Here is a 144,179-nt window from a genome sequence, read left to right on the forward strand (position 1 = left end):
AATTTATTTCTTACAGCTCTGGAGGCTGGAAGTCCAAGATCAAGGTGCCAGTAGATTTGGTGTCTGGTGAGGGCCTGTTTTACACAGATAATGCCTTCTATGTGTCCTCACATTGTGGAAGGGCAAAAAGGGACAAACAAGCTCCCTGAAGCTCTTTTATAAGGGCACTGTGTTAGGCTGTTCTTGTACTGCTATAAAGAAGTATGTGAGGCTGGGTAATTTATAAAGAAAAGAGGTTTAATTGGCTCATGATGCTGCAGGCTGTACAGGAAGCTAGGCACCAGCATCTGCTTCTGGTTCTCAGGAAACTTACAATCTGCTTCCTGCTTCTCAGAAAACTTAAAATCATGGTGGAAGGAAAAGCGGATTCAGCGTATCACATGGGGAGAGCAGGAGAAAGCGGGGGTGGGAGAGCAGGGGAGGTGCCACACAGTTTTAAACAACCAGACCTCATGTGAACTCACTCATCACCAAGAAGATGGCACTAAGCCATTCATGAAGGATCTGCCCCTGTGACCCAAACACTTCTGGCCAGGCCCCACCTCCAACACTGAGGATTACATTTCAGCATGAGATTTGGAGGGGACAAATATTCAAACCATATCATGCACTAATCCCATTCATGAGAGAAGAGCCCTCCAGACCTAATCACTTCCTAAAGGCCTACCTTTTACTACCATTGCATTGGGGATTATGTTTCCACACAGGAATTTTAGGGATGTACACATTCAGGCCACAGCACCAATAAAACGGCCCAAGCCCAGGCACCTTCCACAGTGTCTACACTGTGCAGGGGAAACTCATGTATCCTTGCCATGATGGGTCATGGGAGTGCTGCCATTCATCTTCTGGCCTTTTCATTTTCTACCCCAGCAGCTTAGAGTGTTCTGCAGCCCCACAGGTTTCAGGTGAAGATGAACAGTCCTAATGTAGAGCAGGTCAAGCCCAGGCTCCCAGATGGTCTGAGTAATTTTCTTTCTGTTTTTCTTCTTGCCTTGGCTTTGAGGAGGGGCATCACCCACTTCTTGCCCTTCCCCGCCAGGGGATGACTCCAGGCAATCACTAACCAAGACCGACTAAAGATTGGGGAAGTATTATCCACTAGGTCGCTTTCCACTTATTTCCTGTCTTCCTTCTGTCCACCCTGAGTTCCTTAATATACTCAAGCAGAATTCTAAAATGTGAGAGCTGGATTCACGTACAGACAGTTTAGTTTGGTGGTTTCCAACTTTCCTTGCAGACCATGAGAAACTGTATTGCCCTCCTACCCCAGTGTAGGGAATCATGCTGGCCAGAACTCTGCATGGTTGCATGAAGGAATGTGAAGATGAGTTTGGGGTGTGATAACCTCGAGAGGCACATGTGAGGTCAAGCAGAGGGTAACAAAACCACCTTCTGGGAGGATGGAACCAGGAAACTGTACAATCTTGATATGATCACTAGAGTATGTGCATTTTTCTCCTACCTTTTCCCATACCTAGTGCTCAGTCTTTTGGACAATAATTTAAAGGGTCTAGGTTTGAAGGGGTGTCACCTTTTTTCACCTGTCCACAGCACTTACATGAATCTGTCTCACTTGGTACCCTTTGGAACTTGGCCAGCCAGTGGCCAAGCCAGAGTGAGGGGTCAAGTCTCTAGACTCCTATTACTGAATCCTTTTCTCACTAAGAAATGCCTTCTCCTTTGTAAAGAAACCAGCAAGATGATGCTTATTCAAAGGACATACACCAGGAACTTGTCTTCACACTGTCTCATTTTCTTTATTCAAATAAATCAAGAATATAGTTTCTCTTTCTTCCAGCCATTATGAGACTTGCTGATCTAGTGTGTATGACCCTTTGGATAAAGGCATAATGTAAAAGAAAATTGTATTAATAAGATATTGCTAATATTAATCAATATGAAATGCAATAGTGTGCCAGGGTGAGAAAGTCAGGAAAGAACACTGTAAACTCCTCTGGGATCTGCAAGACCAGACACTTCCCAATGCCTCTTACTAAATACTCAGCCTAGAAACGGTCCCCCAAAGTGCAGTAAAACATGCAACTCTAATGTTTGTGTTAGGTTGAAATTATGGCTTGGAAAATTCTAGCACCCTCTTCAATCATGAAAACATTGAGAGATGTTAAATTTCATGTAATTATACAGTCAGAATATAAGCTATATTGCATTCTGTGCTCTATGTGTAGCTGCTTAAAAGGGTCAGAGTTCTTATACTCCTAGTGTATAGACCATATTTTAATTGAACTTCCTAATGTGTCTGACAGATGGGAAATAGCTCACTCTGACCCTGAATATCCAGTCTTTGGCTCACATAACCTAATAACATGGGATTATTACTTTTGTATTTTATACAGATCTGTAGTAAGGATTCCAGATAGCAATCATAAAACTTTGTTGTTATGTTTTTTCCATTTGGCTACAAGGAACTCATATTTGTGGACATTCTCTCATTAAACCAAGAGAACATAGTTCTATTATTTTCATTTTGCAAAGTGAGGCACTGAGTTACACAAAAGTTGAGCAACTCTTCCGAGTTCACATTAAGCCATGGATAAAACTGGGAATCAAGCCAATCCTGCTGATTTGTTGGCCTTTCCAATCTTTCAAAAAGTATAAAACCCTTTCAAAGTTTAATTCTGCCCCTACAGAGCCCCAGAGCCACATACCTTCTCTAAGTGTCATTTTTCTTGTCTGTTAGTGGGTATTCATCAGAAACAGCCAGCACCAACTTGTGCCATGGGGATAAAATTTATTTTCTGGGTTGGGGTGAGGGGAACCGATAAACTAACTGAACTGAAATAAAAACTGAGACCCAAAGCAAAGCCAAACAAAGCTAAACAAACCACCACATCGTCATTGAGCCATATGTCAACACTAGGTTTAAAAATATAGCTCTGAAGACCTAAAGCACAGCCTCATGAGAATATCCAGTCCCATACACCATAACCACTTACTGTAAGAAGACACATCATATCCCATCCCGAAAACTTGTTAAAAATCTCAAGAAAAGGAGATGTAACCATGCTCTTTGCTACTCTGCCTACTCTTTGATTTCTACTCCTTTTTCTCCTCCTGTGATCACTCCCCCCTGTCTCCTTCATGTTCATTTTTTCTCCACCAATCCTTTATATTCTGCTAGTCCGCAGGGTTATGTCCTGGTTGTGTCGGGGTTATGTCCTCTTCTCATTTCCAGTGACGCTGTCTCCCTGGGTGACTTTATCCATTCCTCTGCTTTAGTTACCTTAAAAGTGTCGACAATACCAAAATGTCAGTATCACCAGCCCAAGCCTCTTACCTTCACATCTCCATATGGCTGTACCTTTGGTCCCTCAAATTTGACATGTCTCAAACTGAACACATCATTTTCTTCTTCCTCACCTGCTCTGCCCACCCTCCACTCCCACTCTAGACTTCTATTACCTATCAAAGTAAAAGGCATCACCACCCACTTGGCCCAATACTGGGGCCAGCCTTTACCCTTTCCTGTCCATCACTTGTCACATTGCAAAGTCCTGCCAATTTTATCTCCTACATCTCTCTCACATCTGTGTGCCTTGATTCATCTCCACTGAAACCACCCTAGTCTAAGCTACTGGTTTTGCACTTTGCCTGCTTCAGCTGTCCTTATAACCGTATGTACATCCACTGCCTGTCACCTAAGGGTGCCAAACCACCAGATAGAAGAGAGTGAACATCCAGGAGATGAGTTCTGGTCTTGGCTCTGCCACTTACTGGCCATGAGCTTAGACAGGGCACACGACCTCCCACAGATTCACTTGCCTCCCTTGTTGCTATAGGAATAAATAACAATTTGCCTTCTAGAAGTTGGGTGCTCAGACAGCTGGAAGGTCTTCCCAGTTTTAAGATCTGTGATTCTGTGTGAGACCTCAAATATACTGACACAATGAAATAACAACTAGCCACACTTTGATCAAATCCAAACAGTATACAAAACCGGGGATGGTAGCATTTTGAGATTAACATTTTTCATGCATTTGGGACACTAAGCACCTTTCAACATTCTGTGTTTTGGAATTTCCCAACTTATGATTTCTATAATTCAAAACAGATGGAGGACAAACTCAATTTCTTGGCCTCCAGTGAAACTAGGGCACACTCACGGTTAAGTCAAATCTGACAAGAAAAGCACCTTGTCTGGCATTTACATTTGCAAGAAGATAACGTGAAGAAAAAAAAGGCCATTCTGGCCAGGGGGGCATCATCTTTTAGAAGCAGCATTGGCAACAGCCTAGCTTGAGCAGTGCCACAGCCCTGCTCAGTGTTCATGCAGAGAGCCTGGGCCGGCAGCAGCCACTGCAGCAGAAGGTCCTTACTGGAGTGGTCTGATGGTTTAATTTGGGCATTATTTATGGCTCCATAGCCTTCAGCCTGGTTCTCTGACCTTCCTGCATATTGTGTAGGCTACTTAATATTCTTTAATAAATTATATCTTTGTTTAAACGAACTGTGGTGGCTGTTGTTTGCAGCCACGAATGATGTGCAGTTCCTCATCCCTCGAGTCTCAGTAGGAACAGCATTTTCTTTGAGTAGTCTTCTTTGACCTAGAGATGACGTTACATCTCATTGCTGTATGCTCTTAGGATAGACAGTACTTCTCCTCTTCTAGCATGTGTCACATGTGTTTAAGTGTTTTAGATGACTTGATTACCTCCCTTGCTGCACTGTAAGTTCTCTGAGTGCCGGGGTGTCTGTCTCTGTCTTGTTCTTTCCTTTCCCTCTTGCATCTGGCATATTGTATAGCACATGGTCATCACTCAATAAATGTTGCCTTGAATCAAATTGTTGACAACTAAATGGCTCATTCCATAGAAAACACCAGTTTTCTTCTTAATTTGTTTCTCATTAGGGACAAGAAATAGCTATAGTTTTCAATTTTTTGCTTAAGAATAAGATTAAAAGCTAATCTGGACCAATGTGGACATTATTAGAATTTTTGTTAGGCCTGATTCTATTATTAAGACTTCTTGGGTTCTTAAAGTTGCTTGATTTCTTTGAAATGCCCACTTTTAAAGACAGAGATAGGGCTTTTGGTTAAAGATGATAGATTAGCTACATGTACTCCACTTGCCCTTCTCAAGGCAATAAAAAGTATATAAACCCACAAGGGCAAAGAAAAAGGGAGCATGAGCCCCCAGCACACAGAGGAGGCGGGCAAATATGGTAGGGCAAGGGAAGTCAGAGCCTGAAGTGTGTTTTGGATCACAAGGGAGTCATAGGCCAGAGATACTCATTCTCCCTCCTGACAGTGTGGTCATATTAGGCACAGTAGAGAGGGGAATGTGAGGTGTAGGCAGTGGTGTGCTGGTAAATATTTAATTTTTTTTTTGAGACAAAGTCTTGCTCTGTCACCCAGGCTGGAGTGCAATGGCGAGATCTTGGCTCACTGCAACCTTCGCCTCCCGGGTTCAAGTGATTATCCTGCCTCAGCCTGGCTAATTTTTGTATTTTTAGTAGAGATGGGGTTTCACCATGTTGGCCAGGCTGGTCTCGAACTCCTGACCTCAGGTGAGTCGCCTTCCTTGGCCTCTCAAAGTGTGCTGGGATTACAGGTGTGAGCCACTGTGCCTAGCGACTGGTAAATGTTTTATAACCAGCTCAGAGGAGGGAAGGAAGGAAGGAAGGAAAGACGGAAGGAAGGAAGGAAGGAAAGACGAAAGGAAGGAAGGAAAGACGGAAGGAAGGAAGGAAGGAAAGACGAAAGGAAGGAAGGAAAGACGGAAGGAAGGAAAGACGGAAGGAAGGAAGGAAGGAAAGGAGGGAGGGAGGGAGGCTTTATGTATGGTATTTACTGATTTCCGTGGTGGAAGCACAACCACCATGTCCTGTTTTGAGCTACCAACATGTTATCACTGAATGAGGGACTGGGAAGAAATGTGCAGGATTGGTTCACATGGGCTGGCAAGCACTGGCTTCAGCACATCATCAGGTATAGGGCCAAAAATAGGGAGACAGGTTCAAATTTAGTCAGTCCTCACAATCTCTTCCCCAGTTCATGCAAAGAATACCACAGTGAGGTGTTTATCATCAATCCCTACCGCACACATACAAGACTGGGAAAATATAGTGGTCACAGAGATGGAATCCCAAACCTCTAGGAATGAATGAAGATCACTGAAAGGAACTATTTAGGATATTCATAAAGGCTTTTTTTTTTTTTTTTAAAAAAAAAGAACTTTGTGTGTGTGTGTTTGCATAAAATTGTAAATTGCTTTAAAAGACTTTTGATTGCTTAAAGCAAAAATAAATAATATGCTTTGTGGAGGGCCATACTGTTGTTAAGTTCTACACTGTTCACGAAGCAGGACAATACTGTTTGAAGGTAGAGTTTGATGACTTAACGATACACATTGTAATTTCTGCATCATCCGCTAAAAAATAAAAATAGGAAAAGCTCTATAGAAGAAGTCAATAGAAAAAATGTAATGGATACTAAAACATAATCAATTCACCTAGAAGAAGCCAGCAAAGAAAAAAATAGAGAAGCAAAGAACAAATGGGATAAATAGAAAAGAAATACCAAGAGGAAATACTTTAACTCAACCATGTAAAAAATTAAATCAAATGTAAATGAATTAAATGTTCCAATTAAAGTTTAAAAAAACGAAAAATCCAATGGCTTCTTGTAGTTGTTACATTTCAAGTGCTTGATAGCTACACATGGTTAGTGGCTATCACACCAGACAGTACAGATACAGAAATTTCCATCATCTCAGAAAATTCGACTGGAAAGCACCCGTCTAAAGAGCAACTAACTCAAAATAAACAGGGAGGATGGAGCACTCCAGGATTAGAATTCCATAACAAGAATGTAAATGCCAGGTAGTGCAGTGAACAAATAGGGCAATTAGAATTTTCAGGAAGAACAAAAAGATGATCAGGAAAGTAAATACGGTCATAGCATGCTTGACTCTGTAGTGAAAAATATATACATGGGCAAAATTCCGTCAACACTGATGCTTGATTTATTCTAAATTGGTAAATAATTATTTTGGGAAAATGGGAGAGAGGCAAGGTGGTGACCTGAGAGAGAGCGTGTACGCTAAACCTCCTCTACTGTAACAGGAGATGAAAAAATAACAACTAACCTTTATAAAAGTGGTAAATATACATTTTGGAAATGTGGAAGTGCCTGGCACAGGAAGATATTGAAGGAGTTTTCTCTGGGGGATGGATGGAAAGTAAGATAGGGTAGGGCAGAGGACTGCTGTTTTTCATAAACCTTTTGGAGGTATTTGATTTTTAAAAACACACACACACACACACACATATATATATATATATATATATATATATATATATATATATATATATCAGCTGGGTAAAAGAAAATAATTGTACAAAGAATCCAGACAGAAGCCAATTGTTATCTGTTCCTTTAATATTTGGTCATGACATTCAAGTAACTAATGGGACCATTGATAATTTGTGGAGCTTCTGTGTTATAATGAAATCTGTTTAATGTACTACAAAACATTATAAATAAATATAGCAAAAATATAAATATATAAAATATATTGTAAAGAATGAAGAGACACCTTCTGAAGGTACAAGGAAGGATTTACCTGTAGACAATGCACACAGAGTTTTATGTGTATTGGGAGAAAAGAAAGCAGAAAAACATAGTATGTGGCCCAGGAACCTAAGGCAGGAAACTGAGCAAATGGCAGAACACATGTTTTGTTCAGATTTCACATCTTCCTACCATACCATGGCTAGATCCTAAAGGTACAGTCCAGAAAAAAACAGATTTGCCCTCTAGAGAGAATGAACCAAGAGTCCAGGGGATCTCAACTCCAGGCACTGTGCAGCAGGAGAAACGATCTATCCCTTTTTACATGTGGGATTGCTGAGAAAAACAAACACACAAACAAAAACAATAACTCTGGTTAAGAGTCAGACAGACATAGCTGGAATGGCATTTCTGCTACTTAAGGGCTGTGTAACTGGGGGCAAGTACTTCCTACAGTGATGCCCCATCTCTTTGTTGAAGGTACACTTACAAATATTGGAATGTGGGGCAATGAACTGAAGAGATGAAAGACTCAAAATGAAATGGAAAAAGTTGGTAATATTTAAAATGCAGTAGTTGCTAATGTATAACAGTATTTCCCAAAGTCTGTAAGATATCCAGAGGTGTTTCTTTTTTTTGGCACCCAGAATTTTGTGGCCTTAATTTGAAAGTTTTCTCCTGAGCAGAATGTTACTCTTTGAGTAGAAGCACCCTGATGATTATATATACCTCTCCATTCACAGATCCATGCTTTTACATCTTCCAGGACATCATCTTCCTTTTTGGAACTGACTTGCCTTCCCTCATATCTAGTCTAATGTGCAGCAAAATTGTTCCCAGTTCTACATCTTGCATCACAACCCACTCAGCAAAATGCCCCATCAGGCAGTTAACTGCCTGAATGTCTGCTTGGATAGTGAGTTGCAGCAAAAGGCAATTTTGTACCCGGATTAAGAGTTGGCAGAGCACCAGGGAAGATTTAAAGCTTACAGATATGACACAGCACACTGGTTGGAAACCACTGGCTTACCCTCTCTGGCAAATGTCATCCCTGACCCTGGAACAGAGCACATACCGAATGGTTCTCCACTGTGCTATTCTCTCTCACAACTCCCTGTGGGGAAAGGATTAAGATCCCTGTTTTACTGAAGAGGAAACTCCTGTTTAGAAAGGTTAAGCCAATTGTTCCAGTTGATGGGAGCAGGACAAAGAAGATTATTTCCATTCCCACATCCCTGCTTCCGCCTGCTTCCCTGTGTATACTCCTGTTATCCACCTCCATTGGTCATCTAGAAATGTCGGAGGCAGTCTGGCTTCATAGGAGGGAGGGAGAGTTTCTCTAGAAATTATCTGCATAAGGTGAGTAAACCTTGTCTTTAGGATGTTAATGCTTAATCATATTAGCATGAATATGAATTATTATTGTTTTAAAATAACACTGAAAATGACCAAAAGGCAGGTACTTACAAAGGAAAGTAGAAACATGTTTTAGCTGGCTTCATTCCTCCTGTCTTTTTTATTCCATTCAGATCCTGTTATTTCCCAGAGAGTGCCACAGTCTGTGCAATGTTTCTTTTACATTTCCTTAATTGTTAGCAGTAGAATAAAACTGATACTTCATTATTATTATCACTCAAAATATATCCCCTACTATATGAAAGCACTGTGCATCTACTTTTATGTTGGTGGGGAAGGGAAATTTCTTGGGACTTTATAATATTTTAAAATTACATTAGAAAATCATTAAGGAATATATTTTGGTTTATTGTGAAATTGTTTTTTTAACCATTTGTAGTCTCTCCCATCTGTTTTAAATGTAAAGTTACAAAAGTTGCACTCCCTTCCCTTTTCAAGCCCATTTCTTTAGGGTAAATAAAAATTAGAGTAAATTGAACATCAGCCACCTGGAAATACTCCTGATTCTTAGCTCTGACTTTCCTCCTGTTGCTTATCAGTTGCTTGTCAGGATGGAAGATCTTTGCTCTTCAAATGTGGGTCCGTGTATTTCACTTGATATCCTGTCTGTCCTCTTAGGTTAAAGCTAATCTGCATCACTTTCCATTTTCATCCACCAACTATATCTGTAGCTGCAGTGACATTTTTACACAAGGAAAGATGTATGCTGCCCATCTGTCATGTAAGGACATAATGTAGCTAAGCCATCTACCCTGTCTCTTACTACACGGTGAGTGACGAGAACACAAAGCACTGGGTTCAGTTTCTCCTTGGAGAATGAGTAGTAAGAGATACTAATTTGTATGTTATGCTGCCAAGAAAATGAACATCAGGTGAGCCATGATCAATGGATTGCAGAAGCACTTCTGCAAGGGGATGTGGTTCTGGGCTTTTGCAATGCCTTTAGCCTCTTTTTTGAAAGTCTAAGCACGCAAATGTGTCATTGTTTTATGCCTGGCTCAGTGGATCAAGAGACTTTCCTAGGACACTGGGCAGCGTGGTGGATGTGCAGCCAGGAGGTCTGGACAAGGACACTAGTCAGGACAGCCTAGGAACTAAAGGCAAATCTCTTCATTTTATCAACCTTGGTTTAATCATCTCCAAAAAGACAGAACTGGGATTAATCACCATTTCTAACATTCTATTGCTACTATTGTTTACTTAGGCTTCCTGAACACCAAAATGACAGAGACCATTCACAGAAGGATGTAGGCATGACTGTGCTAGGCACGGGGAAGGAAGACTGTCAGGATGTGTTAATGGGGAGGGAGTGGGTTGGGAAGAGGAGCCTTTAGACGCCAGAGGCAAGACTGAACAACTTCCTAGCTTGGTCCAAGGCTCCTTTGGGCCCAAGAGGCTGTGAGCGAGGACTGAGCGTCCTTCCAATGTGGACACTTTTCAGAGTTGTGCCCTGACCCTCTTCTTTTCTCACGCTGCAACCACCCTCCCTGGGCTGTTTCATCCATTGGTGTGATCTTGGCTCACTGCAACCTCCGCCTCCCAGGTTCAAGCGATTCTTCTGCCTCAGCCTCCCGAGTAGCTGGGATTACAGGCGCCCACCACCACCTCTGGCTATTTTTTTTTTTTTTTTTGTATTTTTAGTAGAGATGGGTTTCACCATGTTGGCCAGGCTAGTCTTGAACTTCTGACCCCAAATGATCCACCTGCCTCAGTCTCCCAAAATGCTGGGATTACAGGTGTATGCCACTGCGCCCCACCCACATGCTTTTTATATGCTGTGTCTACAGGCATACTTTGCTCTGAAGCAACAACCTCTGTATCTGGGGATCTCCAATTGGATGGCCTGAGTCCCTCTCGTGAGCTTAACTTCGTCTCCTCTGCCCATCCCCTGCTGTTGCTCCTTCTCCTACAGTCATCATCTCAACAGATAACCCCTTGTCCACGGTATTACTCAAGTAAAAACTAAGGTGTCCTACTTGACTTCTCCCTCTCTCACCCCCGACAACCAATCAAACCCTCCTTAATCCTCTTCACTTACAACTCTTCATTGGTGCCCACTGCTGTCAAGGTAAAGTCAAACTCCATAGCAGGACAGGGCTCCCCAACCCTTCCAGCTCCATTTTTGCTTCTCTTCCCTGGCAAGTGTCTTCCAGTTCTATAGTCTCACCATGTCATCTTTGCTTCTGGGTTTTGTGTCTGTTTGACTCTTGTCTCTGTTTGACATGCCTCCCTAACCATCCTCTCCATAACCTAATTTTCATAGATAACTCTAGTTTCCTCTTTTCCTCTTTAGTCTTGGTCTAGATCAGTGTTTCTCAACTGGAGCTGATATCATCCCTCAGAGGACATTTGGCCGTGTCCGGAGACATTTTGGGTGGTCACAACTGAGTAGGGGTGGGGGTTGCTACTGGCATCTAGTCGGTAGAGGCCAGGGATGTTGCTAAACATCTTATAATGCCCCTCACATCAAAGACTCCTACAACAAAGAATTATCTTTCCCCGAGTAGCAATGGGGTTGAGATTGAGAAACCCTGGTCTAGATTTCACTTTCTCTGGAAAACCTTTCCTGGCTTTCCCATGCCCCTCCTCCATGGTCTCATGTCCCTCTTCTTAGACTTTTCATCACTCTTCTCCTGTTGCACTATTTTCTGTTCACTTGTCTGTCTCCTCTTCTAGAACGTGGGCTTCTGGAAGTCAGGCACTGTTTCTTGTTTCCCTTTTAATTCCAGTTCCCAGCATAGTTCCTGGTAATAGTGGGCATGCAATACCTATTTGTAAATGAGTAAAAAAATGAATACACAAAAGTCACTCTATAAGAGTGTCTCCCATACCACATTTTTTTCCCCTAGAAAGCATATCATTTGCAATAATACCCCACTCTAATCTCTGTCCCTGCAGCACCGCTAGGGTAAGCATTCTTTTGGAGTTCTCTTGCATATGTGGGCCATAGCAAACTGCCAGCCTGCCTGGGGAAATAAACATTTGAATACTTATTTTGTTTTCTAGTGGATTCTCTTGCCAGTGATACTCCAGTCATGGAAATATCCTTACCCACAATGTGATGTGTGCTGTGGGATTGGATTATTATTATTATTTATATTTCCATGACCTGATTTTTTTACATTAAATAATAGTTGAAACAGTTTGTGTCTTGACTTTCTTTTATAGTTGAAATGCCACAGAATGCAAGTTAAGGCCATGTGAGCCAATATATTTCATTGCCCAGCACCATAATCTATTAAGCCTGAGATATTTTCAGGGAATTGCCTTAAATCCTTTGGTGGTTTAAAGTAGCTTCAGAGGGATTAGTGGCTTAGAGGTAATTGTTATTGCTAATATTTTATTTGAAATATCCTGTTCAGCAAAGGTAATGTGACATTTTGCTCACTGGAAATGCTGTCTTTCTAGGAAAAGGGATGAGCCCAAAGGTCAGTGCCCAGGAGAGGGAGGGGAGGGAGTATGTGAGACAAAGGACAAGATCCTGAGCTGAGGTGACCAGCACAAGTTACCTGAGACAGAGCTGACTGTTGTGTGGACTTCAGGGATATGGAGTTTTAATTTTATGTGAATTGTGAGATTAATCTAGACAGTTAATCAGCTCTAAAGAGAAACTATGTTTTACTTGTAAAAAGAAAAACAAGGAGGATAAAACCCAGTGAATACTTCTTCGCAGGGGCATCCTCGTTTACTGAGCCAGTAAATGTTGGAGCTCCTCAGGGTCCATTTCCGTTCCTGGCCAGTGGATCTTAAATATAGAGTATTCGAGAAATCACTTTGGGGCACTTGTTAAAAAATAAAGATTTCTTGGGCTCTACTTCCACCAACAACAATTCCGTAATTCTGAGATATTCTCCGAAATCTGCATTTAAAGCAGAGAGCACCAGGAGATTCTGATGCAGGTATTTCTTATGCCTGGAGAAACACTGAATTAACCAATCTCTTCCTTGCCCATGATGGCATGTTTCTCAGATTTCTATTTATGTCCCAAATGTATCTGAGTTCTGGATTCATTTATCAAAACGACAATCAAAACCAAAGAATGTCTTAAAGATACTTCACACTCAGCCCATCCAAAAGCAAATATCGTCTTTTTGTGTTTCCTACCTCAGGAATGGGAATGGCATCCATTTGGTTCTCCAACACAATAACACAGATGCCACCTCCCTTTCGCCCTCTTCACTGGCTCTATCCTTGCCATCGGGCTGCCCCCAGCTCCTATCATCACTTAGCATTTTTGTTTGGAGTACAGCAGTAGCTCACTAACCAACCTCTGCATTCACCCTTCAATCTTGTCTCAACAAGCCAGAGGAATCTCTGCAAAATGTATGCTTTAATGTTGCACCACTACCTGCAAAAACTCTTCAATGGCTTCCTGTTGCCTTTAGGATAGGACCCAAATCCTTTCTTTGACTCAGAAAGTCCTGCTTGGTGACCACCTGACCACCAGTAGATTCCTGTCTCATAGGACTTTCTTTCTGATTCTGTGTTATAGCTACACTGTTCTTTCTTTGGTTCTTTGAAACTGCCAAGCTTGCCTCCAGCACAGTATGATATTTGGCTCTGAAATAGTTTTTCCTTCAGTCCCCTCCCCTTCCCTTAGCCTAGTGAACACCTATATCTCCTTAGATGACATCCCCAATTCTGCCTTTATGATCTTCTCCTAACCTAAGTCAGGTTTCTTTACGATACACCCTTGATCACCTACATACCTTTTGTAATGATATGTTTTGTTTTGTGAGTGTTTGACTAAAGCTTGTCTTTCCCTAGACTGGATAGCTCATACAGACAGCAATTTTGGTTCTTCCTTTTTTGCTCACGGTTGGAGCTATAGTGTCTGTCACAGTGCTTGGCCTGTGGAGGCACTCAATAAGTGTTTGTTGAATGTATGTTTATTGGATGACAATGTACATTGTGTGAAACATACTGTCGAAAGAACAATTTCGTTTGAACTTCTTTGAACAAAGAAATCAGAGTAGGTTTAACAGAGACAGACACTGGGGATGTCAGGCAAAGTAAATTGGGTTGTAAGGTCACTAGCTAGATATTTAAGGCTGGTAGAACAGCATAATTATAACTTTTCAGCACAACTATTAAGTGTACACAAACTTTGTACCCAGGTATATAATTTCAAGCTTGAGTTGACTTCTCAGACAGGTGAATGGGAGACTTAAGAAAGAATGATAATCTTGATTAAGAAATATTTAGATTTCACTCAGGATTAGAATATTCAGGATAATGATGCCCTTTGATTTATAGAGTCTGATGTTGAATTTCATTTTGTTGGGCCATTTCTCTCAAAATAATATCAATCCAGTTTATTATAAAGGCTTTACAGGGCTTGCTGGATTCCCCAATAATCCTTTTTTTTCTTTTTCTTTTTTTAGACAGAGTCTCACTCTGTCGCCAAGGCTGTAGTGCAGTGGCATGATCTTGGCTCACTGCAACCTCTGCCTCCCAGGTTCAAGCAATTCTTCGGCATCAGCCTCCCGAGTAGCTGGGACTACAGGCACATGCCACACCACTCCTGGCTAATTTTTGTATTTTTAGTAGAGACAGGGTTTCACCATATTGGCCAGGCTGGTCTCGAACTCCTGACCTCATGATCTGCCCACCTCAGCCTCTCAAAATGCTGGGATTACAGGTGTGAGCCACCGCACCCAGCCCCCAGATAATCCTTTACTCCAACTTTCACACTTGCTCTGAAAAGTAAGATTAGCCCCAGAAACCTTGACACTGTTGAAATCTTCTGGATGTATAATAGCTGAATGCATCTGTTAAATGGATTGACACTTTAGATCAGACAGACATTGTCTGTGGGACCTATCATTTACTACTTACAACTCTATATTTATGGTGTTCTCCCCAAAGAAGGCTAGAGAGTTTTTCAAATGGAAATCACAAACTCAAGAGATGGAAGAAGAAGGCAAATACCAAAAGACCATCACAGTAAAGGCCAAAAGGGGAAGAGGTTGTTAAAAAATAGTATGTGGAGAGGATGGTATAAGATATGGATCATGTTTGTAAAATAAAAAACACATATGATGCTATTCTAGCATAGAGTATGCTCAAAACCTGGAATCCCTTTGAATCCCTATTTCTGATATTACAGAATTCAACTCAAAAGGGGAGAATAATTCCTTCAACATTCCTGCTCCATAGAGAAGAAATCTCACTCTGCAAGGGTCTGGAAGAGTCCCTGTTTCTGGTTGTTGCCTCTGTACCTGGTGGAACTGTCCCATCTTCAAAACAGTGGTAAGGTAGTGAAGGAAAAGACTGGTCTAACATGTTTGGTTGTGTGTTTGCTTTGTGCCTGACACTGTGCTACAGACTTTTATACAGACTGGAGATTGCAAACTGGCAACAGTGAGTTTATATGCTGGAACATTGTTCTCTGGGAAATCCAGCCAGTCCAGGAAAAACAGACTGACATGAGGGCTCACCAAAAAATGCAGAGCCAGAACAGCCTACACATAAGAAGGCCTACCACCGACAGTCGCGCTTGCATGTGCTGTGCCTTTAAATCGCTCTTTTGTGCTCAACCCTTAAATGTAAGGACACACAAGGAGCATAAGAAGGACTGTCCGTAATGTGAATGACAGAGGCCAAAAACCACTAGAGAAAAGAACTTGTAGGATAGAGACCATGCATAGTTTTGGAAACCTGAAACAATATCTAATCTCTTCAGAAAGTTAAAAGAAGATATTGTATCTATGAAACTAGAATAACATGGTAAAAAATGAAAAAGAACAAAAATGAATTCTTAAAAATAAAAAATATGACAGTAGGAATAAAAACTCAATAGAAGGGTAAGAGATAAAATTAGGTCTCCTAGAAAGTTTTCAAAAATAGAAAAAAGATTGAAGAGAAATTATAAGATAACCAGAATATTATTTCAGGATGTCCAAATCCCAATAACAGGAATTCTAGAAAGAAAGAAATAAAATAAAAGGAAGTTTTTTTAAATTTTAGAATATTTCCAAGAATTGAGGACATAATTTTCCAAATCAAAAGAATACATCTAGTGCCCAACACGAGACTCGTAGTAAAGCATGTTTTTGTAAAATTTCAGAACACTGAGGATAAAAACAGATAAAAACTTTCAGGAAAGGAAAATAATTTATTTACAAAAGATTAAGAATTAGATTGGCTTCAGAATTCTCAATAGTCACACTGGAAACTAGAAGAAAATGGAGAAATACCTTTACAATTCAGAGGGGAAAGAATTCCAGATAGAAAATTACATATCCAGACAAACCATTGATCAAGGATGAAGGTAGGATAAAGATATTTTTGGATGTGCAAGTCCTCGATTTTCCTCACATGCATCAATTTTCTAAGAGGGTACTAGAGAAGGGAGCAAGTTGAGATAGAAGAGATAGGATCCAAGAAACAGAAGACCAATATGAAAGAGAGACAGAGGAAATCTTCACAATTGCCATGGAGAGAAATTCCAAGGAAAACTGCCCGAGGAATAAGAGGACAACAAGTCAGGGTAGCAGCAGGTCAGGAGGTGCTGGGAGAGACCTTTCCAAGATGAAATTGGTCGATCATCTGCTGCATTTGAACATTCTGGGAGAGGCTCAGATTCCTGGGGAAAGTTTGGGGTTGATTTAGTGGTAAATACATAGAAAACTGAGTGAGCACACATACACACACACAAAGATAGTTACTGATTTCCTGAAGGTTAGAAAGTTATGCAGAATAAAGAAATCAAGGCTCAGAAGTTTTATAGTTATAATAATGTGAATGTTTTAATAATGTGATTGTTAAACTGTTTCAACCAAAACAGTGGTACAGCTCTGTAACACTGATGGGAGGGTTGAGGCATGAAAAAGGCACATGGGTGAGAGGGGAAGAGGAGGGGGGTGGTGAGAAACAGGGGAAGTGAATAGCTAATGTCTAAATGGAAAAATTAAGAAATAATAGTATACTATAAGCACGTTCTTTGGTAATGAGGGTGAAAAATCCTGGAAGAGTGATCATAGTGATTGTCTTGTAGAAACGTGTGTCTTTAAATTCTGTGTGTACGTGCTTCACGAAAAATGAGAACTAAGTTAAAAATATAAGGAAAGTATTTTGGAAAGCAAATCAATAAGAGAGTGAAAGGATTTGTTTAATGGGGAAGTGATGCCGATTCCAAAGAGGTCAAGGCTGGGTAAGTGTGTACCTGGCTGGATCTCACTGCCTCTGTGAAACATCTGGTTAGACAACTCTTCGTAGGCTCATTTCTAAATCATCTTTGTGACTCAGGGTGGTTTAATAATTCTACAGTCTTAATCATGGCAGAGGCATTTCATCACCAGCAAATAGATGCCTAGAGCTTTCATGATAAGAAAGTAATAGATATGCTCATTGCTGAGGACCTCCTTCCTCCATCCACGAAGAAATAGTACTCAAAGCCAGATACGTGTTAAATTCTTTGCAAATTTTTAAAAAGCAATAATAGGCCTCTGTATCATGTTGAAGTTGCCTTTGGCTAAAATTGTCCTCTCAGCCATTTATCATTATGCACACCAAGCCCTGGACTCAGGTAGGAAGCAGATTGAGCCATTTGTAAACTCCATTAATTACAGATGCACATGACATATCTTCTCTTACCTTCCTTTTTCCAAAAGGCCAACTGATTTGTTCTTTTTTCTATGACCTACACAAAGTAACCTTCCCAAGTAATATTAACATTTAGAATATACGGTCCCTCAAATGATCGCTGACTCATTGCTTACCCATCTCAAGCACCAGATATTAATAACTTTTAAAAAAACTTGCATGCCTAGCTTCCTGAGGTTTCTCTAAGGATTCCAGGAGAATACATTGAAAGTATAGAAAACTTACTTTGTTGTTGAGGAGACTTTGTAAGAGCAAATTTTAAAAGACTGAATAATTCTTGAGTATTTCTACCATATACATTTGTGGGCCTACTGAACTGTGTAGTCATTTTCATTAGCTGCCTTGTTCTACCTGCTTTATTTGACCGCATTTCTGTGAAAAGCATTCCCCCAAATGCCCAAGTACATGGTAGAAAAATAAACTGCAGTGACAAAGATGTACCCATAAACTGACTGATAGAGGGGGATATGCTCAGTCTTTTATTCTACCATTCTCTCTAGTCTGGGCTCCAATTCTACTCATATCCCATGTATTCCAGGCAATTGTGTGCCAATGTAAAGGAACAAAAGCAATGAGCAGAGTTGACCATAGATAGAAGGGTCAAGTATGGCCCTTGGCCTTCTGACTTTCATTATCTGATTGTTTTAGGTTATTTAATGGTCATTATGGCTGCACAATGGCATGGTTTATGGGTTTATGGGAACTGGCAGAACCTAGAGGGTTGTTATCAAGAGACAGACTTCCTACCTTGAAATATGACCTCTTTGTATATAGATTCATAGAATTTACTGGGAGCAAAAAGACAGAAGCCTACTAAATTTTTAAGAAAGCCATATTGCCAAAGAAATCTCAAACTTGGCTAACAACAGCTAGTGAATATTTTTACTTTTTCCTTGGGCCCCAGAAATGTAGCCAGTAAGAAATAAGCTGCTAAAACGGTGTAACTTCCAAAATAGGTACTCTCTTTGATGTGGCCATGAAAGATGAGAGTCAAGGGAGTTCGTCTTAGCAGATCTGAATGTCAAGATTAGGTGACCTTGTAAACTCTATTAATTACAGATATTCAAGACATATATTGGGTTCTCACTTTACTGTCCAAGCAAGGAGTCCCAGCAGGATTTGATATGTGCTATGAATTAATGGCCACATGAATTGCTTCCCAATATCTTTCCGCCCTCCAAATGTGAGTTTTTATTGCTGTTATTCTTCTCCACCATTTTATATTGCATGTGTTGAGGTTGGACAACTTTTTCAATCCACATTGAAGTCACATCTGGATTGACAGAATAGAGGGCACATCATCCAGAGGTGTGGGACATGGGAACTGACTGTAATAACTGGATTAGATTTTTGGATTGTCTTCTTTTAGACAAGGAGTGACAGTGTTTCAGCTATGCACAAGCACTTTAAAAAGTTTTTGCATGAGAGGAGTGTCTTTATGCATGTTGGATAGCAAAGGTGTACTATGGTAGATACTGTGAGAGTTCCTCAACAATTATTTTATCCCTTCACCATGATGAATAATCTTGTGTTAGGAGAAATGGACCCCTCCCCCAGCATCAGAAAAGGACTCTGATTAATCTAAACCAATAAAGACCATCCTGTCTTTCTTGCCACAAGGATTGTTGCAGAGATAGCTTCAGGCCATCTTAAACCAAATAATTTTTTTTGTGTGTGTGATGATTGTAGGTCCAACACTCTTTCCTGGCATACAAATGGAGACACTAATAATTTCAGTTGCAGCAGGCAGGAATTTTGTTACCATGAGGAATAGGTAAATTCAGCCATTTTTTCCATTCGTGCTCAGAAATTAAATTCTCTAGTAGAATATCTGCTTGGTCATGTTGAAAGTCAACCAGCCCAGTTTCTGGCTGCCTGGCAGGATCTGGCCTCTATAGATTCCGAGTGGGGGATAGCATCATCATTTACCAACTCACCAACCCCTTGCACAATACCAGAGAAGCAATTCTACAAATGGGAATCTGGATGAGGTTAGCAAGGGGGATATATATTTTGAAAGACCAATAAATGACACATTCACAACCATACCCATTTCCTCTCAATGTCAGACATCTATATAAGTACAAATTAACAAATTCTTAAAAAGTGTTAGTTGACAAAGGCTTAAAAAAGTTAACCTTAAAAGTATATAACAAATATATATTAAGTCAATTTTTCCAATTTCGAAAAATTAACTCAATTTTTCCAATAATCAAATAAAGTAGAAATTACAATCCCATTTTAAGGTGAGAAGTCTGAGACTTACACAAAGATCATTTTCCTATGGTCATTCAACTAATGAATGGAGAAACTGGAATTCGAGCTTGATTCTACTTGACTCCAAACTGATGTCCATGCTATGACGCTTGGGAAGTCCAAGATACAAGTGGGGCACATGTCACTGATACGATGTTTTTAGGGAAAAAATGACCACATTAGTTAGCATTATAGTAATTCTATGGGTCTACATAAGAAATTTAGACTATACTTGGAAGCACTGGGTCTAGTTGCCACTGACCATGGGACACATGTAATAGATGGGAAAAACATCTAACTAGTTTTTATTCAAGACTGAAGAGAAGGAAGGTTTCCCTAGCACTTTCCATGAAGAGAATAAGGAGAATGTGGGCAGGGAACTTTGAAGTTTGCTACATGGCACGGACCAAGAAGTGATCGAACTTTTAATATTTTTCAGGGTCAAGTGTCTAATCACTGACAGTTTATGGGATGTGTGGAAATAGAAGGCAAGTGTAGAGGTTTATGTTGCTTGGTGTAGACATAGGATCCACAAAATAAGTTTATACATAATCAACTTATTGATAAAAAAAATCACATCACTACACATATATACATATACCTGTCTGATTGTATGGACCACTATTTTGAAAGTGCCTTTTTGCCACACCATTCTTATTTAGTTGTCCTTAAGATTTATGGGAACTGGCAGAACCTAGAGGGTTGTTCTCAAAAGACAGGCTTCCTTAAGATTAGATCTGCTAACAGCAAATAGCTATACAAGTTTTCTCAATGTTAATAGATATTCTTGAAACCATAATTACTTTTAAGATTCTAAACCATGAATTTTTACAGTGAGTTTTCAGGCTTTGGGTTGCTGAAAATATTTTGGGGGAGCAATATCACCATATGGCAGTTGGATGAAAATGATGTGGTGATGGTCGCACAACATTATGAATGTACTAAAGTCCACCGAATTATACACTTTAAAATGGTGAATTTTATGTTATGTAAGTTTTACCTCAATTTAAAAATTAAATGCAAAAAGACATTTGATATTATATATATATGTAAATATATATGCTGGGCAAAGCTATTTGGAAGATGAAGAAATAGAAATTGTTTTTAAAACATGGGTTGAAAGACCTTTTTTGGAGGGGCTGGGAATTTATATATATATAAAAACAGACTTATTGAACAAGTGGCTATTCAACCTAGGCTCTGTCTTCATTCATTAATCATAGCGATGGAAAATAGCAGTATCTATTAAATAAATATTTGGATCTGCTCAGCCTCTCTGGGTTAAGACTGCACCTTGGGCACTTAATGTGCGACCTTTGGCAAGATAGCTAGACTGTGTATCTCAGTTTTCTTATCTGAAAAACAAGTATAATAATAGTATACCCCTACCGAGATGGTGTATATCAGCATTTCTCAACCATTGGCTACACATTAGGGTGCCCTTTTGTTGCTGTTAAGCCAAGTTCTCAGGTGATTCTAATGTGTAGCCAGGATAGAGAAGCACTGGTATATAATGAGCATGTTAGCAGCGTGCCTGCTACATGGTACACAGTAAATAAGTGGTCATTTTATAATGTTGTTGAGGACTTCGTCACTTATATCCTTTTACAAGATTAAAGTACATCTGTTATAGCACAAAATGGGAGGCTGCGAGAAAGAATGTAGGGGGAGAAAATATTTTTCCAAGATATGTATATTTCGTTCAACAAACAGCATTACATCTTCTATGGTCAATAGGTAGATTGTTCTATTTTAGAAGAAGCCCTCTGCTTTCTGTTTAATGAAATTTCCCTCTATGGCTAAGTCACCTAATGTTCTTGAAATATTTATTAGCAGTTTGTAGATTCTCAAGAACCATTCCGCTTGGTGTGCTTCGTTGGTGTGAAGGTATCATGTTTTAGATAATGAGGATACCACTGTTTAAAAACACAAACACAAAATTTCATTTCAATAATTATGTGCAAGTAAAATATAGTATCACTGGTTCAATGGATTCATCATTAGTTGTATTGCTAAGATGAGATCTGGTGAACTGGAAGACTTGCACTTCTTATCTACTCTCACTGGGGCTCCATTTCTTTGTGGATAAAACAAAGGGGTTAAACCAAATGATCTGCAGATTTCCTTTTATATCTAACATTTTATGAGTCAGTGAGTACACACTGAATTTGGAGGTGTTAGGTTTGATGACAGCTTATGCTATAGGCATCCCAGGCAGCAAGAAAACTTAGGAGCTAACCTCCTGGTCATGGGGCTACGATAACTTTCCCTGCTTCAAGTTTCCATGCTGTAATCCTCCCATGGGATCTTATTTTTTTTCTGATGTTATTTTCTGGTTCTGATGTCCTTCCTTTCACCTTGTTTAGCTCTTATTTTTTATGACTCTTTGCCATCTAGGGATAAACCGGCATAGTGGAATAGTACAGGGGACGTTATATAAAATATCTTTCATAAGAAGGGTCTGGTGTGGGTGAGGATCACTATTATAAACATACCCCTGAGGTCAGCTTGCACTGCAGTGGGGGAGAAAGCAAGCTAGGGAAGAGAATGCTTTGCCTTTGCCAAATAAAAGTCAACCAGGCACTGTGCTTTTTTCTGTACAGCTATCTCACTTAATTCTTGCCTCCTCCATCTAAGGTAGCTGGTATTATTTTTCTTCCTTTCACAGATGAAGATACTGAGGCCTAGGGAGTTTTATTAACTTCATTCATTCAACAAAGATTTTAGTGCATGCTATGCCCATTATAGGTGTTTGGAATAAAGCTGGGAACAAAAATGACATACATTTTAGTAAAAGAGAGAGGTAATAAAGCAAATTAACCAATAAATAAGACAATGTGAGGTTGCAGAAGATTTCATGAAGCAAGTGAGTCACAACGACTTGCCCAAAGTCCCATTGTTAGTGAATGGTGGAGGTTCCATTTGAACACAGACGTCATTTTTTGGCTGCACCACTGAAGTACTAGAATTGCAAAGTAGTTACCTCTTCTAAGTCTGTCTGGAAAGATGCCAGAATGTGGGAATGAAAAGCTCAGGAGAAAGAGCTGTTCAAAGCAACTATTACTAAATGCCTTTTATTCTTTGCATTCCTGTGAGATGAAATTTTTTTCTCTTTGCCCACATGACACTGGTAATTACAACAGTTCCTGGTTCTGTACTGTGCAGTATTTTAGTGTGTAATATCACTAACATTTATTAGAATGTATTTCTAAGTAAATAATGTTAAATGCTTTTCTGATTTCTTAAGTGTGGTTTTCAGAAACATCCTCAAATTTTTTCCCCTGTGGCGATGTATCCGTCATACCCAGTTTCTGATAAATGTATCCACTTTATGAAATTAGAAAAATGTGTGCTGAAAACAGATGTAGATATTGTTAAACATGAAATAGCCGGGACTTTGGGCCAGACATTTGGAAGCGTGATTATAGTCATTCTGTGGATAAATGGTAGAGAAGTAGGTAAAGGCTTCTATTAAAAAAGAAAAAAGCAGTAAAAAAAGTGGCCTATAAGCCTAGAGTCTAGTCTGTGGACATGCACACTAATAGCTTTTAGATACTAAAAAACTCAGAGAGTCATGTTCTGCCCTCAAGAAAAAAAAATCAGGTTTAGGAAACCTAGTGATTGCTACCATTAGATAAAGATTAGAAAGGCCCAAATACTTTTTATGTCTAAAAACTTTGTTCAAGTTATATATTCTTTTAGTAAACATAGTGATTAGTAAATATTATGCTTGATTGTTTTTATTCATCATTTCAACTCTCTAGAAAAAAAGTAGAATGAAATATAAGGGAGAGTGCTTCTTTATAGGTCTTGGTTGTTGGTGCCAAGGAAGGTGTCCCCAGACCACACAGCCACAAACTCAGTGGTACAGATGCTCTATTTTCTTTGGAGAAAACAACTTCCAAGAAGAAATAAAAAGCTTCAGAAGGACAAACCTTGGAAACTTCAACTTATAAAATAATGACAATGATCATATCTCCACTTACGCATCATGCAGGCTCATGTAAACACTTAGTTTTTAATTGAAAACATGTTAAGAACTTGGTTCTTAATATGTTTCATTATTCATTCTTGAGCTTTTGTGAGATGTTCTTCAAGATCCCCTGAAGGTAAGTAACCCCATGTTTCCTATTTAAAGTGGATACAACAAATAAAAGGAGACTTTACATATGTATATTTCGTAGAATGTTCCCTACTCTTATTCTTGACTATGTTTTTTAAACAGATGCTCAATATTTTGACAAAAGCCAATCTAACATTCCTACGTTACGTATATTGCTTTGAAAGCACACTTTTCCCTAATAGCAACTAGTAGTCTTACAATGAACAGCACAGTTAATTTCTCAAGCAGCATAACTTGCATTGATTTCATAAATTTGAGGGTTAACTTTAAATTGTTTCTATAATAATTTTTTAGTATTCACCACCAAGTCTGCACTGGTCAGCTCAGGCTCCAGGGAATTCCGTATCTATCTTGTACACTCAGTTCATCTTTTGCAACTATATTGGCCAACTTGCAAATTTATGTGTAGTATGCGTGGATGGTTATGTAGAGAAAGCAGCTACTCTCTGGGGGCTAATGTCTCTTCTCCACCAATCAGAATGCAGTTCATGATTCATTAGGTTTGTTGGCTAGATTATTTAACTTAATTCAATTTAAATTATTTAATTCCTAAAGCCTTCCTGGTATTCAATGTGAATGAAACAATTATTCCTGGACACAATCATCCAAATAACACCACACAGTTTTACCAAGCCCCAAGATAGTCGTTAAATCCCAGCTTTCCACTGCTTTACATAAACTACTTATGCTGAGTTTTTGAGGGTATAATGTTGCTGAAATTGTTTGGATTCAATAAGGCACTATATGTTATTCTATATTTAATGAGAGAACATCCCAATTACATAGCAATGTGGGAAATCATAAAATATTTCTAGGTAGCAACTTTGCCCTTGTTTTGATAGCTTATTTTCTTTTGTTATCTATTCTCGCCCATGGGTAAAGGAACGAGTCTATTTTTTCCAAGTGTTAAGATTGCTGCTCAGAAGCATTCCAAGAGATGGCTAACTGTCTCTTGACATCATTCCTAGCCAGTCAGTGGCTGGTGGAAGAAACACATATGGTCAGTATATTTTCCCTCTTGAATGTAATTTATATGACATGTGTCCCCAAACAGGGTGTGCTTTGTCTTAGACTGGGTTTCCTTGGAACAGACTCAGAGGCAGAGAACTGTACACTTCCTGTAAGGATTTGAGGAAGTCAGGATTGGTAGAGGGACAAGCTCAAGTGCAATTGCAATGCCATTGCCACTGAGTCTCAGCCAGTTGTCTGGTGCATGCTGGAGATGGGACAGCATCCACAGATGTCTTGAATTGAAACAACAGGGTGGGGCCTATGTATCCTCGCATCATCTAGTCATTGGCTGTGGGTGGCTCCCTGGCGGGGGGCATGGCCCTGTGGCAAAGGCAGTTTCCAGCAAGCTCTCAGCAGTCAATATTCCCAGCAGCTGGAGAACTGAGTAGCTCAGTGCTAAGGGGAGACCTTGGAGTACCGCCTATCCACTACCCTATTCTAAAAAATGCCCGGTGAGGGATACTGACAGACTAGATGAGGAGGAACAGCAACGTTTCTTATATACACAGTCTCGGTTCTTCTCCCTCAACAAAGCTCAACTTAAATCCGTAAAAACATACAGTATTACCCTTCTTTTCCCTTTCCCTTCTCTCCTTCCTTTGTCCTAAACAAGCCCAGGAATGCAATCAGGTAAACTCCAGAAGAATTTTGGCCCTGGAGAATATCAAACTGTGGCGTGTGCTTCCTGTGAGACCAGGCTGGAAACATCAGAGGTGGAGTTACCAAAGTCTGCTTAGAGTCCCATGAACGAAAGAGCACTTGAAAAAGAGAAGAAGAAAAGGAGGCAGAAAGGAGCTGTTTGGTTTAAGAGGGGTTGTAGGTCATAAGCTGCAGTCCATTTCTTCCGCTCATTACTCCTTACTGAAGCAAGCAAGGTGCACCTGTGTGTGCTCACACTGGCATTTAGCTAGCCACACTAGATTACCCTCTCTAGTCTCAAAGAAGGCTCCTTGCAGCTCTCAGATAGAGGAAAAAGTTTTTGCTGTCAAGGTCTTCTCTGCTCACCACACCCCTCTACCCTTATACCTGTCCTACTGCTTGCTTTTCCATGAGTCTTTTTCTTATTCATTTATTCATGGTCATTAATGTATTGCTTATTGAACTCCTACTATATGCCAGCCCTATTCTTTACATCCTGATTCTTGACTGACTGCCTGGAACTTTTTAAAAAAGGATTATCTTATTTATTTATTTATTTATTTATTTTAAGAGATGGAAGTATCACCATGTTGCCTAGGCAGGTCTTGAACTCCTGGGCTCAAGCAATCCTCCTGTCTCAGCCTCCTGAATAGCCAGGACCACAGGTATGCACTATCGTGCCGGGATTGCCTGGAATTTTTGGCACCTGTTTTGCTTCCCTTCTGGCTGTTGTCTGTTTGTCTGACATCTGACTCAGCTGTCTCTGATCTTTGTTGTCTGTGTGGGTGTTAGATTGGGTTAATCCTCTTGCTTCTGATCAGAAACCTCTGGTTTTGCTTGACAAGCCTGGCCTGACGTCTTCATCCCCAGTAAGTGGTTTATGAAAACTGCTTTGGCCTTCAAGTCCCATCTCTTCTGATCACAAATTTTCTGCTGTCACCTATGAGCCATTGTCATCCAAGGTGAGCAAAAGGTAAAAATAGCCCTAGTGAGAATGGCTATGGCAGATGCTGAATGGAAAAGCCAAAATGTGGAGGCTGAGAATAACACTTAGGAATGTGAAAAGTGAAGACACTGAAACGGGACTAGCAGTTTGTTATTCATAACAAATGAATCATTTGACTTTGCTCCTTTCTCCATCTCATTTCTCTCCCAGGGACTGATCCTAATGAAACAATTGTGCTACGTTAGTTTGGAAAACATTTTGAAGTTTCTGGTTTTACTCTGATCTAATAGATTTAGATCAATTGAATCATGGCTTAAAGTGGTTCATTTAGTTGTTTTTGTTTTTGTTTTTTTTGTTGTTTCTTGGAAGATCGTTTTATGTCCTGGTTCAACAGTATTGAATTTTTGTTTTGTGACTTGGTTCAATCCAAAGATTGTAGTGTAACCGCATCTCCCTAAGTGTGTTGGGTGCATTAACTCCTTTAACTCCACAATAGCCCTGTGGTGTAGGTGCTGTTATGTTCGATTTACAGATAAGGATACAGAGGAACAAAGGGTAACTTGTCCTCTGTCACCGGGAAACGCCACTCCAAAGGCTATGCTCTTATCCATTAAGTCATACCACCTGGATAGAAATATGCACTCAAAGTTAGTTGCAAAATTCAATGATACATGCCTATTTTGTTTTGAATGCCCTCCTGCTACTCCCTCATGTTTATGCTTCTTACATAATCTCTGCTCTGTTTATTCAAGCTGGTAGGCCATGGTGGTGAAAATTCACTTGCTATGCTGCTGAAACTCAGAAACCTCCTTTTCTGTCTCACTTCTTTATTGACTTTTCATCTGTCTTCTATTTTCACTTGAAGATGTATCTGCAGTCCCTTGACTATCCCTATTAATTTTTTCCCCTTGCCATGGTTTGTTTTTCATTTAAATTTTGTAGTAGTGTTATTTGAGTTAGTAAAGATAGAACTTTTATGAAAGCCTCAATACCAAAATTAAGTTGCATTGCAAGGTACTATGGGTAAAATTGGAAGGACGGGCATTTAAAATCTCTATTGAGGTTCTCTAACTGAGTCTATTTGAGGCTAATGCAATAGTGTGTGCTTGATTTATGATGATGTATTCTGACGTATAAAATGCTGTTTGTAAATAGTTTAATAAAAGGCTATTGCTCCAAATTCCAAATTAGCAGTGAAGGTGATTTCTATTAGAGAAGACATTTGTGGAGGATTTTGTTCTTGATGCTTAATAAAGTGAGTTCTTTTTCTCAATGCAATACACACTGCTGAATTGTAGCACAGCTCTGGGGAGCTGCTGTTTTATGCAAGAATAAAAACATATCTCTGCTTATTGTTTATTTACTACATTTTGGGGTACATATGGCAAAATAATTTTCCTTACGGTTCCCAGTTCATTTTTTTCTCTTGATTATGTGTTAAAAATTTGGGCATAAGTTTCCTCAGTATCTCAGTTTAACCATGTGAACTTCCAAGCCTCCTTTATTAAATGACATTTCTAGTATTTTAATGAGGGTTTGACATTTTCAAGTTACAGTTTTGTTTCATTTTCATATTCCTTGAAGTGACTTTCATGCTGCCATTGTGTGCTTCTGATTTACAATTTCTAAAGGTGCTTGGAGACACCTTTTCAGAAAGAAGAAGTACATCAGGAAATCGTTCAGGATTCTCAGTGTTAGTGTTCAGAGGAGTGTATTTTTTTAATGACTTGCAAAGTTTTACATGTAGGATTTCTGTTCTGAGCAACATCAAGTGCTAGATTCTTTTAAAATGGCAAAGGCCAAACATGATTTAGACCAGGGCTTGCAAAATTCAAACACCTGGAGGGCTCAGTGGGAGACATGAGTCATAGAGGCAGGCCCAGAGGACTGTGGAGGCTGTGGAAGGCATGCCCATCCATAGATGATAGCTGTATATTTGTCCTTTCTGATGGTCGCTATGAGGGAAAGTCCAGCATCATTCAGTTTTTTAGTATTTCAAGGGATTATGGGAATAGGGATGTTTGAATGAAATATTCTGACTTTTAACTCTACCTATTTCTGGCCCAGCATACAACTGGACACATGTACTATGTTCACAGTGAACGGGTGATGCTTCCAAACAGTCAAGAAGGAAAGGCATGGTTGGAGATTGTCTTTCAAATGATCCAGACAAAATGAACCTTTTTCTAGGAATTTTCAATTGCCCACTCAGGGCAAAGCATTGTGTGGCATCACTCTGAAGTGGTAAAAGTGATCAAGCTGCACCCCCATTTTTCAAGTAACTCACAGTCTAGAGGGAAGTCTAAGACATGACAAACATAACTAAAATGTAGGTTGAAGTCGTATAACTTCCAAAAGGGATATTCAAGTGAAATTCAAAGGAAGGAGAAGTCACATCTGATTGGTGAGACCAGGGAAGGATTAATGGCATTGAGATGAGCCTTAACAATGAATATAGGATTGTGGTAGATGTGGGCAGGAGGACTTTCCAGGAAGAAACTTTCCAGGAGAGTGGAGGTATGAGGTAGAAAAACACAGGTGTCCAGGGATGCTCAGAATGCAGGAAGTAGAGAAGTGTAAGGCAGGAGAGCTGTTGGCAAGAAGGCAAGAAAGGGAGATTGAGTGCACTTTATGAGGACATTGAATGCTAGAAAGAGAAGAGTTTATACAATTATTTTGATAGATGTAGGCTGTCAGTGCTTTCTGACTTGGAGAATAGGACGCCTAATATTTTCTTAGGTGAAAAGTTAAAGAACAGATAGCAAAATAAGAGAGGGGGTGCTGTCTGTCACTTACTCAGCGTTTAAGTTCGCTTTTAGTCATTTGTTTTGTCCTCTTGATTGCAGCTTACTTTTCCATTCCCAGGTGAAACATCCAGGAGCCTCTGAGAGTGGAGTTTATGCCCAGGTCACTTTGCTTATGGTCTTCCAGCTGAGGTGTCAGCCTGGAGTGTTCAGCCCTGATGGTCTCCTTGCAGCAGAATTGTGGATTCCCAAGGACCTCTCCTCCTTCCTCCTGGCTGTTAGAAGAATATTCCAGCCAGAGGAAACACTCAGTTGCAAGTGCCTTGAGGTGGGAGCACACCTAACAGGAGCTCTTGAGTGAGGCTGCAGTGAAGTGAGTGGGGACAGAGTCACCAGATGAGATCAGAAAGTGATGGGCAGCAAATCATGTGTGACATTGTGAGTGCAAGAGTTTGGCTTTTACATTAGTAAGATGGGAAACCATTGGAGGGTTTGGGGCAAGAGAGTAACATGGAGAATTTTGGACTTGAATTGATTTAATTATCTTATCTTGTCACTTTTTACCAAGTCTTGCTTTTTTTGTACTATTTTTTTGGAGATTTTCTCAACTTTGTTTTTCAGTCCATCTACAGATTTTTAATTTCTGTAACATTTTTTAACTTCCCAAAACTCTTTCTTATTCTCAGACTTTTGAGTATCCCATTTCATGAATGTGTTATCTTCTCATTGTCTCAAATATATTGATTGCAGCTTCTGCAAGCTTTCCTTTTCTGCCCACTTTGACTTTTTTGTGAAAGTCATGAGACTATTCTGGTTGTTTTAGGTCCTATCTTTCATATTAGAAGCTTTCCTTAAATATTGAAAGGTCCTTGGATATTTGTATGCATTTAACAACAAGGAACTTAAAAGCTGATTAGAAGTTTTGATTGTGAATGTGGGACATATAAAGTGATGGCTTCTCCAAGATGATAGGAAAGAGACCCAGCCATTTTATTGGAGGCACCAAATGCCAGTAAATATACATCTTTCTGTTAGGGCTCATCAGTTTCCCAAGAGAGGAGAAATCATCTCATTTCATGCGTGGGGTAGAAGAGGAGGAAGTGGAAAAGCTGTGTGTTATCCTGAAATTCAGATTTCTGACATTTTGGTGGGGAGAGAGGACGAGGGAACCTCAGGGGTAGTATGAAGATATTATTCTGATTTCAACAAGATGCTTCGTTTTGTTACACCTCCTTCTTTTCCCAAGGCTTGTCAGAGAACTCCTAGGAAGTTTTGTGCCCATCTTCTGGTCAGCTGTTAAGTTCTTCATGTCCCTGAAGCAGATTCAGATACACCTTATGGAGGAGGGAAGAGGCCATAATTGTGATTGTTGTCTGTTCCTCATAATTCCTTTGCAGTGCTCTTCTGAAGTGGAGGCATAATGTCATTGCAGAAATGCCATATCTGCTCTACTGCTGTGTGGGATCATGGTATCCTGTGTGTGTCCTCAGACCCTGAATCCTTCATGCTGTCTCCATGGCCTTAGTGGCAAATCTCTGCTGACTTGCCCAGGCCTTGGAGGCTCCTTCCTCCTGTCAGGCTCATGATGAGGTAGAAGGTCCCTACCCAAACTATCTTGGCCTCAAATATTTAAGCTGAAACAAGTTGAGTAAGAACCCAATCTATACTCTAGTAAAGTATATTATGCTGATAGTATTAATGTCCTGGATTTGTTCATATGCCACAGTTGTGTAATATCCTACTATTGGGGGAAGCTGGGTGATGGGACTTCTCTGTTCTTTAATGAGTACAAAATAAAAATTTATCCCAACGTTCCAAAGTAAGGTGATGACCCACTCAAGGAGGACTTTCAGAGAAGGTGGACAAGAACCCCCCTGTGACTTAGCTGACTACTCACATTCAGCCTGTAAGAGAAGTTGGAGAGGGCAGGAAAGAAGTTCAGAGCTAGATATCAGGAAGAGAATTTCAGTGGAGACATTGTTAATGTGAGTCTATGTGTCACCTCTCTTCTCTAGGGAAACTGACTAGTCCACAGACCATCCAGTTGGTTCTTTTCAAACAAAGCATCATTTGTCCAAAGACAAATTTCAATTTCTACCCTCAAATCCTACTTATAACCCTCAACTGCCTGTTTCTGGCATCAAAAATTTAAGATCCAATCTCCCTCAGTCCCCATAGTACATGAGATTTTGGAAGACCCTCAATTTAGTGATAGCTTAGTCAGCTCAGGTTGCTGTAACAAAATACCATAGACTGGGTAGCTTAAGCAACATACATTTATTTCTAATAGTTTTGGAGGCTGGGAAGTTTAAGATAAAAGTGCTGGCAGATTCATTTCCTGGTGAGGACCCTCTTCCTGGCTTGCAGACAACCTTCTTCTCACTGTGTCTTCACATGACACAGAGAGAGAACAAACATGAGTATACTTAGGTCTCTTCCTCTGCTCATAAGGGCACTAATCCCATCATGGGAGCCCCACCCTCATGACCTCATTTAAACCTAATTGCCTCCCAAAGGCCCCATCTCCAAGTAACATCACATGGAGGTTAGGGCTTCAACATGTGCATTTTGGAAGAACACATTCAGTTCATACAAATGAGCATGTGAAGAATGCAAGAGATTTTTTCTTTTTTCTAAAGCTATTTCAACACTAGAGTTACTTGAGATGGCACTTACAATACCATAGAGCAAAGTTCGTGTTTTTCAGTAATATCTTCCATGGTTTTAATGTACTTAAGATTAAAATGAATTTAATTGCATGATGAAGAGTATTGTGAGAAAAATGCTAATGTAGCCTGTGGCACCCCATTATTTGAGGTAGAGAAACAAGTACCTTGTACTTTCTTCTATGATAAAACTTGCTAAGTCTTTCAGAACGTCACAGCTTTCCATCTAGTTGCTAGCAGAGAATCTGGCTCTTAAATAGATTTCTAAAAAAATGCTGGTAGAATAAGTGAAGAATGGTGCTAGAATGGTATTCCTTCCATCTTTCCATTAAAAAACCCATATATCCTAAACCCTGGCCAACCCTTCACCAACCCTCACTTTCCTACCACCACACACACCTTGTAGCTTTGGACTTTGAGAGCAAAAATTGAGAATTTATATGGAGGGATGAGAGAAGCAGGATGGAGTTCTCCATGATCATTTAAACACAGAGTGAACTTAAGTTAGGTTTAAAGGCAGAATGCAAAACAAATATCATATAGCACAAATTACCCTTGAAAATTTTTTCAAAAGGTACCATGTTGTAGATATGTAAAACGTAACTGGTGTTTCTTCCAGCATTGGAACAGCCTACTTCTGTTCAGCATTGGTTGAAATTGGCTTGAATTGAGGGGTTATATTTTATGAAAAAGATCTTTTTAAATGCTCAAATTAACTCCATATGGTGACATGCTGTCACTATGAAAAGCACCCCAGGACCAAGACTTCCTGAAGGATTGCAATTTTCTACCTTCCCTTTCAGTCCTACCAGTGAGTAGAATTATAGAAAGAAATCTCACTCTCTCTCTGTCTCTCCTTCCTTCCCTTCCTCATTCAAATTTTTTGTTTGGCCCAGCATGCATAGTTGATTTCTCTCAAGTTAAAATGCACCTATGATGAAATCTCTTTATACCCAGAAGTGTCGGAGGTAAATTGTATCTGGCAAAAAGGCTTGCTGCTTGAATGGATCAGAGTAAGGCTCAGATCACCAGGGTGTACTCACCGGGATGTTGTAGGGGAGAGTGAGCCACAGATCACCACTCTGCCGCAGCCACTCTGGTCAGAGATGGGCACAACTTGTGTTCAGTTGTGGGAAACATAGAATTATGTCTACTGATTTTGATTTCAAGGGTTTTCAAGGAGCCCTGGGCATAACCACATGCTGATATGAGACATACATTTAGCATCGTGGAAGCAGCTTGGTATGGGGAGAAAGAACTTGGGTGGAATCCTGGCCTCACATCTTTCTGGCTGTGAGATATCTGGCAAAATGTGTGAGCAGTGATTATGTAGATAATAATATAGGGATGCCGTGAGGATTAACATTTATGCAAGGCATTTAGCTCAAGGCCTGGGACATGCTAAGCACTCAAGATATGGTAGTTTTCTCGCTGTCTCCAAATGTGTGACAAGCCCTTTTCATGAGGTACCATAATGGATGGAGGCAGGAGTACAATAAAAACAAACAAACAAACAAAAAAAACCAGGCCAGGCATGGTAGCTCACGCCTGTAATTCTAGCACTTTGGGAGGTCAAGGTGGGAAGATCACTTGAGTTCAAGAATTTGAGACCAGCCTGGGCAACACAGCATAAACCCCGTCTTTACAAAAAAATACAAAAATTAGCTGGGCGTAGTGGCACGTCTGTGGTCCCAGCTGCTTAGGAGGCTGAGGTGGGAGGATTGCTTGAGCCTGAGAGGTTGAGGCTGTAGTGAGCCAAGATTGTGCCACTGCACTTCAGCCTAGGTGACAGAGGGAGACCTTGTCTCCAAAACAAACAAACAAACAAACAAATAGAAAGTTATCCCAGCTAACACCACTTAGACACCACACAATCAGACATGATTAAAGGATTGGCAAAGAGGAGGTAGTTAGTATAGAGACCACTAGACTGTGATGAAGAGGCCTTGCCTCTAGTTCTCGGTGTGCCTTGGCTAAGGCTTCTCTCTTCTGTGTTTCCTCAACAGTAAAATGAGGGAGTTGGATCATCTCTAAGATGCTTTCTAGTTTTGAGATGATAACACTCTGTCCAGTTTCTCCTCTAAAACTTTCAGTGGTTCTCTAATGCCTTCCAAATTAAACTCATTTCTTTGGCTCGTCTTAAAGTTTACTGAAAAATAGCTACAGGTTACTTTTGTAGTTCTTTTCCTCCTACTCTCAACTTGGAAAACCCAACACTACAGCAAATTGTCTCTTCCTTGTCCATTCCCTGCATTTTTACCTCTTTTCCTTTGTTCTTGCTGTTTCCTCTTTCCACAATCTCTGCCCCTCTTCATCTGTGAAATTCTTCCCACCCTTTGCTGCATGCCATGAGCTGTCCTTTCCATGAAGTTCTTTGTGTTTCCTCAAGACATTTGTGCTACATTCTTCTGTTGGGCCCCATCACTGTCCTTTATGTATCATCTGGCTGTGGGGGGGACTATGGGGTGATAGGAACAGGAAGCTTCCTGTCACTTTGAAAACACTCATCTGACCATTCCTGGCTGTTCTACCATTACAGTGGCCTACCTAGTATCATATCTGCTGGGAAATGTGTGGACTTGGCTGGTAATTGAGGGAAAGACCCTTTAAATGATGCTTTTGCAGAGCTCTGAAATAAAAGTGCTGCTATTCACAGTCAGGTTCTGGAAACAGTGAGGCGTAGATGACATTTCTTTTAAGCAACATGCAAAGTTTCCCCAGAGGAAAGAGATTAGAAGACAACATTAATTATTCTCAAGACTGTGAGTCCTGATTTTCACTAATTGCTTAAATTTGCCACCTGCCTATTTTGACGGGTGACATTCCACTGGTAGGAATCCAGACCTGCAGAAAGAAAAATCTTTCCTTCTGAAAGGGCTTGCTGGACTTTTCCAGCATGTCCAGTGTGCAATAAGGCAGGGCAATAGCTCAGCAACTCCAGTGGGGAAGTCTGAGTCTAGGACCCCCAACCACTATTTCTTATTGGCAGCAATAATTCATGAAATCCATCCTACCATGTACCGTAGCAGTTAGTAGCATGGACCGTGGAGCCACACTTTCTGGGTTGAAATCCCAGTCCCCACCCTCTTACCTTGCTAGCTTCATGACCTTCAGCAAGTCACCTAACTTTTCTGCGCCTCAGAGCTTGGCTAGATTTGAAGCCTGTTTGTGAATGGCCACCTCTGCTGCTCCTCCCTGTCCATGAGCCTCCAGAGGATGTTGTCAGTACAGCTTGCCGTGGCCAGGGGCTAGACATGTCCTTAAATATCTCTTCCAGAGGCTAAGTTTGTCTCCCACCTTTTCCCTGCAGTTTTCAACCCCCTTGTGAGCAGGCCCATGTCTTGGATGACCTTCAAGGAGCCTCATCATCTTATGTTCTGTGGCCTCACAGTGTTTTGGATGAGGATGGGCAAAATGGGTCAGGTTAACAAATTATTGGTGAAGTGTGAAGCAGCTAGAATATGCTGTACTATCCTCCCACCTGCACCCCACCTCTGATAAAACATATTGCATTAACTTGTTTTACATTCATTCAACTGGTATTTAATAAGCATCTACAAGGATACAAGGGCTAGCCAGATTAACAAATGCCTGCTGAAACTTGAGGCAGTGCAAATCTAACATCTCCAAAACATGTATAACACATAATTCTCTCAACTTGTATTTGTTAAGCATGAAACAAGCCTGGGTTTGCCCTTGTCCAGCCTACTGTCTACTGGAGTCTCAACTGCAGTATGGGATAAGCACTACCTGGGGGAAATTCAGGGAGAATTTTAGAAGAGCAGTGAATCCAGAGTTAGGGCTCTTGGATGGAGTAATCTCTACAGAAGAGCTGAAGGCTGAAAAATGAATAGGAGCTTTTTATCCCAAGAATGACGGATTGAGGGGTAAGGGAGGGTGAGGAGTGTTCCAGACTGAAGAATGGCATTAAGAGGTCTAGATGGAAAAGCCAGCACTGCCCTGCTTGGGGACCTAAAATAATGACTTCTGGGAAGAGGTGTAGGTCTGTGGAGGAATTTGAACTTGAACTTCAGGGCAAAAGGGGGGCTGCTGTGAGTGAGAATATTTCAAGATGATATTTGGGTTTTAGAAAAATTGCCCTGGTCATAGCAGGAGAATGGGTGGAGGAGACCCAGAGTACAGCAGCTGTCAGCCCTGGCCCCATCAAGTCCATGATGGGGCCAAGGCCATGAGGGTGAGTGACAAGAGCTCAGGAATCACTGTCAGGAGACCTGAGTTCTAATGTTGGTGTTACAACAAACAACTGATGATGACTTTGCATAGTAATTTGGTCTTCAGTTTTCCCTCTTGTAAAATGGTGGTTTCTGAGGTCATACTGCTCTGTTTTCTCTGTCATCTTTAAGCCCTACTATTAATATGAATTTCTTTTTACAAATTTCTCTGTCTGTCTTAGTTTGCTAGGATTGCCCTAACAAAATACCACAGACTGGGTGACCTAAACAACAGATATTTATTTTCTCAAAGTTCTTAAAGCTAGAAGCCTGAGATCAAGGCATCCACAGGGCTGGTTTCTCCTGAGGCCTCTCTCCTTGGCTGTTTCCAGCATCAACAATTTAAGATCCTCTCACCGTGTCCTCATGTGGTCTTCCCCATTCCTGGTGTCTCTTTGCATGACCTACTCTCCTTTACTTAGAAGGACACCAGCAGTCAGATTAGAGCCCACCCTAACTTCCTCATTTTAACTCAGCCACCTCTTTAAAGGTCCTATCTCTGAATACAGTCACATTTTGAGGTCTCGGGGTTAATGCTTCAACATATGAATTTGGGGAGATACCATCAGTCCATAACTTTCTCTTTCCTTTTTTATATCTGCTTTGATATTAAACATGCTGAAACTGGAAATATCTGGGCTTATTTGGAGCACAAACTTCCCTAAGTTTTGATTCTCTTTTCTATGCCCTTTTCCCCTGAGTTTGATCCTCATTTCACTTATTGATGGTGATTATATGGGCCATCCATTTCCGGGAAAAGCCAGAGTTAGCTTTTCTTCTGCACTAGCCAAGATTTTTTTCCTGTAATAAAAGAGCATTTGAATTCTATGCTCTGCGTCCAACAAGAAGCCTTTTCCCTTCTTTTGTTTGGTTCTAGTCTTTACGCCCCAGTGAGATTCTTACTTCCTAGCCAGGCTTGTTTTCTTTCACATTCCAAATGAATCTATATCCTCCCCTTTCTGTCCTCTTTCGAACTTGTTGCTAAACCCCACTAGGATCTACAAAAGCTCATTACATTAATGTTCTCCCAATGTTTCTTGTCATCCACCAAACTGGACTGGCTCACACATTTCAACTGCAGTCTCTTTAAGACCAGGATTTCATTTCATTTTCTTGCTTTTGTCCACTGTGTTTTAGCCGCTCAGAAGGGCCACACATCCCTGGCACCCCATGAATAAATGAAATCACACACTGCAATAATGACAAAAGGGCATGCACTCCTCTACCTGCCTACGGAGTGAACTGCTCTTTTGACTATTTTGCAAAATCATAATGACTCACTGGAGGTTTCTTCCCACTTACCTGATTCTGAGCCTAGCGAATTATAAACATATTTTATTTAACAAATTCATTTTTATGACCACAGTCAGCTCCTATCACAATAGTTAAGGTTCTGTTTGCAGGTTCATAACTTGGCTGTAAAATTTTGCTTCAGGCAGCTACTTTAGTCTAATGACTCTTGGCACAAAATGTCATTATTGGAATCTTTTTCTTTCAACACCAAAGAAAGTAAAAAAAAAAATGCTTTTACTTAAAAAAAACCCAACTTTTCAAACTCTATTATTTTGTATTAAAGGAATGCTTCTCCGTTACCCCAACAAAAAAGAAATGCCAAACCTCAGCCATCAAGGTGTATAAAGGCAAAATAGTATCAAACTTCCTTCACCATGCTTCTCAGTGGGAGTGATATTGGCATTTTGGTGGGACAGTTTTCTCTGTGCAGGGTGCCCTGTGCCAAGCAGGGCATACATTTAGCATTTCTGGTGCCCATGCACCTGCTACCTGCCCTCTCTCCTCCCCCTACAAACTGGGGTGAGGTCAGGCTCCACACCTTGTGTCTTTTTCCAAAGGCACACTTTCCAAAAAGACTATGGCCTCCAGACTTGCTGAAATTTTAATTGACCTGGAATGAAATGCTGGAGTAGGAAGCTATAAGTTGACCCAGTTACCTTGTTAGCCATTGGTAAAACGATGAAATTGGAGGAGTCTATCCTCAGAAGTTTTTAGCATTCCTTTTTCACAATGTTTTCCTTTTCTGCAGGCTTTCCTACAAATCCTGAACTACCTGGTTGCTCTTTGGATGCCTCCCTCACTCCTAGAAGTCTCTGGCTGAGACCTGCCCTTCTCTAGGCACTCGTCAAAATGTATCTTTTTTTTTTTTTGGAGGCCTTGCTCTTTTGCCTAGGCTGGAGTGCAGTGGTGCTGTTTCGGCTCATTGCAACCTTCACCTCCCAGGTTTAAGCAATTCTCCTGTCTCAGCCTCCTGAGTACAGGTGCATGCCACTGGGACTACAGGAGCACACGAACATGCCTGGCTAATTTTTTGTATTTTTAGTAGTGACGGGGTTTCACTGTGTTGCCCAGGCTGGTCTCGAACTCCTGAGCTCAGGCAGTCAGCCCGCCTCGGCCTCCCAAAATGCTAGGATTACAGGCGTGAGCCACCGCGCCCAGCCAAAATGTATCTACTTTTTACCTCCAAAATGTATCTACTTTTTACCTCCTCTCTCAGGGCCCTACCTTCTTTCCAACATGGCAGTTACTACATCAACCAAACCTTGATAGTGGCTCCATTTTGAATACCTCTTAGCAGAGGTGATAGTCTAAAGGTCTAACAATTAACTTGGCACAGGCATGGATGAATCGGAATGGACACTGGTGGAGCCTCTGCCTTTGGATGGCCCTTTTGTACCAGGTGTTACTCCTTTAGTTGCTGGCTCTTGGGGTATTCAGGGGGAGCTGGGGGAAGGACTATTGTGGGTTAGATGGCATAGAGAAGGTGCTGGAAGGGTCTCGGAGTAGGTTGCTCTTTGTCAGTTAGAAGTGCTTCAATATATTAACAACTGATACCGCCTCATGGTGCTGCTTCTCTAACTCTTGAAGGTTTTATGTTTTAACAGAACACTCCTGCGTTCTTGTTATTATTCTAAAAATATGCCTTATTCTAAAATAAAGAATAGAACTTTAGGTACAGTAGCATGGTAATGAGGAGAGACTGACCTGTAAAATTTTAACATTTGTGTATAGTCAAAATAATATGCTTGTTTATACTTTTTTTTTTGCATCAGAAGTCCTCAATTTATCAGTCAAATGCTCATGTATATTTTCTTTTTAATGTTTTCATAGGTGAAATTTATTCTGCTGTATGGTAAGATGTGAAGATAGAATTTGAATTTTTTTAAAAATAGCCAATTCTCACAACAGCATTATTGAAAAGTTGTCCTACATTGACTTCGGTTTTAGGGCTGTCTATACAAGTCTACTGTCTCCGTTGCATCTTGTGTCGGCCCCGCACAGCTTTGATTGTTGTGACTTTGTTAGCCAATTTGATACTGGATGAGACAGAATAGTTCACTTTCACATTTTCTCAGCTATTTCTCTGAATAAACTTTGGTGTAGTTTTTTTAAACTCTGTCTCTCCTGTAAACCCCTACCCCATCAATCTGATTGCTATTTGTATTTTGTTTACCTCTTAATACTATCACATTATTGCTATTTTAATTAAAATTACATAAATGTAAATATGAAAAAGGAAAGAATTGACATTTTTGCTCTATTCAGTCTTGCTACTTAGAAATACTATGGGCAGAATTTATATTTAAGCCTTTGTTTATATTTCTCAGTAAACTTTGATAGTTTTCTTGATATATTTCTTTTTGAGTTATTCATCAGTACCTATATTTTCCTTTTTCTGGTCCAGTTTTGTTACTGATATAATTTTCCCTTTGGTGCCAACTAACTGGTTATGGTGAAGGTGGGTGCTGGGATCCTTCGAACTTCATCGCCTGCTCTCTGCACTGGCAGGTGCTGACAGGTGGTCTCCATAATGCTCTCTGGACCACTTTCCCATAAACGGATTCTGACAGGAGTGCTCAAAGCCTGAAACTGATTATGGTACTTACCAATGCATTTTGGCATAATGTCGAATTTGCTTCTGGTGAGCAAATCTTAAGAGGAAATAAAAATAATTGCCTATTTTGACTAAAAATTACTTCTGCTTAAATACTCACAATGGGACTTATCTTCTGAGGAGAAGTTCTTATTAACAGTTACAAAAGGCTTTCAAAGGCATGTTTAATAATGGTTTATTTTAAATGCCAGTTATTTACTAAAAGAGAGACTAGCTATAGAGGGATTAAAAGACACATTTTCGGCCAGGCACAGTGGCTCACACCTGTAATCCCAGCACTTTGAGAGGCCAAGGTGGGCGGATCACCTGAGGTCAGGAGTTCGAGACCAGCCTGGCCAACATGGTGAAACTCCATCTCTACGAAAAATACAAAAAAAAAAAAATTATCTGGGTATGGTAGTGCAAGCCTGTAATCCCAACTACTTAGGAGGCTGAGGTAGGAGAATTGCTTGAACCCTGCAGGCAGAGGTTGCAGTGAGCCAAGATTGCACCACTACACTCCAGCCTGGGTGAAAGAGTGAGACTCCATCTGAAAATTAATAGTAATAGCACATTTTCTTTTGAGATCTATGGCTTTTTTTAAAGTTCAGAGAGAAATGTGCACTTGCTTGTGCCTTACCCATATCTCTCTACACAACCAGCAAACCTGCTCCAGAAGAAATTCAGTTTCCCCCTGAAGAAGTGTAAGTGAAGAGAGGCTCACTCCAAGTCACATATGAATGGCCCTGACAAGCTCTCCAACAGGGAATGAAGCTAGGCAGGGATTGAAATCGCCCTAGGGAGCACCAGTCAGTGCCCAGTTAATTGTGTTAGCTGTACCCAAGCCACAAGGAGGAAAGAAATTATGGCTACGGGAGAGGTGCCCTTAAAAGACTCAGGATCATACATCATGGTAATTATACCATGCATAAATAATCCCAGAAGTCAAATAAAAAGATCTAATATTTGGTATTCTCTTTTCAGCTGGCTGGGGGAGAATGTAGGTGAGGTCCATTACTTTTTTGCTGCCAATTAAAGCTGAATGTCTATACTTTGGGTTAAAAAAATTATAAAACCAGAAGCAGAAGCATACCAGATTGTTCTCATACACATCCAAGGTTAAACACACCAGTGGCTGCAAGTTTTTACCAATACACTTCTTTTTTCAGTCTTTCTGAGCTAGAAGATTATCAAGGTATCTGGGATGCTGGGATATTAGGACGCTGGTTGACAGGTGATGGCACATGTTGTTTTGACATGGGCATTAGATGAAGTCACTCTAATGACCTCTGGGCAATATTGAGTAACCGGGGACAAAGAATTGTAACATTGGATATCTGTTCTTTTATTTGTTTTCTTTCTGCCCCTGAAAGACCGTGGCCCTCCATAAAAAGCAGTGACATTTACTTTTTGGCTAAGGTCTCCTTGATGCCTGACCTAGGAACTAGCCTGGCTCTCAAAACCCATGTCCTCCCCCATTTTACCAAGACCATCATCCACATCTCCAAGACTGCCCGGGTCAGCATTGGCAGCTATAAAAGCAGGTCAATTCATGATAGAGGCAACGCAGCGTGGAATCAAGCAGATCCAGATTCATATCCTGGCTTTACCATTTACTAAATATGTGAACTTGAGAAGCAACTCATAGATAATAACGTTTGCCTGCAAGTGTTACTGTGGGGAGTAAATAAGGTACTCTATCAGAACCATGACACACATTTTTATTGTACAAGGGAAGAAGGTGAGTTGAGATGTCCTTTCAGCCTTCAAAACTCCTGCCTAGAGTGGCTGGAACTCTGAGCCAGTCTCCCCCAGCCAGGCAGCTTCATCCATTTATACCAGAGTGCTGTGAAAATATTACCACTTTCTACATAGACCATGATGTGAAAATGATGAGAGCCATAATTTTACATAAGCATCTGTACAACTCGTTGCACCCAATAGGGCCTCAATAGATGATGGAGTTGTTGCATCTCTGACTACAGATTAGGGCCTCCATGAAAAATAGTGTCAGGTGATGCAATGGCTGCTCTGAAGACCTTTATGGTAGGAAAACCCAGAACCAGGCTCAAGAAGGAACCCAGAGGGGCTCATAACCTCAGCCATTCCACAAACTTGGGGTCAGTGTCAAAGGCTAGATTCATTACCATGCTATTGCTACACACAACTGTGGTTCCCTTCACCTCAACTTGGTAGTTCCTTAGGGAGCAGGAGTTTCCGAAACAAACAGGTCTCTTCCTCCTTTGCTGGCTGTATAGTATCCTAGTGAGTGGCCTGGCCTACCCAAGTTTTTCTAGTATTGCTTGTAGATACTGAACCTCTTGTGGTCTAGACTAGTTCTGTCCAGTAAGAATATATGAATGAATATATTTATATATACACACACACACACACACATATATATGTGTATATAGGTATATGTATATATGTATACACACACATATATATGTGTATATAGGTATATGTGTGTGTGTGTATGTATATATATATATTCCATGTAAGTTGTATAACCTTTTATTCTTAAACCATCAATTGATTGGGATTTCTGGAATAAGTAAAGACAAGGCACATGATCAGTAAGAAGACCAGCATTGGCTTTGGAAACTGATTCTTTTTAGCATGAAGTATACAAATTCCTCTCAAGTGATGACTTGCAGAGCACCTATTTTATGATATTAACTTTTTGTTTACATTCACAACTAAAATAAGTAAGATCTTTGATTTAATGCCAAAGATGGAAAACATTAGAACTCCTTTGGAATGTGCATGGAGATTAGGAGACAGGAAATAATAAATAAATAAATGGGTAATTTGGTCTCATTTTATAGATGAAAAAACTGAGGCTCAGCATTTTCAGTAACTGGTTTAAGGTCATGCAGCTAGCAAACAGCAAAGCTGTGATTTGAACCTAGTGCTGTCTAACCTAAGTTTTATCTCAGTCTAATGCACATCTTCAACCTCTCTTCTGTGTTGCCTACCTAGAGATTAGGTAGAAGTGTTGTGAACGAGGAGGCCACACTGAGGAGTCAAATTGGGAGTAGGTATTCAAGTTAGAGGAAGTGACTTGAAGACTTCGGTAACATGCAGACAAAGCATGTGGGGAATCGAACATAGTAGTATCACTGGGGTGGCATTTTTGGGACAGGACATATAGGAAATACAGAAGGAATCAGGGAGGAGTGCATATCTCAGTTAAGCTATTGAAGCCCATAATTTATTAAATTATAAAGACATTTCAAAATAGTATAGTTGTCTTTTAGATACATTTGTGTTTCAGACTTTTAAAATTCTTATAGGTAGAATATTGAATGGAAGATATAAATACTGGTTTTATTTCATTTTTCTACTTTCATGTATTTAATGGTATAAATTAGATATCAAATATCACTTGCCTAGCCAAGAAAGGGCGATAGGTGGGGATGGAAATAACTTTGAGGATGCCCTACCAACCTCTCCCAATTTATCTGAGTTAAGTAAATGGAGAGCACAAATAAACAGTTATGTGATTGAATAATAATAATGAATACATATGGAACAGCCAGGGAATCATCTGTACTAGAATCCTCATCATGATCTGCATTTGAAACCAGAGTCCAAGTAACTGTCGTAGGAGAAGCAAGGCAGATCCTGGCTGGTAGAGTGGAACAGATGAACCAAAGGGCTGCTTGAAACAGATAGTCAGTGAATTAACCATGAGCTCATTGATCTGTCGTGACACAAATATGACACTGTGCAGTTAACCCTCATCACACTTACTCTTGGTTTGAGTCTTCGAGCAGAGGCAAGATGCTAAGACCTTCCAAAGGCAATGAAAGTGAAATCAGAGTGAAACCTTTGCCACCACTGGCTCACCAAAACGAGCATCAGTTCTTCTGAAAGCTGAGATTTCTACTGAGCAAGAGACACAGCCTCAGATGGAATTTTCCTGCATTGTTTTCATGCTTCTAATTTAAGTTGCAACAATTTTCCACCCCATATACCCTGCATATTCCAGCACAGGGGAGTACCATGGCTATCTGGGGACCTTGGTGTTAAAATGCCATTTAAAAAGGAAGCACGGCTTCAGGAATATCAACAAACAAGAAGCCACAGAAAGCAAGCAACAGAAAGACGTGAAGGCTGAGCAGGAACATGGAGTGGGGAGCAGTCCAGACTTAAAGGTTCCTTCTGAGCTTGGCAGTACTGCTTGTGAGCTTTGCACTGGTGTTCCTCTGATTGGGCTCTTCTGATGGGACATTACTGTGGCTCCAAGGTGACAGTGCTGGGAAAAGTCAAATTGTTAGAGACACCAGGAATAGCAGGAGCTTCTGATGTCCTGTTCATATTGCGTGGCTTTCACCACTCCCTTACACGGCAGCAGCTTTCTTCTACAGACGCCTGCAACTGCCATCGAGCATTCACAGGTTGGGAACTTTCTCAGCTCACCTGGAAAAGGCCAGAAGTGAACACCCTTAGAAGCAGCCCTCACGAATGACAGAGGAAAGCAGGTAGATAAATATTCCAATTTCCTCACCCTTTGGTGGGACAACTCTGAGGTGGGTTCTGTGCAGACTCCTAGAGGCTTCTGGTTACAGGTATATTAGCTTGGTACAAAAACATTGGTCATCTCATGTTTACCCAAAGCCATAATGGACAACTCAGTATTTCTGATGAGTGAAAATGGGGAAATAAATGAATCTTACCAAATCAGTACACACTGTTTCAACTATAGGCTCCATGGTGGCTGGGGGTGGGAGAGGGAAAGAGAAAGTGGATGTGAGAAGGAAGTGGCAAAAGAGGGAGAGTTTGGTGCTTGAAAGGCCAAAAATTCCTTGATACAATGGCAGATGGCAAATTGGGTCCCTTTCAGCTATCTGACTCACATTATTCAAATGGATTTTGACCTGAAATCACCTCTCAGTTGGTCACAAACTCCTATTTCTGACCTTCTGGGTCCTCCTCAGTCTTGTGGGTTCAACCTTGGGGTCCCTGCATTCTTGACCCCCACACTGCCTGTCCTGAGTTCATTATGCTCACTCCTGCCTCAGTTGGAATGTCATACACACTGTTCTTTATCATGAAGTCTGGCCCATCTTTTAAGACCCAAAGCAAATCCTCTCTCTTGTTTGACATCTTCTGTGGGTGCTCCAGCTCTCTCAAGCTTCCCCTCTGCTGAGCTACCGGGCAGCCCATGAGGATCCACACCACGGAGTTTAACCCTGGATGTTGCCCTATTTTGCATGACTCTCTTTATCACAAGTGTATTGATAATCTTTAAAATTTTTTTTTAATTTTTTTATTGAAATATAACAATTGTACTATTATTCATGGGGTACGTAGCATAGTGATTTTTCGATCATATAATGTATAGTGATCAGATCAGGGTAATTAGCATATCTATCATCTCAAACATTTATCTTGTTTTATGTTGGGGACATTCAGTATCCTTCTTTTAGCAATTAGAAACCATCTAATATATTATTGTTAACTACAGTCATCCTACAGTGCTATGGAACCCTGAAACTTACTCTTTCTATCTGTAATTTTGTATCCTTTAATAAGTCTCTCCCTATCCCTTCCTCCCTCCGCTCTTCCCAGCCCCTAGCATCCTGTGCTCTACTTTTCACTTGTATGAGATCTACTTTTTTTCAGCTTCCACATATGAGTGAGAACATGCAGTGTTTAACTTTTTGTTCCTGGCTTTTTTCACTTAACATAGTATCCTCCAGTTCCATCCATGTTGCTGTGGATGACAGGATTTCATTCCTTTTTTTTTTTTTAATGGCTGAAGAGTATTCCATTGTGTATTTATCCCACAGGTTTTTATGCATTCATCTGTTATTGGACACCTAGGTTGATAGTTTTTTAGAGGTAAAAGAATGCTCAGTGGTTCTTGTCAAGACTTTAGGATTTGAGAAGAGATTTGAACTCTCTGCTGTGTCCCATGATGATCTTCAAGAGACAGCAGAGTTTCAAAGGCCAGGGCCACCTTTTCAAAATAACTTTAGACAATAACAAAAATAGCTGCCATTTAATGGGTGCCTGCTATGTGCCCACTTGCTAAGCACACTTTACTATTGTGTCTCATTTCATCTTTACAAAATACTGCAAAGTGGGTATTAGTGCCCCCATTTTAAAGATACAGAAACTGAGGGTCAGGAACTTGCCTGAGTCCACACATTACTAAGTGGCTGGGACTCAAACACAGGTTACAAAAGTCAGTGGTTCTAATAGAGTCTAAACTTTCCTGTAAAGAATCTCCTAGAACAATTTCAAGATAATTTCTCTGTGTATAAATGTATTGAGTTAAACAGGCAATTAAAAGCCTGAATCAAAAATAGTGTAGAGTTAGTGAAAGTTAAAAACAAAAAGCCAATGGCAACCCACTAAATATAAGCTCTTCTCACTGCCCACCAAATTTCTGAGACAAGCCTGGGGCAGGCCAAGCTGGACAGCAGTAAGTGCCGTGGAGAAAAATGAAGCTGAGCAAAGGAATGGGGGTGTTAGGGTAGGGTGGGATGGTGGCAATTTTGCATAGGTGGTCCAGGAAGGCCTCAGTAAGAGGATAACATTGGAACAAAGCCTTGTGGAAGGAGGTGAGGGTGGTAGCCACGCTGATATCTGGGGTAGGGTGTTCTAGACAGGGCAACAGCAAGAACAAAAGCCCTGGGGCAGGACTATGCCATCCATATTTTGGGAACAGCCAAGAAGACAGAATGGCTGGAATGGAGCCATCTGAGTAAAGAGCCAGAGGAGGTGAGGTTAGAGAGGACATGGAGGCTCAGATTGTGTCGGGCCTTGTGGGTTTTGTGAAGAATATACATCCTTCTCTAGAAGGTTTTCTGGACGTTTGGGATTTGTTGGTTCCTCCTTCCCCTCATATGTTGGGATGTCGTGAAGTGGACTGAGGGAGCCACTGTCCTTGGCCACATTTCACAACCAACAAGTAGGCTGATTGTAGTGTTATAAAGGGTGCACTATCAATCCAGTTATCTGGGGCAATGGAAACTTTACCCTGGGTGCCAGTGTAGGACATTGGCCTCAGCATTAGCCCATCTAAGGAGTGAGGAAGTTGGGTTATTTAAACATCAATCCCTGCTAGTTGGTCGAGGGCTGTTTCTGGGAGGGCAATGATTCTCTAGCATTTCCAGTCTGCTGCAGTGGTGGACAAAATGCTTCAGTACCAGTGTGCCAGGGTGCCAAGGACCCCTCAGACAAAAAGAGGTCAGTCCTAGCAGTTGAAAATCAGCCGGTTTCATGCCCTAAGTTGGTAAGGATGGACCTGTGGGCAGGCACCAACAGAGTTAATAGCCTCTCTCCAATGCTTTTGAGTCTTATCTCTTTGGCTCTTACTAAGAAAGGAGAAACAAGAAGCTTCCTTCTTCTCCACGACCACCTGAAAACATAGGCTGGAGTTCTCAGAGACTGTAAGGGAAATTGTAAGGGAAATCTTGAGATGAACATATAGATCACCCGCATCCACCTTTGTTTTCAGAAAAAGATAACCTATAAAACATCAGTTTCAAACCCCAATTTTTTAAAAGGAAGGAGAAAGAACATTTATTGCTAATTACTATTGTCAGGGTGAAGATTATTTCTTGGCAAATAGCACAGGGAGCTTTTGCAAAGATGCTCATTAGTATAATCAGTGATTCATGGAAACCTAGTCTGACAGATGAGCAACCCTGTGATTCCTACTGTCAGGGATACTGACTACAGTGATTGGTGCGGGGAGCATTTCCTTTTACCACAAACTCTACTCTGCTCACCTCAGTCCAGGATGTCCCCTCTTATAAAGAGATGCTCACTGTAGCACAGAAAGAAGAGTGATGGTAGGTTCCTCCTCCTCCAACATGTCCTATGTGCCAAACATTGTGCCTCAAGTTGGGTTATATGGCCTTTGGGAGAGCTGAGTAGACTTTGCAAAGGGGGGTTCCCATGTGCGCAAATAAGTTGCTGGTATTCTGAAACCTTGGGATGGTTGGTATGGCCAACATACTAAGAATGGCTTTCACATTTTTGAATGGCTGGAGAAAAATCCAAAAAAAAAAAAGAGTAGTAATTCAGAACACCTGAAAAGTATATGATATTCAAAATGCAGTTTTCATACATGAAGTTTCATTAGAACCCAGCCCTCATGCTCATTTGTTTACAAATTGTCTATGGCTGCTTTTGCTCTATAACTGCAGAGTTGTGTAGTTACAACAGAGACCTCATGCACTACAATGCCTAGAATATTTACTATATGGTTCTTTATAGGAAAGTTGGCTGACCTATGCAATAAAGAATAGTTTTGTTGAGGATCTCTTACCCCCAGGTAAGTATCTAGCACAGAGAATGAGGTACCAAACAACCGCAGTTAGGGTAAATCCACTTTAGAGGATTACTGATAAGCAACAGAATACAGACCAGATCTTGGTCCTGAAACAGACCCACACTTGTGGCCAGTTTGGGTGAGTTTTATCTTTCTACTGATCCCTGTAGTTCTTAAGCTAAGAGGTTTCTCTGGAAGTAGGCAGAAGCAGAGGGAGTAGGAGACCTATTCAGGCTTTCAGCTGAAAGCACTTTGTAGAAGTTACCATCACTCTATCTCCCCATATTCCTACTTCTTCTAAAGCTAAGACACTCCATACGTGAGATTGTTGGAATTCAGCTTTTCACCAGTCCTAGAACTCATCACTCAATAATCTAAATCTTGTAAATGAAATCAAAAGCCCGAGAAAGCCAGGCTATTCAAGGATATTGCAGAGCTGTGTAAGAGACCCACCTAGTAACTATGAGCACATTGGTAAGGGAGTTAGGTCACTAAATTTAAATTCCAGCTCAGCCACTTGCTAGCTATGTAATGCTGGGCATGTTCATTAATCCCTCCATTACCTACCTTCTCCATCTGTAAAATGAAAATGGTGATAATATCTCCCTCATAGGGATTCTCTGGGGGGTTAGTAACATGTGCTCCCACTACATGTGCCTAGTATGATGCCTGGCTTGTAGAATGGACTCAAAGAATATTAGCTACTATTAGTGTTTCAAACTCGGAATTGGGGAATTTTAGATGACATATTGCAGGATCTTCATGCAAATTATATTCATAATGAAGCACACTTCACCAGCACTTTCTGACTCACCCAAATGGCATTTGTTTGGTCTCAATAGCTAAGTGTCCCTCCCTCATGTTGCTCACACTTGTGGGACTCATATTTACGATTTACTACAACGTCCATGAATTTGACTTGGTAAGATGACATATTCCTCAAATGAATTATAGTGTTTAGGACCAAAGCTAATTTTAATCATACTGTGTATCCAGGTTCTAACACACAAATTTGAACACAACTAACGTTGGATGAATTAAAATTGATACATTGTTACAAGTCACTTCTAACTTAATTGCTCAACCATAATTCCCAGGTATAAAGTTCTTGCCAAGAGAGTCAACATTTAACTTGTGCAAATACTTATTGAGAATCTACTATATACCATATACATATATTATATTTTATAGTATACACATATACTATATTTGTGTCTGAATATAAAGATGAATAAACCAGTCCTTGAACTCAAGGAACTCACAGCCTAGTGTGCAGTCAGTAGAACACAGAAATTATCTGTAGATCTGTTCAGACCCCAGGCTCTGGCCTGGCCAGGTTGTAGAAGACCTATAGATACAAGGGTATAAGGTGTTGGTTAAGTTAGAAGGGCTATCTTTGAAAAAGTAGGCTTTCCACAACCCACTAGAATGAAGTCCAGGAACGGTTAAAACAATATAACTCCTGATATCAAGGAACTTTATTGATCATTCAGAAATCAATAAGTCCTGTGGTTTTCTCAGCAGGTCAGAGGAGGCTGTCTTGGGACTGGATGGTATTTGCAGGGATTCTCAGCCTGAGCTATGGGTGCTTGGTGGGAGTTGGCTCTGGGTGTCCTTTCTCAATAATCGGCAAATACAGTTTTAGCAGCACTTTTCCCAAGGCCGATCTCTGCTGTCTTCACCATGGTGTTACCGTGACGTTGCTGGGCTGTATGGTGCAGGTAGAGTGTGGCTCCATCGTGGAGCTTTCCATAAGAAAGCACAAGTGTCCAATAGCCCACACAGACAGGAGTCTGTCTCAAAGCAGTATAATGTTTGAATAGCCTGTCTTCAGGAAGTTGTTAATTGCATTAATCTCAACAAGCTCTAACAGTTGTACCAATTTGCTTGAGAACTAGAAATCTAAATTTTAAGAAAAAGAGTGTGCATTTGCTTAAACATAACAGTTTATCTTTAAATCATTTGTAAATCTGCTATTATAAGCTACATGTAGATGTTTCAGTGACAAAGACAATAGTAAAAGTAGAGAAGGTCAGGGCAAAACATCTTGCATAAGAAATTACCATTTAGAGGCCAGGCATGGTGGCTCACGCCTGTAATTCTAGCACTTTGGGAGGCTGAGGCGGGTGGATCATGAGGTCAGGAGATCAAGACCATCCTGGCTAACACAGTGAAACCCTGTCACTACTAAAAATACAAAAAATTAGCCAGGCGTGGTGACGGGCACCTATAGTCCCAGCTACTCGGGAGGCTGAGGCAGGAGAATGGCGTGAACCCGGGAGGTAGAGCTTGCAGTGAGCCAAGATCGCACCACTGCACTCCAGCCTGGGCAACAGAGTGAGACTCCATCTAAAAAAAAAAAGAAATTACCATTTAGAAGTGTGGAAATGCGTGTTTGTGTGTGTGTGTGTGTGTGTGTATGGTGTATGGTATAAAAATATGTGTGGTCAACAGTAATATCAATCAGAATACTGAGGAAAAGCCATCCTCTCCTGAAGCAATATTCTTCATTTATAGCAGAGTAAGCATATATTTCTCAAAGACAAAAAAAGGCATGTACAAGTCCTATGGAATTTCCAAGGACTTGGCTTCTGTTTTGAGATGTGCAGACCACCAGTCTGAAGCTCCAGGTGCCCAGCTCTGATGTGAAGTCAAAGTCACAGGCACTGTCATGAGATGTACTCATGGTCTATCAATTGTCAGGTGTTTATGATAATGTGCATGAGAGGATAAAGCAAGAGAGGTGGGAGGAGTTATGGAGAAGCCTCAGAAGCAGCTAAAGCAAATTGAGGCAAAACAGTGTCAACAATGGATTTAATGAACGACAATTTACTTAAAATGACATCTAATATTTAGGGACACATTTCTGTTCTACAGATGTTATCAAAGTATAAACATAATACAAGAATAATACTTAAGGGACTCAAAACATCGCATAAATTGCTTGATGAAAAGTGGCAAAATTGTTGTTACTGTCTGCTGCTTGGCGGAGTTCTTCTTTTGTTGAATATCAGAATAAACTGACATCAGTTTGTCACTTAGCAAATGGTCCTCTGCTTTCTAAAGCATCCAGCAGATGGTCTAGGTGATAAAGTGCAGCCCTAGCGTGTTCATGTTTTGCTAGCAGCCTCTACCCTGCACTGCTGCAATCACTCACCTCCTCTCCACCAGGCGACCTCACCATCTTGTCATTCCTCAGTGTCTCACACCCCAGGTCACATGCATCACCGTCAAGCCACACAGCTCTGAAGTTAAATTACCCAACTTCTTAATGTCAGCTCCTTCAATGGCTTTTCCTTCCCATTCTTCATGTGCCCCCTTGCTCTTTGCAACGTTGGTCCCTCCATGTGCCTGCATTAAATTAAAAGCTTCAGGTCCTGGATTTTTTGCAAAAAAATTTGAGTTTTGTTCTGAAAAGCATACCTTCCTTCTTTCTCTCTAATCCTACACTAAAATCATATAACATTTGAGGAGCAGGCTAAGAACCCTCTGGCTTCCCTAAAAAGTCAAAAGAAAGGGACTGTGCACCAATGTGTTTAAAACTGACCAGAATTCTCAAGATTGCTGGTAAGACTTTGTACTTCTTCCTTCTATGTGCAGGATGTAAACATGGGGTTTCAAGCAGGTGAGACTGTTTACAGTTGGCTGGGATAGGAGTGGCCCTGCATTATTAGTATGTAGTTTCAAACAGTTGACCTCTTTTAAAATGTAGATATTTTTGTTGACATACATTGCTGCATTTTAAAAATTAGTCTACTAGTTGTAATTTTTTTCCCATGGTTAATCCACAAACTAGTTAATTCTGGATACAAACCAAGAGTTGACTACACTACAGAAACCAGAAAAGGTATTACTCACCCGAGGAAGGGGAGGGAATGATAACCCCCAAAAGATGAAGCTGCCAAGACCTGTGGTATTTCTACTCATTTTTCAGAGAGAGAATTGAAGCCTGTGTGCATTTAGGTACACAATCATGAAATACAAGTGTCTGCCTCTCAGTTTTGAAGTGTATTCGAGTGACTTCTGAATAACGTATGTAGTTTGTTGGCATAAATACATATTTAAATTATACTGATATGTAAAAGTAAGATGTGACTGTGTTATGGTTTATTTCAGAATTCTTACAGGTGAAGAGTAGAATACTAAGATCTCATAACTTATCTGCTTGCAGCTTGTGCTGAGTGACAAGTTTGGGGGATATAGGAGGCTGTAGAAAAGATCTTTTTGAAAGTTAAAATTTCTATAAGGCTTGGTAGTTTCATGTGCTCCATATAAAGCTTAATTTCTAGGATTCTGAGGACTATATTTGAATGATTTCTTGATCATGTCAAACAGAAAAATACTAGAAGTATTTTGTCAGAAATGGGAATTAAAAATAAATAGGAATTTATATTTTTATTTTATGGGCATAATAGTTATGAATTTTATTCCACATGTTCAGCTGTGCAATAAACATAACATGTCTTTAGTTTTCTAATTCTGAATTTGAGCCCTCATCCTACTCCTCTGACAGAAAATTCCATCCCCATTGAAGCTCCCTCCTTCTTTCTCAGTGGACATTTAAGATCCCATGGGTCCCAGGCAGTGTGGAACATCAGCGAAGGTCTTCTGGTCCTCAGTCTGTACTGGCCACCTAAGTATTCCATAAGTAATTGTTGTCTGGCTAATGCATTCCTTGTCTAAACCTCGTAGCCTCTTAAAGGCAAATAGCTTAGCGGCTTCTGTGTTAAGTACTTGAGTCAAGAATCCTTGTCACGTTTGGGATTAATAGGGGAAGTATTCTTCTGGAGATCTTTCTATCTTTCTGGAGCTGTAGAAGGGAGCTAAGTGTGTGTCTCTGATACTGACAGAATCTGCAAATTGCCATGCCATCTTCCTTTTAGTTTGAGAAATCTCTTTTCACCTTCTGTTCTTGAAGTTTTGTGTCAGTTATAATTGCATTTACAATCAAGTAACAGAAAACAACAACTACAAGTAATAGGTTTATTTGCTTAATGCAATGAGAAGTTGAGGGGTTGAGCCAATCAGGGATAGTATGGTGGATAAATGACATGATCAAAAACCCAGGCTCTGTTAACCTTCCTGTTCTCCTTTCCTTACTGTTGCTTTTATCTTCAGGATTTCAAAATAGCTGCCATACCTCCAGCCATCACATGCAACATTTGAGGAAAAAATAGAAAGGTCAATAGCTGAGTTGGCTTGTTCAAGCAAATATATTACATTTTGAATAATAATAATATTTTTATATTAATAGTAAAAAGTATGTTTTAGATAACAGTTGCAATTAGGGTCACCACCCAGTTAAGTGAACAATAGTCCACAGTCTTTCTTCATGTTTTGTCTGACTTACACGGGCCAAAGTGTGGGGATATGTTGGGCACCACCACTTCTGCTTCTTTCAAGTTTTTAATGGTGGTGTTAATCTCTGCACCTTTCCCAGGGATACAGTATTACTTCTGGTTTACTGTCTTGGTAGTAAGGCGAAGTTTCAAGGGCTTCCTCTTAGCCCTTCAGTATTATGGCCTTCATGTCATGGATAAGAGAACCTAGGTAGAGTTTTTCATAGTTGACAAATATGCCTTCCCTAATTATACACTAAGGACCTGGAAAAATAACCACACTGTGGGGCCCACAAGTGGGTCAGATTGGAGCTTAGACTCCATCTGTCATCTGACCGCTGCAAGGCCTCACTTACAGGGACATGGTGGCATTTTGGGTCCCCAAGAATTAGCATCAGATCAACGCTAGTATCTAGCAGTCCCTGAAAGGTCTAGGTATTGACTTTTCCCAGTGAGTAATCACTCTGGCAAATGGCAGAAATCTTTTGGGGGAAGGCTTATAGGAAGATTTGTAGTATATATTTGTGGTAATGGCACACAGTCCTTCAAGGGGATCTAGCTTCTCCTTCAATCAAGGGGCTCTGGATTTGTGAGCTGAATTAGCTATGTAATCTGGGAGTAAGGCTGTGGCTCACCATTTTGGCATTACAATCAAGTTTTTGGGTACCAGACTTAGATTTTTTCCAGTTACATAGCTCAAGCAACAACCTAATAGGCTTCTCATCTATTTCCTTCCTCGGGACATTGTGATAACTAGCTATCTCCAGAGATCTTTGTGGGTCAAAACACTCTGATTACTATTGTGTCCCTGCGGCCCTTTATGGAAGATGGACCCAATTTGTCTTTGGCAGTTGCTACTCCAGGATCTCATCATCCCTGTTGAAATCAAGGAACTCATTTCAATGATGGCATCCACACAGTCATACCTAGCCTACAGGACAGAAAAACCATACAGCTTTTCAATGATGTGGATGCTCCCCTTACTAATTTATTTCTCATTGTTAGTAAAAAAAAGTGCTTCCTTGGCCTTCTTGTGGAATATAGTTGGGAGTGGGTATGCATGATAAATGCTACCTAACATTCCTATCTCCCTAAGTGTTTGAATTCCCTCTCCTACATCGTGCTAGGGCAGCCCTGGCATCTCAATATTATGAACTGTAGGGCACTGCTGAACCCATATTTCAGTTAACCAATGAATCAAGGTGTTATACCTACTTTCAGCACAAAAACATACATTACAAATCTGGAATCTTTAGCAAAATTCAGCCATATCAATGAATTTAACCTGTTCTAGTGAGGTATTCCATCCTCCTGGTCAAACATCCTTATAATGCATACCCACACGTTTTTTAATACATTCCCATATATGATTGAACATTATTGTAATTATTTTGGTGTGTAAACTGTTTCTTCATGGGTCACAGCGTGGATCTGTACCCCTGGAACATACTGAGATTTAACCCCAGTTGTGGGTCTAATGACAACTGATTGGGTCCGTGGTGGGTCTTGAAGAGAATGAGGATCCCTTTCCAAGACATCTGCCTCAAGCGAAGTTAGCACATGATTTTAAGCAAAGAAAGGCCAGTTTTCTCAAACACCAGAGGGCAAGCTACTTCCACTGATAAGGGTGGCTGAAGGGACTTGGGAGTTCAGGATTGTCAGTTTCATCTGGGTCCAACCAGGTATCCCTATTCCAAGTTCCATGTCCCATCTTTTTCATTAGCTGCCCTGACTTTCACGAGACACTTGGTGAGACTATGAATTCTTGTTGTAATTAAGTAACATGAACAACTAAATTTTGTTTGTCTTTCATTACTGTTGGTTCCATGGCTTCAAGGATTATATCATGAAGGCTTTCTAGTTCTCAGATTATAACTTGAACTGGAGCTTAAAGAATCTGAGTTCGTTGTTTTCTTTCTGTAAGTGCTCAAGCACACTTAAAAATATCCATCCCACACCACGGTCCTTGTAGTCATCATTGCTGCCATTATGGTCAAATGTAGCAGCCAGCTGAGCTCCCAAGGCACTTGTTTTAATGGGCACTCCATCCCAGTCAACCATAGGTGTTAATTTAACTAGTTATGATTTCACTGCATGGTACATTTTACTTAACATTCCATTTCCCTTGGCAAGGAGCTCACTAGTGCACTGAAGTCTGAGGACATGACCAAATAAATACCCAAATCCCATATTTTCTGGCCTATCTGTTGGAACTATTCCTAGAACCAATTTTATGTCCATCAGGGTCTAATCCTGAGACAGAAAACATACAGTAATTTGAATAATGAAAATTCAATATAAAGAATTATCAAGAGGGGATTGGAGAAATGAGGGTCTAGTTAACAAGAGGTAAAAAGAATGCTGAGGAATACAAGAGTAACATATATGGAGTTGCCACTATTCCTAGAGCTGGGGTACAGTGTCCCAGAGAGAGACACCCCTTCCCCATAAAGCTGATATCCAGACTTCATTGGTGAGGGCAGAGCTCAGGTTCATTGAATGGTATAGAAGTTCACTGAGGTACTGTGCCTCAGAACTCACGGCAAAGCTACTCTTCAGGGTTCTGGGCTAAATCCTCTAAGGGTAGATGCCTAGACCGCATCACTCATTGGGAAATAGTCTCTGAAATGCCTGGGGAAGCATTTAATGGGAAGGTACTAGCACTTCACTGCCATCACTCCACTCCGAAGCCACCCAAGGGAGGTTGTGGCAGAAAGCTACCCATAGGAAGGTGGTGTGTGCTACTGGCTACCATATGCTGCTGATCATGGCATGCTGTAGGAGCAGAGTGTTGCTGAAGCTATGTGCTGCAAGAGAGAGCTGGGTGCTACAGAAACTGCATGCTGTGGAAACTGGATGTTGTAAAAAAAAAAAAAAAAAAAAAAAAAAAAAGCATACTGCATGAGCCCGAAGAAAGGACACCTGAATGCGGAGGAGAAACATTTTCTGATCCAATGTCTCTCCAGGGCCCTCTTCTGAGGAAAGTAAATTGTGTTGCTTAGTGAGGGAGAAATATTCACAGAGTCCAGCTACATTATTGTTAAGCAGGTAATGAGGGTAACTTTGGATCTCAGAGGGAATACACTGGTACACAGGGACACAAGGCCAGCAGGCAATACTATTAACCAGTGATGCCAATAAAGATGTTATTAAGAGGATAGAGGTAGCCTAGACCGGAAAACTAGCTCAGTATAAAAACTTCTCTCCCTCACCCTCCTCTTCTTTTGGTGAGGGTGAGTTGGTTCTGGTATAGTAAAAAACGAAGGCCAGACTTCTCTATTGACCCACATACTATTAGTTGAGTATTTTTCCACCAAAGTGTGGTGCCAATCTGTTTGTGCAGGTGTCTAGACCAGCAAGTGTATCCCTGCTGGAGGAATGAGTGTTTTGTGGCACAGTGCAGGCCCCATCATCAACAGCAACACACCACGTGGTAGTGAGAAATGATGGCATCAGAAGCTTGGCCAGGTTTTCAAATTCTCCCTCTTTCTCATTTGGAAACTTGACTCTCCTTTGGACTAGTAATTCCCTTGGGCAAGTCACAGTGCAGAAGACTGCAAGAGAGATATACAAACTTCTTTCTCTAAGGGGAGTGGGATCTTCAGCAACTAATGAGGATCCCCCTAGCTGAAGTTAGTGAAGCAGTTGCACAAGGGAAAAACTCAGTTGTGGCAGTCTTTTTTTTTTTTTTTTTTTTTTTTTATTATACTTTAGGTTTTAGGGTACATGTGCACAATGTGCAGGTTTGTTACATATGTATCCATGTGCCATGTTGATTTCCTGCAGCCATTAACTCGTCATTTAGCATTAGGTATATCTCCTAATGCTGTCCCTCCCCCCTCCCCCCACCCCACAACAGTCCCCAGAGTGTGATGTTCCCCTTCCTGTGTCCATGAGTTCTCATTGTTCAATTCCCACCTACGAGTGAGAACATGCGGTGTTTGGTTTTTTGTCCTTGCGATAGTTTACTGAGAATGATGTTTTCCATTTTCATCCATGTCCCTACAAAGGACACGAACTCATCATTTTTTATGGCTGCATAGTGTTCTATGGTGTATATGTGCCACATTTTCTTAATCCAGTCTATCGTTGTTGGACATTTGGGTTGGTTCCAACTCTTTGCTATTGTGAATAGTGCCGCAATAAACATACGTGTGCATGTGTGTTTATAGCAGCATGATTTATAGTCCTTTGGGTATATACCCAGTAATGGGATGGCTGGGTCAAATGGTATTTCTAGTTCTAGATCCCTGAGGAATCACCACACTGACTTCCACAATGGTTGAACTAGTTTACAGTCCCACCAACAGTGTAAAAGTGTTCCTATTTCTCCACATCCTCTCCAGCACCTGTTGTTTCCTGCTTTTTTACTGATGGCCATTCTAACTAGTGTGAGATGGTATCTCACTGTGGTTTTGATTTGCATTTCTCTGATGGCCAGTGATGATGAGCATTTCTTCATGTGCTTTTTGGCTGCATAAATGTCTTCTTTTGAGAAGTGTCTGTTCATGTCCTTTGCCCACTTTTTCATGGGGTTGTTTGTTTTTTTCTTGTAAATTTGTTTGAGTTCATTGTAGATTCTGGATATTAGCCCTTTGTCAGATGAGTAGGTTGCAAAAATTTTCTCCCATTCTGTAGGTTGCCTGTTCACTCTGATGGTAGTTTCTTTTGCTGTGCAGAAGCTCTTTAGTTTAATTAGATCCCATTTGTCAATTTTGGCTTTTGTTGCCATTGCTTTTGGTGTTTTAGACATGAAGTCCTGTGGCAGTCTTCTTTGCATGTTATGCTGCACCATCAGAGATATTTTCTGTTCACAGCTCAGTGCCACTTACCTGAGGCAGATCCATTTCTCAAATCTGTGATTTCAGGCAACAGCCCTGATGTCACCCAAATTGATATTAAGATATTTGTTTAATCATATCTGTATTGTCAAAAATCATGGTTCATTACCCTGAAGCAAATGGTCAGGCCATGAGAGAGAGGAAGACAACTGAGGCCTGGAAGATGATTGGAGAACATTATCTTAAATCTGTTAATACATTAATTTCCATCTTTCCTGAAACTGATGGGGTAAGTTTTATCAGAAAGAGAGAGATAATTATCCCAATAGCAACAAGTGGTTATCTGGGAAGACAGTAGGTGTTTGGGAGATTGGCCTCATTTAATGGGGGTGACCAATGAAAGGGGGAGGAGAGAACTCTATTTGTTATGTATCTATCACATAGGCATTTTGATAGGCTCTTTATATACTTTATATTATATGTTATTTGTTCTTCACTTAAATTTATGTCATATGTTCATATTAGAGATTAAAAAGCTGTATTTGTAGAGATTAAGTGATTTACTCAAGGTCATATTCCTTGGAAGTAGCAAAACCTCTGGACCAGATTTGCCTGATTCCAAAGGTGGTACTGCTTGTACAACACTCTGAGAAGTAATTACTGTGGAGCAAAGCAAAAAGAAGTCTAAAAGCAGGTGATAGGTGTAGATTTAGATAGTGTAAGGGTAGGCTAAAGTGTTGTAACAAATGCACCCTCAAGTAGGTAATGGCTCAAACACAATAGATGTTCACATCCCACATCTCAGAGCAAATTGGGTTCTCCTCATCAGCTAAAGCTTTCCTACATGGGGTGATTTGGGGACCAAGACAGTCCATCTATGGCTCCCTTACCCTCCAAGGCCTTCTTATTGTCTTTATATAACCAGTGGAAGAAGAAAGAGAGAACGGAGAAAGTGCACCTGTTTTTGTATATTTGGCCTGGAAGAGACACTTGGCATTCACATATTCTGATGGGGAGAATTAGTTACATGGCCACAGCTGGACGCAAGCATCCTGGGACAGACAGCCACTTTCCACTTACAACTGAATATTACAAAAGGGAAGTATATGTTTCGAATAGCCCAATCTCTGTCACAGGAGGCAAGTCAGGAGGCATGCATGCTGTCACAGCCGCAATGCTTGACCTTGTTTCTGGGGTTTAGAAAGAAAAAGAAAACTATGGGTTAGGGATGGGGACTGGTGGGGCTGGGCCCTAGTCTGGCCCCAGCAGAGCGTTGGTGCATGCACACACATATTTACACACACAAAGAGAGAAAGAAACTCTAGGAAGAAGCTATTTTAACGTCAGTATTTATGTAGATTTTCTGTCATTTCAAAAACTTTATGATATAACATTTTTTATTTTGAATTTTAAATTGGATGGGAAAGTGAAGTGCTATTTGGAGTGCTTAAGGCCTCTAAAAATTCCTAGGTCTGTTCTTGATGATGGTTTATCAAGAGAGACCCAGCCATGAAGACCAAGACAGGAGCTTGGTTCCTGAAGTAGGAGTAGGAGGCAGGACCTTGGTCTCAGGAAGGGGGCAGAGGCTAAGCCACCAGCATGGACTGGGGTTAAAACTTGGGGATTAGCAGCAAGATGGGCTTATGTCATTGGGCTCCGTGTGTTCTACGTGGACTTCCCATGTCTGATGGGGAAGGACCAGCTTGTTTCACAGCCTGAGATTGGCTGGTGTTTCTTAGGGGAGTGTTTGGAAGATTCAGCTGAGAGTAGAAGGAGATGGGGAACCAGGAGCTGGGTAGGGTGCAGGCCGCAGGAATACCTTTACAATGGTTAAAAGATGAAATAATGTGAGAGCCAAGGAAGGAAGTGTGATATGGACTTGGGGAGGAGACGGACTGGTTGTCTGTCATTAAAAGTTTCTACTGTTACTTTTGATATACATTTTACCATTCTAGGGTGAACTCAGCTGAAAATTGTTAATAGCATAAAACACTGTTTTCTTTGTTGAAGGCCATTTCTCTGTGCCTTTTGGCCACTTCCCTCCAACATTATAACAATGGAGAAATGGCCAGTGCAGTAGGAATGAGGGAGAAAGAAGATCTGGGTAAAGGACAAGTAAGGAAAAGGGATTTCTTCCGGAGTAAGAATACTCCCAGCAGGAGAGAGGCAGAGCAAGATTGCAGAATAGAAAGCTCCACTAATCATCCCCACAGCAAGGACACCAAGTTCACAACTATGTGTGTGAAAAATCACCTTCATAAGAACCAAAAATCAGATGACCCCTCATAGTACCTGGTTTTAAGTTCATATCATTGAAAGAGGCACTGAAATGGTAGAAAAAACAGTCCTGAATCACTGATACCACTCCCTCCCCACTCCCACTCAGCTGTGACAGCGTGGTTCAGAGATCATCTCCGGACATTAATGGAGGGGGAACAAAGCAATCATGAGACATTGAAGTTAGTGCAGCCCTGTTAGAGCAGAAAGGAAAACTGGACCAAACTCAGCTAATGCCCACCCATGGAGGGGAGCATTTAAACTGGCTCTAGCCGAAGGGCAACTGTGGATCCCAGTGGTCAGAATTTCATTTCCCACAAACCTTGCCACCAAGGGCTAAAGTATTCCGGGTCTTTAAGTAAACTTGAAAGCAGTCTGGCCCACAAGGACTGTAACTCTTAGGTAAGTCCTAGTGCTGAACTAGGCCCAGAGACAGTGGACTGGGGGGCGGTGGGGGCAAACAACCTACTGAGACACCAGCTGGGGTGGCTAAGGGAATGCTGGCATTACCCGTCCCCTAACCCCAGGCTGGACAGCTTGTGACTCCAGAAAAGGCCTCTTCCTTCTGGTTGAGGAGACAAGAGGGAAGAGTTGGGAGGACTTTGTCCTACATCTTGGATACCAGCTCAGCCACAGCAGGATAGGGCACTGGTCAGAGTCATGAGGCCCCCGTTCCAGGACCTAGCTCATGGATGACATTTCTAGACACGCCCTGAGCCAGAAGGAAATGTGCTGCCTTGAAGGAAAGAACCCAGTCCTGTCAACATTCATCACTTGCTAACTGAAGAACCCTTGGGTCCTGCAGCGATACCCAGGTACTACATTGAAGGCCTTGGGTGAGCCTCTGAGACTTGTTGGCTTCAGGTGAGACTCAGCACATTACCAGCTTTGGTGACTATGGGGTGAAACGCCTTATGCTTGAGAAAAGCACAAGGAAAAGTAAAGGCAACTTTGCCTTACACCTTACATACCAACACAAGCACAGTGGAGTAGAGTACCAAGTAGATTCTTGAGGTCCCTGATTCCAGGATTGGCGCTTGGATGGCATTTCTGGACCTTCCCTGGACCAGAGGGGAGCCACTGCCCTGAAGGGTAAGTCCCAGGCCAGGCAGTATTTACCACAAGCTGACCGAAGAGCCCTTGGGTCTTAAGGGAACATAGGCGGTAGTCTGGCAGTACTCCCTGTGGCCTGTGGTGGTGGTGGCTATGGGGTGAGGCTCCTCTGCCTTTGGAAAGAGGAGGGAAGAGTAGGAAGGACTGTGGCTTGTGGTTTGAATGCCAGCTCAGCTGCAATACAATAGAATACGAGGTACACCTCTTTTTAAAATTTTTAAATTATATTTTAAGTTCTGGGGTACATGTGCAGAATGTGCAGTTTTGTTACATAAGTATACAGGTGCCGTGGTGGTTTGCTGCACCCATCAACCTGTCACCTACATTAGGCATTTCTCCTGATGCTATCCCTCCCCTAGACCCCCACCCCAAGACAGGCCCCAGTATGTGGTGTTCCCTTCCCTGTGTCCATGTGTTCTCATTGTTCAACTCCCACTTATGAGTGAGAACATATGGTGTTTGGTTTTCTGTTCTTGTGTTAGTTTGCTGAGAACGATGGTTTCCAGCTTCATCACGTCCTGCAAAGGACATTAACTCATCCTTTTTTATGGCTGCATAGTATTCCATGGTGTATATGTGCCATATTTTCTTTATCCAGTCTATCACTGATGGACATTTGGGTTGGTTCCAAGTCTTTGCTATTGTGAATAGTGCTGCAATAAACATATTGTGTGTGTGTGGCTTTATAGTAGAATGATTTATAATCTTTTGGGTATATACCCAGTAATAGAATTGCTGAGTCAAATGGTATTTCTGGTTCCAGATCCTTGAGGAATCGCCACACTGTCTTCCACAAAGGTTGAACTAATTTACACTCCTGCCAACAGTGTAAAAGCGTTCCTATTTCTCCACATCCTCTCCAGCATCTGTTGTTTCCTGACATTTTAATGATCACCATTCTAACTGGCATGAGATGGTATCTCATTGTGGTTTTGATTTGCATTTCAGTAATGACCAGTGATGATGAGCTTTTTTTCATATGTTTGTGGGCTGCATAAATGTCTTCTTAGAGAAGTGTCTGTTCATATCCTTTGCCCACTTTTTGATGGGGTTTTTTGTTTTTTTCTTGTAAATTTGTTTAAGTTCTTTGTAGATTCTGGATATTAGCCCTTTGTCAGATGGATAGATTGCAAAATTTTTCTCCCATTGTGTAGGTTGCCTGTTCATTCTGATGATAGTTTCTTTTGCTGTGCAGAAGCTCTTCGGTTTAATTAGATCCCATTTGTCAATTTTGGCTTTTGTTGCCATTGCTTTTGGAACACCAGGTACACCTCTAAGATTTTTAACTCTAGACCCTGACTTCTAGACAGCACTTCTGGACCCACCCAGGGCTTGCAGGACCTTGCTGCCATGAAGGGAAGAACACAAGCCTGGCTGGCTTTGCCACCTGCTGATGGGAGAGTCGCAGGGCCTGGAGCAAACAAAGGCAGTAGCCAGGCAGTGGTTATAGCAGGCCTTGGGTGAGACCCAGTACTGTGCTGGCTACAGGTCTGACCCAGCACAGTCATAGTGCTGATGGCCACAGGGGTGCTTGTGTTACTCCACCCCCAGCTTCAGGTGGCTTAGAAAAAAGAAAGAGACCTCATTTGTTTGAGAGAAAGTAAGGGAAGAGAACAAGAGTCTGGTAATCCGGAGAATTCTCCAGATCTTTTCTAAGACCACCAAGAAGGTACCTCTACGAGTCTGCAAGAACCACAGCATTATTGGACTTGGGGTTCCACCTAAGGCAGATACAGCTTAGATCGCAACACCGAAGTGTTTTCAAATATCTGGAAAGCCTTCCCAAGAAGTCTGGGTACAAACAATTCCAGACAGTGAAGACTACACTAAATACCTAACTCTTCAATGCCTAGACACCAAAGAACATCTACTAGCATCCAGGGAAAACATGTCCTCCCCGAATAAGTTAAATAAGGCACCAGTGACTAATCCTGGAGAAACAGAGATATGTGACCTTTCAGACAGAATTCAAAATAGCTGTGTTGAGGAAACACATACTACCCAAAGGATAGGACTTCCAGTACTATGTTGAATAGCAGTGGTAACAGTGAGCATCCTTGTGGTGTTCCAGATCTTAGAGGAAAGACTTTCAATTTTTTCCCATTTGGTATAATACTAGCTGTAGTCTGTCATATATGGGTTTTATTACAGATTCAATGCAATTCCTATCAAAATACCAATGACATTCCTCACAGAAATAGAAAAAACAATCCTAAAATTCATATGGAACCATAAAAGACCCAGAATAGCTGAAATTATCCTGAGCAAAAAGAACAGAGCTGGAGGAATCACATTACCTGACTTAAAATTATACTTCAGAGCTATAGTAACCAAATGTTTTTATGCATTAGGCATAAAAACAGAGACTTAGACCAACGGAACAGAATAGAGAACCCTGGAACAAATCCACACACCTACAGTGAATCCATTTTTGATAAAAGTGCCAAGAACATTCACTGGAGAAAAGACAGTCTCTTCAATAAATGGTACTTGGAAAACTGGATACCACATGCAGAAGAATGAAACTAGACCTCTATCTCTTGCCATGTAGAAAACTCAAATCAAAATGGATTAAAGACTTAAAGCTAAGACTTCAAACTATGAAACTTCTACAATAAACATTGTGGAAAATCTCCAGGACATTGGTCTAGACAAGAATTTCTGATGGTTATCAGAGACTGGCAAGAGTAGTGGAGAACGGATGGGGAGGTGGGGATGGTTAATAGGTACAAAAAGATAGTTAGAAAGTATGAATAAGACCTACCATTTAATAGCACAACAGGGAAACTACAGTCAATAATAACTTAAGTGTACATTTAAAAATAACTAAAAGAATGTAAATGGATTGTTTGTAATGCAAAGGATAAATGCTTGAGGGGATGCATACCCCGGTCTCCATGATGTGATTGTTTCACATTACATGCCTGTATCAAAACATCTCATGTACTCTGTAAATATATACAAATACTATGTGCCCACAAAAATTTAAAAAAAAGATAAAAAGAAGAATACTCCCAAGCAGTTCTGAGCCATCGGGTCTATCTCCAATGCTGCAGCATGGTTACCTTTACCTTCCCACTGGGTTAAAGGAGCAGCTTCTAGTTGGCCACTGGTGAGACTACAGCATCTCACAGTGGCCTGGGATATCTGGCCACAGCTTGCTTTTTCAATCTGGGTCCTTTAGTGTGACCAGAGCTTCACCCTCTTGGTAACCTCAAACTCCTAGGGATGTGCAATCCCTTTGCTTAGCTCTTTTTCCACAGGCCGCACTCCCCTAGCAGTTGTGCAAATTCAGAGCTGGCTATGCAGTTTGAATTCTGCCACTCTAGGAAATGCAGACACAGTTTAGGGACAGCTGCTCAGACCCCAGCATATTGTTTTGTACCATACATGTGCTGCATCGCTTTGGGGCCATAGATTTAATCCCAAACTTGACAATTATGTCACAGCCTACAAAATATTTACACTGTTTTTCTAAATATATATTATATACCATACAGTCTACAAAATATTTACATGAGATCATTGTTCTAAAGATACTGTATTCTGAATTTTATTTCTACATCACTGCATACTGAACTGGGCATCAGGAGAACTGCGTTGTGGTTCTGGCTTTTGACTACAAGGCTATGTGACCTTGGGCAAATCCATTCACTTCTTTCATTTTCTCATGTGTAAAATCAGGAGGTGGAACCAGGGAATATCCAAGATCCCTTTCAGCTGTAACACTGTGTGGTTCATTGCCTCTAGGCAGGTACAAGACAGGCAGGCCTCAACCGGTAGCAATCCCTGAGCGCTCGTCAAAGACACCCTTGTTAGTGTTTCATCATAGCACGTAAAGTAGCCAAGTGGAAGAAGAGCACCCCAGTGTGAATGGCAGCCAGACCTGTGAAATGCAACAGAAAAGGAAGTCAGGAATATAAACAGTCTTAGAGGTAAGCAATGGCTAAGAATCTGGGCTTTGGAGAAGGGCATATCTGGGGGTGATCCTGGCTTTGCCTCTATTTTGTGATCTTAGGCAATTAGTTAAAACCTCTGAACCTTTGGGCCCTTATATGCAAAATGAGATTAATACTAGTACCCCTGAATATTGTTCTGAGTACTCATTTTCCTAGAAATGTAAGGTGTATTTTACATTAGATATAGCATATGATAAGGGCTCAGTAAGTATTAACTATTATTTTTGTTCTAAAGATACTGTAATTCTGAATTTTATTTGTACATCACTGCATACTGAACTGGGCATCAGGAGAACTGCATTGTGGTTCTGGTTTTTGACTAAATTTACTAAATATTACTAAATATTTACTAAATATTTAATATTTATTGATTTATCAAAAAGTCATTTGTCAAGAGACTGCAAATCTTTTTCAAATATTCCCTCAAAGATGCCTATCAAATTCTCCCCAAAGAAACTCTTTTGGATCCCAACATATTTAAAAATGTGTTCCCTTACCTGGTGATTTGTTGTCATACAAAATAGATCATCGTGGAGGAAAAGGCAGGAACTTTGTGGAATAGGTTATTAGGCCATATTATCTGAATATAATTTTATCATTAGCCAGTACATTAACTTGTTTAATTGCAAGTTCTAGGAAGATTTGAACCACATAGTCAAAGAGAATATTTTTAAATGTTAGGGCATCTTGTCCTGATTTGCCTAGAATGGTCTTAATTTACACCTATGGTTCCTAAATTATTTAAAGTGAAAAGTAAACCTTTTTACTCTTAGAAGTATCCTGGTTTAGACAATAGTTATTCTGTTTCAATTAATTAAATGTTGGGCTAATGGTTATCTATGAAAAGCTATTTGAGAACACCGTTTCCCTGGAAAAGTCAAATTAGAAATCATGTGTCATTTCAACTTTAGTCATTTTCCAGGGTATCTAATTTTTGTCAGTAAGACTATGGTCTGTAAGAGACTTGCATCTACCAAGGACAGCTATTTAGAAGTTTCCACAGGAATAGATGGCTAAAGTATGTCCCAAACTGGTACTGTAGCTTGAGGAACAAGCTTATGAAAGCTTTTGATAATATTATCTGATCTTCATTACTTCATTCATTCCCTCTGTGCTAAGCAGTGTGGATAAAATAATGGGGAACAAGTTAGACATGATTCATTCTTGCCTTCATGGGGCTCACATTTTACTGAAAGACAGAAGAAACAAGTTTTATCAGAACCTTGTTCAATAAAAACAATTAAATTTATGACAAGCTTAATAAAGAAACAATGAGCCAACGCAGAAAGTAAGGAAAGTGTGAGGGATATTGTCTTCAGATAGGGTTCTATGAGAAGGCCTCTTGAGGATATGGCATTCTAATTTAAGGGGGAAGGACTACAGGTAGGAAAAACTACTGCATACAAAGATCCTGAATCAGGAACGAGTTGGATGCATTTGGAGATCTAAGAGAAGATCAGTGTGGCTAGAAATCACTGATTAACGGGAAAGCTTGGCATGAGATAAGGTGGGGGAGGTAGGTGGAGACTAGATCATGCTGGGCTTATGGTAAAGACACTATATTTTATTCACATGAACTAGAAAGCCATTAAAAGTTTGAAGCAGGGGAGGCGGGGCACGGTGGCTCACGCCTGTAATCCCAGCACTTTGGGAAGCCGAGACGGGCAGATCACAAGGTCAGGAGATCGAGACCATCCTGGCTAACACGGTGAAACCCCGTCTCTACTAAAAATACAAAAAATTAGCCGGGCGCGGTGGCAGGCGCCTGTAGTCCCAGCTACTCGGGAGGCTGAATGGCGTGAACCTGGCAGGCGGAGCTTGCAGTCAGCTGAGGTCACACCACTGCACTCCAGCCTGGGTGACAAAGCAAGACTCCATCTAAAAAAAAAAAAAAAAAAAAAAAGAAGTTTGAAGCAGGGGAATGGCACGATTCAATTTATATTTGATGTTAATCTGATTTGTGTTATAACTTACAGTCCTGCTGTGTGGAGAGTGGACTGAGTTGTGTGGGGGGCACAGTGCAAGTAGAGACACAAGTTGGGAAGTGTTAAAGTGGAGCAGGTGAGAAATGATGGTGGTTTGGACTGGCATGGCAGTGGGGGAGAGAGGCAGATTCATGGCACATGTTTCAGGTTGACTTGAAAGGACTTGCTGATAGATCGGATGCTGGGTATGGAGGGAAATGGAGAACAAAACGTGATCCCATGGTTTGGCGCCGGGTGCTGGGTGGGTGTATATGGAAGATATGTGGAGGAGCAAAGGCAGGTTTGGGAACCAGAAACCAAGATTTCTATTTTGAAAATGTTAAAAATGTTAAATCTGAGAAATTTCTGAGATAGGTAAAGAATGTCAACTAGGTGGTTGGATATGTAGGTATGGATCTCTGAGAAGTATGAGCTGAAGTTATAAACTGGGCACTCGTTAGTATATCATGGAATTGAACATTGGAAATGATGAGATTACATAGGGGAAAAGTATAGACAGGAAAAGAAGGGAAGGAGAAAGAGTGGAAAGGAGGGAGGGAGGAAGGAGGGTAGGACTAAGCCCTGAGGAGTATCAGCTCTTCAGACGATAGACTCAAGTTCAAGCTCCTTTTACAGTTACTTTGTGATGAGCACTGTAAAACTGAGGGTGGGGGTGGGTAAAGACAAGAGAGGAGAGAGAAAAAGGAAAAATGCATTGAGGTGAAGAAAGGGTGAGAGCAGTGTGAGAAAAGCCAAGAGAGTGTTCCAGGAAAGAGGAAGTGGACAAATTGGTTGAGCAGCCAAATAAGATGAGAGCAGAGAAGTGTTCACTGAATCTGCTCGCATGGATGGTGATGGTTGGAGACCAGGCAAGATCACTTGAATCATTGTCTAGGTATTGAAAATGGTATGTTGAAATTTGTATGGATTTGCTTGCATTCACAAAGATTAGAAATTCACATGAATGACTTGAGGCGGGGTGTGGGGGCTCATGCCTGTAATCCCAGCACTTTCAGAGATGGAGGCAGGTGGATCACTTGAGGTCAAGTTTGAGACCAGCCTGGCCAACATGGTGAAACCCTGTCTCTACTAAAAATACAAATATTAGCTGGGCATGGGAGGTGCATGCCTGTAATCCTACGTACTCGGGAGGCTAAGGCATGAGAATGGCTTGGACCTGGGAGGTGGAGGTTGCAGTGAGCTGAGATTGCACCACTGTACTCCAGCCTGGGCCTCCAGCCTGGGCCACGGAGTGAGACTCAGTCTCAAAAAAAAAAAAAAAAAAAAATTCACGTGAATGACTTGAACATGAGCGATCCACTGTTAACATTTGCTCACAATGGTCTCAGCCTTGAAGCCTGCTGGGACCTTAGCAGCAGGCCATGGAGGAGGGCATTTGGGCCTGGGGGCGCCTAGAATGGGGGACATTTGGTGCCTTTGTATATCACAGTTTATATGGTGCAGGTTGAACACACAGTAGAATGTCCAGAAATGTTTGTGGATTGACTTTTTAAAAAAAGAAACAAAAAATGTACTGGAATTCAAGCTCCTTTTATAGCTACTTTGTGAGAAGTAGTGTAAAGGATGAAGGAAGCAGTCTCATGAAAGCCCAACATAGGTATCTGTCAAAAATAACACATTAAATAAATTAATCCTTTCTGTTACTCTGTGGAGTAAGCAGAGGTGTTGCAGTATTATCATCCCAGCTTTAGAGATCCAGAAATTCAGATTGAAAGACTAAACAAGTTGGCCAAGATCACACAGCCATTCAATGGCAGCGCCAGGAGTTTCCCAGGACAGCTTGAAGGCCCGTGGTCTACCCAGTCCTCCACTGGAAATAAACCATGATTCATGACCTCAAGCCATATCAGCTTTCTTAGCCATAGCCTGGGAGAAGGTCAGTCTCTTTGTTTTTCTTCTCTTTTCAGTTCTTTTCCCCTTTCTGTGGGTCAACCTTTCATTTCTTCAATTATTATTATTATTTTTTGAGACAGAATCTCACTCTGTCACCCAGGCTGGCATGCAGTGGCAATCATGACTCGCTGAAGCCTCTACCTCCCAGGCCCAAGTGATCCTCCCATCTCAGCCTCTGGAGAAGCTGGGACTACAGGCGTGTGCCACTGTGCTCAGCCATTTTTCTTTTATTACTTGTAGAGACAGCACCTCCCTATGTTGCCTCCCTGGTCTTGAACTCCTGGGCTCAAGTGATCTTCCTTCCTGCCTCAGCCTTCCAAAGTGCTAGGATTACAGGTGTGAGGCACTATCCTAGGCCTCTTCCATTTCTTTTTTTGGCCATTCCTTGTGCAAGAGCTGGAGAACTATGAGGAATTGGGTTGTATAACCTCTACCCCTTTCTCTTGACTTTCTATTCAATGAATGGTCCATTGTTAAAAGGTAAGAGGAACACAGCAAAGGTGAATGGATGACTTATTAGGCAGGAGTAGGGAGGGAAGGACTGCACACAGGCAAGGCTGTTATGGGAGAGACTATGAGGGCTGTACACATATGACTTAATTTCAAAAAGAGTTATAATATCACATTCATGTATGAGGCTGAAAAAAAAACCCTTTTCCCTCTTCTTTTGAATGATTAGAATCAGGTGGTCCTGCACAGTGTGTTTATTATTCCAAAAATGAAACCTAAAAGGCACATCAACAGTTCACACAGTTTTCCAAGCCTCACTTGTGGACCAGGAAGCCCCGAGCCAAGCCACATGGGCAGGGGTGCCCAGCATTGCTGGCAACGTTACCGTGGGAGTTCTGGGGCACAAACCACAGGGCAAGCAGGATTTCAGAGGCTCAGAGGACAGACGGGGCTGAGATGATTTCTAGAGACTGTTCCAGATGTATCATTTAAATGCATCCCTCCCAGAGCAGGACATTCTGCACCTCCCTTGGCCACCCACTCTCATGCTGCCAAGCTGCCCAATGACCACAGTAAGAAAAGGATGGCTTTATAAAAACTCCTCACACTGGCACTTTAATTAAAAGAAAGTCCTTCTATGTTCTGTAGCATTTAAAAGCTTCATTGTAATAAATGTTTGCAGAAATAAAGCTTTTCTTTGTATGCCTTTGCAACACAGGGAAAACTGGCCACATTTCCACAGCAGTGTGGGATGCTGAAGAAAGAGGGCCTCTTGAATGTGCTATGCAAATTTATGAAAACAACATGCAAATCAGTATAGTTTTTGGGGAATCCAAACAAACAAACAAACAAACAAATGGCAGGAAAGAGTGATTTCTGTGCCTCTTGGAGGATTCTTGACCCTACTCATAGGGTCATCCAGGTGTGTGCGTGTGTGTGTCTCAGTGTGTGTGTCTGTGTGCGTGTGCATGTGGTTGCACGGTGACAGAGGGGAAGACGTAGGGAAGCACTGTGACCTGAATGCACCAAGGGAATCAGAACTTACTCTTTTTTTTTTTTTTGCTGTTTTCTGAGATCCAAGAACTCTTTCCCTTGTCAGGAATAATAATTAGTATCAGAATAAAATAGAGTCATCTGTGCACTGAATTGTATGGAAGGGTGTATTGCAAGACAGCAAAGACGTGCAGGACTAGGAGTCAGGACCAGAGAAGAAACCTTCTTCAATGCTAGACGTCAGGGCCCTGCTCAGGCTGCACTTTGGAGGACCTCACTCTGGCACTCTTCTGGCTGTGTCTCTCACATGGGGACAGGAATCTACAGGGCCACCTGCAATGCCCCTGTGGCTGGATCACATTCTGAATACCCTGCGAAATGCAAGATTTATAGCATTTAACCTGGCCTGCTGGGATGTTAGGAAGGTATATTGTTAAGGGAGGAGAATGGGAGTTGTGACATTTGGATGGCTATCCCTGGGGTGTGTGAACCTTCTCTAGTGTTCCATTCCAGCCCCCGCATCACCATTATTAGAAGCGGGCCTGGCCAGGGGACATTTTCTGGTCCTGGGCCAGCCTCTCGTGGTTATGTCATCTTGGACAAATTGATTTTCTCTCTGGGGCTTAGATCCCTCACTGGTCACTCAGGATCAGGGAGAGATTGGACTGGATGAACATTAACTGCCTTGGAAGATAAACATTTCTGAGAAAGGTAGACCATTTAAAAATATTCTCCTGTGCCTGATGGCCCACAGGAGACATGATGTCAGGAAAAGGGCACCTGTTGTCAGCTCTGTGCAGGTTGTGTATCGTGGTGTATGAGTTGGAATGGGATCCAGTGGTTTACAAATCTGTTATATTCTTCAAATGCATTGATCTTCGAATATGAGATTTGCACACAATTGTAGGGTATTGTTCTAATTAAGTTAATCTACTTGAATTGTGCTTTCTTGGAGTTACAGCCTTTTGAACTTACTACATGAGTTTATGCAAATAAGAATTCAAGTGCTTTCAATAACCCACTCAAAGAGGACTAGAGCACAATAACCTGAGTTATAGTTAGCACCATAACTAGAGTTTGCTTCACAATTACCAACATTTATCTAACAATTAAACACTGTGTCAGGTGACACATAAATGTATTCTTGTAAGTCCTCTTCATTTGGGACAAATAGGTGCCCTGCAAGGCCAGTGTGTGGTGGCTTCTGAGGCAAACCTCCTCCAGCAGCTACACTGAACCAGCATTTCCATCTCCCACTCCCAGGTAAGTCTCCCTCACATCTGCCCCAACCCCGTTCTCTGCTCATGAATAACTAACAGCTGTCATGCCTGACAGTCAGACAGGAGTCTGCCAAAATGCAGGCACGATAAACCTGAAGTTTTCTTTCTTCCACCTTCCCAGGTAAGAGGCCCAAATAGCCAGTCATGCCCCTGGCTGCTTTATTTTAGTATGTGTGTGGTGCCAAAAGTTGCACGTCCCAGGCTGATGAGGATTGCCTGACCATTTTGTTCACCACCAACCTTCACAGCATGGAGAAACAGCCTTCACTTATCCTCCCTTATATTTCACAGGCAGGAGATTACAAGGCAGAACATAGCCTAGGGAGCCGATTGGTGCTCCTTATCTTTGACTTCTTCTATAGCTCCCACAAACTTAAGTTCATGAGTCCAGAGCATGTTGTCCAATAAAAATGTACTGTAATCCACCAACATAATTCTAAATTTTCTAGTAGCCATATTAAAAAAGTAAAAAGAAACAGGTAAAATCTATTTTAATAATAGACTTTGTTTAACCCAAGATATCTAAAATATTATCATTTCCATTTGTAATCAATGTAAAAATTATTAATGAGGTAGTCTACATTCTCTTCCCTGTCCCACACCAAATAGCCACCCCACATCTGGTGTCTATTTTAAACTCCTGCATATTTCATTTGGGACTTGCAAAATTTGAAGGGCTCTTCAGGTACATGTGACCACTGGCTATCAGACTGGACCACAGAGGGCCAGAGCCTCCATTTTCCCTGACAGTTTAGTTACTACTAAGGGAGGCTGGGGAGATGGGAGGTGTGGAGAAGCTTCGTTCTCAAAAGCATGCATTGCCTGTTTGTGCACACTGTTTATCTTTGCAGTAATATGAAAAACCATCCCATCCTGTATGCCTACTTATATAATTAATACCCATTTATATAGCAGTTTATGTTTGCAGAGTGCTTTATCGATACAGTTGCCAGTATATTTATCTACTTGCATGTTACACTTTCATGTGTACACTACCTGTGCTAATCAGTGCTATAATTATCAAGGTTATTTAAGAACACAGCTCATAGTTACCTTCAAGAACACCAACAACCATTTTAATAGCAACTATAAATTCCATCTTCCGTCTCCAAGTTCTGCCTACTTCACAAAAGGATTTTTATACCTCCACCCAATTTTCTCCAAGTTCTTGGTCGGCCTCGGAGTGAAAAAATGCATTTAAAAGCAATCTAGTAATTGTCCTTTTCCCTTTGTCAGCTTAAATTTCATATGAATGAAATAGAAGTTTAATGGCATATCTTCCAGTAACAATAGGCTCAAAATACATGGCATATCAACATGAAAAGGATAATTACATATAATGACTGCCACCATCAAATAATGCTATTTCTAATATGAAATATCATTTCCTAGCCTAAATCTAAACTTCTAAACTTCTTTCTGACAAACAGCCAAGTTTATGAGCAGGAGGGTGCAGGCAGGCAGGCAGGCAGGCAGCAGCCGGGTCCGGGGTTGCATGGTGCCCTCTGGGCCAATGTCCCCAGTGGTCTGAGGACTGAAGCAGTTTTGGCCTGTTGGGAGCCTGGCAGAGGCTGGTGGAATGGGAAGATGGGGGAGCCTGAATGAACAGTCCTGAGGTACAAGAAACACAGAATTGTGATGCGGGTGGGAGATTTGAAAGAACATTTCAGCTTACCCATTCCCCTCCCCAGCCCCTCTCTTCCTCCCCACAAATCAATGAAGGGGAAAAATTACAGTGCTCCAATTCATTCCTTGGTTCTGCTGCTCTCAGTGATTGGAAATGCCAGCGAGGGGAATGATATACATCATGTGATGAGAGTACAAAAATATGCACCAACAGCTATGAAATGCAGCTGCCCCCACAGCAAAACCAGGCAGCTCTTGAATAGAACACGACACCACCCTAGAGACTCAAGACCAACTCCCGCTCCAAAGCAATTTTGTGAGCCCAATATTGGGGATTAGAGACTAACATGAGAGATCTTATGCCACAAATCACTGCATACCCAATGCTTCTGCTACCTACTCTGATCTCCCATGGGGAAAATCATTAAGTCTCTTTCTGTCTCTCTTTAAAATGGGAGCTAAATTAGTAACTTACCACAAAGGAGTGTTTTCTTAATTACTTGCGTACAAATTGCTTGACATTATTGAATGAAAGGTATCAAGGAGAATGCAAGCTATTACCATGATTATTTTTGTTCTAACACAAAGCAGCAGGCCAGAACCTTTTCTATCTCTGGATTACGTTTCAGTTGAGTGATACTTCAGGGAATGGTTTCCTAAGGCTCCAACTGCCATTAGTACCAGCAGCATTTCAGAGGCGAATCAGGAGAGGCCAGCCTCCTGAGGCTGGGGCTTGATTGATGTGGAACAGAAGTGCAGCCAGAAGGAAAGAGTAGATTGGGAGAGAGAGTGAGGGCATGGGTGGTGGCCTCGTCCTGGGCAGCCACAGCGTGAAAATATCCATGGAATCGGTTATTCTCTTGTAACCCACTGTTGCCTGTTTCCTTGCTAGTTGGGCTCCCGGGCTTGGTTGTGAGGCTGGTCTCATGGGGATGGGCACCCTAACACACATTTGTTTTGAGGCATCAGACATGATCACAGACATCATGCATGAACATGGACCAACACACTATTGCATTGCTAGAGGAGATGAGAGACCAGCTTTCCTCTGTGTTACCTGTGCTACCTCAAAGGGCACATGGAAAGAATGTTGGAGAGAACTTTCTAGACAAATACTAAAACTACTGTTATTCCTTTTTTCTTTTTTAAAATCCTATCAGAGGCAGGGACTTGTCCCTCTGCAGCCAGTCTTGCCCCAGGGCCAACACCACAATGAGCACCCCTCATTCAAAAGGGTGACGGTCCTGCCCATGAGGGATCTGCAAGTCAAACCGGGATGCCTAGGGAACTAATAGTGATTGACTGTGATTTGCCATTACATCTTTGAATCATACTGTGATTGTGTCTTCATTAGGAATGTTGGGTAAAGAGAAAGTGACACAATATGGTAATTATCCTAGAAAATTGGGTGGCATTAGAATAAGGCCTTGGAATGCTTTCCATGGAATCCTTTTGATGAAAACATTTGCTCTGTTGGAGATAATACTATAGAAGGCTTTTGAATAATTAGACAAGTTCCAGAGTCCAGTGGGATGGTAAGGAAGAGAAAGCCTATTGCTCTCTGGATCTCTCTGTTATACATAGAGTTGTTTACTCACTTTGCTAAAAAATCTTCCTTATGAATTCTAGTATATTATTTTCGATATTTATGTCTTAACGATGGTGTCAGGAGAATGTTTAAATCCCATTTAGCTTTTGACTCTATGTAGAAAAACTATTTTTCCTCCCATATGCAGTTTTTTGTCCATTCGTTAATTGTACTGCTGCTTTCCTAAGTTTATTTACTGCCTTCTAAATATGTATCTTAATTTACACTTTGAGTCCCACAGGGAGTCTATAAAATGTAAAATCTTATATAATAGCAGAAGCAGCCACAAATATTTTAATATCCAGGGCTGCTTCTGAATGTTAATTTTGCAGATGGCATGAAGTTCATTTTATAGCAGCTATTGAAAACTAATAAATGCCATCCACATCACTCAGCATTGTCAATAATCCACCAGACTGTGCGCCCAGGGATGCTGGGGAAGCAGAGGTGGCTCCTGGCCCTTCCCTAGCCAGCCTCCAGTTGCAGACCCCAGAGCTGCCTGGCCTTATCAGCTGCCACAATTCTATTCGGGTCAGCAATGAGGCGAGGCTTTTTGAACTTCTAATCTGCCAGTGGAGAGATTTTTGCAAGAGGGTAATTGCTGCAAAGAGCATGCAAGGGAGGGAGGTAAGCTTGTCCATCTCCTGCTTGTTGTATTTGCCTTCTCAAATGCAAAGATGAACAGAGGAGAAGAAGCAAGAAATTGACAGTGAGACCACTCCCAGGCTTGGTCAAAAATGGGCTGAAAAGTTGTAGATCCCTTATTTTAGACTTTCTTCTTTTCCTCTTTGGTAAATTATCTCTTTAAGGAAAACAAAAGCTCATATGATAAGAGAACAGCAAGGGGGTCAAAAACAGGCTCAATGAATTTATTATTTATTCTTTCATTTTTATTTTGCCAAATAGTTATCCAGTCCCTACTGTGCTCAGGCACGGTGGAAAATATTTCTGTATCTATAGCTGCTATATAACTACATAAATGATATTTAGTTATGAGTTATATTCAGATTCTCAAGTAATCTCTGCCCTTAAAGGAACTAACCATCTAGAAGGGGGATATTATAATACTAGTAAGTCTACACAGTAGGGAATAGTAAGTGCTCTGAGAGTGTGAAGGAGGGAAGAGAGAAAGAATATTTCCAGTCTCCAAGAGGATGGGGAAGAAGGTAGGCATCCGAAGAGACCTTATGAGGGAAATGACACCTGGACTGGATGTTATGGGCAGAAGATGGTCAATTGGCCTTATAGACTCCTGGGAAGTCAATTAATGTCAACCAAAGCAGAAGTCAATTCCCTCTTCTTTCTCTCTGGTCTTCAGAGAGCTGTTTGCTGTCTTGCAAAATCTCCTTTGCTTTCCCTGTTTAAGGCTGCCTTTGCTGTTTCCTCGAGCTGGATTTCATCTTGATGCAAATTCAAAAGGAGCAAGAGGGTAATCTGCTTTTAGGTAGTCCCAGGAGATGTTCTGCTGAAGGCTGGGCAGAGCAGCACATCAAGTCGGCTTGATGAGATGCATTAGTTCAGAGAAGTTGGAGAAGTCCCAGAGTGGCTTGGACACAGAAAAGCGAGTAAATGATCCAATCGAATTTTGCCTTCAGATTCATTCGGATCACCTGGATAGGAGTTACTGGGACAGAAAGCCTGGATGCAGGAGCTCTTTGCTGTGCAGAGTCTCTGGCCTTAAGTTGTCTGACTCTCTTAAAGTTGAAAAGTTGTACTCATAGATAATAATTTTTCCATTTGTGAAGCTGTCTTATACCGAGAAACAAATTCAAATTGACTTTCAATAAGATTTACTCTTCTTTTGGGCCTGCTTGCCCACCCTCCCCTCCCCTCCCCTCCCCTCCCCTCCCCTTCCCTCATCTTCCCTCCCCTCCCCTTCCTTTCCCTTCCCTTCCCTTCCTCTCCTTTCCCTTCCTTCCTCTCTCCCTTCCTTCTTTCCTTCTTTATTTTGGCTTTGTGCAAAAAGATGTGAAATAAATGAATGAAAGATATTAATAATAACCATGCCATTGCCCTTGACAGGAAAGAGGTCATCTTCCCCAGTGTGACCACCCTAGCTTTCATCCTGGACAGGATCTCCCCACAGTGAGGAAGCCCCCTGACTTCACAGGTACATATCAGATAACACCTAAGGCTCTGATGTGGACAAACCACCAAGTCTGGACTGGAAGACATTCCGTCAAGCCGTGCTCTGGGGCTCTTTAGCAAGTTTCAAGCTCTACTTTAGGGAAACTACAGGAACCAGGTGTCTGATGGGAAAAATCTGTGTGTGTGTGTGTGTGTGTGTGTGTGTGTGTGTGTGTGTGTGTAAGAAACTACAAAACTTCAGAGTTGGAAGGAACAAGAAAGAACAAGTGGCTCAACCATCTTACTATGCAGATAAGGGAACCTAGGCCTGGAAGAGTTAGATGATTTGCTCTAGCTCCTGACAATTAGTTATAGGCACAACTGGGATGAGAATCCAGAAAGGGGTGGGAAATGACAGTTATGAATATTCTTCCACTCCCAAGTATAGTATTCAAATAGTGCCTCTTTGTGGTTAGCGGCAAAATGCTAAATATTTCTCTCTTTCCAGTGGTGTCCAAACCAACTGCTCTAAATGTGCTTCACTGTACTCGGTGTTATGAATAAGATGATGGCCCTGTTGGTATACTGTCAGCTGACAAAGTTTCTGGCAACTCAGGCATCATTCATCCTTAGTATTAGGGATTTGGTAGGAAGGGGGCTGAGCAGGGACTTGGGGACCCATTTGCCTGGTGGTTCAGGCTAACAAAGTGGAGTGAGGTTCTGACATGGCTGGTTTGACAATCCAAAGAGATTGCCTGCTATTTATCAGTGATTGGCCCTGTGCCTGGGATTTGCATTGTATCACAATATATATTTATAAATGTATAATATAGAGACTGAACAAAATATATAGATTAAATAAAGTATATAAAATTATATGTGAGAAATATTTTATATTTTTTAATTTTTGAGGGAGCATGCATACTTGAATTATCTAAATTAAATAAATATACGATATCACTTGACTGCAATTTATGTTTTTAAGAGGTTGAAGATTAAAGCCAACATGTATGAGACTCTCTGCCATAAGAGAACAAATCCCAGCTTAGCTCAGGGCCTAGTGTGTGCATTCAACAGTAATGGCTATTTTTCCTCTTATGGCAATTGAGGTTCAGTAGCCAAGAGGGTGGGCTATTGTTCTCTAGAGAATCTGTATTTAAGTGGCAAGACCCCAGCCCTGAAGACTGGCAGGAGGATGACACAGCATCCCAGTTTCCTGCCAAAGGAGGGTTCAATAATTGTCTCATCTTACAGGGGCATCAGTGATGGGGAATTGGCAAAACTAAGCAGAAGGCCTCAACCTGAAGCCTGCTGCTGGTGCTGTACCATTGTGGTAGGTAGGGGTAGAAGGTGAGCAACCAGGAGTCCGGAGCACGCCAGACACCCAGAACTCCTTGGGAACACTGCACTATTTTGAGCTGTTCTGCAAAAGAGGGCCCCATAGGAGGCCAATATTGGAAGCCAGTAGCCATGGCTGAGCCTAGGTCCCAGGTCTGAGAGGAGGGGCTTTAATTTGCAGTCCATCTGAAAGAGGCAGGGGCATAGGCGAGAGCTGTGGAGGAACTGAGGCATCAGGAGTCCACATATATCTGGAAGCCCATAATCTCTACAGCTCCATGCAGATACATTGTTTTTGGCTTCACTATTCCTGTAAGGAGATGAGCAGTGGGCTTTCCAGTGCATTTGAAATTCAGGAGATTGAACATTCCAAAGGATTCCAGTGCTGAAATGATGAGCAGGGATGGCTCATCTACAAGAACACACTAGAAACAAATGATAGCTATGCTCCAGGATGACAAAGACAGGGCTGGTGAAAAAGCACTTATTTCTGCCTAGAGGCTGAATTGCATATTCCAATATAATTTTATTCAGAAGAAACTATCAGTGGAGAAACTATACCCCATGTTTTTAAAAGGTAGCAAATTTTACTATCTTTAAAATAATCATCCTTGATAAGTGAAGAGTTGATAAATGAGCTCAATCTGCATATCACCTTGTAAGAGCAAAGCTGTGTATAATTACAAGATTGCTCTGGGGGCTGTTGCCTTACTCTGATGAGTGGAAAAGGCAGTGCCTTGTGAAATGGCAAGCTAGGGCTCTTGTGGTTTAGCAAAAGAAGGAATTTCATCTCACCCGTTGCTCTCTTTGCTTTGTCACTGGGGCTGCCAGAGAAATTCCCAAAAGAGAAACACAGTATTCTTGACTCTAATTGAATGAATCCAGTCATTATCTTTTGAGATGCCATAGGATTTTCTTTTATATATGCACACACACAAAGTTGCTACAAAGGAGCTACTGATATAGTCATATTTAAGAGATGCAAGGTCAGATTATTGAAAATCCACTGAAAAGACAGAAATCACAATGAGAGGAAGGGTGAATGTAAGTAGAATGAGAGAAACAAAAATCTCAAAGAAAGGTGAAAGTAGCCAGAGAAAGAATTGTATCTGTCATCCACCATCATTTGCTGTGCATTTCCCCTTCTTATACTGGGCTCCTCCATGAAACCATTTTCTCAGCTTCTCCTTTCTTTGTGCTTCATTATTCATCAGACTTTCTCTTTTGGCCTATTGGATTTCTCTTTTGAAACTGCTCTCCCAGTGGAAGAATGTTGAAGGTTCTAGGATCCATCCTTATTTCACAATGAGAACCAAGACCAAGGGCCTCAATTACAAATCTTTTGGGGAACCATGAGATTAGATGTATGAGAAAACATTATAGAACTAAGGCTCTTTAATTATTTTTTGGGGGATGGGCTTCAGCACAACATCCACTCTTTGTCATGGCCCACCCTTTCCATTTTAGTGTAAGCCTGTTCATTCTATATTGAAATTGGATAACTTTACTAAAATGTTGATCAAATGATCGTGATATAATTTCATAAATTGCAAAGTGCTATCTACAGCTGTGCCCAAGTCTCCTATACTAAAATTCTTTGGGAACTGAGTGGTCCAGGAAAGCAATTGCTTGGTGACATTCCAAGAGCCATTTAGAAGGCCCCATTTCAACCCAGAAAACATTGCTCTTAAAATTATATCACCCCAAACAAGATGTAAGTGGAGCCATTTTTACTTGTTGTTCTCTTTGGATACTTGTAGCAGGCAGTTGTCTCCTCAAATTTATTCTTTCTTTCTTTTTTTAGTAATAGACTCCCCCTGAATTTTAGCAGGGCACATCGTTGTTCATTAAAAAAGACTAAATTTTACAGGTGATCTATGGCTGCATGTGACCATGTGGCTAAATTTTAACCAGTGGAAGGTAAGTAAATTTCTCATATCTTACTTTTATGGCTGAGAGGCAAATGTGAAGGTAGGAGCTGAGGCAGCCATTTTGGACCAAAATAATAACCATTGGATGAGATTTGCTCAATGTGAAAGAAAAGAAAAGAAAGTGTTGTGGTGAAGAGTGTTGGGCCAGGAGTCAGAATACCTAGAATGTTCTAGTCACTTTGCTCACTAACAAGGGCATATGACTTTGAGAAAGTCATGCAATTTCTAGAGCCTTTGAGCAAGCTGTATAATTTATCATGCCTTTCAGTATCCCCATATACTAAATGAAGGCATTATGAAGTGCTCTAACATTTCACAGGGTTATTGTGGGGACTCAGTGATATCTTCATATAGGAACTATTTAAAAAGCAGAAGTCAATTTAAAACTGCAGTAGGTTATGGCTGATACAATTACAGGCAAAATAAACTTTATCCTATTATGTAAAAGCAGATACTTTGATGAAGATATCTCATAGAAAAAGCTTCTCAGCTCAGTCTTCTAGAGTGTTGCTCATTCAAGAGTGACAGTATCAGCAGAAATCATTTATTTCTAAGGCCCTAAACTTTCCCACATTATTGGTAACCTTCTGATGATCCTATACTTCACCTTGCACAGAAAGTTCCTACTATCATCAGCCAACAGATGGATTTCCCATTTTGACAAATTTGATGAAGAAAATTATTCTGCCAGGAACCAGACAGATGTATAACAGCTGTACTAGTATGTGACAAGTTGATTGTCGTGGTGGATGTTTGCGTACCTGTATTTGTGAAGTTCAAATGGAAGACTCTTAATATTGTAAAGCTTGTTGTCAGTTGTCTGTGATTCCACTCAACAAATTAGCTCTAGTTTCATTTCAGAATGATCCCATTCATCCTTCACATACCCAACAAGATGCTCACACTACTGATGCTCACAGAGACTCCTTCTGAGCATGGCATCCCAAGGCTGACCACATTACCTGACCTTCTGCATATATCTGAATGCACAATTGAGCTTCACCCAATTTTGGCCCTTTTTATCACTGTCACTGAGGTGTCGCAAGATAGCCTTCTGGAGCAGAAATGCAGTGGAAAGGATTTTACATGGCTCATAACAAGTCCAGGCAAAACCTCTTAAAATGGGCAGTTCCAACAGCAAACAGAAAATCACTGCTGAGGTCTTATAATATCATATCTGTTACTTGTTCCTAAATGAGTAAAAGTATCTATTGATATTTACTTGAGTTTTTCCACAAAGTAACCCTGTTGAGAGTTAGGATAAGGATAAGACCTGGCAAAGAACTTGCTAGAGGACAAAAGAAAAGAGACACTGAAGTAATATCATGATTGTCATAACCACTACCATAGCCTCAAAACTAGACATAGACTTGAAGAATCTTAGACAATAAATGGATGACATTTTTTGAAATTTGGCACAGAAACAAGATTGCTGAAATACCTCATTACTCTAGTTGGACATATGCTGCAAGTGTCATTCTGCCAAAAGCAGAGCATCTGGTAAATTGGTGGATTGTCTTGTTGATAATTTCGTAGTTTAGAAGTTAGAGAAAGCAATTGGGCAAATTTCTACTTGATTCTAAATTCTGACCAACAAAGAAGAACTGGCTAGTGATGGGAAAGTGATAGACATTTTGGCATAAATTGACCACATCATTTTGAAATTTGTGCTATAAAAGGAAGATTTAGCTAGCATAGTCAGGGACATATTCTAAAATTTATCAAAGAGTATTCATATAAACTTGAACAAATATATAATTAAGTAGTAGATGTATTTTGGGATGTCTACCTCAACAACAGCCCATTTTTTTCTGAGAACTTTGTCCATCAAGGACCCTATCAATGACTGCATCCATTAGTGACTTGAGACCAAGAGATTAGCCTAGGCCACCATGTTTACACCTTGTAACTTTCATCAGGAATGACTTCTTTTTTTTTTTTAAGAATGACTTCTTACTCAAAGCCAGCCAATGGTTGAGGTGGCTAAGTGTAAGCATTTAGTTGGAAAAGTCTACAGATAGAAAGTCATAGAGAATCAGAGGTGGATTCTGTAACATAGTGAAAGTCAATCCCTGCTGAAGTTATAGAGAAACTGAGACTAAGAGTAAGTCAGGAAAGCTCATTTGTAAAGAGAAGAATGGAACAAATAACAGATGGCAGGGAGGTGTACAAATGGGGATGGGGCAGGAAAGTTAGAATGCAAAGCTACACAAGGATGAAATCTTTGTATATGTTGCTTATTAATATAGGTGTCCATAAATATGTATTGATAGAGAAGGAAGGGGAGAGAGATATCTCTATCAGTACTCAGTTACTGACTCTTGAGTTCTAAGTCTGAGGCCCTATTAGAGATCCAGCTGGACTTTGCTTTATGCCCATGGGTGTCTGATTTTCAGATGAGGTCTAACAATAACTGACTCATCTTTTGGGATTGTTTTTGTTTTTTTATTTTTATTTATTTTTATTTTTATTTTTTTTTGAGACGTAGTCTCGCTCTGTCACCCAGGCTGGAGTGCAGTGGCACAATCTTGGCTCACTGCCAGCTCTGCCTCCCAGGTTCACGCCATTCTCCTGCCTCAGCTTCCCAAGTAGCTGGGACTACAGGCGCCTGCCGCCACGCCCGGCTAATTTTTTGTATTTTTAGTAGAGACAGGGTTTCACCGTGTTAGCCAGGATGGTCTTGATATCTTGACCTTGTGATCCTCCCGCCTCAGCCTCCCAAAGTGCTGGGATTACAGGCGTGAGCTACCGTGCCCGGCCTGTTTTTATTTTTTAACTTGAACTGGTTAGAGTGGGTATTTCTGTACTGTAACCACAAGATCTTGAATCTTGATGTGACAGAGACTCTAAAAGAGAATACACAGTACTGATTTTCACTTTAAGGCCCCTGCCCTGAATCTCAGCTAAGCAACTGCTCTGGCCTGCAGTTCTCCATCATTCTGTCCTATGGCTAGTGCTTTAGGAAGCCTTCTTCCAATAGGGAATCATCTGTAATCTGTTAAGCAAGACATTCTTGGCAGCCAGTAGCCTAATCATGATTTCTTTAAATAGTTTTTTTCCCATGTCCTTTCCTAATTGGACTTCTACTGTTCAGACAGGCATTTATATAATATCATTCTCCTAAGTCTTTGATCAGACACTGTGTTTACAGAACTTGTTTTTTAAGTCTTTTTTCATCTCAGATGGAATAATCCAGAAAAACCACAATTTCTCCATTACAAGGCTTCAAAGTCCAAATGAGTCAGCCCGACTGTTAGTGACACCAGAAGTGGGCAACTCAGAATCTCTGTTACCAGAGCACAAATGGGTGTGTCATTCCACGTATCACTGAAGATTCCACATCCCCTCCTGGAATGCAGCAGGAGGGGACACAAATGTAGTTACATTATTCTCTTAATCTTTTCACCAAACTCTTAGATTATATTTGTTGAAGACATCAAGTTTGGAGATATTTCCTTAATGTAAAAAATGTGAAAGTAACTGACTGTGTTTCTATTATGTCTTCTTACTGTAGGCCAAAGACTTGTATTCACTTAGAAAGGGTAGACTGGAAAATGGGCCTCAATTTTCATGTCTGTAAAATGGGGATATTAACCTAGTTAATAGTCTCTGTGTTTCCTTCAATTCTGATGAGTTCAAACAGTGTATTAAAATAAAATACAATTAAATAGCAAATGGAAAATGGCAGCTATAGCCCCAGGGGGTATGGTTGCTGATCAGAGCAGTGGGTTTGCTTGATGGGACCTTTAAAAAAAAGTTGAAAAAGTGACAATCCGAAATGTCTAAATGTAGTCTGACAGGTTCAGATAATTTAAAGCTAAACCATGTTACAGGTCACTGTCCAGCTATGCTGGGAAAGCCAATGGGAAAAGAATCAACCTATGTGTAGTGATCTGTAATTTCTGTTCAGATTCGTGTTTCCTTTCCAGAATGTTCCCCCAGTGAGAACTCTGACCCCTTCAGAACCAACCTGGTGAGTGAGTGAAGCAGTTCTCAGTTCTTTTGATTGGTCCGGCTCCGTGTTTTGTTACAAGCATTGCACAGCTACTATCTGAAAAGGAATCTACCTCTTTATGGGAACATACAGCTGCTGCTGTTACCATAAGATCCATTTTCCTTTAAAAAACCCTGTTTGCTCTATAGTTTATAGAAACTGACATTTGAAGAGATAGTGTCAGCTTGACCCTTCAGTTGTCTGAAGAGAAGCAAGCCTGTCTTCTCTGTTTTTTCTTCCTCCCTCTTTTATTTCCTAACTTCCTTCCTCTTTACTTACTTTTCATCAACTTATATGGCCCAGCACTCCTGGAATTCTTGGTAAAGAGAAATTCAGTCCCTTAAAAAAAGCATTGTAAAGGAGAAATTGGACAAGTAGAGAATTTTAAAATTGTTTACCAAGTGGAAGTAAAATGAAGTTGATTGCTATACTCTGGCTGGCCCAGTCCCCATAAGGTGACAAAGCCTAGAGACTAAACACAAAGATCTGGGATGTTTAGACATGTTTAGTAAGTTGTTCTTGGCATTGATTCAATGCAAGAAGGTACATGGATGTTTGCTAGTTGGGGAATCTCTAAAACTTGTACTGTCACCAAGACACCATAGGCAAGACATCCAAGCTTTGACACCAACTCTCCTCCAACCCAGCTCATTTCAATGCATGCATTGCACCTTACCAAGTCCCAAAGGCTCTGGGTACCAAATAAACCAATGCCATGACAAGGATGGTCAGCTTGGAACCAAACCCTGGGAGACAAGTGGAGCCCTGCACACTTGTGACCGATATAACGAGCCACTGGATGGCACTGTGGGTCCATGCAAATGTGTATGGAAGGCCATTTATCTTTCTTCTAAAAAGGCCGTTTAGCCTTGACAGGTAATTTGGCACATTTTGTGTTGAAATGTGCCAAATGATTTGGCAAATATTTCACTTACCTCTGAAAATAGGCACACCTGCTGTTCTGGCCTTCAGGGAGATGGAGGAGGGTGGCTTTTCCCCCCAACTCCCTTGTTGCTGCTAATTTCAAAAGTGAAAACAAGATTTGGTCAAAGACACATAGGCCAACTCCATTTTAAATGTAGTATTGTGTTTTAAAGAAACAGAAAAATTTGTCAAGGTTGGTTTCTTATGAAACCAATCTCTTCAGTCTAAAGGGAACATCTTTTCATCTCATCAATGCTATTTGCCCAGCCGGTGGCTGGCTTATCTGGCTCATGACCAGATGGAATGGGATTTGGTTGGAGAGCTATGTCCTCTACTGGTCCTCCAACCATGAACATCTAGGAAAATTTGTTTCCAAACTTTTCTGTTCTAAAGAGTTATCTGCCCAATATGTAGTATGTTTAGTAACAAGAAAGCGAAGCAATGTGAGAATGTCTCATACCGTACATCTGAGCTGCCTTTTGGCCATCTTGAAACCACTGCTTTGCCATACATGGTGGTGACAATTGTACACAGGCATTCCCATTCCTATGGTAGAACCTAGATGACAAGCTGAGGCATCCCTAAGACGACCTGCATGTCAGGCCAAGTTCCTGGTGCACTAGCTTTAACTGTACCTCCTATATTATTTTCTACTTCAAAAAGCATATTGGAATGAAAATGAATAAAAATGGTGTTATTATTGATATAACTTTGAATCTAATTTAATTTTTTTAATGATGAAACATTTGCAAATCTAATTACTATAGCTAACATGACTAAACAATGACTTGGGACCACTTCCCAAGTGGCCAAAGCACATATTGAGAACAGGTTGGGAATAGGCAGGTTAGAAAGGAGAGATTCAGAATTCTTCTTTTTAAGTACTGTCTTGTCACTTATTCACTAGTAAAAGGCATACCTCACTGTGTCAAATCCACTCTTCTTTTGAAATATATCAAGGGAGAATGGTATTATGGCATGATTCTCAATTTGAATTCTGAGACTTGGCTTCTAGCTCCAGGTCTACCAATGTGAGTTATGTGACATTAGGTGAGTCATTAATCCTTCAGCCTGTTTTCCTACCTAAGCCTAAGGAAGGCAATTCAGATGAGCTCCTATGGCTACAAAATATTGAAATTTTCTTTAGTTTAGGTAGTCTCAACAAATGTAATATAATCTTAGTATATGCTAAGGCGATATCTAGCAATAGCAAAATAGGTATATTTGTTCAAATAAAACCTAAACTACTTAACAGTTTTCCTGAACACAATAACTATCAGTGTAATAAGGAAAAGAAACTCTTGTGGTACTAAGATATTTTATGAAAAATAATGAATATATGTCTAATGATGTGTGTTTGCATTTTGTACTTAGCTTAGGAGTTTCAGGGCAGGTCGTTCACAGATGTTGTTTTGTTCTGTAGATGCCTTTTTTTTTTCTTTTGCCTGTTCTTCTGTATCATGGAACTATAGATTCCTTCCAGGTAAAGATCATCATGGAGGCTGAAGGAGACCTTGATAAGAGGGGTTTCTGTGGATTGTTGCGCAAAAGCCAAACTGGAGCAGGATGGCCAGAATGGACAATGAGGAAGGGTTGGCAGCAAGTATTGACCACTGTTATGAGACGTTGGTTACAAAAGGGGCAAAGAAAAAGGTTACAGCTGGTATGTGGAATCTAGGGGAGGATTCTTTTTTTTTTTTTTTTTAACAAAAGAGGACATTCTCAGACTCACCACACACAGGAGGAAACTGTGGAAACACTTATTCAGAAACATACCTGAAGTTCTGACCAAAAGAGAGATGTGATTGTAAATCTTGACTCAATGGTTTTTTTCCTGCAAAGTTAGCAAGGCTTCATTTAATAGAGCATTTCAGAACTGGCAGATAGTACCATTCAGTCCTCTCACTAAACTGAGGAATTTGAGGCTCAGATAAATGAGATCTGAGATTTGCTCTCAGAGCAGTGTTGGGTAAGGATTAAGAAAATGGCTTTGGGGCCAGAAATACCTTGGTTTGAGTCCCAACTCTTCTACCACTTGTTGGCTATGTGACCTTAGTCTTCTCATCAGTTGAGTGCAGGGATTGTACAGTATTTCACAGATAAGCCTCCTGAGGGGACATTTTCTTATAGGGTTTGTTGAATAAACAGATAAGACAAGTGAAGTGCTTAGTGTAATATTGAGTATGTGATCACAGCAAGCATGAATACATGCTAGCTAATATTATTATTGCCATATATATGTTTATTTACATGCATGGAAATAATATAGTATGAATTTGCATCCATAGAAGATTTTTTTTTAATGTCAAGGGGATTAGTGCAAATGGAATGTAATAAACACTAAAAAAGGGACAGGCCACATTGTTTAGTGTAAACCTTGCTTAAGTATATGACCAGCTGTAGTCATCCTATTCAAAGATTGTTACCCATGACTGACTCAAGTCTAGGCACTCTTCAAAGTGCCTATTTGGCTTGCTGATGTGGAATCAGTATCTTCCATGCAAAAGCCTCAGAGCTGCCTCCCTGCTATCTGGATGTTGTCTACCTTTTTTCTCTCTCTTTTTCTCCTTGCTTTCTCTTTTGAAGCCAGCCATGAGTTTAAGAAAAGCTGGTTGTTGTTGAGGGCTGCTAGGTGGCGGATGGGAAGTATAGCCAATCTTCTTTCAACAGTTTCAGAATTGACTCACAAGAATGAAATGAGAGAGACATGTATGTAAGGCAGGAAAAAGGAGGGGGACACAGTAGAGAAAGCCAGCCCTCCTTGGGCCCTCCCCAGTCCCTGATGTGTGCTGTAAAGATCTGTTTGCCTCAAGACTTTATGACCAAGAACCCAAAAGCAAATGCAACAAAATCAAAGATAAATAGATGGGACTTAATTAAATTAAAGAGCTTCTGCACAGGAAAATAATAATAATAATAATCAGCAGCAGCAGAGTTAACAGATAACCCACAAAGTGGGAGAAAATCTTCACAATCTGTACATCAAACAAAGGACTAATATCCAGAATCTACAAGGAACTCAAATCAGCAAGAAGAAAACAAACAGTCCCATCAAAAAGTGGGCTAAGAACATGAGTAGACAGTTCTCCAAAGAAGATACACAAATGGCCAACAAGCATATGGAAAAATGCTTAACATCACTAATGATTAGAGAAATGCAAATCAAAACCACAATGCGATACCACCTCACTCTTGCAAGAATGGTCATAATCAAAAAATCAATAAATAATAGATGTTGGTGTGGATGTGGCAAAAAAGGGAAACTTTTACACGGTTGGTGGGAATGTAAACTAGTACAACCACTATGGAAAATAGTGTGGAGATTCCTTAAAGAACTAAAAGTAGGTCTACCGTTTGATCCAGCAATCCTACTACTAGGTATGTACCCAGAGAAGTCACTGTACAGAAAAGATACTTGCACACTCATGTTTATAGCAGCACAATTTGCAATTGTAAAAATATGGAACCAGCCCAAATTCCCATCAATCAACGAGTGGATAAAGAAAATGTGAGATACATATATATATGTACACACACAGCATAGAATACTACTCAGCCATAAAAAGGAACAAAATAATGGCATTCGCAGCAACCTGGATGGAATTGGAGATTATTATTTATTTTATATTATTTTATATTATTTTATTTTATTTTATTTTATTTTATTTTATTTTATTTTATTGAGACAGAGTTTCACTCTGTTGCTCAGGCTGGACTGGCAAGATCTTGGCTCATTGCAACCTCTGCCTCTCAGGTTCAAGCGATTCTCCTGGCTCAGCCGCCTGTGTAACTGGGACTACAGGCACATGCCACCACACCCAGCTAATTTTTGTATTTTCAGTAGAGACAGGTTTCACCACATTGACCAGGCTGGTCCTGAACTCCTGACCTCAAGTGATCCACCCGCCTTAGCCCCCCAAAGTGCTGGGATTACAGGCATGAGCCACTGTGCCTGATCTGGAGACTAGTACTATAAGTGAAGTAACTCAGGAATGGAAAAAACAAACATTGTATGTTCTCATTCATATGTGGGAGCTAAGCTATGAGGATGCGAAGGCATAATAAGAATGACACATTGGACTTTGGGGACTCTGGGGGAAAAGGGTGGGAGGAGGCAAGGGATAAATGACTACAGATTGGGCACAGTGGACACTGCTTGGGTGACGGTTGCACCAAAATCTCAGAAATCACCACTAAATAACTTGAACTTATTCATGTAATCAAACACCACCTATTCCCCCAAAACCTATTGAAATAAAAAAATTAAAAATAAAAGATGTTTGCCTCTAGCAGGCCTGCTAAACATGATCTCTGATTCTGTCAGAGCCATTGGGTGGGTGCCTACCTTTGTTGTCAACCCTTAGCCCAGGCACTATGAGGTTATCAGAGACTCTTTATAATAGTGAAGGTAGCTTAGAATGTGTGTTCTCTCTCTTGGGGACTTTTTTTTTCCCCTTGCAAATTCCCAACCACCACTTTGCTTAACCTCATTGCCTATGTTGGTTTTTCCTCGCTGGAGATGAGCAACACAGGCCTACATTAAAACCAGCATAACATCACAAGTTAATTGGAATCTGAAAGGATCAGGACACTTGAAACTGGGCTTGATAAACCCCTATGGGGTTTGGAAATGAGTCTTATGGGGACAGAAAAAAATCTGGTTTCCATTGCCTCAGGGATCCACTTACCAACTTTCTGTAGTGATCTCTGGACTATAACTGAATGCTTAGTTTTAAATAAATAATATGTTTATGCCTGTGCTTTACATATACTGTTGAAAGAGTGGTTGAAATGCCAAAAAAAAATTTATAATCTTTCTAGCTACTGACATAAGCTGTAATATAGTAGAAAAAAAGCAAGAATGTTGGCTTTTTTTTCTTTGCTGGAGCTGACATATATTTATGTTTTTCTTTTTCTCATTTAAATATATCAAAGAAGTGTCTTACCATCTATTAGTCTTGCTCTGATATACCCTTCATATTCTTTTTTTTTTTTACCTTTTCTAAAATATACCTTCCTGATAAAATGTGGTATACCACTAAAGAGAAAGTCTTCTAAGCTTCAAGCAGTAAGAAATTTAATAAGAAACTTATTGGAGACTATCACAACATGAATAGGAACCACTAGCCTGGGCTTCTGGGTAATGGGAAATAGAACTGTTACCCTTTAGTCTATCAGCTGAATTTTGGCTCAGGATATAATGACACAAAGTCATTACCCCCTGAAGGTACATGGTCTTTGGGGAAATGAGTGTATAGTGGTTTCAGCTCTGTCCTTAACAGTCCACAGTCTTCATCAGACTGGCTGCCATTACAATTAAAGTTAATTGTATTACAGCCAAGAACAGGGATTGAATGAGATGGGAGAGTGAAGTACTTTGCCTGTACTGCTAAAGGTAGTCCCTGAGCAGCTAAGAACTGTTCTTCTCCCAGGGTGATAAAAAACCTGTTTTGGAAATTTAGACAAAAATGAATGGAAGACATGAAAGTGTCTGTTCATATGTTCAGTCACAAAGTCTTGCTTTTCACATAGAATAATGTTTTAATAGCAGGTGTCATTTCAAATTATGTTTGATTAAAGTCTCATCTATGTTCAAACCATAAAAGAGGGAATGGAAAATCAACGATTCCACTTCTACTGAGAATCAAGTATCTTTTTCAAAGGGTTCCATTGAGTCTGAGTTATTTAAGATGGTAGATTTACTTTAACAATTACTTATTTGGTCAACAAGAAGTCAATGCTGGCTCTTCAAAAGTGCCTTCACTGGAGACTCTTCTAAAACTGTATTTGGACATTTTAGATAAATGGTTTGTCCATTTCCTTGTTTATTGTAGGTTGTATTTAAGGCTCAAATAGCAACAATGGTATAGTTTTAGAATAAAAGGGGTGGCTGGACACAGTGATTCATGCCTGTAATCCCAATACTTTGGGAGGCTGAGGTGGGCAGATCATGTGAGGTCAGGAGTTTGAGACCAGCCTGGCTAATAGAAACCCTGTTTCTACAAAAAATACCAAAAAAATTAACCTAGCTTGGTGGTGTGCATCTGTAGATCCAGCTACTTGGAAGGCTGAGGCAGGAGAATCACTTGAACCCTGGAGGCGGAGGTTGCATTGAGGTGAGATCACGCCACTGCACTCTAGCCTGGGTGACAGAGCAAGACTCCATCTAAAAAGAAAAAAAAAAGAATAAAAGGAGAAATTAGATATAAATAGTGGATAGAAATAATCCTAACCTCTTTCCTTGACATATTTATAAAAGATGTTTCCTTCACTTTAACCTTATTCTGAAAAACACCACAAAAGATTGTGGACAACTTCTCTTCCGATTGATGTTTCTAAATTGGTGACATGCAATTACCTTCTCCATATTCACTCTGCTGAATAAGCTGAATTTTTAAATTATACACTTGTAGCTGGTTGAAATCTTCCTTGTATATAAAATGGATGTTAAGTGTCTTGAGAGTTGATTTTAAGATGCTTAATTCTTTGCTCTCCTGACAGGCAAAACTAGTGTTACTGGAAAATTCTTAAGAAAGATTACTGTTATACTAACCATTTCCTCCTCATCTTTGGAATCATTCCTTGATTGTGTTTCCTGTTCTTGTTTTAGTGTTACTGGAGTGAACTCTTACCAGTGAGAAATTATTGCTATGAATTCAAGAATCCAAGAACCAAAGACGTCGAGTTTGAAAGTAGTCAGGTAGTGGGAGTGGGATGGGTGGGATTCTGTGATGTGGTAAAATACTTGTTGATCATATTAATTTTTAGGTTATTTGTAAGGCAGCCTGATATAACTGGGTAAATCACAATGTGTTCTGATACAATAGCTTGAGAAATAGCAGCAATTGAGTCATTCAGGTGTTTGTTTGTTTTGAAATTGGTCAGTTGAAAAAAGCAAAGTCATCACTTGGAGTGCAGTTTACAAGTGACATGAGCTCCCATATCTTACCCTCAACACATCCAGCCAGGGTGAAACTGGCTGGAACTTAAGGGAGATGTGGTGATTTCAATGAGAGAAATTATGCTGATCCTAAGTGCTTTAGTTAGGGTCTTACAGAGAAACAGAATCAATAGGATAATTTCTCTCTCTCTCTCTCTCTCTCTGTATCTATCTATGAGTATATTTATTATGGCAATTGGCTCATATGCTTATGTAGGCTGAGAAGTTCCATCATCTGCCATCTGCAGGCTGGAGAATCAGGAAAGCTGGTGGCATAATTCAGTCTGAGTCTGAAGATCTGAGAACCAAGAGGGAGAGAGAACACAGTTGTAAGTTTTAGAGTCTTAAGGCCTGAGAACCAGCTCTAATGTCCAAGGATAGGCAATGGTGGATGTTACTCAGTGGATTGGATGATGCCTACCCACATTGGTGAGGGGGAATCTTCTTTACTTAGGCTACCGATCCAAATGTTAGTCTCTTCCAGAAACACCTTTATAGACACACCCAGAAACAATGTTCTACCAGCTATCTGAGCATCCCTCAGCCCAGTCCAAGTTGACATACAAAATTAACCATCACACCAAGATACTCAAACAGATACATAGAAGGGAATAATTCAGGAACTCAGCAGGCAAGTTTGGAGGGAAAGCTTGGATTTGGAAGGTATAAAGTTATGAGAGATAAAGAAGCCATATATTTAGGCAAACTTATCCATGAAGAACATAGGAAGATCAGATGGCTGATAGTGGATCCCTGGGGCACAGCAGCATTTCAAGGGAGAGCAAAAGGATGAATGAAGAGAAGGAACAGCCACTAGGAGGGCAAAGTATTAAAAGAGGGTAGTGTCTCTAAATCAAAAGAAACAGCTTCAGACCAGGTGGGGTGGCTCACAGCTGTTATCCCAGCATTTTGGGAGGCCGAAGCGGGTGGATCACTTGAGGTCAGGAGTTCAAGACCAGCCTGGCCAACATGGTGAAACCTCGTCTCTACTAAAAATACAATTAGCTGGACATGGTGGTGTGTGCCTGTAATCCCAGCTACTTGGGAGGCTGAGGCAAGAATTGCTTGAACCCAGGAGGCAGAGGTAGCAGTGAGCCAAGATAGTACCACTGCACTGCAGCCTGGGCGATAGAGCGAGACTCTGTCTCAAAACAAACAAACAAAAAAACAAAAAAACTGTTTTAAGCAGGAAGAAGTGGCCTATAGTGTAAATACTACTGAGAAGTAAGATAAGCATGTGAATGTGTTCGGTAGATATGTCAACACTGAGGCCACTTGTGACCCTAGGGTCAGGAAAGCAGTGTTGTGGCATCTTGGAGCAGAAGCCACACTGCAAAGTGTTAGAAATTAGTGAGAGGAAAGAAAATTTGGTTGTGAAGGGAGTTAAGAAAAAGGGAGGTAATTGGAATGGTATTTGAGGTTAAAAATCCCATTTTTTTTATCTTTTAAAGAATTGAGAGGCCTGAGATTGATTATATTTATTCTAAGGGGTCCAGCCTGTGTATCAGGAGGGGAGATCAAATGTACAGGAAAGAGAGTCAGGGACCAAGGGAGCAAGGTCCTGGAGGTGGTGAACCTGTGACCAGGTGGATGGAGGACCTCCAGAGGCAAGAAGGAATGCCTACCCCAATGCCTGGGTTGGTGCGAGGGAAACAAATGTAGGAATCGATTTACATACATTTGTGGGAGAGGATAGAAGAGGGAGAGTCCTACAATGTTTTTGTTTGTTTGTTTTTGTTGTTTTTTTTTTTCTGCAAAGAGAAGTTATGGTTTTCTGCAGAGAATAAGAGAGAAACTGGAAATGAAGAATGTTCTTAAAAGGTCAAAATCTGCAATAACCACCAAGGGCAATGGGAGAGGAAACTAACTAGATAGGTGGAGGTAAGGGCTTTACCTGGGTCATGTCTGTGGCTGAATAAAGTAATTGAACTGGAGATACTGAAGCCAATTAACTCTACTTTGTTTCCCAAGCATGGCATGTACCCCCAACTAATGTCACAAAGGTGTACTGTTGAACAAAAGAAGGAAGCAGATGAGAAGCTATGGAAGCCTCTAGAGCATTTGGGAGGGAGAGGCAGCAAGTAAAGAATGGAAAATGGCTCAAGATGATATTCAATATGCAAACCTCCTCCTGGCAAATCATTAGTTTCATCTTGTATATGAAACACAGCATCACTAAACTTTGTCTTTCTGTCAAAATAAGAACTTGTCCCATAATTTAACAAGGCAAAATTGTCACTTTACCCTAACTGTGTAGTTTTTCCACGATTTTGTGTGCCACCATCCCTAATCCTGTGTAAAAAATCACTTTTACCAGTTTGATTTTGGTGACCAAAGGAACTTGGTTATTCCATGAGTCTTCAAAATGACCTAGCCATTTTGGTAATCGTTGTATTGAGAAGATATTTTTACATTTTATGCTAAATTTTAATCTTTGTTAGAATTTCTGTATCTTTTCGATTGTTAGAGTGTTTTTAATGTAATTTTGATGGAAGGATTTCCATTCGCTTTGATTGGGAGAGCGACTCATAGGAAAACTTCTCTTTCTTTCTAAAGACCTTTGTTACGTGTCTAACACTATTCACATATGCCCTTTGTGCAGTCTCTTTAAAATTTACGGGAGGTCAAAGAATCTTAAAGCAAAGGCAAATAAAACTATTTGCCTGTTTTCTCTTCTTTATACAATCTTTGTACCAGATGAAGTTTTCTAACTCTTTAAGTTCTCATTCTCAAGATAAAGTAGGGAAAGTGGCATTGAACTAATCCATTCTTGAAAACAACTTAACATTATAAGCAGAACAAAGTGGTACAAAATGTATTCAGCCTCACGGATTTCTCTAGATTGTAGCCGGAATAGAAAATGGCAGAATGTATTAATTCCTAAGATAAAATTATAATGAGAACAGAAAATGGTGTGAGATGAATTAATATAGTGGCAGGCTTCGGTCTGCAGAGCAGGGTGCTCTCTAAATATCACACTGCAGCACTTTGTAGTCAGCCTCTCTCTTGTAATCTATATTTTAAAGATGCTCTAAAGATAAAGCTAGACCATATTCTCATCTCTAGCAGCACTGCCATCTCTGGACACAGAATAGCCTCAGGGAAGTGGTGAATGAACTTACCTTGCAGGAACAAAGAAGATTTAAATTAGATAACAGGAAGATTTTTATTACTGGGAACATACACTGACATGCTTCCATCACTAGCAGATCACCTTTAAGTCTGGTGCCCAAGGAAAACTCGGTTGAAGCAGTTGCGGTTATAAAAGAAAAATTGCTTTTTGCAAACAAAACAAAACAAACCCAATGTATTTTGCATAAAGAATTATTTGGTGTTCTCTGTCATTGCTGCTAGGGGGTCAAGGTTTTAAACAGGGATAGCCACATTTTTTCCTGCAGTGATTTTCAAAAAGGTATTGCTTCAAGTATGTGTTTAGAACTAGATGATCTTTTACAGTATCTTTTATTCATATTATAAATATACTTGTTCATAGACCCAGTGTGAATTTGGGGAGAGAGTTAGTACATGTAGTCATGTACCTGCAGTGTCATTCAGATGCATATTTTTAGAAGCTTTGTACTTTACTGTTCAATGAAGACAAATGTGTCCCAATAATAAGCAACTGAGACTCACAGCTTCAAACACTTCAAAGGTGACTGAATCCAGAAGCCACAGTGGAAAACCCTGAGTGGTTATACTGGAACTTTGAAATGTTTAATAATGCTTGCCCCATGTAGCTTTGCATCCTCCAAGACCTGATCTGATTGCAAATTTTTAATCAGGAAATCTGGTCTTTGAATCAGAATGGCTTTGCCGATTTGATTGACAGCAATGTTGTTCTTGTTTTGAATTTTCATGGTGCAGGAAATTTGGGTCCAAATTTTTCCCACTCTGCATTAACACTGCTGCACATAGCATGGCTAGGTAATCCAAACTATGAATTAGAGGTTTTAATAACATCAGAGTAAGGCATTAGCTGTACTGTCTTATCATGGCTGGTTGTGATTTCAGAAGAAATCTACTAACTCTGTGATTATAAGCAAGAATGAATTGTGAATTAGCAGAATGTGTTAACCCCAAATGATATTGTGACCTAGGCTTAAGCACTTTTTATTTTCTCTTTTCACATATTGTCTGCCAGCACAGTTCTGACATAATCTCTTTAAGCAAACCTGGTAGCTTGTGACTGTACTTTTCCTGGGACAAATTCCTGCCCCCCAACCCATCTCCGCATCCTCGAAGCAGGTGTCTTCATCTTAGAAGTACCTTGGAAATGAAGCAGTTTATTTCTTTACAGACCTCTGACCTATCTCTAAATATTCTACCAATATTATTGTAGCCTCTTTAATGTTTGATTAAAAGGGAGAGACAGAGAATTAAAACCCAAAATTGCTTTACTGCTTTATGATTTGAGAAGTCAAAACCTTTAAGCAAATAGTGCTTTTGAACTTTTACTTGGGAAACCTAGGTGAATCAAGCAGCCTCTCTTTCTAGAGAAATGTGACCTTAAATATATTCTCCCAACTATTTGCATGGCCAGCAAGTGTAACATTTGCATTTTCTTTTTAAACCATAATAAGGAGAATTAAAATCCTATGATTAAGCATTTAACATAAAATTTAAGGGCCATGGTTATTCATTAGGAAAGTACCACGTACTTAAAATTCAATCGGATTTCAAATAGACTTCTTTTTTTCTATATACAATTGCATGTCATAGATTTGACATTTCTGTTTATCTTCTGTGTCTTTCCAACATGGTTTATAAGATTTTATTCATACCTGTAGCATTTTAGGGAAGGAAGAATAAATTTTTCCAAGTTTAGTATGGGCTGCTTTTCATTTCCCTACAGGATTTTCAATTCTTCTTTTCTCCGTTTGGTTGCTTTAGGCTGAAAAGAGAATAGTATATGATAAGCATGAGGTGATTACAATAAATTTGCCTACCTGCATGGAGCTTACAGTCTAGAAGGAAAGGCACAATTCAGAAATAGACCTCTGTATATATAAGACCTTTATATCTGATAAAAGAGTATAATAATTTAGCAGGAAATATCGAACATTTGAAAGCAGAGTTCAATGTAGATTCTAATCTTCTGCTATGTTCTGCTATCTATTCCAGGTAGATTAAAATAAAAATATTTGAAATAAAAATCATAAAGGTAAAACAAAAGGCGAATATTTAGCTATTCTCTGTATGGAGGAAGGATTGTCTACATTTAGAAACAAGAGAACAATGATATAGAGAAAGAAAATAAATTTGAATAATATTTTAAATTGGATTTCAAAATAAAAGAGATAAGAAACAAAAACATTTGTCACAATAATGAAAAAGGTATAGACTGTTTATTATATAAAGAGCTCATTCAAATCAATATGCAAACAAGACAGCAATAAATAGGCAAAGGGAGAAGACAAATTAGAAAAGAGGGAACTCAAGGGTTCAAAGTGAAAAAAGGATTTAACTCCACAAATGCGCAAATAAATACAAAGTAAAGCTATAATAAGTTACCACTAACTGGCGAAGATTATAATAGAGTCAATATTTGGTGATGGCAATAGTAGAGTGATTCCAACCTCAAAAAATGTAAAAATGGCTAGAAAAAACATGACAAAATGTTAATGGTGGTTGCCCGGTGTTAATACATGCTTCAGATCCTACTGATGAGAGTTGGCATTGGTGTGGCCTTTCTGTGTATCAATTTGACCTATATCAAGAGCCCTAAAAGTATTATGTCCATTGTGTCCTCAGTATGTTGCTAGGTGGAAAAAGCAAATTATGAAATAATTTTTTATAATATGATCCCTGATTTTTTAGAAAGAAGGAAAGGAAGGAATGATGGAAGGAAGAAAAGAAAGAAGGAATTGTGTGTATGCAGAGACAAATAGTGGTGATTTTGTTTTCTTCTTTAAATGTCAGGATTTGTTTGTTTTTGCAGAGTTTATATTGCCATAAAAAACAAAATTGTCTTTCAAAAAATGCTCATATCCTTTGACCCCTAATTCCCCATTTAGAAAATCATCCCAAGAAAAAGGCAAAAATGTAGACAAAGATTTGTATACAAATATGTGGTTAGAAATGAAAACAACACCAGGAGACTGTTTAAAGAAATTCTGGAGCATCTAAAAGATAGACCATTATGCAGTTGTTATAAATTATATGTCAGAAGGATTTTCAATGAAATGGTAAAATACATCTGACAAATTTTAAGCAAACAGAATAAAGCAAAACAAGATACAAAATTTTTTAAGAAGAAGGATCCCAACCTCAAAAAATGTGAAAAAGACTGGGAAAAAAATATATGCCAAAATGTTAATAGTGGTTGGCCTAGGTAGATTAATTATGAAGGATCTTTGTTTTCTTCTTTATCTTTTGTTATGCTTGAAAACCCCAATTACTTAGTACTCTTTTTATAAGTGGGGAGAACACCCTAGATTTTCTAACTCCCCAAATTAAGTTCTTCCCACAATACCAGAATACAACAGTTCTCTTCAGTAAGGAGCTTTGCTACCTTGCCTTAAACCAGAAATGATGAAGTATCAGAAAGGGGCCATGAAACCTGCATGCCATTAAGAAAATGAAATTTCTACCAATAATCATCAGGCATCAGTATCTTCTACCTCCTTTGTCCAATGATACACCCACCAGCTAATGTCCATTATTTAGAATGACATACTGTACAACTAAACACAACCAGCCAGCAGTCCGCACTCAGAGGACATCATTTCTAGAAACACAGCCTCCAGAAGCTGTTATGCTTTCCAGCAAGGATCAGTGGCATTGCCACATACAGTACCTTGGACGGCTGCATCACTGGGTGCCTTGAGTAATCGCTAGGTAAACATCCGAGCACCAATTGCAAAAAGATACTCCTGTGGGTAGTAAAAAATGTTCTCTATTTGCAAGTTGAGGCTTACGCCTGTGTTTTGGAGATACCTGAATTGCTTTGGCTCTTTTCCAATTACAATCTGTTTGTAATCACCCAGGGTCTGTAACATCAAGCAGTGTTATGAGGGAATTAATTCTTTCTATGTGACAGTTGTTAGTGTAATTCATGTCCTTGTTTTTAATTGCTGGATCAAATTACTTTGTAGATTATTTCATATTTCATCCCAAGAGAAAGGAATAGAAAAAAAATGCACAGTGCCTCTGGTGACTTATTTGTTTAGTCTACCCAGAAAAAAAAAAAGAAAAAAAGGAGAATTAAAAAGATTGACTTTCTAAACAAAATGGTTCTTCTCTATCCTTGGAGTATATTTTGAATGATTTTAGATGGAAAGTTAGCCGAGGTACATTCTTCTTGTTTAAATACTCTCGGAACTAAGTTTATTTTTATGAGTTCTGCCAAAATATTGGCCATAAAGGTCACAAAGCAGTATCTCCTAAGAAATACCTTGAAAAGGATTTACAATTCAATGCTCTTTCGTTAAAAGAAGCACCTTGAAGATAAGAAATTAATGAGATTTAGAATAATTTATTAAGGAACACCTAATAGACTCTCATGAGATTAAAATGTCAAGATGTTTAAAAAAACACAAAATAAATTTAGCAAATGCAAATTATATTTGGGGGGAAAAAGACAAAGAGTATTTGAAAAATCTTCTAAATGTTTATTTTTGCAGCACTGAAATTTAATCCTTGTATTTGAATACATACCCGCTAGACATTTCATATGTTTTTGAGTCATACCCACTGAATGCTTTTCATCCTAATGTTTGGAATCTCAGAAAGAACCAGTAATGATTTCTTGGTGTCTTATAAGGTGAGAGTTTACTTGCAGGCTGACAGGGAAGTAAAAGCCCAGATAAGACAAGCTCACAGAACTGAAAAGCTATGGAGAAAATTCATTGTTCTATTTATTTCCACTTTGCGATGAGTTGAGTTGAGAGCAAAATGTATTTATAACAATGGGACACTCGAAATGAACTGTTGCTGTAGCTGTCCAAGGCCAGCCAACATTCATATTGCCTCATAAATAGTCATCTTATAAAGTAGACCTGAGTGATAAACTAAAGAGGAATTATAGATCAGTGATCACTTAAAAGCAAGCAGCAGGGAAATTGATAAATACTGCCTGCTGCCTGGCAAATAAAAAACACAGTCATCATTAGAGAAGGAGCTGGAACTTGCTGATTGCTGGGAAATTACAGCAATAGATAAATGGACAGACCTACTCACTCGGGGCAAAGGTGCCTTGTAGTTCAGGTAGCAAAGTACTGTCAACATGGAAAGGTCCTTGAAATAGGAGCTGAACCTGCTACCCCGAAAACAGAAGCCATATATACACACACAGTGTTGAAAAGCTGGCAGCCCTGAGTCCGTTTGCTCAGCCAGAGTGCTGAATGTATTATCACCACTGTCATCTTTGAAAGGAGAAAAAGAGATGTCCATAAAAATAAATATCTTTTCCACCATTGGAACTATTACATGATTGCAAAGAATTCATGTGATCACTTATATCTTACTATAAACCCAGTCAATTCTAGTCTATTATAGGAAACCAAGGTGATTATATTGGTTTAAAAATTGGATGTGTTTCCCTATTTTTAAAATATGTTGTTTTAGGCCGGGCACGGTGGTTCATGCCTGTAATCCCAACACTTTGGGAGGCCGAGGTGGGCAGAATGCCTGAGGTCAGGAGTTTGAGACCAGCCTGACCAACATGGAGAAACCCTGTCTCTACTAAAAATACAAAACTAGCCGGACGTGGTGGCACACGCCTGTAATCCCAGCTACTTGGGAGGCTGAGGCAGGAGAATCGCTTGAACCCGGGAGGCAGAGGTTGTGGTGAGCCAAGATCATGCCATTGCACTCCAGCCTGAGCAACAAGAGCAAAACTCCATCTAAAAAATATATATATATTTGTTTGTTTGCCTATATGTTGATCAAAAGAAGCAAGCTACCTGTTATGGGCTAAGGTGATTGATGTCTGAGGGTTTTCTAGCTACACTTGGGCCTCTACAAAGGACATTTCCACTGTTAAACTGGTGTAAATGCATCTAAGTAAATCCTTAGAAAGACAAGGGAAAAACATGGAGTGGCAAGGGCTGAATGCAGTGGAGGAGGCCTCTTCACCTTTGTGTTTCATGCCAGTTTCATTCTGATTGGGGCAGAAAACCAGCTGAGGACTTAAAGGGCTGCTCATTTGTAATCATAACTTACCTGTAAGCAATGCATTTACAGGGCTAACTGACATACTCAGAACAGCACTGTGAAGTACATGTTACTTTTCCCTTTACAAAAGGAGGTGGAGGCTCAGAGAGATTTGAGTCTTGACACCAGAACTGAAGTCACCGTTTTACCAGTTACCATCTCAGGTTTTCAGATTCTAGCTTCCAGTCTCCTCTCTCTATGTTTAGATATAGCTAAAACATTATTCCTCCCTAGTTTGATTCAAATAAAGACCTGTAAAAGAGAATCAAGAACAGACATGTTATTCTTTCTATGACTGTCTTTATCACAGACATTCATCATTCAAATAAGAGGAGTGCCTGCAAAATTTTGCCTGGGTTCTTCACTTCCTCCCACTGCCTATGCAGTAGTATTAGTCACATGGCCCTAGTCTGCACAGGTGCTGGGAAATGTTGAGGAGTTCATGAAATATTTGCTGAATGTTCCAGTCTCTGTTATTCATGGATTAGCTCATTTAATATGTAGCTAATAAAGTCTGAGCCCTCACTCCACAGGCCATTGGAATTTCATTCATCTACTGGATTCTCCTTGCCAAGTAGTTTCTGGGAATTCCTCAGTCTTGCTCACATGTTGTACCACTCTCTCCTGGATGTCACTTGTCACCTCTACCAGCCCTCCTTTCTCCAGATGCCTTCTTCATAACCACCAGGTAAGCCATCTCTTGCCAGCTCACACTTAACTTCTCTGAACTACGTCAGCTGTCTACATTCCATTCTGCTTTATTCCAGTATGGACACATAGGTTTCCTTTAACCTTACAGAGAATGCGTAAGACCAGATAGCAATATCTGAAAAATTTCTTCAGAGAGCCTGGGGATACTGAAACACAGAAGAGGAGAATTGACAGGTTAGCTCCACTCATGCTTCTATGTCTTGCCCTTTAAGAGCTGGTTTCCTTCTGGCTCTGATCCTTGTCTTGGGCTCCTCAGCCTTTCCATGTCCCTCCTTCTCAAGAGGACAGATGGGCTCCCGGCACTCAAGAGATAAGAACTTCCCTCCCTCAGCCTTACAGCCATTTTCTTCAGGAGCAAACTACTCTCACTCACAGTGTGTGGTCTGGCTCTGTGAGCTCAGACAGGGCCATCAAAATTTGACAGTAGATTTCCCAAGGTCTAGGGTATACCACCTGAAATAACACCACATGTGAGTTTTCAGTCCAGGGCAGACTTTGGCATGTCCCATCTGGTTCCTTTTAGATCCCTACCCCCAGCTTATGGTAAAGATCTATCACCCTGTCCATCCTCTCATCATCTGATTTTTGCTCCTGATCTTTGATGAGTAATTTTAAGATGGAACTTGTGTGTGTTTGTGCGCGTGTGTGCACGCATACATACATACATGCATCCCAAGAACAAAGAATGATGTGCAGAGACAACACATTTAAAAAATCAAATTTAGGAAACAAAATCTTTTTAAGGGCACAATCTTGCTAAATACACACCAATTTGTACTTATAAACAAAATGTGTAATATGTCAGTTTGAGGCATTTCCATCTAGATTAATGGGTGACAATTTTCTTAAAAAATGGTGTGCATGTTTGCTTTACTTTTGGGTCAGAAGAGGATCCTTTCCAGTGATTTTCCTAAAACAAAGGAAGTGTTTTCCAAAGGTAATTTGATGTCTTTGCTGATAGAGATAGAAAATTGCTTGCACTTGTTAAAGAACACCCCACACCTCACTAGTGTTGCAGGACTTTTCCTTAGTTCAGCTAAAGATGGGCTTCTTGTCTGTCCCATGGCCATGAAAATTTAGGCTCGCAGACAGTTTAAAGGGTGAGTAAAGCAGGGTTTTACTGGGTGAAAAGCGAAAAAAAGGGAAACAGGATCCTCTGCAAGGCCAGAGTCCCCTGCTAGAGTGCTTCCCACCTGCTGTTCGAATCCCAGGTTCCACACAGGAGGAGGAAGGGCGAGGCTCCTCCCCGCTGCAAAGGGTGTGAACTTCCCAAGTCTCCTCCCCAGTGGGCAGACTGGTTGGAGGTTCACCAGGGACCTCGTCCCTCCTGGCTGTCTCATTCCCCTCTCTAAAGAAGTACATCTAACTGCTATTAGGTTAAGCATAAGGACGAAGACCAATCTTAACTGCTTCCTGCTGGCAGGGGGCACTGTTTTGGGGAACTGGCAGAGCTCCTTCAGAGGCCAATCTAAGGGTCCCCAGCAGAAGGGGTCATCATCAGAGGCTCTGGTTGCATGACCATTTGGAGTTTGATGGCCTGAGGTCAAGAACAGACAAACTAGGTTGTTAGAAAACATGTATCAAAACACAACAAAGTGGGGGTGGGTAAGAACAACTGAAAAATTCTGAGGTCTTTTACCAGTTTGTATGGGGAGAGGGAGGGCAAAAGCCCAGCTGGTAAAAAACTTCACCCTTTTGCCAGCACGTTGGGCTTCTGAGTTCCCTTCCCCTGAGCCCAATCCTAGGCCAACCAGTTTAAGGTTTGGGAAATTAACTCTTTCCAGTTTGCAGGATGCATCTGAGGGGAGTGTCCCATATTACAGAGACACAATTACCTGTCAGTGAAGAGAGGACAGAGGAGGAGCGAGGAAAAAAGAAGGCATTTTTTCAAGGGGGTCCCAGGGGTTCAGGATGCATTTGAAAGGGGTACAGACTGAAGATGAATGGCTACCCCTCTAGAAAGAGGGGACCAGGCACCCATGGTTCCTTTTTCTTCCTAGCAGATACCCAGGGTATGTGAGGGAGAGAGGGAAGAGGGTTTTCTTTCCATCTTCCGTCCTTGCATCCCTAAGTTCTGGTGACCTTGGCAGAACTGGCCATAGGTGTTAAAGCGACTTGCACCCATGAAGCAGGGGGACCTAGGGGGTGGGAATCATCCACTCTTACTCACGTATGCCCTATCTCCCCTGTTATCAGTAGCCTTGAAGTTCCCTATACCTCATTTATGCCATGGATATTTATGTGGCCTTTCTCCATGAAACAGGAAGCTTGGGGTTGGCTTAATCGGGAGAAATCAGTCATGTTCACGTGCACTGTGCCTTTTAACTTCCATTATCATCTGCTTCTGGATCCCTCTGATCCAGTTTTATTTCCTAGGGCTTTGACTTGAAGCTTGGAATTGAGTTTGGGACAAAAATGTATCTTGCAGAGGGAGTTGCATGGACTTCTTATCATAAGCCAAATGCTAAGATGAAACTGTGGAACTGAGTCCTCCAGCAAGGGAGAGGAAAGGACATCTTGTGACACATCCAGATAACTGGTAGCTATTGTTATGCTTGCTAGGATTTGGGTCCATAGTGCTTGGCTTTTGTTAGTTCCCTTGTTTTTACTTTCCCCAAAAGGAAACCTCTGATGATGGGCACCTTATTTATACCCTATTTATTCTGTCACCTGGGAGGATTTTCAGGATAATTGCTCAAAACTAGAATATTGATCCAAATTTCTACATCACCCATCCCTTTTTTCTTTCTGAGCTGTAGCCAGGGACTGCCGGTTGGTTCACAGGAACAAGTAGGATTAGTCTAAAATGTAGTTGAAAACTTAAAAACAACTAGTGAGTTTAGAATTTAATGACAAATATAAGATTTGAAACATGATTTCTCACTCTCCAGTCCTCGTGTTTGTTAAAAAATAAATCACCATAGGACTGGTAGTTTGCAAAATAGACTTTAGTTTTATACTTCGTCTATTTGCATAAAGTACAGATAGCAAGAATAATTATTTCTACATAGGCCTTTTGGATTGGCTTTGATGGAATTCAGTTCCACAAGGAATTTCAAATAAGATCTTTTAAAGCCAAGCCCAACCATGGGTTTGTATCCTCAAACACCTGTGAGTTGGATGATCTTTTCCTCTTAAGGTCCCATAATAAACTTGGAGCTCCTGGACCTGTTAGAAAGTGACATTCTTTACTGACCACAGGTCAGGAACCCTGTACAGGGACTGCATAGACAAGGGTATGAGGTCAGTTTCCCCACTGGGCTTCTATCAGCTTTGTAAGTCAAGCTTTACTCCTTAAAGGGAAGCATATCCTTCCAGTCAAAGCCTTGGTAAAATAACCACTTTCTCCAATTGTATCCTGTTGCAAAAGAAAAATGGATGCTTATTGCACTGATACAAACAACTATATCGCCATAAAGTAAAGAATACTTACAGACAGTTTCCAAATTCTAGAGGAACCAGGCAGAGAGAAACAAACATGCTCCAAATTTTGATCCCAGGAGTATACCTTAATACCTTAATTATTAAATGCTGTAAATAGTTCAAAATAAGTTTCCTTGACTCTGAAAAACAAAACAAGGATCAGCAATATTCCAAGCAAAAGTCACAAAGATTTGCTTCAGCTTCCTGAGTTCAGTCCATTTAGTTAACTCTTGTTGTGCTTGATATTCATGAAGATTTCAGCTCTTTATGAGTACTGTACATTTTCCATTATTTCAATGTCACAATTTTTAAGGTTATCAGAACTTATTTGAATTGTATCATGGCTAATTTTTAAAGTTATCAGAACTGTATTTGAGAGCACCTGCTAAAGTTCTATAGCTCATTATAAACCATCTTTGAAAGGGATTAAAATGAGACAACAGTTGCCTGTGAATAGCAAAATGTCCAAGGTAGTAACAGTTAGAAACACGATTGACAAAGAAGTTTGGTTATCTCCATGGTTTACAATAACTTAGCATAAAAACCTTGATTACGATTGATGGAATATACTCAGACATTAGAATTTTAGAAAATCCCATGCAATTTTGGAACATATATTAGTATTATTCACAAAAATATAACCTAAGAAAATGGAGCATCATTTTAGCAATCCCATGTACCTAAACACGTCAACTAATCCTGTTTATGTCTGTTTTCTGGACACTTCAGGGGACCTCTGAAGTATTCAAAAAGCCAGGTGCCAGGGTGATAGCCCACTGTGAATGAGCTGGAAATGCTTGATCTCCCTTGGTTTAATGTAGAGGAAGAGATCCAAAGGCTTAGGGAGATTGGGATGGTAGAGTGGATTAGTCACTTTAGACCTACTCATCCCAGCCGGGAGTGTTCAGAAGATATAACCTTAACCAATGCCTTGTGAAATAGATTTGTGAGGGCAGCACCTGCATCTTTGGAGAGCCCTGTAATTGCTGTTCTCTGTATGTCAGATCTAACAGTGGGAACCGCGGTCACTCAACTACAAGACAACAGGAATAATTGGATCTTGAGGTGGCAGAGGCCAAGTGACAGCACTCAACTGTCAAAGGCAAGGTGGTTGTAGCTACTGTAATGGACAGCAGAGACAAAGCAGCAATCAGAATAGTCTAACTTGTGTAGAGCTGTGGCATTGGCTAATTAATGACAGTGTTCCTAGAAGTAAAATTGATAGGAAGCCTACTGCATTCCTATTTAATTTATATAAGGATAAAACTTCTAGGTCAAATGGACAAAAGACTAATTTGAAATACAAAAACAGAGAATCATGGCCTGTCAGTCAATTTCCAGACTTGAGCCAGTCTACAGACCCAGAACCCCTTGAATGAAGGGGAAGCCGGGTTCCCTTGAGGAAGGAACCCACTGCATTACTGACAATTTATGTGGTGAATCTTTCTCCCATCCTTCCCAAGGGAGACTTCTGGCCTTTTACCAGGTTCACTGTGCATTAGGGAAAGGGAAATTATCAGACATTTTGGAGACTACTGAACACTGGCTCTGAGCAGATGTCAATCCAGGAGGCACAAAACGTCATTGTGGTTCTCCAGTTAAAGTAGGGGCTTATGGGGGTCAGGTAATTGATGGAGGTTTAGCTCAGGTCTGACTTACAGTGGGTCCAGTGGGTCCCTGGACTTATCCTATGGTCATTTCCCTAGTGCCAGAATACATAATTGGCATAAACATACTTAGCAGCTGGCAGAACCCCCACACTGGCTCCCTGACTGTCAGGGTAAGGGTTACTAAGGTGGTAAAGGCCAAAGGGAAGCCATTAGAGCTGCCTGTACTTAGAAAAATAGTAAATCAAAAACAATATTGCATTCCTGGAGGGATTGTTGAGATTAGTGCCACCATCAAGGACTTGAAAGACTCAGGGGTGGTAATTCCCACCACATCCCTATTGAACTTTCCCATTTGGCCTGTGCATAAGACAGATGGATGTCAGAGAATAGCAGTGGATTCTTGTAAGCTTAACTAAGTGGTGACTCCAATTGCAGCTGCTTTACCAGATGTGGTTTCATTGTTTGAGCAATTTAACACATCTCCTGGTACCTAGTATGCAGTCATTGACTTGGCAAATGCCTTTTCTCCATACCTGTCCATAAGGCCCACCAGAAGCAATTTGTCTTCACCTGGCAAGGCCAGCAATATACCTTTAATGTCCTACCCCAGAGGTATATCAACTCTCCAGCTTTGTGTCATAATATTATTAGGAGAGAGCTTGATCGCTTTTTGCTTCTGCAAGATATCATACTGGCCCATTACATTGATGACATTATGCTGATTGGATCCAGTGAGCAAGAAGTAGCAAACACACTGGATTTATTGGTGAGACATTTGTGTGCCAGAGGATGGGAAATAAATTCTACTAAAATTCAGGGACCTTTTACCTCAGTAAAATTTCTAGGGGCCCAGTGGTGTGGGGCCTGTTGAAACATTCCTTCTAAGGTGAAGGATAAGTTGCTGCACTTGGCCCCTCCTACAACCAAGAAAGAGGCACAATGCCTAGTGGGCCTGTTTGGATTTTGGAGGCGACACATTCTTCATTTGGGTGTGTTACTCTGGCCCACTTATCCAGTGACCCAAAAGGCTGCCAGTTTTGAGTAGGGTCCAGAATAAGAGAAGGCTCTGCAACAGGTCCAGGCTGCCGTGCAAGCTGCTCTGCCACTTGGGCCATATGACCCAGCAGATCCAATGATGCTTGAGGTGTCAGTGGCAGATAGGGATGCTGTTTGGAGCCTTTGGCAGGCCCCCTTAGGTGAATCACAGCAGAGGCCTGTACGATTTTGGAGCAAGGCCCTGCTGTCTTCTGCAGATAACTACTCTCCTTTTGAGAGACAGCCCTTGGACTGTTATGGGGGTTTGACTATGAGTCATCAAGTTATGGGGGTTTGACTATGAGTCATCAAGTCACCATGGAACCTGAATTGCTTATCATGAACTGGGTGCTTTCTGACCCATCTAGCCATAAAGTGGGTCATGCACAGCAGCATTCCATCATCAAATGGAAGTGGTATGTACATGACCAGGCTTGAGCAGGTTGTGAAGGCACAAGTAAGTTACATGAGGAAGTGGCTCAAATGCCCAAGGTCTCCACTCCTGCTGCCCTGCCTTCTCTCCCCCAGCCTGCACCAATGGCCTCGTGGGGAGTTCCCTATGATCAGCTGACAGAGGAAGAGAAGACTAGGGCCTGGTTCACAGGTGATTCTGCATGATATGCAAGCACCACCCAAAAGTGGATGGCTGCAGTACTACAGCCCTTTTCTAGGACATCCCTGAAGGACAGTGGTGAAGGGAAAATGTTCCCAGTGGGCAGAACTTCAAGCAGTGCACCTGTCTGTGCACTTTGCAAGGAAGGAAAAATGGCCAGAAATGTGATTATAAACTGATTCATGGGTTGTAGCCAGTGGTTTGGCTGGATGGTCAGGGACTTGGTAGAAGCATGATTGGAAAATTGGTGGCACAGAAATTTGGGGAAGAGGTTTGTGGATGGGCCTCTCTGAGTGGCCAAAAACTGAAGATATTTGTATCCCATATGAGCGCTCACCAATGGGTGACCTCAGCAGAGGAAGATTTTAATAATCAAGTAGATAGGATAACCTGTTCTGTGGACACCACTCAGCCTCTTTCCCCAGCCACCCCTGTTGTTGCCCAATGGGCCCATGAACAAAGTGGCCATGGTGGCAGGGGCAGAGGTTATGCCTGGGCTCAGCAACATGGACTTCCACTTACCAAGGCTGACCTGGCTACGGCCACTGCTGAGTGCCCAATTTGCCAGCAGCTGAGACCAACACTGAGCCCTCGATATGGCAGCATTCCTCAGAGTGATCAGCTACCTGGTGGCAGGTTGATTATATTGGACCTTTTCCATCATGGAAAGGGCAGAGGTTTGTCCTCACTGGAATAGACACTTATTCCAGATGTGGGTTTGCCTATCCAGCACACAATGTTTCTGCCAAAACTATCATTAGTGGACTCACAGAATGCCTTATCCACCATCATAGTATTCCACACAGCATTGCCTCTGACCAAGGCATTCACTTTACAGCTAAAGAATCGCAGCAGTGGGCTCATGCTCATGGAATTCACTGGTGTTGCCATGTTCCCCATCATCCTGAAGCAGCTGGATTGATAGAACGGGGGAATGGCCTTTTGGAGTCACAATTACAATGCCAACTAGGTGACAATACTTTGCAGGGCTGGGGCAGAGTTCTCAAGGCCATGTATGCTCTGAATCAGCATCCAATATATGGTACTGTTTCTCCCATAGCCAGGATTCACGGGTCCAGGAATCAAGGGGTGGAAGTGGAAGTGGCACCACTCACCATCGCCCCTAATGATCCACTAGCAAAATTTTGCTTCCTGTTCCTGTGACATTACGTTCTGCTGGCCTAGAGGTCTTAGTTCCAGAGGGAGAAACACTGCCACCAGGAGACACAATGATTCCATTAAACTGGAAGTTAAGATTGCCACCTGGACACTTTGGGCTCCTCTTACCTTTAAGTCAACAGGCTAAGAAGGGAGTTATAGTGTTGGCTGGAGTGAGTGACCCAACAATCATGATGAAATCAGTCTACTACTCTGCAACAGAGGTAAGGAAGAGCAGGCATGGAATACAGGAGATCCATTGGGGCGTCTCTTAGTTTTACCATGTCCTGTGATTAAGGTCAATGGGAAACTACAACAGCCCAATCCAGGCAGGACTACAAATGGTCCAGACCCCTCAGGAATGAAGGTTTGGGTCACTCCACCAGGAATAAAACCATGACCTGCTGAGGTGCTTGCCAAAGGCAAAGGATATACAGAATGGGTAGTAGAAGAAGGTAGTCATCAATACCAGCTACAACCACGTGACCAGCCACAGAAATGAGGACCGTAACTGTCATGAGTATTTCCTTCTACTTTTGTTAAAAACATGTTTGTATATGTATACATTTGTACTAAGAAAATATTTTCATTTTATTTCACTTTCCTTTATCATGTTAAATAAGATTTATTGACTTCATATCAGCCTTTAAGTATTGTTAACTTTATGTAATAGTATTTGAGTTGGGGATTGGTGTGTTTCCAGTTGTACCAAGGAGAGTTATATTATGTTAGGCATAATTATGATTTCATTATTGTCTTTATTTGAAGATTATGTATGATCTCAGGAGTTGTATATGGGTTCAAGTTGACAAGGGGTGGACTTGTGATATCTAATACTGAGTGTCAACTTGATTGGAGGATGCAAAGTATTGTTCCTGGGTATGTCTGTGAGGATGTTGTCAAAGGAGATTAACATTTGAGTCAGTGGGCTTGGGAAGGGAGACCCATCCTTAATCTGGTGGGCACAATCTATTCAGCTGCCAGCGAATATAAAGCTGGTAGAAAAACCTGAAGAGGTGAGACTTGCCTACCCTCCCAGCCTACGTCTTTCTCCCATGCTGGTTGCTCCCTGCCCTCAAACATTGGACTCCACATTCATCAGTTTTGAGACTCAGACTGGCTCTTCTTGCTCCTCAAGCTTGCAGCCAGCCTACTGTGGGACTTTGTGATCATGTAAGTTAATAGTTAATAAACTTAATTAATATTAATTAAATAAATATTATTAGTTATTATTATTAATATTAATTAAAAGTATACATTAATAAACATATATATATGTGTCCTAGTAGTTCTGTCCCTCTAGGGAACCCTAACTAATACACACGGTATATATATATATATATATATATATATGTGTGTGTGTGTGTGTGTGTATATATATATACATTTTGTTTATCCAATCATCTGTTGATGAACACTTAGGTTGATTTTGTGATTTTGCTATTGTGAATAATGCTGCAATAAACATATGTGTGCAGGTGTCTTTTTGATATGACAATTTCTTTTCTTTTGGGTAGATACCCAGTGGTAGGATTGCTGGGTTGAATGGTATTTCTATTTTTAGTTCTTTGAGAAATCTAGGAAGGGTTTATTAATTGGATTATACACAGTTTAAGCATAAATATTTTTATTGTAAACTGAAACAATATGCAGTATGGGGTAGAATTAGGTTTGAGTTCCAGCTCAATCACTGACTAAGATATTACCTTTAACAAGTTCTTGGCTTCCCTGCCTTGGTTTTCTCATTTGTAAAATGAAAATAATTATGCTGATTTCCTAGATAGGTTAGGAGAATTAAATGAGATACTGAATGAATGTAAAAGTATTCAGTAAGTGTAATTATTATTACTATCCCTCATCCCTATTCACTGGTGAATGAACCATACTGTTCTTTATTTCTGTGCCTTTGCATTTTGCTTAGAATGCTTCCTGCTTTCTTCCATCAGCCTGGTGAAATCCTGCTCACCCTGCAAGATCTATGTAGAGTGACTTTCTCTGTTCCTTGTCTGTTTCCCATGCCCTCAAACACTCTTATTATAGATGAAGCAAGCCTTTGCCATCTCCATTGCAAGGGTTCTCCATTGCCCTTGACTCCACTTCTGCCTGCTGATCTGCATTGCCTACCTCTGATGTCAATCCGTGTTGGTCCCCACCTGAAAGGCCACTTTCTTGTACTAAAGAGGATGTACTAGCCTGGATACCTCAAGTCTTTCTGTCTGTAATTCTCAAAATTCAGCCTTGGAATAAATAGTTCCCTTTTGAACTATGCAGACCACATCATTTGCATTTCTTTTCTAGCTTTTTCTGTTCCTATTGGCGACTGCACAATTCTTAGCAACACTGAAGTGCTGGAGGTGAAGCTCTCCATGTGTTATCTTCAGATGACGAATGTATTCTTCTGATGACTTGGGACAAATTCTCCCTCCAAAATGCCACTGTCTGTGAATACACCCTCCTGTAAAACTCTGGCCATAGTGCAGGGTGAAAGGTTTTATGAACGAAAAACAGTGTTGCAGATTACTGTTTTCTAGATTACTCAAAAGTCCTCTCCTCTATGGCAGCTTCCTATAATCCAATCTCAGTCCTTTCTGAGTCTTCCCACCTTACCTGGCTCCTGCAGCTGGAGTTAAACATGATTTGCTCTTTGTTTTCTTAGGCTTCTGTTACTGAATTATTTTATGTTATCTTTTAGATGTTGATGGTCACTTGCGTGTGCCATAGCGGAGGTCTAATGGTCTCAAGGAGGATTTTAACTTTGTATTTTGGATAATGTCTTTGTGTTTTCCTTCTTCCAATACATTCTGCTTTTTAAATCTATTTAAACTACGAGAATAAAAGCCTACTGTGTTTATACCATCTGACTTTCTCCATCTATCCCTCCCATTTGGGACAAAACTAAATGTGAATTTTTTTTCTGATTTCCTGGCCCCCGAAGCTGGAGTGCAGATGTGCAGGAGGTGGGACGGCGGGCAGAGGGTTAAATCCTGGGGATTAACAATTCTCACCTTTCAAATGACTGCAGCTCTTGAGTGACTTTCTTGGGAGCTATAGGTTAAAGAAAAAAAGTTCTACAGAGAATGGGTTTTAGATGTTACCATTTTGTTAATTATTTCAAAATACTGCCATTGAGCGATCATTGCATAGAAACTGTTGAGAGAAATGAATGGATGATTCAGTGGATAGCTAGATAGAGAGATAGCTAGGTAGACTGATAGAAAGGAGAAATTTTGGACACATAAAATAGGATGTATTTCTGAGACTAAACATTTTGCTATTTAGATGTGCTGATTTCCTAATGAGGTCATTTTTATATTCTACAAACCCAGAAGATTCAGAAAGACTCCTTGATGCTTATGAGGCAGTGTCCAGAATGCACAGCACAGTTTCTGGAACATAGCAGAAGCACAATAAACATTTATCAAGGGAACTAATGCTCTATTTGGCCCGCTCAAACTAGAGCCAGCTCCTCTGTGCTCTGTCCTTGTCAACAGACTTTCCAGCCATAGAGGCAAACCAGAGCAGACTGATGGATTTCACCCAAAGTTGTTAATCCATTAACAATTGGCTGTAAAAGTATGCGTATGGAAACAAATGGGGAAACTAAAAACCAGATTTGCAGTTGCAGTGTAAAAATATAATTGCCATGAGTTAGCAAAAAGAAAGGCCCCTCACAGATTGCAAATGTTATTTTAATACATAAGGAAATTGTACTGGATTTAATGAATTTGCTTTGACCATCAGCAGAATGGCATTTCAGATTTCAAGCACAAAACTTTTTTTTTTTTATTCAATCATTTGAAAAAAATGGGCTCCTGACAAATTGATCAGGCAGTTGTGCCACAAGGTATGTGACCTTGGGTAATTCACTTAACTCTCTGAGTCTTGATTTCCTTATTGGTAAAATGGGTGTAAAAATCTATATTTGTCAGATGATTGGATGAGATGATGCATACAAAATATCTAGCAGAGTGCCTGCAACACAGAATAGGTACTTAACAAACAGCAGAATCTGCTGGCACAGCTGCTGCTACTGCTGGGTATTGGGTGGGCTTAAGCCAGCTGCATTAGTCAGGGTTCCCCAGAGAAATGGAACCAATAGAGTGTACGTGTATGTACATGTACACGTGTGTGTGCGTGTGTGTGTGTGTGTGTGTGGAGAGGGAGAGAGAGAGGGAGATTTATTTTAAGAAATTGGCTCATACAATTATGGAGGCTGCTAAATGCAAAATCTGCAGGGTTGGTCAGCAGGCTGGAGACCCAGGGACAGGCCAATGTTGCAGTTCAAGTCTGAAGGCCATCTGTGTAATTCATTCTTGCTTGGGGAAGATCAGTCTTTTTGTTCTATTCAGGCCTTCAACTGATTGGATGAGGCCCACCAACATTTTGAAGGCAATCTGCTGTACTCAAAATCTACTGACTTAAATGCTGATCTCATCCAAAAAAAAATCTCACAGAAACATCTCCAACAATGTTTTACAACATATCTAGGCACCATGGCCCAGCCAAGTTGACACATAAAATTAACCACTCAACCCCTGTTTTCTTTATTACCCAATCCTGAATCAGATGACAATAGCCTCCTGACAAGTCTCTCTGCTTCTACTCTTGTTTCCTCTCAATGCATTTATAAGCAGTAGCAAGAATAATCATAAAACAAAACCCCAATTGTTTCTCTCATGCTTAAATCTTTTGATGATCTCTCATTGCACTTGGAATAAATGCCATTTTTGTTTGTTTGTTTGTTTTTGTTTTAATCAGAGCTTATAAGACATTGTAGGACCTGGCCTGCCCTGACTCCACTTTACCAGAACCATCTGCTGCTCTTCTCTCTTGTGTTACTCGAGGTATTAGCTGCTGTGGCAAATCAACTCTGAAATCTCCGTGGCTTAATACAAGAGAGGTTTATTTCTTACTCACACTGGTAGGTAGTTTCTGACATGGCTCCCAAAGATCCTTGTCTTCTGGTATTCATGTCCTTGTGTAACCCCTTCACCTTTGATGTGGACTGGATCAAGTGACTTGCTTCTAACAAATAGAATATGTAAAAGTGATGGTATGTCACTGTGACTCCATCCTGCTAGCCTCTCTCTGGTTCTTCATGTGTGCTGTTTCTGGTGAAGCCAGCTGGAAAGGCCAATATGGCAAGAAACCAAAGGCAGAACCTGGCCAACCAGCAGCAAGGAATTGAGGCTGTAAGTCCAATAGTCTTTGAGGAACTGAATCCTGCTGACAACCACATGAGTGGGCTTCGAAGCAGATTCTTCCCCAGTCAAAAACTTAGATGAAATGAGTCCAGGGGTTCCAGACCAGCCTGGGCAACATAGTGAGGCCCCACGTGTACAAAAAATAAAAATTTTCTGGAAGTGGTGGCACATGCCTGTACTCCTAGCTACTCGGGAGGCTGAAGTGGGAGGATGGCTTGGGCCCAGAAAGTCGAGGCTGAAGTGAGCCATGATTGTGCCACTGCTGTCCAGGCTGGGCCAAAGAGTGGCCAAAAGAAAAGAAAAAGAAAAAAAGGAAAAGAAAATCTTCAAGTTTCTGGAGAAGTGATCCTGTGTAATATTTCCTCTTGAAGGGTACACCTTGTGGAGAGATCTGTGCCATATCCTCCTGTTAAAGAAGACACCTTGGAGGATGCTTGGCAGAATCCTGGTTTGAGAACATCTTTTTGGAAGCCAGAATTGTGATTTAAAGTTAAAGGAAAGAAACAGTGATTCTCCAACTTCAGTTCCAGGAAAGCATTTGTCTTCATCACCCTCATCCAGACTAACACTTTGTGCTTAGGAAAGACAGATGTGTCCTGCAGGTCTTTCCTCCCTCACATGACGAAGCCAGCAGTGCATCATACCTGGCTTGTGAACAAACAGAGAATAGCAGCTTCCATTTCACAAATACATCCATTCACTCTGAGGATTTTTTTTCCTCTGGCTGAGGGAGCAAAATGCCCATTATAGTGTATTCTCCCTGTCCCCAGGCTTTAATATATCTTGGAGCAGCTCTCCTCAGCATTCCACATTATAAAATCAATCTCTATTTAAGTAAGAGGGGGATATTTATTTCTTAATTTTTTAATAATGCATTTTGTGATTTGTTATAGCTTCAGTGTTGTATTATTTATTTATTGTGCCTATAGGGTGCACTGCCACTTGGTAATCGAGGAGCTATGGAAACTTGAGACCTAAGCAGAAATGAGTTCAATAATATTGCTACACTCTAGGACTTTCTCCAAAATTAACAACAGAACAAAAGTGCAAGGCAATGATAACCCATCTGACAGCATTTGGGTAGTGTTTGTGAAAGCAATGGTGATGGAGGTTTTAAAAGAATGTCGGGTAAGGGGAAGTGACAAATGGATGAGCTATTTTAAAATTCAGAACCATTTCATAAGCCTCATAAAACTGGATTTGCTATGTTCTTGGGGGGAAGAGTGTTTATTTCATGTTTTACTAAGGAAAAAGCTGTTCAAGAACCTTATAGAACTTAAATATGTTTTCCCTCTCTTCTTGCAGATCATATAAGCAAGAATGTTGATGAATATAGCTTGGGACCAAGACGCCTTCATTTTGATCCCAAGGCCTGCTGACAATGTGCTGAAAGGAAAGAGGATCTTCAGTTTTTTTAAAAACAGGAATGATTTGGTGTGTTCGTTCTTAACAATTGTTAAACAACATAAAATGTGATTCTTATACTTAATTTTTCTCTCTCAAAGTTAAAGTAATAGGAAGTAACCACACAGTTGGAAAATTTGCTGATATACATACAAATGATGTCATAAAAATTGGGGATGTTTAGATAAAAATCAGGGTTAGATTGACATGTTTAACCCCAAAGCCTTCTACACCTGGAAGACATTACTCAAGCCCTGTTACAGTGTTATGATACTAATTAGTGCCAATACCCTCCAATAATTTTGAATTCTTTAACTCTCTCATTAATCCTGATGTGCATTTCAGGAAAATGAATTCATGCTGATTTGACATCAAGCAATAAATAAAGGCAGTGAAGGGCACTTGCCCTTGGTGGAAAGATGGCATCTTAGCCAGGCAGCCAGCCGGTCTGTCAACAGCATTTATTGAGTGTCTAATGAGAGAAAGTGCCACGAGACAAAGAGGAGACACGGGCTCTGGCCTTGGGGAGCAGCCAGGGCAATGGCAGAGGCAGAGAAAAGAGTGGAGATGTGTCTGCCAAATACTGGAGAAGCAGCACATCAGTGAGGGCAACCTGGAGGAGGGGGCGCCTCCCGTTTGCTGGTCACATTGCGCATGGCAGCCTATGCTAATGGCCTTTTTATTGGTGAGCCCATCAGATACTCAAGCAATGCTGTGAGGGAAATGGTGTCAACTTCTCCATGCCTCAGTTTCTCAGCTGTAAAATGAACTCCACTGAGTGGCTGGGGAGTGGCAAAGCCAGTGTCTGTGCAGCTCCTTCCACCCGGCTGGAGGTCAGAGGGCACTGAACACTGGCAGGGGCGAGGAAATGAGAAGAGGCATGCTTCAGCTACAGCTGTCCAAGACTCCCCCACCTTTCAGGCCCATTAAGAAAATGTAAGATTTCAAATGAGGGGAAAAACTGAAATTCTCATTTTAGGATTTGGCTAAGGAGATTACAAAAGAATCACAATACACACATTTGGCTTTAGCACATGTTCAGTTCTGTCACATTTGTGTGTTTTATGCTGGTGGAAGGAAATGTATAGCTGGATGCCTGTGTGATCTAGTAGCTTTTCAATAGCATGGCAGGGTGGAGCCCACTGATTCTCCATCCTGTTTCTCTCTAGGTGCACAGCAGTGCAATGTAGGGGTGCCTCCCTAATGGGTTGCAAATCTTCATTTATTTCTGACGTGTGCTGGGGATGAAACCAATGAAGAGAAGGTGGAGCACACCCACTCCCCATTTCCCTGATGCAGAGAAGGTTCTTCCTTTATACTCTCATCAACCCCATTCTTGGGCCCTATATTAATCCATTCTTGCATTGCTATAAAGAAATACTTGAAATGGGGTAATTTATAAAGAAAAGAGGTTTAATTGACTCATGGTTCTAAAGGCTATACAGGAAGCATAGTGGCTTCTGCTTCTGGGGAAGCCTCAGGAAATTTACAATCATGGCAGACGTGAAGGAGAAACAGGCACGTCTTACATGGCCAAAGCAGGAACAAGAGCGGGGGGGTTGGGTGGTGGTGCTAAACACTTTTAAGGGACCAGATCTTGTGATAACTCACTCTTGCCATGACAATACCAAGGGGGATGGTGTTAAACCATGAGAAACTGCCCCCATGATCCAATCACTTCCCACCAGGCCCCACCTCCAACACTGGGAATTACAATTTGACATGAGATTTGGGCAGAGACACAGATGTAAGCCATATCATGTCCCTTGGCAATAACAGCACAGAGGGATATTAATTGGCCTTTGTGAATACACAAGAGCCATAAAGACTTTAGTTGTTGCCATATGAAATTATAGACACTGGTTGTAATAATAGAAATGCTTCATCAATAAGCTGGTTGTTTAATTTTGACAAAAGCACAAAAAGTTTGATTTTCTTCTTTCTCTCTTTTTGGTTAAGGTGACTGATTTGGAGGAAGTAGGAGTTGGGGCAGAATGACTGTGTTCTGTCAGACACACTCAGCCTCAGGAAGCCAAGCCATAGCTCACAGGTATGGGAAGCAGAGGCCCTCAGAAGATGGGTATAACATAGCCATGTTTGCCTGCAGAACTTGAATATGAGATATACTTATTCTTAAGGAGATTTTGGGCTGAGACAATGGGGTTTTCCAGATATACAATCATGTCATCTACAAACAGGGACAATTTGACTTCCTCTTTTCCTAATTGAATACCCTTTATTTCCTTCTCCTGCCTGATAGCCCTGGCCAGAACTTCCAGCACTATGTTGAATAGGAGTGGTGAGAGAGGGCATCCCTCTCTTGTGCCAGATTTCAAAGGGAATGCTTCCAGTTTTTGCCCACTCAGTATGATATTGGCTGTGGCTTTGTCATAGATAGCTCTTATTATTTTGAGATATGTCCCATCAATACCTAATTTATTGAGACTTTCTAGCATGAAGTGTTGTTGAATTTTGTCAAAGGCCTTTTCTGCATCTATTGAGATAATCATGTGGTTTTTGTCTTTGGTTCTGTTTATATGCTGGATTACATTTATTGATTTGCGTATGTTGAACCAGCCTTGCATCCCTTAGCAACTTCGGCAAAGTCTCAGGATACAAAATCAATGTACAAAAATCACAAGCATTCTTGTACACCAATCACAGACAAACAGAGAGCCAAATCATGAGTGAACTCCCATTCACAATTGCTTCAAAGAGAATAAAATACCTAGCAATCCAACTTACAAGGGAGGTGAAGGACTTCTTCAAGGAGAACTACAAACCACTGCTCAATGAAATAAAAGAGGATACAAACAAATGGAAGAACATTCCATGCTCATGGGTTGGAAGAATCAATATTGTGAAAGTGGCCATACTGCCCAAGGTAACTTATAGATTCAGTGCCATCCCCATCAAGCTACAAATGACTTTCTTCACAGAATTGGAAAAAACTACTTTAAAGTTCACATGGAACCAAAAGAGAGCCCGTGTTGCCAAGTCAATCCTAAGCCAAAAGAACAAAGCTGGAGGCATCACGCTACCTGACTTCAAACTATACTACAAGGCTACAGTGACCAAAACAGCATGGTACTGGTACCACAACAGAGACATAGATCAATGGAACAGAACAGAGCCCTCAGAAATAATGCTGCATATCTACAACTATCTGATCTTTGACAAACCTGACAAAAACAAGAAATGGGGAAGGATTCCCTATTTAATAAATGGTGCTGGGAAAACTGGCTAGCCATATGTAGAAAGCTGAAACTGGATCCCTTCCTTACACCTTATACAAAAATTAATTCAAGATGGATTAAAGACTTACATGTTAGACCCAAAACCACAAAAACCCTAGAAGAAAACCTAGGCAATACCATTCAGGACATAGGCATGGGCAAGGACTTCATGTCTAAAACACCAAAAGCAATGGCAACAAAAGCCAAAATTGACAAATGGGATCTAATTGAACTCAAGAGCTTCCGCACAGCAAAAGAAACTACCATCAGAGTGAACAGGCAACCTACAAAATGGGAGAAAATTTTTGCAATGTACTCATCTGACAAAGGGCTAATATCCAGAATCTACAATGAACTCAAACAAATTTACAAGAAAAAAACAACCCCATGAAAAAGTGGGCAAAGGACATGAACAGACACTTCTCAAAAGAAGACATTTATGCAGCCAAAAAACACATGAAGAAATGCTCATCATCACTGGCCATCAGAGAAATGCAGATCAAAACCACAATGAGATACCACCTCACACCAGTTAGAATGGCCATCATTCAAAAGTCAGGAAACAACAGGTGCTGGAGAGGATGTGGAGAAATAGGAACACTTTTACACTGTTGGTGGGACTGGAAACTAGTTCAACCATTGTGGAAGTCAGTGTGGTGATTCCTCAGGGACCTAGTACTAGAAATACCATTTGACCCAGCCATCTCATTACTGGGTATATACCCAAAGGACTATAAATCATGCTGCTATAAAGACACATGCACACGTATGTTTATTGTGGCACTATTCACAATAGCGAAGACTTGGAACCAATCCAAATGTCCAACAACGATAGACTGGATTAAGAAAATGTGGCACATGTACACCATGGAATAATATGCAGCCATAAAAAATGATGAGTTCATGTCCTTTGTAAGGACATGGATGAAACTGGAAATGATCATTCTCAGTAAACTATCACAAGGACAGAAAACCAAACACTGCATGTTGTCACTCATAGGTGGGAATTGAACAATGAGAACTCATGGACACAGGAAGGGGAACATCACACTCCGGGGATGTTGTGGGGTGGGGGGAGGGGGGAGGGACAGCATTAGGAGATATACCTAATGCTAAATGATGAGTTAATGGGTGCAGCACACCAACATGGCACATGGATACATATGTAACAAACCTGCACATTGTGCACATGTACCCTAAAACTTATAATAAAAAAAAAGAGATATACTTATTCTTTATTTCCAAATACAGTATTTTCAAATAATTTTCTTCGAAATTAGAGGAAATAGGCTTAAATTTTAGCATAATTAGGCTATTCATTCACTTAGCAAACACACATGGATCACCTATGGTCAAATAGAACACCAGGTACTGGGGATTGAGAAAAGCCTGTCTGGCCCTGTCTTCAAGGAGCTCCATCTATGGAGAAGAACATATATAACGTGTGTAGAACCCACTGTGATACCTGTGGATAGTAGATGTGTGTACAAGGTAACTTGGTTGTCCAGAAGAGATCACAGTTCTTGGCAAACATGTTTACATTACTCTAGGACATGGCTTTGAACAGATGTTATAAAACAAAGTGAATGACTTCTTGGCTTGGAGGCTGTATAAAGTTCCATTCTAGTTTACAAGTGTAAGTTCTTATCCCCTGGTAAGCAGACACTTAGGTGTTCCGTAGTTGCTGCAGGCTAATGTGTGGAAATGGGATCCGAGAGGCTTGGAGGTGCAAGGTTTGAAATTGCTTAAAAGCTGAATATGTCCATCTTCTCCATTCCCACTGCAGGTTATCCACCTGCAAGTGGAGAAACATTTCTGATCTCACAAGGGACACATAAACGGAGGACTGGCCTGACTGAATCTCTGAATGCTGGAAGTTGCCCTGACTCCAATAGGAAGGGAAGGAAAGCTATCTATCAGAATTGTGAGGGGCCAAATAGGAGGCGAATGGATGAGCATATTGTACAATACTCTCCTAAACTTTAGGAAGTGAAGTGTATGTCAATCAGCCAAATCATAATTTTAATGGACTGGGAAATTTGGCTCATTAAAATAGTCCTATGAATAAAACCAAAACATACAATTTTAAAGTAAAAAAAAAAAATGGAACCTGAGTCAAATCAAACCAGATTTAAAAAAACAAACAAAAAGAACCAGAGTGTCACTAGAAGCAATGGTAAGCAAAATGAAAGAAGAAAAGAAGTAGCAGAGGATCTTAATTTTGTTTTTGTTTTTCTCCTTTTCATAATGGAAAATCTCAATCATAGTAAGAAATAGAGGGACTGGTGTAATAAATCCTCATGTGTACTTATCACCCAGCTTCAATAATTTTATTAGCTCATGACCAAGCTCGTTTAATTTATACCACCCCATTTCCCCACCCTGCTGCACCCCCACTGGCCCAGGGATTGAGATGGTAATTTTGAATGTGAAATCAGGCATATCCAGGAAGGAGAGCAGTGGGCAAGGAGGAATCTGTGCCAATCGTGAGGATGTGCCATTTGGCACCAAGTGAAGAGGTGGCATCTGTATCTGTATCTCGTGCTTGTTTGTCTCTTTTTTGCTTCCAAACTTTCTGTTTCTTTCTAGTGCTTAGAGTTATAGATTCTAGGAAGTTGACTACAAGTGTTTTAGGTGTTTTCTGCTTTCATAACCATATCTGAAAAGAAGAAGGGAGGGAGTGAGAGAGCATGGTAAGATGGAACAAGGGTTGTAGGACTGAAGAGCAAGGCACAGAGATTAAGCTTGCAAGTGGCCAATCCAGCCCTTGGAAGATGGGCAGAACCTACCCTAGTCCCAGCCCCCTTCCCGCTACCTTCATTCCCTCCATGCTCCAGGCAGACAGGCTGAACCACCGTCAGTTCCCCAATAACCCACATTCTCTTGACTCCAAGTTTCTTCAAATGTTGTCACTCAGCTTCAGATGCCACCTCTTCCTTTTATCTTGCCAGCGACTCTTCCAGTCTCAGCTCTTACACCACTTCCACTGTGAGGTCCCTTAGCCCCAAAGTGGCTGGGTGGAGCACCCTTTCTAGATCCTCTCCAGCTTCCTGTAGTCATCCACAATGGAGCACTTTCCACACTGTTGTGTAACTCCCTGTGTAATCACTTGTCCTGCCCAACAATGGGGATTCAATAAGACTAGAGCTGTGAGCATTTTGTAGTTGCATCCCCAGTGTATGCCCAGTGCCCAGCATATAATAGATGCCAATATAATTTTAATGAATGCATAATAAATAAACTGAAAATAGAATTTGTAGCATATGCAGCAATGCAGACCTAAGAATAGAGAGTGATCCAGGGCCTCCTTTGTGGGAATCAGATAAAAAGTGACTTTTTTAAGAACAAATGCCACGCCCAAATTAGGGCACACTGTGTATGGGCTGAATTTCAGTCCTTTCTGGCTTCTTTAGTTAGGTGTCCTTGTGCAATGAACAACCTGCCCAACCACATCTAGCAAATATGGAAGGATCTTTACACCAGTGGTTTTCAACTCTGGCCACGTGTTAGAAAAACCTGGGTAACTTTTTGAAATTGTCCCGGTCCAAGCCCCAATCTCAGAGAACTGGATTTAATTGATCCTGGAGCATGGGTTTTAAAGCCCTTCCCGGTATTGCAGCCTGAATTGAAAACTACAGCTTTAGATCTACTGTCAGGATCATCTCACTCTAGGCTGTATTACAGACGTGGGTTTGCCTCTCATAGGCATGCCGATGGGGTTCACGGTCCAGCTGAAATGCTAATGGCAACACCAATCATTGGCACTTCTAGATTTACTGCCAGGAGTCTTTGCCTTTATCACCCAACCCCAGATGTCTAGGCATGCGCCCCGACCTGTCCCTCACTGAAGAGAGAGCTAAGAGGCAGCTGCACCACTACCCTGACCTGCAACTTAGGATTATGAAGGCAAGAGTTCTGAAGTTAAGTCCTTGCCCAACCCATACCTGGCATGTGACCTTGGGGAAGTTACTTAACAATTCCCTGCTTCAGTTATCTTGTCTATGAAATTAACTAATGGTATGGATCTACTTGCCAGAAATGGCATAAGCTTTAATGAGCAAATAATTGTAAGCTGCTCCATAAATATAAATTGTTGTGCAGTTGCTAAATAACTTCATTATTTAAAATTCCATAGAAACCTATTGTATTCCTCTGAATTTTTACAGTCAAACTATTTGATTTATGCATACAAGACATCATTCGCCTAAAAATCCTTTCTTATATGGGCATTCGCTTTGATTTATTCTCTTTCACTCTGCCAGCACACAACCTGACATATGTATAAAGGATTTGCAAGAAAAATCACTTAATGCATAGCATTTCCTTTGTTGTGACTGTGTTATCATGAACTGTTACAGTTGTCACTTATTCTCAGAATTGTTTGTCTAGTTTTTGTTCAGGCTTATAAATACTCACCTTGGACATGGTTTATAGACAGTGTAGGGAAAACAAATACATATGCTGGAATAGTCGACTTAGATTTATTCTTACTTAAGAAAAAAAAGGGCTTAAAGGTTTAATGTGTGCTTGATAAGCTATAAGTCAGCCAGAAAGATGCAAGCAGTTTATATTTACTCTCCTGGGTAGACTTGACATTTACAGTTTCAACCTTTCTCAGTACTTCTTCAGCAGGTTATATCTTTCCCAGAAGAATTGATCTCAAAGCACAATTTCCAAGAATGCTATTAAAAGAAGAGTCGGGACTTTTCGCCAACTACATATTGTGGAGGAGTGGAACATGAACATGAGGGACTCAAGAATTTGAGTGTTTGTTAACGTACCTTGAGTGGGCTTGGCTGAGGCTGCTCATAGTGTCTATACAAGTCTGTGAAGAAAGTTTGCAGTTGGTACTGCCCCCCTGCCAATCTTTTGGCAGCAACCTCCACTCCTAGAACATTACCTTTTCTATTCCAGAAGAAAGCAGTTAATATTGCTGGGCAGGAATCAACACTCTAAAGGAGCCTGGGCCTTGGGTCTTCTCTTTGGAGAATTCCTCAGGAAACTGGTGCTAAAACAAGGGGTCACATTTCATCATCTTTTGCCAGAGATATAGTGTGGTGTGGTATGGAGACACAGGGCTCAACTTTTGGTTCACACTCTGAGGCTTTGGACAAGTCACTTCATTTTTCTAATCCTCTATTTCCTAATCTGTAACATGAAGATGCAAATACCCAACAGGGTTATTGTGGGGGATAAATGACATCACCTACATGAGATGTCTAACATCATGTCAAGCACACAGAAGAGATTCTTCAAAGGTTTGCTAAATTTGAATTATAAAATATCCAGGATCTTAATCCACAGAGAAGAGATACATTAAAAATGATAGACAGAGTAATATAGTGGAAAAACAATAGGCTTGTTTCCGAAGACCTGAGTACCTGTCTCTGTCATCAACTAGCTGTGTAACCTTGGGTAAGTTAAGTAACTTACTACTTAACCTGTCTCATCCATCATTTCCTGAGTTGGAAAATGAGAAAAATATTGTTCATCACATAGGGTTACTAGACAGACTAAATAAGATAACACAAGTGAATTCCTGAAAAAAATGGAAGAATTTGAAAGGGTCAATGATAATGGTTTGTGTTGCATCAGTTTTAGGAAACAACTCTTCTATACCCTTTCGATCAGTGGTGGATTAGAGATTTTTTTTTCTAATAAAAAGCAATGTTATCTTTATAGACCAAAAGGAAGTCTATTAACTGTAACTGAGGTCTGTTACTAGCTACTATTCTTCACTAGTAAAATATATAGATCAAATTCTTTATACAAGGTTGGTGTTTCTCTTAGCCACAAGATGACACAGCAGCACTGATTAAGGCCTCCTTTCCTCTCATAGCATGTTACTAGGTTGTTTCCTTCACGATTACTAATTTCATATGACTTCATGGGCTGATTACATATGTATCTATTATTTATTATGCAAATCTAGCATTATACATTATTTAAAACCATATTAATAGTATGTATTATTTATGATGGAACCATATTAATATATATTATTTCAAGTATCTTTGGCTAGGGCTTTTTTTTTCCTGTGGATTTTGGTCATTAGAAGTTAGTATTCCACTCAAGAATCAATACAGCTCTCCTGGGGACATTACCATCAAGTTCCCTATCATTGCAACTTCTGCATAGCCATTGTCTGTTAAATGACTCTAACATTAAGAGGCAAAACCTACAAGGCTCTGACTGCCTAGGATTATGGCTATGCAATGCCACTCCTTTAAAAAATTGTGAAGTAGTTTTTATGCCATTGAGATTCCACGTCCTCTGATGGCAGCCTTCATTCTCAGAACATCATCTTTCTGATTGTGGAAGAAAGCAGTTGGATAAATCTGAGAAACTGAGCCATGGTAAAATACATCAAGTAGGATGTATTTGGCTACAAGCCATAGAAAACCTAAAAAATAGTGGCTTACATATTGAGAATGTGTATTGTCTCACCTAATAGGAAGTTTAAAGGTAGGTGAGCCCAGGGATAGTTCTGTGGTGTAATGTGGGGGTCAGCTTCTCTATGATTCTCCTCTCTTTACTTTCTGTGTTTGACAATATTACTCTAGATTGTTGCCACATGGATGTAAGTTGGTTGACACATCCAAGCATCAAATCCTCTCACAAAAATCTTCAAATGAAAGAATGAAACAGGGAAAGAGAAAGCTTTGTTTTATCTTAAGCTCTAAGTTTTATCTGGGGGCAAATCTTTTCCAGAAATCCCCCAGCAGACTGGGACACATACCTACACCTTGACCAAATCATCAACAAGGAATAATAAAACTGCCTCTTTTTTTCCCATGGCATAGAGCAAACTATTGCATTCCCTGAGGGTTAGAACCTTCAAATTAAAGCAAAATTGGCTCTGTTAGCAAGGAAAGAGGGATAATAGTTATTATGTGGGTAGCCATAAATATCTGTCATGAGGTGCTAGGAATTTAGTTGATCATTCTTTATGATAAAATTTACATTTAAAAGATTGAGATTTTTAAAAGAACCTAGACTATTTTAAATTTGCTGCTAAGATGGAATAACAGGGACATGATTTACTTTCTCATCTGAAAACCCAGAAAAAAATGTGATCCAATGATTTTCATGACATTTGACAGCAGGGAATGAAGGATGGTGATTACCAAGAGACAACAAACAAATAAGGTGAGACCTAGAAGAATGCTAGAGAAAAGATTGACCATGTTGAATAGACCCATGGAAGATATTAAGAAGACCCAAATAGAACTTCTAAAATGTCTGAGATGAAAAATATGCTGGATGAGATTAATGACACATTGGAGTCTCTGGATGAGTGAGGGAGATTTGGAAAAAATATTTGAGTAAATAATGGCCAAAATGTTTCCAAATTTAATGAACACTACAAATTCACAGATACAAGAAGCCCAGCAAACTCCAAGAATAAAAAGAAAGAAAAAAGAAAATAACTTCAAGGAACATCATAGTAAGATTTCTTAAAACTTGTGACAAAGATAAAAATTTTAAAGCAGATAGATAAAAAAGATAAGTACAGAGGAAAAAACATAGGTATGACTGCAGACTTCTCCCTAGAAACAACGTGAGTAAGAAGACAATGGAGCAACATTTAAAATGCATTGAAAGGAAAAATTTTTAAAAACCTAACTTTAAACCTGAAATTCATAACCCAGCAAAAATAGATTTCAAAAATTAAGACTAAAGAAAGGATTTTTCAGATAAACGAAAGTTGAAATAATCTATCCCCAGCAGACCTGCATTATAAGAAATGTAGAGAAAGTTCTTTTTTTTTTCTTTTTTTAAATTATACTTTAGGTTTTAGGGTACATGTGCACAATGTGCAGGTTTGTTACATATGTATCCATGTGCCATGTTGATTTCCTGCACCCATTAACTTGTCATTTAGCATTAGGTATATCTCCTAATGCTGTCCCTCCCCCCTCCCCCCACCCCACAACAGTCCCCGGAGTGTGATGTTCCCCTTCCTGTGTCCATGAGTTCTCATTGTTCAATTCCCACCTATGAGTGAGAACATGCGGTGTTTGGTTTTTTGTCCTTGCGATAGTTTACTGAGAATGATGTTTTCCAGTTTCATCCATGTCCCTACAAAGGACACGAACTCATCATTTTTTATGGCTGCATAGTATTCCATGGTGTATATGTGCCACATTTTCTTAATCCAGTCTATTGTTGTTGGACATTTGGGTTGGTTCCAACTCTTTGGTATTGTGAATAGTGCCGCAATAAACATACGTGTGCATGTGTCTTTATAGCAGCATGATTTATAGTCCTTTGGGTATATACCCAGTAATGGGATGGCTGGGTCAAATGGTATTTCTAGTTCTAGATCCCTGAGGAATCGCCACACTGACTTCCACAATGGTTGAACTAGTTTACACCTTATACAAAAATTAATTCAAGATGGATTAAAGACTTAAATGTTAGACCTAAAACCATTAAAATCCTACAAGAAAACCTAGGCAACACCATTCAGGACATAGGCGTGGGCAAGGACTTCATGTCTAAAACACCAAAAGCAATGGCAACAAAAGCCAAAATTGACAAATGGGATCTAATTAAACTAAAGAGCTTCTGCACAGCAAAAGAAACTACCATCAGAGTGAACAGGCAACCTACAGAATGGGAGAAAATTTTTGCAACCTACTCATCTGACAAAGGGCTAATATCCAGAATCTACAATGAACTCAAACAAATTTACAAGAAAAAAACAAACAACCCCATCAAAAAGCGGGCAAAGGACATGAACAGACACTTCTCAAAAGAAGACATTTATGCAGCCAAAAAACACATGAAGAAATGCTCATCATCACTGGCCATCAGAGAAATGCAAATCAAAACCACAGTGAGATACCATCTCACACTAGTTAGAATGGCCATCATTAAAAAAGCAGGAAACAACAGGTGCTGGAGAGGATGTGGAGAAATAGGAACACTTTTACACTGTTGGTGGGACTGTAAACTAGTTCAACCATTGTGGAAGAAAGTTCTTAAGGCAGAAGTAAAATGATATTAGAAGACAATTTGGAATTAAATTTGGTAATTACTTGGGTAAATATAGACATTTTCTTATCTAAATTTCTTAGAAGCATAATTGCTTGCTTAAATAAAAAATAATAACAGTGTAGTGTGCACTTTATGGCATCTATAGAAGTTAAATGTGTAACAACAATAGTACAGTGGCCAGAAAGGGAGAAAGGAAGCATACTGCTGAAAGACTTTTATACTATACATGGAGTGATATGCTATCACTTGAAGGTAGACTGTGATAATTTTAAGATATATAATATAATTCTCTGATATCATGCCATGAAGAAACTAGCCAGCTACTTGGTCACAGTTGATTAAATTGAACTCCCTTCTAACTTGGAAGGGGCAACTGTATATCTTGATTGAAACTGGCACACATTCTGAGTATGAGTTTACCTTACGGAGTGTTTGATTCACCAACACAGGATTGTACATTACATCACATTTGACCATGGGACCCACTTTCCTACAAAGGAGATACAATGCTATGCACATGACCATAGGATGCACTTTTTAAAAATGATACATGATTGTTGTACATATTTTGGGGATACATGTAATAACTTAATACATTCATATAATTTGCAGGATAAAATCAGTGAAATTGGGATATTCATTATCTTAAATATTTGTCTTTATGTGAGAAACATTCAAGTTATTCTCTTTTAATTATTTTGAAATGTACAATAGATAATTGTAAACTATAGTCAACCTACAGATGTATCAAACACTAGGTCTTATTTCTTCTATCAAACTGTATACTTGTACCTGTTAATAAGCCTATCTTAATCCCCCTCTTCCCACTACCCTTTCCAGCCCCTGGTAACCACCAACCTACTCTCTGTCATAAGATCCACTTTTTTAGTTTCCACATATAAGTGAGAATACATAATATTTGTCTTCCTGTACTTGGTTTATTTCGCTTAACATAAAGACCTCTAGTTTCATCCATGTTGCTGCAAATGACAGAGTTTTATCCTTTTTTAAATATATAAATGTAGAATATTCCATTGTGCATATAATCACATTTTCTTTATTCATTGATCCATTAATGGGCACTTAAGTTAATTACGTATTTTGTCTATTGTGAATAGTGCTGCAATAAACATGGGAGTGCAGCTATCTCTTTCGTATATTGATTTCTTCTCCTTTGGATATATACATAGCAGTGGAATTGCTGGATTATATGGTAATTCATTTTTAGTTTTTTGGGGAATCTCCATTCTGTTTTCTATAGTGGTTATACCAATTTACATTCCCACCAAAAGTGCAGGAGGGTTCCCCTTTCTCTATTTTCTGTCTTTTTAAAATAAAAGCCATTTTAACTGGAGTGAGATGCTATCTTATTGTGATTTTAATTTGCATTTCTCTGATAATTAGCGATATTGGGCATTTTTTCATGTACCTCTTGGCCATTTGTATGTCTTCTTTTAAGAAATGCCTATTCACAATAATTCATAGCTTACCAACCAAAAAAAGCCCAGGACCAGACAGATTCACAGCCAAATTCTACCAGAAGTACAAGGAGGAGCTGGTATCATTCCTTCTGAAGCTATTCCAGTCAACAGAAAAAGAGGGAATCCTCCCTAACTCATTTTATGAGGCCAGCATCATCCTGATGCCAAAGCCTGGCAGAGACAGAACAAAAAAGAATTTTAGACCAATATTCCTGATGAACATTGATGCAAAAATCCTCAATAAAATACTGGCAAACTGAATCCAGCAGCACATCAAAAAGCTTATCCACCATGATCAAGTGGGCTCCATCCCTGGGATGCAAGGCTGGTTCAACATACAAAAATCAATAAACGTAATCCAGCATATAAATAGAACCAATGACAAAAACCACATGATTATTTCAATAGATGCAGAAAAGGCCTTTGACAAAATTCAACAACTCTTTATGCTAAAATCTCTCAATAAATTAGGTATTGATGTGACGTATCTCAAAATAATAACAGCTATCTATGACAAACCCAGAGCCAATATCATACTGAATGGGCAAAAACTGGAAGCATTCCCTTTGAAAACTGGCACAAGACAGGGATGCCCTCTCTCACCACTCCTATTCAACATAGTGTTGGAAGTTCTGGCCAGGGCAATCAGGCAGGAGAAGGAAATAAAGGGTATTCAAATAGGAAAAGAGGAAGTCAAATTGTCCCTGTTTGCAGATGACATGATTGTATATCTAGAAAACGCCATTGTCTCAGCCCAAAATGTCCTTAAGCTGATAAGCAACTTCAGCAAAGTCTCAGGATACAAAATCAATGTGCAAAAATCACAAGCATTCTTATACACCAATAACAGACAAACAGAGAGCCAAATCATGAGTGAACTCCCATTCACAATTGCTTCAAAGAGAACAAAATACCTAGGAATCCAACTTACAAGGGATGTGAAGGACCTCTTCAAGGAGAACTATAAACCACTGCTCAAGGAAATAAAAGAGGATACAAACAAATGGAAGAACATTCCATGCTCATGGGTAGGAAGAATCAATATCGTGAAAATGGCCATACTGCCCAAGGTAGTTTATAGATTCAATGCCATCCCCATCAAGTTACCAATGACTGTCTTCACAGAATTGGAAAAAACTACTTTAAAGTTCATATGGAACCAAAAAAGAGCCGCATTGCCAAGTCAATCCTAAGCCAAAAGAACAAAGCTGGAGGCATCATGCTACCTGACTTCAAACTATACTACAAGGCTACAGTAACCAAACAGCATGGTACTGGTACCAAAACAGAGATATAGACCAATGGAACAGAACAGAGCCCTCAGAAATAATGCCACATATCTACAACTATCTGATCTTTGACAAACCTGCCAAAAACGAGCAATGGGGAAAGGATTCCCTATTCAACAAATGGTGCTGGGAAAACTGGCTAGCCATATGTAGAAAGCTGAAACTGGATCCCTTCCTTATACAAAAATTAATTCAAGATGGATTAAAGACTTAAATGTTAGACCTAAAACCATAAAAACCCTAGAAGAAAACCTAGGCAATACCATTCAGGACATAGGCACGGGCATGGGCAAGGACTCCATGTCTAAAACACCAAAAGCAATGGCAACAAAAGCCAAAATTGACAAATGAGATCTAATTAAACTAAAGAGCTTCTGCATAGCAAAAGAAACTACCATCAAAGTGAACAGGCAACCTACAGAATGGGAGAAAATTTTTGCAATCTACTCATCTGACAAAGGGCTAATATCCGGAATCTACAAAGAACTCAAACAAATTTACAAGAAAAAAACAGACAACCCAATCAACAAGTGGGCACAGGATATGAACAGACACTTCTCAAAAGAAGACATTTATGCAGCCAAAATACACATGAAAAAATGCTCATCATCACTGGCCATCAGAGAAATGAAAATCAAAATCACAATGAGATACCATCTCACACCAGTTAGAATGGCAATAATTAAAAAGTCAGGAAACAACAGGTGCTGGAGAGGATGTGGAGAAATAGGAACACTTTTACAGTTGGTGGGACTGTAAATGAGTTCAACCACTGTGGAAGTCAGTGTGGCGATTCCTCAGGGATCTAGAACTAGAAATACCATTTGACCCAGCCATCCCATTACTGGGTATATACCCAAAGGATTATAAATCATGCTGCTATAAAGACACATGCACACGTATGTTTATTGCGGCACTATTCACAATAGCAAAGACTTGGAACCAACCCAAGTGTCCATCAATGATAGACTGGATTAAGAAAATGTGGCACATATACACCATGGAATACTATGCAGCCATAAAAAATGATGAGTTCTTGTCCTTTGTAGGGACATAGATGAAGCTGGAAACCATCATTCTCAGCAAACTATCACAAGGACAAAAAACCAAACACTGCCTGTTCTCACTCATAGGTGGGAATTGAACAATGAGAACACATGGACACAGGAAGGGGAACATCACACACTGGGGCCTGTTGTGGGGTGGGGGGATGGGGGGAGGGATAGCATTAAGAGATATACCTAATGTAAATGACGATTTAGTGGGTGCAGCACACCAACATGGGACATGTATACATATGTAACAAACCTGCACGTTGTGCACATGTACCCTAAAACTTAAAGTATAACAAAAAAAAAGAAAAATAATAATTAAATAATTAAATTTAAAAAAATGTCTATTCAGACCTTTTGTCAATTTTTAATTGATGTATTTCCTTTTTTTCTATTGAGTTGCTTGAGATCCTTATATAGTCTGGTTATTAATCCCTTGTCAGATGGATCATTTGCAAAGGTTTTTTCCCACCCTGTGAGAAGTCTTTTCATTCTGATTATTTCCTTTGCTGTGCAGAAGATTTTTAGCTTGATGTTATCCAATTTTTCTATTTTTGCCTTGGTTGCCTGTGCTTTCGAGGTCTTACACAAAAATTATATGACCAGATCAATGTCTTAGAGTATCTCCCCAGTATTTTCTGCTAGTAGTTTCATAGTTTCAGGTATTATATTTAAGTTTTTAATCCATTTCTATTTGATTTTTGTATGTGGTGAGAGAGAGGGGCCTAGTTTCATTTTTTCTGGTCATTCAGCTTTCCCAGCACCATTTATTGAGAAGACTGTCCTATCCCCATTGTATGTTCTTGCTACTTTTGCCAAAAATGAGTTGGCTGTAAATGCATGAATTTATACTTGGGTTCTCTATTCTTTTCCATTAGTCTATGTGTCTGTTTTTATGCCAGTACCATGCTGATTTGGTTACTATAGTTTTGTATTATATTTTGAAGTCAGGTAGTGTGATGCCTCCAGTTTTGTTCTTTTTGCTCAGTATTTCCTTGGCTATTTGGAGCCTTTTGTGGTTTCATGTAAATTTTAGGATTATTTTTTCTATTTCTGTGAATAATGTCATTGGTATTTTGATAGGGATTGTATTAAATATATAAATTGCTTTGAGTAGTATTGTCACTTTAACAATACTCATTCTTCTAATCTATGAGCAAGTAATAACTTTCCATTTTTTGTGTCCTCTTTAATTTGTTTCATGAGTGTTTTATAGTTTTCCTTGTAGATCTTTCGCTTCTTTGGTTAAATTCATTCCTAGGTATTTTCTATTCTTTGTAGCTATTGCTTTTTTACTTCTTTTTCAGATATTCACTGTTCGCATATATAAATGCTACTGATTTTTGTATGTTGTTTTGTATACTGTAAACTTACTGAATTTGTCAGTTCTAAGAGTTTTTTGGTGGAGTCTTTAGGATTTTCTAAGTATAAGATCAGGTCATCCGCAAACAAGGCTAATTTGACTTCCTTTCCTCTTCCAATGCTCTTTATTTCTTTCTCTTGCTTAATTTACCTGTTGATTTTCTTTCTTTCTTTTTTTTTTTCCTCCTGCTAGGTCACTGCCTCCTTTTTGGCACTAAATGATGCCTTAAGCCCAGCTTTACCTTTATTGCAGTAAACAGAGTGCTACCAATCTTGAATAGGGGAGGTCACAAAAAGGATCCCAGTAATGTGTGCAGGCTGGCTAGAGGTTCATGCCCAGGGGACATATGGAATGAACCCCCTAAAGTGTGGTGCTGCTGAACAGCCACTATGCTTTGCTGTTTCCTTTGGCCAAGTTCCAGAGAAGAGTTTCCAGAGCTGGGGATGGTGGTCCCATCTCCCTCCCTTAGTCTCTGGCTGTCCTCAGGAATATTTCTCTCTTCAGGTACTCTCAAGGCTTCCATGAGTTGAAGCAGGAATAGGTCTCCTGCCAGGCAACCCAAGATGGTGGAAAAACTTGCTGTCCACCTCGATTTCATTTTTTCCAGCAAAATTTTCACGTTTGTGCTGGGCAGATTGAGCAGGGGGCATTGGGGACATCCAATTCCTTTCCCATCTTCTTGGACATTTTTTCACTTCTCTGTGGCCCCAGGAACTGTCCCCTTCTCATATTTGAGTTCTGGGATATTGCTGGTGATAATCTCAGTGTTGTATATTTGTTTTTGGTTTTCTGTTGTGAGGAGTGGAGCCAGCTTACTTCTATGCCACCAATTTGGAATCCCAGGATTCACTAGTTTTATCATATTCCTCACCTTCCAGATCTGATGAATTTCTGTAACAACATTTTGACAGGAAAGAGTCTTTTGATTTTGACATCTTATAGAAGATACCCTAACAGAATCAGATTTCATCCTCCAGGATGTAACTTGTACCCAAAGTCAATAACATATTCCCCACGAACAAGTCTAAGAATCCAGGGTTGGGGTAGCATTACTTGCAGTGATCGAAGGAATTTCTGCATTCTGTTTCTGCAGCTCTAGGCTCTGTAGGTCTAAAGATGCTGGATCCAAAAGTTATGATTATTTTCACCAGGAGATACAGCAAGAATCCTTTTAAACTGTAAGCTATCATTGCAGCCCAGTCACTTTGTTCTTCTTACACCAAGAAACTAGCAGGCAAGGAAAGGAGTCACCATCTTGGCAGTGGTAATTGATCCAGTTCTTGGGGAGGTTACACAATGAGGACAGGGAATACTATGACACAGAGGTGATTCACTGGAGCGTCTCTTGGTATTCCTCTGGCCAATCTTCAGTAAATGTACTCAAATAGCAGCTATTGTCTGAGATGGGCATGGTGACCAGTACCTCAACACTCAAGAATAAAGACTGATTGCCCTCTCAGCTTAGCCACCAAGACTATCAGAGATATAATAGAGAGTGAAAAGAATCTAGAATGGGTAATGACAGAAAATGAAGGACACCAGTTTTGGCTTTGGGATCAGCTACAGTGGTGGGGCTATAGTTCACTCTATTACCATATTGTAAGTTTTCATATAAAGATAAACCAACCAAAATCTTGAGGCTATTTCCACATGTGTTTAACTCCCTCTGGAAGAATATTCAAGTGTTGCAGTGGTAGGACTGTAGGGATGCTTTGATATGCCTCTGAGATCCCCTTTCAGGATCAAGGTACTTATTTTTCTAGCTGCAGAATGTTGGTTGTTGACAGCTCATACCCAAATCCCTCTCCAGCAATCTCCCTCTGCCAAAGGGAGATACCTTACCCAAGTTTACATCACTGCCTGGCATATATCTAATAATTAGTTATAGGTTGGAGCCCCACTCTCTTTCCTCAATGTGTTCAAATATAAAGGGCTATCTCAGCTCCAACATTATCAGTAGGTTTGTCTGAGACCTCTACTGCAACTGCATTATGGTTCAAATTTTCTCTCTGCTAAATTCTGCTTTCCTCACCCCTCAAAGGTGTTAATTCCAAAAGCACACGCAAATAAACCTTTTGCATGCAAACCTAAGAGACTCTAAGTCTGTTTTCTAGGGCATCCAATATATGACCCACCATAGTCACACCGCCAAATACAGGGGAAAAGATACAGAGGCTGGCAAGAGGTATGCTTAACATAAAAAAGAAACTGTTAATAGAGGATTTTAAAGTAATACATCAACTTGAATTGGAGATAACCTTTAAGCCATTACTCACATATACTTGAAAGGCTAGCTTTGGTCCCAACAGAAATGTGCAAGTGAGTATCATCTTTTGAAAATATGTGGGAAGGTTTCTAGATTTTCCTATACTGTTGGCACAATGCCAGAGCAAAACGCCTTCAACAAATGAGAATCCAAACCTCTCTGATAACAAAGCCTCAAGACCTTAGAGAAAAACGGTAGATAAAAACATCATTAACTCAGTTTTTAAAAATTGATCTAGATTGGTCTTCTAAGACATTCCCAAAGAACTAGTTTTAAACTTAGTTCCCCAATGCATGGATAAGCATATCTCCCCAACACCACACTTTTAGGTGGAATCTCTGATCTCCCCCTTGCCCCCCACTGCCCCCATCACACACACACAGATCACTGTTACTCTTTGCTTGCCTTTCCTGTGACAAAATGGCCAAAATCCAGATGACCCAAGATGATCTGAACAACTGTTTGGAGAAGTAAAACCTTTGTGGAATGTTAATTCTCTCATCCAACTTTCCATTATTCTCAGCTTATTTATTCTACATGTGTATTATCCAGTTGTCTTTGTACTCTGGCTTCCTAGTAATTTAAAACATTAAAAAAAACTTTTAATTTAGATTCTCAGAAAAGTTATAAAGATAGAACAGAGTGTTCCTGTATATTTTTCACCCAGCTTTCCCTAATATTAACATCTTACATAACCACAGCACTCTTGTCAAAACTAAGAAATTAACGTTGGTAAAATACTGTTAACTACAGTACAGACTTTATTTGGATTTCACCAGTTTTTCCACTAATGTCATTTTTCTGTTCCAGGATCCAGTCCAGGATAATACGTTACCTTTAGTCGTCATGTTTCCTTAGTCTTCTCCAATCTGTGACAGTTTCTCATTCTTTTCTTGTGTGTGCGTGTGTGTTTTTTTTTTTGTTTGTTTTTTGTTTTTTTTTTGGTGACCTTTCAGTTTAAAGACTACTCTTCAGTGATTTTGTAGAATGTTCCTAAATTTCTGTTTGTTTGATATTTTCTCATGATTAAGATAGGATTTTCAGATGCTGGGAAGAAAACCTAGAGGGGATATGGCCTGATCAGAGGGTCCCTGATATCAACATAACGTATCGCTGCTGGTGCTAACCAGCTTTCTCCACTCTGCACTCTTTTGCCTTTCCATACTTTATGTTATGGAAACAAGTTAGTAAGTCCAGCCCACATTCTGTGGGAGGGGAGTTAAGCTCCACCCCCTGCAGGGGGTATCTACATGTTTTATCTGGAGTTCTTCTGTGCTATATGGAAAGTCATTTGGATCTCGAAGAGCATTGTGTGGACCACCAGTTCCAACCCCAGAGAAAAATAGCAACTTCCCATCTCCTCCATCAGTGACCCAAAGACTGGTTTGTGGGGCTGGGTGGGGACAGGTCACAGCTTTTCTAACATCTTGACCTCTCCTATGTCACCTGCCCTGCCTCCCAGAGACTTTGATAACAAATACTTTCTCCTGATAGGCTCCTTTTTACCATGCAAACCACTCAGAGAAATAGTTTTAAGAGTAGGACAATGAGGGAGAGGTTTTTCTAGAAGCACCCACACAATTTTATCTGAAGCTTGACTAAGTGGGGACCATCCCACAAAAATACAATGATGTAAAAGTATTTTGTAAACCTTAAAGTACTATGATGTTATTATTATCATTATTACTTCCTCCATGCTACTGTGAGAGCTACATTCTGGAAGTTAGAATGTATCACCATGGAATTAAGGTGATGAGGATTTCCATTCCTGTCCAGGGGACTTGAATCACACCCAACAGGTAACTCCTCCTCAGCATTCTTTCATGCTAAGGCTGGCCCTGTCACCTCCTTGGTCTCATTAAGCAACAACTTTATGTTTCTGAACACACACCGCAATTCCTGCTAGAGGCAACATTTATCTAGCGCATCAGATGCAACCAGCCAGCCACAGAGCCCAGCAGCAGCCAGCAGTCTTTTCAAAATGTTTGAAAATGCACTTTAAAAAATGCACTTTAAAAAAGGCAAGCAAGACAGAAGAACTGGCCTCCCTTCACTTCCCCAGCCCTGGGGGAGCCCTCTGATGGCTCACTCTCTGGGAGCACAGAGCGCAGCTGACAGCCGTGCCTGAAGTTTACAAGGTATAGAGGAAGAACTGGCTAATATTGATTTCTGAAACAGATACAGGAACTAATGGCAGAATTTGCTTGACTGTGGGTCTCCTGTGGCTACTGGCAGAAAGGGAGGACAGAGGCAAAGCATTTGCCAAACTATTCCCTGTTGTCCTTCCCAGCCTTAGTGTCTGGCTGCAGCTTTCTTGGTGAACACTTTGGCCTAACATAGATGCTTCCTGATTGCAGAGCGGGAGACTCGACAGAGGGCCTGAGGTACAAAGGGGCTTCTGCAAAGGCTCTGCTTCAGCTGTTCCAAACTCTTCTTTGATGCTTATTGTCTGTATGGAAAGGACTTGCACGGAAATGTCCATTTGGGTTTGTTTGAAGGGTGGAAGCAGGGGAAGAACAGGTGATGCAATTCCTCTTCAAAAAGCAAAGAAAAGAAAACAAGCAACAAATACAACACTCTTGGCTACTCTTCTCTCCACTGCTAAAAACCTTTAAAAGACTATCTCCAGTCCCTGCAGGCAGCTATGGACCTGATCTACTTCCTCCAATTAGAAAACTAAACTCTTCTTTCCTCTCCTCCTTCTCGACTCGTTCAAAGCAGCTGAATGTGTCACTCGCTACACCCCATATCCAGCCATTCCCAGGCATGGGGATGCCCATCAGAGAGGCTGTGTCCACAGAATGTGTCCAAGCAGTGGTTGTCCACTCATTGCCCATTGCACAGCTGATCTTCATGGTGACCTGCTCATTCTCACCTTACTATGGCTTTGAGAGTTTTCTGGTGGTGGCTTAGGGTAGCCAGAAATGACCAGAAGCTACTAATAGAGCTTCTACCCTGCAGACAGGACAAGTGGATGAGGGTCTCTGCTTGGGGTCAGGACTTAACTTACCTCACAGCTCTCAACAGAACCCACTGAAAATATCAGAAAGCTCTTGCCCTGGAGGAGTGAATAGATGCCGCTTGTGGAAAAGATACCCTGGTCTGTGGTTGTCAATCATGTCTCCATGAAGCATGCACAAGACACACACTGCAGTGGGTTAGGTGGAACTGCTGCACACACTGAAACTCCTCCACCTTCCCTCCCACTCAAGAAAGTGGATCGTCATGTAAGAGAATGCGAGCCACACTATCTTAGCTTTAACTTTGAATTCACAATCATGTATTGAAATCGTTATTTTCTCACTTTGGTATTTATTTGCTACAAATAATTTACAAAGCAACTTCTGACAGTGGATTATGGGAGCATAATGAGGAAACTCTCCCAGAGGGTGAGTGACATGTTAGGGGGGGAGGGGGTGAAAGGAGAGTCACGTGTCTAACAAGAGAATAAGACAGAATTTTTCTACGTTTCCTTCCTTTCCACCCTCGCCCATAGTCTTTGATCTAGATTTGCCCTTCCATAAATGTAGAAAGGCCAGAGAAAGGACCAAGAAAGCTCTTTGTTTCTAACTGGGAAAATAAAAATAAAAGATGTCTTTAAGATATCTAGAAATAAGCTGATGAAGAAAATGTGAGTCTTAAGTGTGTTACTTAACTGAACATTATGTCACATAACCTAACTGCATAATATTTTTGGAATCTTTGGAGAGAATGGAGACAGAACTGTTAGCATCCTTTTAAAAAAGTTTCGGCCAGGTGCGGTGGCTCATGCCTGTAATCCCAGTACTTTGGGAGGCCAAGGCAGGCGGATCACGAGGTCAGGAGATCGAGACCATCCTAGCTAACACAGTGAAACCCTGTCTCTACTAAAAATACAAAAAAATTAGCAGGGCATGGTGGCAGGCACCTGTAGTCCCAGCTACTCGGGAGGCTGAGGCAGAAGAATGGCATCAACCCAGGAGGCAGAGTTTGCAGTGAGCCGAGATTGCACCACTGCACTCCAGCCTGGGTGACAGAGTGAGACTCCGTCTCAAAAAAAAAAAAAGTTTCAGAAGAGATTACCCATCTCCTTGCATCTCCCTGCACCATCATGGCAATGGTTTCACTAGGTCAGACTTAGTAAAGGTGTTTCCCCAAACCAAGCAGGCAGTAGCCGTATCCCTTTGGGAGACATTAATGTGTATGAGACAGATTTTGAAACTTGAAGCATCAGACAAACAATGCAGAATATTTAAATGGTCTCACTATTTGGTGGGAGAATGACTCAGGCTCAAATTAGAAGATAGTCAAATAGAAAAATCCAGATGGACCTGAAGAGAGTGGTGGAAGAAATTTGACTGCTACTCATCTCTAATTCACCTCCTACTTCTGGAGCAAAAGAAGAGATTGAAGCTTTCATAGTGCTGTGAATGAAAACAAATTCTGGAAACAAAATTAGCATGAGTCAGAGCAGAGCAGTCTAGAAGACTGGGTTGGCCGGGCACATTCCCAGCTGACTCCATTCACAGCAGGGGAGACAGGAAACTGGCCACGTGGCTCCTAGTGGCGGAGGTGTGGGTGAGCGACTGCATGGACTGGAAGCCCCACAGACAAGCAGAAAGCAGAGTCGTGACAGACCCAGGAGGGATAGGACCTGGGCATAAACCTGGATGCTGTGAGTTTGAAGACGGTCTAAGGTCAAGTGGGCAACCCAGCACTGAGGCACAGACACCATGGTTAGGAGTTACAGAGTAAGCAGAACTAAATATGACACTATTTTTACACACACACACACTCACATGTGCGCACTGTGACCCCCTCGAGGACAGCAATATCACTTACACCCTCTGTATTCCAGCACCTATGACAGTGCCAGACAATAGAGGTGCTTTTGACATTGAAAATGAGCAAGGGAGTCACATCAAATGGGCAGCAGGGCCTGGGAAGATCCAGATGCAGACGTCGAGTCAGGCACAATGGTTGGCCAGTCTGAACTGGCTTTGGGGGATAAGCTAGGAATCAGAGGGAACAGAAGTGTTGCAGGTAGCTGAAGATTAGAAATCCTGTCATCTGGTCCAGGCAGCCATGCTGAGGCTCTAGCAGTAAGGGCTCTCAACATTGAAGCCATCTTTCAGCATGGGGCACCATAGCACCATGTTTAAGAGTGCAGGGCTGGGCACAGTGCCCCTGGGCTGGTGTCTCTGGCTGCTGCATACTCACTGTGAAACTCTGGGCCACTTATTCTCTCACTGTTCAATTTCTGCAACTGTAAAATTAGAATAATAATAGTGCTTAGCATAAAGGGTTGTTGTGAAGACTAAATAAGTTGTTATATATTAAGTGTTTAGAGCAGTGCCTGGAATATAGTAAGTGCTCAATAAATATTAGCTATTATTCTAATTATCCTTCTCTTCCATTCAGAAAGTTTCTGTGCACTTTGTGTCAGGGTAGACTGAATCCCAGGACCAGACTACCATGGCTCTGTTAGGAATGTAAGCTAAGGTGCCTCCCAAATGTCTGTCCTTCTCTGTTGCTTTTTTTTTTTTTTTTTTTCTTTTTAAGTGGACTACAATAGTAGCCTCCTCTCTGGTCTGACTTTCTGCCTTTAGTTCCAGACTTATCCAGCCAGAAACAATCCTTCTAAAATGAAAATCTGATCAGACAATTTTACTTGCCTGCCTAATATTATTCATAATATCCCTTTGCCCTCAAGATCTTTTGGATTTCCTTACCTAAAAAGGATAGGAGGACTCCTTGAATAAATAGCTGACTCCAGGACTGGGGACATACACAGGACGAACCTGGAGCATCTTGTAGTGCCAGAAAGTAACAAAATGCTAAAAAAAAAAAAAAAAAAAAAAAGAAAAAAAAGAAAGAAAGAAAGGCTACAATGATGGGGTGTGTCAAAGGGACACAGGAACCAACTTAAAAGAGTTTCCAATGACCAAAGCTGGAACAATTTGAACAACAAAATAAATAAAGTAGTATTAGATTATAACTCAAAGTACAAGATAAATATCCATGAGTTCATACTGATATAAGTAAATGATTGAATAAATAAATTAATAGAGGAGAGGAGACAAATCTCTCCTGCAAAAGAATTCCAAATAAATTATGTAGATATTTTACCCTTAAGGAGAGGGGAGTATGGGCTGGGCATAGTGAATTCGTAAGTGAGCAGTAATGGTAAGAGGGAAAAAAACGGTAGCTTTATAGTGAAGAAAGATGAAAAACACTACCTTAGACAGATAATCCAGATCAACATTAGCAGTGTAATTGGTAAGTAATAAAGTTCATGTTAATGGTATGTACCCTTGATACAATGTGATAAAAATGGTACTTTACTTCTGAGGTCTTCCTCCCCAAAACTCATAATGCCAGTCTAATCTTGAGAAAAACATCAGACAAATCCAAACTGAGGGAACATCAAGGTTCACCTTGTGTATTTCTTGGGTCCTGACTGATACTCCTCAAAACTGTCAAGGTCATAAAAAACCAAGAGTCTGATAAATTGTCACAGCAAAGAGGAGCCTAAGGAGAAAGGATAACTAAATGTAACGTGGCATTCTGGGGCAAAAAAGAACATTAGATACAAACTAAGGAAATCTGAATGAAGTATTGACATTAGTTAATAATAATACGTCAACATTGAAGGCCAGATGCGGTGGCTCATGCCCGTAATCCCAGCACTTTGGGAGACCGAGGCAGGCGGATCACTTGAGGTCAGGTTTGAGACCAGCCTGGCTAACATGTTGAAAGCCTGTCTCTACTAAAAATACAAAAATTAGCCGGGTGTCGTGGCACCTGCCTGTACTCCCAGCTACTTGGGAAGCTGAGGCATGAGAATTGCTAGAACTAGGGAAGCGGAGGTTGCTATGAGCCAAGATCGTGCCGTTGCACTCCAGCCTGGGTGACAGAGCAAGACCTTGTCTCATAATAATAATAATAATAATAATGTCAACATATGTTCATCGGTGACAAATGTACCACACTAATATTGATGCTAATAATAGGGGAAACTGCATGTGGGTTTGTATATAGAAACTCTCTGTACGGTTTTCCCAATTTTTCTGTAAATCTAAAATAGTTCCAAAAATTAAAGCTTATTAAAATGAAAAAAAGATAGGAGGGGATAAAAAAGATAAACTTTATATCTGTTTCAGAACTCTGGAAGGCCCAGACACCGTCAGACCAAACCCATTCTCAAATTAGCAGCAACATCTCCTCTAGGTGCACTCCAACTCTGAGTTCTTTAGGGAGGTGACAAAAGCGATTACCTCTTTCTCTTTTTAGAACACAGACAGCTCCCATCTTCGTTATTCTATCCTATATAGGCAGCAGGACATGGGATTGATGGACAATTTGGGT

General features: G+C 40.6%; 1 long non-coding RNA gene across 1 annotated transcript; it reads left to right on the top strand.

Moving 5' to 3' along the window:
- Window positions 1-9,600: 9,600 nt before the first annotated feature.
- On the top strand, window positions 9,601-120,486 carry LOC134733529 (uncharacterized). Its single transcript, XR_010117096.1, has 7 exons — window positions 9,601-9,719; window positions 15,060-15,202; window positions 92,502-92,591; window positions 94,591-94,712; window positions 102,518-102,672; window positions 115,293-115,455; window positions 116,110-120,486. It is a non-coding gene; the product is annotated as an uncharacterized lncRNA (long non-coding RNA).
- Window positions 120,487-144,179: the final 23,693 nt, after the last annotated feature.

This window comes from Symphalangus syndactylus, chromosome 18 (assembly GCF_028878055.3).
Source record: "Symphalangus syndactylus isolate Jambi chromosome 18, NHGRI_mSymSyn1-v2.1_pri, whole genome shotgun sequence".
Lineage (NCBI taxonomy): Eukaryota > Metazoa > Chordata > Mammalia > Primates > Hylobatidae > Symphalangus > Symphalangus syndactylus.